Below are 131,004 nucleotides of genomic sequence, written 5' to 3' on the forward strand. Positions count from 1 at the left end.
GCAATGTGGATAGAACGCGAGGTGACATCTCCCTGGAAAATCACAGAGATTTGTATGCTGACAGGACTGAAATGATCAAACAAACGCTGAGATAGGTGAAAATAATAGGTAACTCGTCTAGTGGACTAACGTCATTTCTGGGGCGGAGGGAGAAAAACACCAGTGACCAATCCGGACAGAAATAAAATGTTAAAGAAGCACCTGTAAAAGAAGAAATTACACCAGGACGCCATGTAAATGTAATTCTATACGAATGTGGCTTGGCTACTTGCCAAATCTAAGAAAAACCTGTCTTGGAGCAAATTAGTTTCAGCTGCATTAGACAACATTAGAGACGTCTTGCTTTGGGGCTGCGACAATGAATAAAATAGTTTATGATACGTGAATGTGTCAATCTGTTTAAAGCAAAAAGAGATGGATGACAATGAGAAGCAGGCATATCAAATTTGGTGAGCATCAGTCTGTAGGATTTCGTGAGTTTTTGTAGTTTTGGAAAAGTCGTCTTCATTTTACATCTTTCCCTGTTGATGAAACTAGTTTTATATGCTTATTCACACTTGTAGCCTATACTTCACAAGACTGTACAACTTGCATGAAGTTCCCGTTTTGAAACAATTATTTTCATGCTGTAGCGCCAACTTCTGGCCAGAGTGCATCAAACTTAGCATTTTGATAAAAGCTCCATTTATGAAGGTTTGCCTTTTGCCCAATGTTATTTGAAAATATGCACCTTTCGGTAAAAACCCAAATTAGCTCAAAATCGAAGTGGATGGAGCTTAATACTCAACATGGCATGTCTGTGGGTTTTTGTGCTAGGAATCCACATTACGGAGAATGTTAGTTCTTGATTGGTTCTTTATCAGCTATGAACAAAAATCTGTTCCATAGTGCACCCATAGACTGGTCGGTACATTTTTCCTTCATAAGTAGCGTTTACCATACACCAAATGCTGACTAATATGCAAGGCGGCGCAACCTTTATAAGATTATGTAATCACCACACTTGAAGGATGTTCACCCAGTTGTTTAGACAGTTTTTTTTTTTACTTCATAGCAAATAAGCAAATTGAAGATATGATACAATTTTTGTTGAATTGCTAAACATTCTGGCTTCATAAAGCATACATCAAGCAAACATTTGAATCAAGTAGAGGAAAAAATATGGAATCACTCAATACTGTGGAAAAAAATGGAACCAACAAAAAACAAACAATTAAAAAACAAATAACATTTTGCTGCTCCTGCATGGCTTTTACCAGGGTCTGATTTCTTTGAGGTATGTACATTTCCAAACATTTTCAATCGGATTGAGAGCTTAACTGTTTGCTGGCCACATCATGAGAGATATATTGCATTGGAACAGCATCAAACAAAAGTTCCAGTATTATCTCCTTGGCCAGTGCAGATACATGATTTATCACTTAATACCACTTCCCGGTCATCTGAATCCTATGATCCCTTCTCCACTGTTTTCTTATGCTTAGGTATTAATGCTAGTTTTCATCAGCCTTTCCGACATGTAAATCCCATTTCACTGAACTGTGTACTTACAGTTCTGTCACAAACTGACTCCTGTCTCCTCCTCCCTCGATTTGTTTTTCATTTGTTTTGTTGTGCATTTTCTATTTTTAAGGCATATTGCTTTGTTTTCAGTCCTGATGTTTCAATGTCTTCCTTGTTGTACCTTTATAACCTTCCCATTATGTTTATACTTGCACCAAATTTTAGACATAGCTGACTGGGAACAACTAACTTTTGCCACACTCCATGTTAGAACTTCCTTCTTTTATAATCCTTTCCATTGCTCAATTGACAACTCTCTTGTTGGGTTTTCTTTCAATTTTCCATGTCCAGCTCATTAAACTCTGTAAGCAGTTATTAGTCAACTATAGACTAATTTGCACTTTAGAGTTTGTTTTAGAAATGACAACAAATGGGAAAGGTGATTACATATTGTTTAAATCTACTTGATCTGGAAAAAAATATGCCATTAATTAACGTAATTTAATGTGTTTGAGGTATGTTTAACGAGGCCAGAATTGTCAGCTATTCAACAAAAACCTGTCATATCCATGATTTGTTTATTTGCAACAAAGAAAAAAGTTGGTGAACATGAGAATAACAATAATAAACTTGACCAAAAATGATACATTTCAGTACTTGGTTATTGGAAACCAAGTTAAAAAATGCAACTTCAAAAAAAGTTTCTGTTGGAGGGCTGCTGTCAAATGGTCCAGCCTTGGAAACATTGATGTAGTGGCGCCATCTATTGACTAACAATACCAACAGGTCAAAATCTTTGCCAGATGGCAGAAACAAACAAACAAAACAACAAAAACCCTGAAAATAAACTAAACATGCTTCTGCCTTACTCATGTCACAGACAGCGCAAGAACACTCTGTTCTGGCATTATTTTAATGGTCAGGTGTATGAATCAATGCTCTAGAGAAAACATTTTTAGTTAGAGTAGTTCAGTTGTGTTTACTTGTATGCTAGCAATAACAAAGCCTTTAGAATGTGTTAGGCCTATAAGTGTTATTGTGTCTGTTTTTTCATGAAATGCCAGTGTGAGTCAGTGACTGGAGCTAAGACAATCACCTATTCTCTACCCCTCTGCAAAAGTTTTGCTTGCAGTTAGATAGGCTTTTGGAGTAATACACTTACCAACAGCTCAAGTTACTTAACACCACTTGCTTTCTAAAATGTACACACTCAGACATATGTTGTAAACATTTAATATATATGAAGGTTTGTGAAAAGGAGGTAATTGTTTAATATAAATCGAATTAAAGAGATAACAAATGCCAATTAAGCAAAGGTCTTCCAATACTTAGGTTTACATAAAATACTCATTTAAAGATTTTTTTATTCATAAAACAGGATCAACAAGGTGAATGGTGCTATAAGAACATGTAAAACATTTTTACATGTAAATCAGGGCTGCAACAATTAAAAAAACAAAAAAAAAAACAAAAACAAAACACAACCACCCACCAAAAATCCCCCCAAAACATAACCAAAAAAGAAAAAAATTCTTGAAAAGTAGCCATTGACAGAATTCATTGACAGAAGGCTGAATAAGATTCTGGACCATTAAAGAAGAACTCAGCAGAACATATGTACTAATAAAATTTCAACTTCACATCACCTCCTAACAACTTAGCAGGGTTAAAATACAAAAAATATACTGATGTGCTAACACTTAAAAAAATGTACTTTGTGTTCACCCAGACAGACCTAAATATAAGATTCCCAACGTGAACCTTTTCCCATATAATGTTCCCCCTTATTTAATGAAAGCCATTTTACCACAAAAATATATGCTAAAGCATTGTATGATACAATAATTTTCAATATGTCCATCTTTGGTTTCCTGTTCATTCAGATACTTAGTGGTACATAAACAATATGGTATCAAATCTAGAGATTGCACGTCTATAACCATTAAAAGGGAGTATTTCTTACAATCTACATATAGTATAAAATATAAGTATGCTTTCTATTATACACTCTGGGTTAAACTTTGAACAGATTTAAGCAATTTCAAATGGGCTCTTTGCACTTATAACGTCTAAACTATTGAACAATTGCAGCATTTGTGGCAAATCAAAAAAAGAACTGTGATTGTTAAACCTCCAATTTTCCTGTACAATTTACATCTATTTGGTGTTAGGACATTCAGAGAAGACATTCATCATTCATCCTATGGTATATTTCAAGTGTCTTAGTCTGGGAGTCAATAAGGACAAATAAAGTAGGGTTTATAACCCAGACCTCCCATTAAAAAAGAGGTTTTATAAGCTCTACCTTAAAGCACATTACATATTGGGGCAAACAAAACAATTCTGTTGGTGCCAACAGATGGAACTGATTGTACTGCAGGGGGTATCAAATAATGGGGCACCTCTGAGTCTGGATTCTTCTTAACGATGACCATCACAGGTGAGAGGATGGAAGGGGAGAGCGACAGGAGAATAGAGAAGGAAAGAGAGGGATGGGAGAGGATGGAGGAAAAGGATGTGCATGTCTGAACAGTCGTCTTTAGTGCTGTGGGCCTCACAGTGGCAGCCATGGCCATCTTTGGGACTTCAGCACCATGTGGAAAAGGTATGGATTCTGAAAAACAAAGTACACAGTCTCCTTACAGAAGTACCATTTAAGCACATCAGACGTATTAAATGCATTTCTGTATCAGTTAATACTCATTTTACGTGCGTGTGTGTGTGCGCGTGTGTGTGTGTGTGTGTGTGTGCTGGACAGAGGTGTACCTCCTGCAAGTTATGGGTCTCTTTCCTTCTTCACCTTCACATCCCCAGCCAGGATAGTGGAGATCTCTCCCTGCATGAAGGCCCAGGGCACATTGGAGCCAACCAGGGGGCACTTGTCACCACTAGGGCAGTATACCTCGCTCCCTGAGCCTTGGCTGCGGATGAAATCTCTGGTGCAGGGGAAGCAGAATTTGTGCCCAGGCACCGAGGGGCACTGGACAAAGTGTGTGTCCTCCAGCCGTTCATGGCAGATGGTGCAACAGAGAGGGGCACCACCTGCACCGGAGGCCTCACCACCCATCACGGCTGCTTGATCAGCTGCTCCAGCAGAAGACATCGCCACAGTTGCTGCAGCCCCTCCAGAACTGGAGCCAGCTGAGGTTTCTCCATTACGTGATGCCAAGCGGCGCTGCCCAGCTGAAGAGGGACTGGCACTGTTTTGCAGACCTGCAGCGGAAGCATGGGCACCACTGCTGCTTGGCAGGTCTTTTGGGGACTGGCCCGCAGTACCCACGTTGTCTGCCACGCTCATGAGTGCACTGATGGGTGAGGGGTCGCTGCTGTGGGAACCTGGCAGGCCCTCCTGCAGACTGGGAGGCTGCCCAGTGCTGGGGAGTGGGGTGGCAGGGATGTGTGCAGAAATTGCAGGGAATGGACCCATTGGCCAGTGCTGCCGTAGCTGCTCATCTGTGGGCATCCTCTCAGCGCCATCCGGCTCTGGTGAGGCTTTGCGCCGGCGGGGTCGAGAAGGGACAGGGCGTCCAATGGGGCAGAGGGCAGTGGGCAGCATGGAGTAGCTAGCATCCAGGTATGGTTGGGGGATCGCCTCAGGTGCTGGCTGGTCTTTAAATGCTCGAACAGCATCACTGAGCAGTTCGGAGAGGAGGCGCCAATCACCTGTGCCATGTCTCTTCTCATACTCTACATACTTGAAGCCTGAGCTGATCACCTTGCCTGTATCTTTTTGACTTTCGTGGAACATCTGCTTGACCAATGCCAGCAGGCTGGAGAACACATTGCCAGAACCACATGGATACTCAACAAACACCTTAAGCTCAAAATCCACCCCCAGCTTGCCATCAAAGGCAAAGATCCTGCCCACCAAGTTGTGGTCCTTCTTAAACCGCACATTAAAGGGGGTGCAGCTGGAGAGGGTGAGTAAGGCGTCACGGACAGCTTTAGGACGGCTGGCCCAGTCGTCGGCACGGTTACGAACGCTTTCAGACAGCTCAGCTAGAGCTTCTGCATTCCTCTGTTTCTCCTTCAGCTCCTTCTCAAAATCAGAACTCATGAAGGAAGCCATGCCTACACCCATGCCCACCCCCATACCCATGACCTGTCTCTTACTGATCTCACTTAGTATTGGTGTAGATATGGTCAGAGGGGCACCACCAGCTCTGGTGTTGAGACTGGGTACAGCGGTTAATAGCCCATGAGGGGCTCCCACAAGCCCCTGTGCCATCAGGTTGGGGGGTACAGCTCCTACCATGGTCCTTCTTGCATTAGGACTTTGTCTACTAACCTCTATAGGAGCCCCATCTTCCAATCTGGGCAGGCCATTAGGAAGTCGAGCAGGTACGTAGTCTCCTCTTCCCCTTTCAAAACGTTCCGTAGGTGGTCTGCCTCCGTCGATAGGTCCATCCTTTCCTCCCGGCCCATGTTTACTACCAGGCTGTGGACCGGGAGACCTGCCGTCCTGCATCACATGTGTCCTCTTCAGCTGTCGCGCTGCATCAATGAGCAATTCTATCCTGTCCGCGCCTTCATAGTTTACACACCCGCGACATACCGCCTCGCTAAAGTCCCAGATCATGGCCCAAGGCATCTTCGGCAAATCGCAAAGGTAGCACCATTGCCGCCTGGAAGATGCCTGCGAGGAAGAGGACATATTTGATAGGCCCTCGCGATCCTGCGTTCTTAAATCCACCCTGGTTTTCTTTTCAAGACAGTTTCCGAACCTTTCCGAATGATTATCTGTACGTTAAGGGAGAGTATATAGAATCCCGTTTAGCTTTATAATATCCAGAACTGATTTGAATACTGTTTCTCTTCAGTCGACTGGGCCGCAGAGTTTCTCCTGGAAGACACTGGAAAGTTACACAACTATTTTACGCTGCATTTTGGGAGCTGTAGTTTATTTTGTTAATCGCAGGAGGAAGAAAAGAACAGAGGACTCTAGAATCCGCAGTTATTTACCCTAGATGAGCAAAAATAAATTTGTCATTTTTTTCAAATACAAATTCCACAACAAATGTTATGTACATACACGAAATTAAATACAATTCATACGTAGGCTATCGTAAATGGCAAAAAAAAAAAATATCACTTTTCGGAGAAGGAAGTTTGGAACAAGTCAGACAGACGTTTTATACTGTTGTTTACATTAGTTAGTATTTAGTCTAAATACGTTGTTGCATTATCATGAGTCGCCTAAAGTGCAGTTTATATTTAAAGCCTGTCACGACAACGAAAGACGTACCCTTACAACGACAGAAAAATGACTACTATTCCCAACGATCAGTGCGGCATTTACTGTTGAAGCAATCACTTCCGCTACAGAGCCCATCTACGGCGGGTGCAGTTCATCTTTTAAGATGGTGTGGGAGCAGCGCTTCCTGGACCAAATATTGATTTTGATCTTTAGCAAAGAAACGGAAAAGCTGGCCGTAGATCAGCTGGAAAAATGCAGTTACACCAACGAAACACAAAAACCACAGAATAATTGAGGCGTAAGCTACATAAATGTTTCCTTGGGTATCGTGACCCTGTGGTTAAAAAGTAATTTTTCAGTAGTCCAATCAATACATTAATAAATGAGTTTCTTAAATGTTTATTAGATGGTTAGCTAGCTAATTGTTACAGGACACAAAACTGATGGAGCAACAACAGTTAATAGCATCATCTTAATTGACTATAAATGCAATTCATAAAGTATATGACCGACGCCACAATCAGTCAATACTCTTTACGTTACTAATCAAGAAAATTTGGCTCTACACAAGCCAACTCTTTCACGCAGCGTCAAGGTTTCCATGTACAGTTAACTTGTCATATAGGTTAGCTAAGACAGTGTTTCTTTCACTTCATTGTCTGAGAATTATTTTCTTTACATGTTCATTCCAGCATCACGTCTTGTCTGCTGTGCGGGTCTCTGCACTTTCTCTGGATGTGTAGTAGTAGCTGCCAGCAGTGTACAATCCACGGAACAAGAACAGCAAGGAGATCGCAGTGTAGCAGCTGCCATAAATTATGAACTTCAAAAGGGAAATTCAAAAGGAATTAGTTAGGTTCTAAACATGCTCATAAGCTCATCCAACACTAAACAAACAACGATAATAATAATAATAATAATAATAATAATAATAATAATAATAATAATAATAATTTAAATAGCGGTTCGCTAAAACCATGTCATGTTCCAGAACTTAAAAATAACCGCTAGATGTCGATAAAACCCCGTTCCCGTTGCGTATTTTAGAGCTCTTGACTTGTCATTGTCACAGAAAATGCATTTGTAACCTCGTTTTATTAGGTATTTATTTCTAAAACGCGTACTTACCTGGGTAACAATGTCCAACCCCAGGCCAGAATGATCAACTACGACCGCAGTTAGCACAGTCTGGAGAGCGAGGGCAACAAATGTGTTTATGCCGAAGGTTAGTGCATAACACTCCATAGACAGGTTAGCTGCTATCTGAAACCTTTCAGAACAAAAGAAACACAAGAAAATAAGCTTAACTGCAACCTTAACTGTAGGTAATATAGTATAAAACAGCACTAATCCTTTCTGCTTTGGAGGTGGTAGAAAAGGTACAGTGGATATAAAATGACTACACACTATTGTTAAAATAGCAGCTTTTTATGATTTAAAATAAAATAAAATTAGAACATTTTACACCTTCATTGTGAAATTGCAATATATGAAAAATAATGTCAGAACCTTTTCTATCTTGGCTTGATCATTTGTATCACATCATAAACATCACAAAAACCTACAATTTTTAATGGGCGTGCAGACTTTCTATTCACTGTATTATTCTCAGCATCCTGGCCTTTTTTTTATTGATTTAAAATGAGTGTTTATTAACATGTTGTTAGTACTTACGTGGTGATAGTAATGAGGAACATGTATGAAGCTTTAAAGATGACATAACCAGTGTAGGAGAGCCAGATATTGGTGGAGAGGCCAGTGAGGAACACACTGCCTGCACCAACAGCAGAGAAGACACCGAGAAACAACTCACCCCAAACCTCCCACCTCACTCTCATATATCCCACTAAGAATGCTGCAACTGCACCTGGAAAGCATACACTCCATTAATCTGTTTCATGTAGCTAAATGTTTTTATTTAAAATCAAAACTGAATTTTGTGTAAGAAAAAAAAATTTGATTGGAAATTCTGGAATTAAATCTGTGATGTCAAAACAAAACTTGTATGTTTTCATCTCAACAAAGCAAACAGTCCCCAAACACACAAAGCACACAAGCAACAGGCAAGCACTTTTTGGAGGACTGGCAGGGTAAATTAACTTAAGCTGAAATGACTCAATACAGACTCTGGTGATATTGACACTTCTGCATTCCTCTGTTCAAACATAGCTTAGTCTTTCATTTTGTAACAATGTTGACTTCATTTATTTAATGAAAAAAATGTTCTCAGTCAAACATCAAAGGCCTTTAGGCCTTGTCTCTCATGCTGTAATTAAAATAAGCGATAAACAAACTCCTACTGCTATAATTGTTTCAACTTTTCATGCTCACAGGGATGCTAAGAGTTTCCTCCATGCAGACTGCATACCAATTAAGTTGATGCCAGGCCAAGATTAGTTCCCAACATTCAGGGGATGTTAAATTATAGTAAAGTGAACAATTTTTAAATGTTGTTATTTGGTACATAACAATAATTTCCCCTTTAGTTTTATTATAGTGCCTTAAATGTAAAAAGTATGGATTTTTTGTTTATTGTCCCTGTCCATTGATTGAGTCAATCTAAACAAAACTACTGTGGCCAAAGCAGGCTCATGCGCTTACAAAATGCACTAAAATGCACTATTGTACTATTGTAGCTAAATACTGTGTCTACTTATAAGCTTAAACCTAGTCTTAAATCCAAAAAAGGAAAACATGGGCTTTTAAACTTTTTTTAAATAAAAGTTTTTAAAAAGTAAGTTTGCTTATGTGCACCCCATCATACAGTGATTGTAATATACATATACAAAACACTTAATTTGGTGTCCTAGGTTTCTTACCCACAAGTGTGCACACAGCCTCTACTCCTCCATTGTAAATGGAGGATGTGCTTGATGGTGCAATCTGGTCCCACATGACTTGGACATAGTTGAAAACCTGCCCGTAATTAGCTGTAGCCAGTGCCCACCACAGAGACCAGTACACCAGCCTTTTGGTACTGTAGGACTCCCTGAGGTTTTCCCACATTTGCCTGGCAGCGAATCTCATACGTTCCTTGCTATACCACCGACTGACAGCTCCCTTCATCTCCTCCCTGCCAGACATGCGGTCAGTGGCCTCTGTCACTTCATTCAGTGGATATGTAGATGCTCCTGGCCCAGTGCCAAAATACATCCCATGCCGGGGCATTGGAAGGCTAAAGGACACCAGGAAGGCTATCCCCATGAAAGCCAGTGTGATAGCATTGACTGTGAAGTAGCTCAGATCAGCTAAAGATATTAGCATCTGCCCCATAGTAGCTCCAAAAGTAAAGCCAGTCAGCATGGCACTTCGGACATAGGCTGTGGCACGTTGGTATTGCTCAGCTGGTATGACACTGTAGATGTAGGAGAAGTAGGCCACCTCTGTAGAAGTAACCATGGCAAAGTTGAACTGCAGGTATGTTAGGGCAACCAAGTCAAAGGCAAAACAGAGCAGGAGGTAGTTGCTGACTAGGAAAAGGCCCTGCAGGACAACAAGAGGCTTGTAGCGCAGCATGTCAGTCAGCAGGAAGATGAGGGGCAGGACAGCAAGATAGGAATATGTCCATATGGGGAACAGGTAGTTGGTTACCTAGGTGTGAAAATAACATTAGTCATTCCAATGAGGTAACATATATTTAAATAAATATTTATGAGAAAGCAATCATTTAAAAAGCCAACATGTGAGCTGAGAACAGATGACTTAATATTTGCATTCTATTTACATCAGATGCCTGTGCGACATGCTCTATTTGTTTTTTGCATCATCATCCCTGCATCTAGAACAAGGCCTTTAACTTTAGACAGTCTTTACCATCCAGTCTGGTTTCAGGTTTTAAGCAATTTTGCCTCTTGCAGTTCAGTATACCCATGCACTTCCTATTTTCCTTGAATGTTGATTTTGTTGTGCTGCTGGTTCTATGCTGATGTGTTGGATCAGTAGCATAATGCAGATGGTATATCCTATTTCTGTAAAAGAGCTGACATGCTGTCATCTCTGCATAGGACAAGCCCAGAAACAACCACTAAAATGTACAACAATAATAATAATAGTTTTATTAAATTCAAATTTGATCAAATATTGATATTTTATACTATGCTTTTAAAATTGTGAAGTGCTTGAACATGTGCCAAAGACCTCATGTCCATGCCTCAAAAGACTAGGCCTTGTTATAATAATAATAATAATAATAATAGATGTATTATGCTTTCTTTAGGACAGCACAGGTAGAATAGGTAAGTTTTCACTTCTCAGCTTTGTGCACTCACCACATGTCCAGAGATGTTTTTGTGCCCCAACAGGTAAGGCGTGAGGAAGGGCTCTGCTGGCCTGCAGTTGGCGAAGAAGCCATACAAAGAGAGCAGAGCAGTGGGGCACATCCAGCTGGAGTGCTGCCCAGCCTCCCAGCACCTCATCCTCACTGACCTTCCTTAGCTCCCACACAACCCCAGGAGCTACAAAGCTGCTGTGTGGTTATGTGAGCGTGTGCTCTTCAGACTGACCTAAGTCCGGGCTTGTGGATGAAGTAATTCTTTATGACTGAGACTTTGATCTGTGTTGACCCATATGCACTCACGTGTTTAGATTTGTTTCAAGTGAATCTGGAGAACACAGATGAAGGCTTTTGGATGTTATTTAGTTTAATTGTGTTCAAGTATGTATGTGCCTGTGTGTATATACATTTACGATAAGTTAGAAAAATAGGGTTTAAGGAAACATTTAAGGAAAAGAAAAAATTGCTTACCCATACAACAGTTTTATCTGTACTTTTATTTATCTGTTTTATGAGTATATTTATGATCTTATGAATACTGGGCCATGACTGCAGCAGACAGAAAAGTAAGAAGGACCCAAAAGAGCTACGTTTTTCTAGTCAAGCATCAAGATAGTTAAAAGTTAAAGACTCGCTAAAGCCTTCGGCCTGGGTTTTCAATACAAAGATATAAACTAACAAAAATACCAGCTAACAAAGTCACAATTACAAAACGGTGAGGCGGTAAAATTGTATTTAGTTTTAATGTGAAAAACCCTATTTTCAAGGTCACAGTAGCTAAACAACATAGGGACAAGGTAAAGGTTAAAAGAATAAGATAAATAAGTAATTCGATATAAAAGGCTAATTTTAATATATACTTTTCCCGGTTTGGGGGACGCATGCGCAAAACGAGGCAATTTTCTTTCGCCATGGTAACGGTATGTTGATAAATATCTTTCAAAGGAAAATGAGACTGAAACGACTCCACATACGGTATTATCCGCCAGGTAGTCATAACAGTTTATATAACAAATCTTTACACATTATCTAATGTCATTTTACCAACTAATACGCCCTGAGTGTTTGTTGTATTGTCAGACTACCTGGTTCGCAAACTAGCCAGTTTGTTCACTTAGCTATCTTAGGTTAGCTAGCTAGTTATGCTAGTTATGCTTGCTAACTTTAGCTAGCTCCTGATGTAGCGGGCTAGATATAGCTAAGCAAGTTAACTTTAAACTTTAAAACCTGAGGTTTTGAGCTTTTCTTAGTTTGTCACAAGTTTTAAGGCCATTAATACGCAACCGAAAACGTGCATTACTGAATAGAATCCTGCCGGCAGGTATAATCCTCGACTACGAAAAAGGAGGGCAGCAGAGGACGAAATCCATTGACTTTCTGGACTTGACCCCAGAGTGAGCTTTTGTTTCTTTATCTTAGAAATTGCATAGTGTCTGGTATCCTTATATATTGTCAGTTTCATGCTCACCTTGGTCTCCGCCTCTGAGTTGTCTGAATGATGCACCCAACTCGTATTCCTTATGATTTTACACTCGAATTATAGAACTAGTATACAGTTTCGCAACTGAATATCTTTCTCATTTTCCTCAGCACTGACGTGAACGATCTGCTAGCAGATATCAGAAGAGTGGAACCCCTGATCACAGCATCGCGTACGGACCAGGTGAAAGCGCTGATCAAAAGACTACAGGACAAACTCAGCCAGCGGGATGAGCGCAAGTTCTACCTGTTCAAGGTACACAGTAGCTGTCTGCGGTGTACACGCCACTGGTCTATGTATCCAAGTTTTATATTTTATAAATGGTTATATTTGTTTTAGTCAGAATTGGCTTAAATATCCAGAAACTTTATGGTGCGGTCAGAGCTGTAAAATGCTTACAATCAATTGGTAAAAAACTTTCAGCAAACTAATTAATATGGCAATGTGCACATTTTTAATGATTTAGTCTCCAATGTCTAGTAGAGGTTGCAGATTTCAGAACTGTATGCAGTTATGTCTAAGGAAAAATGAATAAACAAACTGCAGAAATAAACAAAAGTTACAGGACAGCTGGGATTAAAACATCTAAACAATGGAAAAGAAATAAAATATAAATTTTAATATTGTTTTATTTCTCATATAAAATGAACTCTAAATATAGTTATAGATGAACCAAAGCTATGAATAGATTAAGTAGATGAACTGATGCTGTCAGTAGATGATCTGATGCTGCCATATCAGAAACAGCCCACCCATTCTAGACTCACTGGAGTAGCCGAGGCTCCCACATCTACACTGAAGTGGCTACTTGGACTAAAAATAATGTAATAAGGCATAGACTACTTAGCTAGGCCCTCCAAAGGAGTTGAGTTCCCTCTTGAGTTTTGGTCCTTCCTCAGTCTTAAAGCTGCTTTGTGAAAACGTGTGTTGCAAAAAGTGCTCTAAAAATTGAATTTGACTTTTGTGGTGTGAGGGGTATATTAGTTGCCTTGGTGATGTAAGGGTGCTAAGTAAAAAAACAAAAACACCTTTCACGTTTAACCTTTAATAACCTTTAATAAAACAAATGCACTTGTTTTATTATCACTTTGATATTTTAATAAAATGTAATACAATTACTAATACTCATTTCTTGAAAGCTCTCGTTTCTGCTTGTAGCATCTGATCTAAAAGAACAGTTTATGTCTCTCATGATACTGCAGTCCAAGCTCCAAGTAATGTGCCAGAATAAAAATTATGATAGATCACGTGGCACATAAGAGGGGAGAGTATGGGGCAAACAATTTGTACTCAACCACTAGATGGCAGCAGGTGGTAGAGTACACTAATCTACAATTTTCTTGGCACATCAAATATGCACTAATTAAGTATGGAAATTACACAGTCAAGCTTACAGATCTGTGATGAATTAATGCAGCTATGTGCATCACTTCATAATGGTGTTTCTCACCATGTTCCCTGTCTCCCTTTTCCTTTCTCCCTCTTCCTTTCTCTCTTTCTCTGTCTCTTCACTCACTCACTCTTCTCCCTCTCCTCTCAGGCGCTTCAGGCTCATATTCTGCCTCTGACGAATGTTGCCTTCAATAAATCAGGGTCAAGGTGAGCTTATCTGACATACTCAGGTTCTCCTCTCCCTAATCTACCTTTTTTTTACTCCTCTGTCCTTCTGTCTTTTTGCAGTTTCATAACTGGGAGCTATGACAGGACATGCAAAATATGGGACACAGCATCGGGTGAGGAACTGCATACGCTGGAGGGCCACAGGAATGTTGTGTACGCCATTGCATTCAACAACCCCTATGGGTAATGAAACCCCCTCCTCTCTCCCAGAAATCTCCACTAGGGGCTCACGGGTGGCACAACTATCTTTGTCCTATCATTGGGAGACCTTGTGTGATTTTATCGCTGTCCGTGGCCAGGAGTAGGAAGAAAAATTGCCCTGTTCTTTGGGCGGGAAGTCTGGCATAGTTTCTCTCTCCATGACCATCGAACCGATGCCAGTCAATTGTGTGTGTCCGTTAAGTAAAAAAATCAGGTACTTAGCTCTCTCCTCCAAGTGTGTATGCTGTGCTGTCATGTGAGTGGCAGCTCAAAAAGATGCAGTGAGTTGCTTCACACTCAGAAGAAGCATCTTCTCCCTGCTAGACTGGAAGCTGTCCTGCAGTAGGACAGATGTAGGTAGTGGGTGAGAACAGGAAATGGCTTAATTGGGAGAAAATTACAAATTAACTCCAAACAATTGAAAGAATATATACAAACTACATTTACACATACATCTTAGATACACTGATATTAAAAGGTATTAATGTACAAAATTAATTAAGCAGGTTTTGGAGTAGAGAGGTACCCATATAAAACCACAACCATCCTCAGTAAGTATTTCTAGCTCACTTGACAAGGCACCCACGGGGAGTGAAATGCTATTTCTATGTGGCTCAGAATAATTCATGCCAGTATCAGACAGTCTGTGGACAGTGTACGACTTTGTGTAGGTGCCATAGTACAGGTTGATAAATTAAATGTTTCATATCAGTTGTTACAATCTAGATACTTCAACCCCCCTCTAGAAACATACTCAATGTCATATGCAATGACACACACTGACATATACCCAGTCTTACTCTTCTATCTGCAGATTTAGACAGCTCCAGACTCTAATGTGGCTCTACAGTGGTGAGAGTATTTGTCACTTTGAGCCATAACAGTAGTTAATTCCTGTTTACCTCTCCCTGTCTCTCTCATACAGGGATAAGATAGCCACTGGCTCCTTTGATAAGACCTGCAGGTTATGGAGCACTGAAACAGGGAAGTGCTTCTATATATTCCGAGGACACACAGCAGAAATTGTACGTTTGTTGCCATTTGGTCCATTCTAATAATCTTTTATGGTTTCCACATTTCTCTATGAATATTAGCTTACCTTGGTTCTGGGTACTCTTTAAAAACCCCAAATCAAAATCTTTGGATGTAATGTATCATCTGTGTGTTTTTCCTGCTCAGGTGTGCCTTGCTTTTAATCCTCAAAGTACCCTTGTTGCCACGGGTAGCATGGACACCACTGCTAAATTATGGAATGTGGAGAGTGGTGAGGAAGTTTCAACCCTAGCTGTGCGTATCTCTGTTCCTCTTCAATACTCCCTTTATCCAAAACCCTTTCTGTTTGACACTCTCTGAGTCATTCTCCTACATTAATATTCCTCTCCCATTTCACTCAAGTTCAAAAACTAAAAGTCCTTCCATGATTTTGTATAACTAGGTTAATTTTACCTGCTGTCTTAAGATAATTGGAAAATCCAGAAAAGTGAAAAAAAAAAAATCCAGAGAATTTTTAATGTATAAACCTGAAACATGCACTTAGTTATTCCTCCACTCTCGTTGGCATAGCATAAGACCAGAAAGGCTCCCATAACCCCACCACCCCTTTTAAGCCTAATGGTCTATCAAGAAAGCATGTCAATACAAAAATGCAAATTTTAGCCCTTGTATATCAATGTTATGAAGACCCCTATCTCCCAGGCACAAATCCCCTTAGACTTTGCATCTATATTTAAAATTATTCAATGATCTGCAGCACTTCTGTGAATGCTCACCCATCCGTGCAGTTATTAATGAATTTGCTTATTAAATCAGTCACTTAGTGAAAAATCGAGCTCTTCACTCGCTGTGTTTTCCATTTTCATGTGTTTATAGGCATTGTGTTTTCTTGTATTGTGTTGCATGGTAAGTGCTGTGTTGTGCTGTGTTTTGTTTTCCATTGTATTCTGATGCATTTTGCTATGCTGGGTTTTGCTGTTACTGTGGAAAGTGTGTATTTTATGGTATGGGAGTTATGCTTTGCCAAAAACAAATGAAAATGCACACACGCACACACACACGCACACACACCCCAACACAGTTTGCATAATCCATTTATCCAATAGCCTACAGATGTATCTTGGTGTTTGTATTCAGTAAGGTTTGGTCTAGGGTGAAAGGCATGAGGGTGTGATGGGGTGGTAACTGGGTGTGTCTGTGTGTGTGTGTGTGTGTGGGAGACCATACCCTGTCTTAACTATCCACTTATTCCCTGGCAAATCTAAATTATGAAACAAACTTTAAACCAGAAGTAACTCTTTCTGGTGATGGAAATTAACATTTTCTCAGTTTTTCTTTCTATAGTGCAAAATATGTAACATCAATTTTTAGTATGATTTCATTTAAATAATGATGAGTTTCATTTCTCTACCTTAATCTACTGGTCTCTCCCTCTCTGTCCTTTTCTGTCTTTTTTTCAGGGTCACTCTGCTGAGATAATCTCTCTCTGCTTCAACACAGTAGGAAATCGGTTGGTTACGGGTTCTTTTGACCACACAGTCATCCTATGGGATGTGCCTTCAGGCAGGTCTGTAAATCACTTCTAGCCCTTGATTTATCATTGATTTATCTATCATACTTGATTGATAGAACAAGAAGCAATTATTTACTCAAAACTACAGCTCCTCATTCCTCAGCTTTTTCCTGCTCCTTTTTCAGTCTTTCTGTAGCTTGTTATGCTGTGTGGAGCTGAAGGCTTGTTTGTGGGCATGTGTGTCTCTGTAGGCGGGAGCATACACTCATAGGGCACAGGGGAGAGATCAGCAGTGTGCAGTTCAACTGGGACTGTTCCCTCATCGTCACAGCCTCTATGGACAAGAACTGCAAGGTCTCACTGCAGTGTTTGTCACATACATAATCACGCACACACATATATACCCACATTGATCAGCCATTTGTCTGTGATTAATAACGTAGAAAAAAACTGTCTGAATAAGGAACTTCCCCTCTCTTTCTATTATGATTATCTTTAACAACTCAGAACTCTTAATTATTCTGTGGACAAAGATGTTCCACAAAGGAGAACAAAGTGAAACAGTTCATTGCTTCACTCCCTCATGAGTTGATTTATGTGCCCTTTTTGTATTATTTTATAGACTCAGTATGAAACGGGTAAATAATATGTGTGCATGTATGTGTTGCCATTAGAGTCTCTGTGGTTCTGTCTCTTGTGGTGTGAGCATAGGTGTGGGATGCTGAGAGTGGTCAATGTTTGTCAACTCTAACTGGGCATGATGATGAGGTGTTAGATGTTTGCTTTAACTACACTGGTCAGCTTATCGCCACAGCCTCAGCAGATGGTGAGAGTAGCATCTGTCCCTCCTCATCACCATCATAATCACTAATCCTCATCATCATCACCACCATTAGCTATTATTTTCACATTAAATAGCTGCAGTTTCCTCCACATTCACCCCATTGTTAACCATGTCAGCTTCATCTTCAACCACATCATCATCATCATCATCAAACACATCACTACAAATCATATCATCATTCACATCACCACTAATCACACCATTATCATTAACATTGCTAGCTACATTATCACCATTATCTCCACACTCCACACTTCTCTTGTTTCTTCTTTTGTTACATCCCCATCTTGTGATCACACAAAATCCTTCTCAACCTCCACCCCTCTCTCCTTCCCCTCTCTTTTACTCCACTGCTTCTTTCTTTCTCCCTGTGGCTCATTCCACTGTTCTCCCTTCGTCTGCACTCCTTCCCTCTTTTCTGCTGGCATTCTCTTATCTTTCCTCCCCTCTCTCCTCTGTCTGGGCCAGTCCACACAGTTTCTACTATGCACTGCTCATACTGTACCACACTGCTCCTGCTGTTCCTGCCAGTATAGCTACTGCTCTCACACAGAGATGCGTGTGTGTGTGCGCTTGTGCGTTTAGGTACATCGAGGGTGTTTAACGCAGACACATACCAGTGTGTGTGTAAATTGGAAGGCCATGAAGGAGAAATTTCTAAGGTGAGTCTGCAGTTACCTTTTCTTTCTGCAGTTTTCACTGTGCCTATGCACACACAGGCACATACACTGTCAAATGAACCCAAAGGCAAAGAACAGCCAAACTGACATTTTTTCTTTGCTCTGTTGTGATGCCATCTTTTTTCCTGATCAAATTTCAATTTTCTCCCTCTTCTTTTATTTTTCCTCTAATTTCCTAAGATTTTTGCCTGTTCTTCAGTCACTTCCTGTTTCTCTTCCTGTCTTTTTCTCTTTTGCAGTTTTTCACTTGTTGCTTTAACACCTCCACTTACTTCTCATTCCTATCGCCATACCAACATTATCTTGTCTTTTGCATTTTTTACTCATCAAATGTCATCCTTTTTTCCCTTTCTTCACCCCTTACTCTCCCTCCCTCCCCTCATTCTCTCTTTCCCTTTTCCATTGTCATGAAAGGCAGTATATTTCCATAATGGTTATAATTCAAATGCATAAAGATTTGAAGCCCCTCTGTTTACCTCACTCTGTACCTGCTATGTAGTTTTATAATAAAACACTCAGAAGTTTGTGTTACAGATCCAAGTAAGGGGCTAATAAGCAAAGGGCTCTTCATCACTCCAGCCCTAGAGTGTGCGCTCATACTGACATAGGTCACAAACAGTTCAGCACACAGACACACACATACACACACCTATGACTTACCTCAATGTCACGTTCTCTTTCCAGCCATGTTTAATCGGCATGGTGTGAAATTCAGTGTTTCACAGGTAGTCATGAGATACTTCACAGACAATACCTTACTGTTTGGTGCAGAGAGGCATCAGGCCCTCTGATCATCGTGCTATAAAGCATGCTCTCTCTCTCTCGTAGGTGTGCTTTAACCCCCAGGGGACACGTGTGTTAACAGCGAGTGCTGACAAGACGGCACGCGTGTGGTGTGTGAGATCCAGCTCCTGCCTACAGGTGCTGGAGGGACACACCGACGAGATCTTCTCCTGTGCTTTCAATTATGAAGGAGACACCATCATTACAGGCAATTAGACAAACCTGCACACACGTGTCCAAAACACTTAACCATAGTGTGGCTGGCATATGTCTGACATATATAATCAAAGCTTATTGTACAGGCATAGGTTTATAGGCACAGATTGAGTTATGCACGACAGAAGATTTCATGTGTTGTATTTCATATGCATATATGCCACACACATAAACACAGATACATGCACATACAAACACACTAATACTCTCAAAGGCCAGTAATTGGAAATGTGGTCATTCTTCCCTCTGCAGGCAGTAAGGATAACACCTGTCGGATCTGGCGCTAAGCTACTCAGCATGGAAGTGTTTGGCATTCTGCTGGAGCTGGAAACATTTAGAGGAAAATCTTAGTGTTAAAACATACAGACACATACACATAACCCTGGTCTTCATGGTGTGGATGGAACAGATGTCGTGCAGTATTGCATCCTGATCAGTGTGTCAAGGTTATCTAGGGGTACTGCACTAGCTTAGCCTTCCTTGTTGGGAACCTGCTTTCTCATCTGCAGCTGTATGCAAGCAGGGTCATTGAGCATATTCCATTAGCAAATTTAGAACTGCTCCTGCTAGACTCTCTCTGTACACTCTGTCCTTCACATGGTAAATGAGTCCATGGATTTGGTACCTTATATGTGCATCCTTAAGTTTATAGATATACTTTGTAATATGTTATAAAAAAAATTTATATATATATATATATAAAGATCATAACATATATATATAATTCAACAAAGCTCTCTGTAGAAAAACGTGTAGGTATTGTGCAGTTTAACACAACAAAAATACTGACATCAAATAGAAATTGTATAAGGTTGTGTATAGCAGTTTATGAAACTACTTGTGGAACATGGCTGCGTTTCACAAACTACCTTCACACTGAATCAAGTCTTCATTCTAGAGACCATAAATATTTTAAATAATTGAATATCAGATATTTTCTATATTAGTGAGCTTTCACCATGCTGTATGTCTGACAGGTTATTCAATATGTCTACATATATCTGTTTAAGAATTAGAGAATACTCTTAGCACTCATTCAGTCTATGGTCTGTAAAATATATCCATTCACTCCCTAAATAAAGACTAACACTGAATTCACTTTCCATAGTTTTTTTTTTTTATTATTGATTTTGAAAAGATAAACACATTCAGTTACAATCAGTTTGGATGGTTGTGTGCTTTTCATAATGATTAAAACATTTATGTTACTGTTATTACATGACGATGCAAAGAAAAGCTTTACACATCAGATTTCACATTAACAAACTGACATGACAAAAAGTGTAGTTATCGTACTTTTTGACATAATCTAACCATACTCCAAATGTACTTCATACATACTTTTGCAGACATGTTCTAGATCATTGATTGCCCAGTGTCTCTCAGCAACTGGTAGACTAAGAACAGGGCTTCCCACTCACAGCACAAAGGTGCTGTAGCTCAAAATCTATTATCTATTTACATCTAGCCAAAATAAAGCCTTTTATTTTCAGTCACAGAAAACTTTACCACAGAATTCAAGTTCAAAGGTACAATAAAAAAGTGAATGTATAAGCAAAAGTAAATTTTAGCAGAAGCAAGAAAAGTAAATATTTCTCTGTGCTGTGTAAACTGGGGAGTTGTATTAATTATAAACAATAAGTCATTACATTTAATAACGACCACCATGTAATCTTCCATATCTGCTTATTTTGACAAAAAGTCACCCAGTACATTTTAAGTTGTTAATCGTGCCATATAAATTTTTAGGCTACAAAATGTCAAGGCTAAGTGGTTGGTTGTAACAATGTCTGCTATTGGAGCAGTTGATTGCTCATTTCTTCTTGAGAACGGGGCTGATTGGCAGTGCATATAAAGATAAAGGAACATGCAGCTTCTTAAAGGGAAAAAAATCCTCCAATCACACCACATCTGTGAAGTGGAGAGCATGTATTTGTTGAGAATGGTCAGGATGTGAATTCCTGTATCCCATAATTCAGGTTTATCGACAATGAGTGTAGTAGAATGGGTTTATGGTGCCAGTGTGACAAGCATGACCTCTGGAGTTCTACCCTATTCCAAAATTTAGCTTCAATCCTAATCTAACATGCACAGATTTAATACTCAGATAAAAGCCTTAGATTTCTTGATTAGGCAAACCAAACAGGAGTTAACCTTACCCTGGCAGGTAGAGCAGGGCAGGACTGGGTTGGGCTGGGATGGGACCCCAGGGTAAGGGCAGTAGTGAGAAAAGCAGTCCGCCATGGAGGGGGCCTAGGAAGCAGTAAAGCTTCTACTGGCATGCACAGTGTTTTATAATGAAATGCATTGCGTATTGAGGGATGTAGCAGAGACTGCAGCAGGGATGGGTAATGAATTGCATTACAGGGTCAGGCAGGGGCAGAGATCTCAGCAGTGTTTAGTAAACAAATGTATTGCAGGGTAGGGGATGGTGGGGCAGGGACGGAGCTCTCAGCAGTGTAACAAAGTGCAGTGCATAGGCAGGAAATTAATGCTGTGGGTAGTGGATATGTTGATGCATTAATTGATAAACATGGGAACAGCAAACAACACTTTATATATGGGGACCTCTTCTGGACAGGCCATAGCCATTGTGTGTGTGCAAATGTGTGTACACTTTAGTGCTGAGTCTTGAGGAGCCAGTCAAAGAGGCTGGGTGTCGGCACACCTGCTTGCTGCCCATTGTGGTGAAGCTGATAGAACTGAGCCACAAGACTGAACAAATCTCCCACATGCCAGGCCCTCTCACCAGCCAGATGCACCACTCTCTGGAACTGAACCAAACACACACTTGAAGTACAGTGTCTGCATGAATGGAAATCACATTTGTAGAAATATCTAAATACATGAAAGGTTGTTAGCTAATTATGAGCTGCAATTAAACTATAATTGTCTGGCCATATCACCTTAGCTTGACATTACAATTTCATGCATTATCCAAAAAAGAGTTATGAGGCCCTTACATTTGCCAGTGTGTGCTCCTGCTTTCTGTAGTACAGGACAGGAATGCCAAGTTCTGAGGCTGCAATCCACTGCAGGGCTGCTCTCAGCTCTTCATCAACACACTCCTTTTCCAGGTCAAAGTTCACCACGAGGAGTTCTCTCTGGCAGCTGCTACCTGCTGTGGACAAGCCTGATGTAATCTCTGAGGTACATAGAGAGAGAGAGAGAGAGAGAGAGAGAGAGAGAGACAGACAGACAGCGAATTAACAAACTGGATTCTACAACATTTCTCTTCTTTCTCTCTGTATCACACTGGCTTTCCTCACACATTACACTCTCCTCTGTACATTTTGCTGGTTTAACCTTGCACCCTGCATGTTTTCGAAGGGGGGAGGGATTCAAGTGTGTGTGTGTGTGTGTGTGTGTGTGTGTGTGTGTACCAAGCTGGGTTGGTATTTCACACTCTCCCAGTTTTTGGTTTTGCTATCAGACATACTTCTTCACCCCATCTCTTTTGCTTTTAAACTCATTTGCTTAGTTCATCACTTCTGCACTGCACAACATGAATGCTGCTTGGTCACCCTCCATCTCACTTTCCTTTAGACCTTAAGTAACACTCAGCTCACATGCTTATTTCTCTCTTATTTCTTTCAAAATATTTCTAAATATTCTTCATTGAAAAACATATCTTCATTATTGCCTCTTCGTCTTAGTGGGGGGTAGCGGGTACTTCTGCTCTGCTCTCTGTGTGAGACACAGTCTCTTTTGTTTTGTTGCATCAGGATGAGTCATTTCTGATGTGTGAGTTTGTGTGGGCAAATTCAAAGCGCTCTCTATCACTCTTTCTCTATCGTTATCTTTCTCTTGCTCGTTCTCTCTTTTACACTCTTTTTTATGTGCTCTCTCTCAATCTGCTTGCCAAAGGCTGAAAGCTCTTAGTGTGTTCAGGGGGATGGAGAGGGGAGAGGTGAGCTCTCTGCTGCTACACTGAGATTGCCTGGTAATTCGATAGAGAAAATATGAATGCCCAAGAGATAGAAGAAGCCATGCCGGGGCTTATACAGCAGAAAGAAAGAGAAAGGGAGAGAATTGGTACCAGCTGAAAACTGTGGCGAGATTATGTAATAGCATAAAGACAAGTTGCTATAGAGGGCTTGTAATGGAGATCAAAAGTTGTACTGAGAATGAAAATTCTAAATGGCTCTTAAACTGCTTATTCAACAGTATGAGTATGAGTGAGTGTGTGAGAGATAGAATGTATATTAAACTAAAAAAGAAGACATCACTCACCATCCGCTTGTTCCTGATTGTTCCTCTCTCTCTCCTCGCTGCACGCACATGCACACACACACACACACACACACAAACATCTGTGCACCATTTCTTTCACTATGTCGTACACTACTTTTATCCCAATGGACCTCGGAGTACCTAATGAAAGCGCAGTTTGAAACATACAATAAATATTTGTGAGTGAGACCATGACCATCAGTGTCAATAAATATTGGTTAAAAAAAGCAACAACTACATTCATCTGCCTTTGACCAAGTAGCCCTGTCAGCTCCATCTAAACTAGTGTAATATCTCTGAGCAGCATCTCACAGGCTCCCATCACATTAAAAGCAAAAGTGGAAAAGGACAATTGGACAGCACATTGGGCTCAGATGAAATACTCAACACTGCCATTAACCCCAGAGCTGCAGGCATGTTGCTGGTTGGATGGAATGTGGTTAACATATGTGCTTGTCTACCTGATTAGCACAGTGGAACCAGGTCCTTCTGGAAAGCCCTCCAGGTCTGCCAGACCAAGACTTGATGCACTACTGTTCCCATTTCTGTAATACATACGCACACACACACACACACACAATACACTTCACAGTTGTTGTCTGGCTCTGCCAATTTGGGGTAAACATCCACACTGTAGCAGCACTATTTTGGGATTTATGCTAGAACGACGGGAGGGCACTAACATGCTGAGACAGCAGGAGAGGAGACTGCCACAGGCTGTGCTGGCCAAACTGCTCCCTGGCAATGGAAGCACATTTCCTCCCAACTCATTACACACTAGAAGGCAAACCTTTACCTTTGGCAGCAAAAGGTTAGAAATGGGATGAAATGAAGGTTAGGAGGCACATGGAGGTGCTACAGGCATGCAGCTGGACAAGTGATGCAGGAGTTGGGACAGAAAACATGGTAAACTGTGCCAGGTAGTGGTGGGCTGCTTGGGTGGGGCAGCAGGCCCTAATTCTCCTCATTATAAAGCCAACAGGACATGAGTAGTGGCAGATGCCTGACTGTCTGAGGCACTTCCTGTCTGTATTGCACAGATGGCTGATGGTGTGTGAAGTCCAGAGAACATCACTGCTGTCAACTCAGCTTCATCAGAAGACTTTGCTGAACTACTCTAATAGAATCTTTGTTACTTCAGAGATCTAAACTTTACTGAGCTCTGGCTAGGCTGTGTGCATGTGTGTGTGTTCAAGAGATGGCCTAAAGTGGTGTGTTAGTGTCTGGTAGATAATTTAATCTCATTTGGTATGATGTTCTATGCTTGTGTGCTCCCTACACAACAGAAGTGTGTCTGTGTTTCCTGCAAAAATTTACACCTGGGTCGCATCTCTGTATTTAAGTTCCTTTTAGCTGTAGTTTTTTTCTACATTTGCATATTTGGCTAGTGCTTCAGGCAAAATTAGTGTGTTAAAGAAAATGCTGGATGAATATTTGATGTGTTGTAAGAAATAGTGACTGAGAGATGGCTACAGGAGGACAGCCTAGTCTTAACTCTGCTCCTTGCCTTGATCATACAGTCACTGCAGTCTCAGTGGGCAACCACACTGGACTTTCATAATTTACATTTAGCCTCATATTAAATATATTCAGAAAATATTTAGACTATGCCAAGACAATCTGAATATCCAACAGTAGCTTGATAGTGAGAAAAGCACCTTCAATTATGATTGTTACTGCATCATGGAACAGCCCCACCTAAGGTCAGCATTTAACTTATGTAGTTTTAATGGAGAGTCAAATGGAGCAGCCTCAAAAATGCTGTTGATTAGGCATGATGGGAGGACTGACCCCTCACTTAGCTGAATAAAGCTACTGGTGGTCTCCTCTTGTGGGTCTTCATCAGGGGCAACCTGAGCCCAACTGCCTGAGCTGCTCTCCTCACTGCTAGTGCTGAAAGAGCGATGCTCCCCTTCCACACCTGAAGAGGGCACTGTGGGCACTGTGGAGGTCATGTCACTGCTGAGGGGGAGAGAGTACATGGCATAACTACATAGTCATTTGCCATCTCTGCTACTGGCACTTGATTTTGTGTGTTAGTGGGTACTATCTATACAGCACTGTAATATAGTATCTCAAGAATTTGACACCTGGAAATACTGGTATACAATCACCGGCCACTTTATTAGGTGCACTTGTTCAACTGTTCCTTAATGAAAATATCTATTATCCAATCACATGGCAGCAGCTCAATGTATTTTGGCATGGAGACATAGTCAAGATGCTCTGGTGAAGTTCAAACTGAGCATCAGAATGGGGAAGAAAGGTGATTTAGGTGACTTTAAAGGTGCCATGGTTTCTGGAGCTAAACAGGCTGGTCTGAGTATTTCAGAAACTGCTGATCATCTGGGATTTTCATGCATAATCATCTCAATAGTATACAAAGAATGGTCCAAAAAAGAGAAAATATCCAGTGAGCAGCAGTTCTCTGGGCAAAAATGTCTTAGTGATGCCAAAGGTCAGAAGCAAATGGCCAGAGTGGTTCAAGGTGATAGAAAGGCAGCAGTAGCTCAAATAACCACTTGTTACAACTGAGGTACGCAGAAGAGTATCTCTGATCTCACAGCATGTCGAAGCTTTAAGCAGATGGGCTACAGCAGCAGAAGACCACACTGGGTGCCACTACTGTTAGCTAAGAACAGACAACTGAGGCTACAATTTGCACAGAATTATAATTCTGTAGCCCATCTGCTTCTGTGAATTATAATTCAAAATTGGACAGCAGAAGATTGGAAAAACACTGCCTGGTCTGATGACTCTTGATTTTTGCTGCAACATTCAGACAGTAGGGTCAGAATTTGGCATAAACAACATTAAAGCATGGATCCATCATGTATCAGTGGTTCAGGCTGGTGGTGGCAGCATAACAGTGAGGGGAATATATTCTTGGCACACTTTGGACCACTTAATACCAACTGAGTATTGTTAAAATGCCACACCCTACCTGAGTATTTCTGCTGCTGAAGTCCATCCCTTTATGACCAGTGTACCCATCTACCGATGGCTACGTCTAGTAGGATAACACCCTATGTCACAAAGCTCAATTCATCTCAAACTGGTTTCTTAAACGGGACAATCAGTTCATTGAACTCAGATGGCCTGCACAGTCACCAGATCTAATAGAGCACCTTTGGGATGTGGTGTAATGTGAGATTTGCATTAAATCTGTAGTAACTGTGTGTTGCTGTCTTGAGAATATGGACCAAAATCTCAGAGGAATGTTTCCAGCAGTTCTGATGGCCAAAAGGGGTCAAACCCAGTCCTAGCTAGTTGTACCTAATAAAGTGGCTGGTGAGTGTACAACCATGTAAAACAATAAACAATCAGCAGTATGTTAACCACATTAATGTAAGTGTGCTCTATGAACTATAGAGATTGCTATACATCAAAATTTATGTTTTTACTGCGCAAACTGTTTTCAATGTGCCAAATGGAATAATACTTTTTTAATAAAGGAAATGGTTGACAATTTCCTCAAAAAATCTAGGAGGTGTGTCTAAATGTGTGTGCATGTTTGTTTGTTGGTTTTTTTTTTTTTACCTGGTCTGCCTTGACATCACTCTCCACCCATTTCTTTGAGGTTGCTGGACCTGAATGTGTGACTCCCTATTGCCTTCTCTCGCCGATTCTTCAGACCTCTCATCCCTTTGATCTGGCTCTATGTGGATCAGAGGAACCTCCCTTTGGCCTCTCCATGCTGGACCCCTATACATGGATCCTGGGGGACCCTCACTGCCTTCTTGTAGTTCCACAATCACCCGGCTATGACTGTTTCCTGGGCGAGACTGCTTGAAACCTTGTCTCCTCTCTCCAACTGTAGAATGCTGCTGGTGTTTCCCCACTCCTCCATCCTGGTGACCTCCCAACAGTGACTTGCCACTCTCTACAATTTCAGAGGCCAGTCGATTAGCGAAGAGCTGGACATGGGGCTGGGTGTCAATGGAATCCAGCTCCATGCTGTCCTCCGAGGGCTCTGTTATGATCTTGTTTTTACGCATCAGAGACTCAATAGAGCTGGCCCAAGTCTCATGGATGAGCATGTCTGTGATGTGGTCTGTGTGGGCACGCTTGTATAGGCAAGAATCAGACTTGCAGAGTCCCGTGGATGACACGCAGTTGGAAGGGTATATGTTAAGTGAGTCACTATTTCGGGCAAATCCGTCAAATGAGTTGGCCTTGATGGGCGAGTTTACAGTCAGTCTGGAGTCGGACGACCTTCTATCTGGAACAGAAGACTGACGGATGCAGAAGGGGGTTCTGGGGATTGGAGGCAGAAGACTGTTACTCCACTCTTTGGTCTTAATGATGCCACAGTTTTTGTTCTCCTTGTCCATGTCTCTGAGCATGAAGCGGTAAAACTCCTCTGTAATGCTTTCCGTGCTGGATTGCTTGGAGAGGCAAGATGATGTCCGGACATTGAGGTGACCATTCTTTCTGCTGGCTGCTTGTTGAACAGCTGATGCCAAGATATTGCTGGCATTCTTCCCAGCATAGTAGTCCAGCAGCAAGTCAAACCCTCGTCCCTCTGTCTCCATCTGGTTCACCATGAACCTCGAGAACTCATCAGAGATGCTCTCACAGCTGGACTGCTTGGAGATGGAGCTGCCTCGACTCAGGTTCTGACCCAGCCTGCTGCCTGGCCCCAGGGTATTGGCCACACCACAAAGATCTGGGTCCTCCTCTGGGATGCTCTCATAGCTGGCAGCTTTGCCACGACTGCTCCACCTCTCACACTGCAGTCGGTTGCGGGGTGGCTGACCCGGTTTGGACATGTCCACCACATTCAGTTCAGGACAGTTCATGATTCTGGCTGTGACCTCAGAGGCAAAGAGGGCGAAGGGGTCAGAGGTTGCCAGCTCATCTAGGTTTACTGTTTCCTCAACCACACGATTGACAAGCCGCTCCATGAGCTCGGGTTGCTCCTCTGTTTTGCGCTTGATCTCGCTTAGTCGAGGTGGCCGATGCTTTTTGGCCACTCCGCCACCATTCTGAGTTTCTTTTCTGTGGAGAGCTACAGCGGTGCGGCAGGGCAGCAGGAGGCCCTCGGGCACCTCTGATCCCCTCTTCAAGGCACAAAACCAGGGCTGCTTGCCGCTTGAATTTTCCAGACATATTGCTGCCAGCTCTGTCGCCATGGAGACCACAGTTGTTGCCAAGTCCTCTGCAAAGCATGTGACTGGTGTCTTACAGTCAAACTGATCTGACTTAGGTACAGTGAGTGCTCCAGTGCTGGAGGAGGAGGCCTGATGCCTGGCTTCAGCCTCGTGCCCAGTTCTCCCTCTAGCATTGTGCAGGGGTGAGTTCTCAGCCCAGTCCCATGTCCACTCACACTTACCCAGTGGCCCCTGCATGTCAGATATTTCCTTGTCAGTGGCGATGTTTGTTCTACTATGAGTGGGCCTGCACGACTCCTTCCCAATACATTCACCTTCTCTCTCATCCTGCATTTTCCTAGCTTCGTTCTCTTTCATACACATATGAGAGGAGAACTTCTCTGTACTACTCTGCTTGTTGCTGGAGTCATCAGTGTGGCTGGACACAATGGAATGCTGTAATTGTCTTAATCCTTCTCTGTCAGGCTTTGTGCCAGCCTCATACACTGTGGAGCTAACTTTGCCTTCTGTCCTGTCAGATGACCCTGGATAACATTTTGAAATGTCATTGATTTTCCTTGATGTGACACAAAGGACATCAAAAAGCAAACTGCCCACACTCTCCATGAGCAAGCCTTGTATGCTGGAGGTATCTTTCCCTTCAAGCTCTTTTCTTTTTACAGCCTTCTCCAAGGTGTGTTTCACCACACTCTCGGCCACATCCCATATAAAATCATCCACCTCGAGATGCTCCTTGTATGACCTCTTTGGACGTGTGATTCCACTCATAATCTTGTTGTTTGTGGTTTCTAGAAAATTTGCTATGCTGGTGTAGCTCTGCTTGTGGATTAGAACTGCAGAAGCCTCTCTGAGAAGAACTTCTGCCACGTTGGCCCTAAATGTATCCATGCTGATGCCTTCTGCCACACTGCAGTGCAGTGGAACAGCTGTGGATGCCTGGGCAACTGAGAGGAGTCCCAAAGATGCAGAGAACATCTCACCCGAGTCTTCAGCATCAGCAGAATCTACAATTGCTAATGCTCCTGCCATCTGAGATATGCCACACACAGCAGAGGAGAATGAGTAATCTCTTTGTTCAGTCTCATTGCCCTCTCCTCGTTCAGTCTCATTGCCCTCTCCTTCATCCTCACCATCCACATCATCTCCATCTCCTGTTTCTAGTGTAAGTCTCTCAATGACGTGTGGGGTGCTGATTGTGCCAATGACGCTAGCAGCACATGCTAATGCTAACTCCACAGGCTTAGACGTATTTCTGATGGGAGATCTGTGATGTGTGTGCGGTGGAGTTCCAGGTTTGAAACTGTGACCATGGACTCTGTGATCATGCATTCTGTGACCATGGACTCCATGGTACTCGGCTGCCCTGTGCGGGTGTGTCCACTCCCCTGCCTCACAGTTATCGGGACTCTGAACAATCACGATTCTGGGAAGTTCAAAAGAGTGTGTTCTCACCCTTGGGGGCTCATCCATGGACTGGCTCATGACAACTGTCTTCTGCGGAGAGCCAGAGATACTCACCGCTGCCTTGGGAGTGAAGGACATTTCGTCCTGATACAGGCAAATAAAGGCGTCCTGCAGAACAGACTCAGTGAGGTTGGTGGCATAATGTCCAGCTGACTCACTGATGCATTGGCTGTTATATTTAGGAATTACAGTGCTGCTGTCTCTGGTAGGAGCAGAGGAGACCCCAGAGAGCTTGTTGGACTTGGAGGAGGCACAGAGGGTCTCTGAGTCTTCACTGTCCTCTTTATCCACCATTGTGTGACTCTGAATATGCTGTGCTGTCTCTCCTGAAACACTATCAACTGCATCTAGAGAGAGAGGGTGTGGAATGGGATTAATATTCAAATGTTTGAACCCGGGTCTTAAATCAGAAATACTCTGTAACAGCACTCAGCTCATAAAATGTCATGTAATAAAGCTTATTTAAATCAAGCAAGATCAAACTGAATTGTAAGGGGGTGTGTACCTGTGTGAAAAAGAGAGAGAGTGCATGTGTAAAAGTGTGTGTGCATATGAGAGAATGAAAAAAAATGTGAAAGGAAAGGTGAGAGAAGATAGGCGGTGAAAAGCAGCAATATGTTCCCTGTTATTACAGACTCATAGCACCTCCCATGCTGCATCCACAGGGGGAGGTGATAGTGAGACTGAACCATGCATAAGTTATCAATAACCCACAGTCACTGTCTCCCCTGCTCCGCCAATGCAAATCTTTATCTGGGCCAATCTGAATATAAATATTACATTGGCTTTGAGGAGAGTGTAACCTTCACACAGTGTTAGTTCTAATTCCATATGAGAGATTAATTATAGATTAGCCTTGCCTTCTGGCAGCAGAACTGAGTGTGTGTCATTGCTTTTATATAAAACATAAGGCCAGTATCATCTTATGGACTGATCTCTGTTCTGTGTAAGTGTATGATCTCAGAGTTTGGAGCACTGTCTTAAAAACAACACAACTATTCAATCTAATTGTTAAAATCATTATTATAGAATAGAATAGAATCTGTACTATTCAATAAAGTTGAATATGGTCTGGTTTCACTTTATATAATTATTAAAGTACAATAAATCCAGAAAAACATCCAGAGTTTACACAGTTACTTGCTCAGTTTAGTAAAACTGAGCAAGGTTTGACACAGGTTTGTCATACAGGTCACACAACTAACTTGGCTACTTACACATTTTTCAACCTGTTTTAACAATTCTAGTTAGCACTTACATGACGCAGTGTGAGAGTAGGTAGTGGTGAGGTGAGCTTGGGGTTGCTCTTCTACTTTATGTTGCTTTAATCTTATGTAACTAGGTATATTGAGAGTAGCTGGAAGGATAAGTAAACAGAGGGTTAAATGGTGTCAAACATTTCAAAAACATTGACTTGTTTAGATATAAAATGACACCTATGCTCATATGAAATGGAGATAATGCAAGAGCAAGATGGCAGTATGACTCCTGATGGGACTGCTGGTGGGACTGGGATTTGTGTTGTAAGTAAAGCGCAACTGTGATGAAGATTTCTACTGATTTGGAGGGTTTGGCAGAATATGCCACACAGTTGCAGTGTAAGCTTTTCTACTTTAATTGCAAGGTTTAATGAGATGGATAAATGAGTGGAATAGGCTGAGAGGGAATGGCTGGGAGAGAATGGCAGGTAAACCCTCCAGCTAGAAAAATGGACACTGACCATCTTTGAGAAAAATTGGAGGAAATGGAGAATTGGTTGAGATGATAATGTAAACTTCATTGGAATCCCCAAGGGCAAAGAGGAGGAGATATTGATTCACGGTGGATTTTGTTCCAGAGCTGCTTGGTATGGAAGGAAAATTTGAAATTGAATATGCCTATCAAGTTGCAAGCTGGCAGCTTGGAGATAGACATAGACCCATACTAGCAAGATTTTTGAGACCATTGGATAGAGACTTGGTGATGAAAATATAAAGGCAAAAAAAATAAAAAATAAAATAAAGGCAAGCTGAATTGGAGAAATAATAATATAATGCTGTTTACAGATTATTTCAAGACAATACAGATGAAGGGCAATAAAGATTGTAAGACTGTATGAAAAAGGTGGGATTTAGGCTTCTATGTCTGGCTAATTTAAGAATTGTTGCTGAAGATGGAGTTAAGACTTTTGATACCCTTGGTGCTAAGGCTTTTATTGACATTATAAAGTGAATTTAACTTGTACGGTAAAAGAACTGAAGGTATAGAATCCTGTGCGCACATTATGGATTGTTGGTGTCCTATGGAGTGGACCTGAGTAGGGGTAGGGATTTGTGTGTTATATATTATAAGGCAAATTAGTAAGGATATACAAGGACAGATATTTATTTTGGCCAATATATAGGCATGTAACAGGGATAACCAGGCTTTTTTGTGGGTCTTGAATGGTAATTAAAATAAATAATTATATTAGGTGGGGGATTTTAATTTCTTGATGGATTCATTATTGGATCATAGTGGATACAGGGTTTCTAGATCCGGGGGGGGGGGTGACAACGCTTAGGTAGACTTTGTTTTAACTACACTGTGTTACAGGACCCAGCTAAGACAGAATGGTTATGGTCAGAGCTAAAAAGTTACTTGGGTATTAATTGGCCCTCTGCATCAACCAGGGGTTTGGCATGGGAGGCCCTTAAAGCAGTGATTAGGGATTGTATTATTCAGCATACTTCATTTTGCAAAAGGGCTAAAACATGAGAGAAGCTGACACTGAAAATAGAATTAAGAATGCTGAATTTGCATTGAACAAAAGAATGTAAAGAAGGTCTAAGAGAGTTGATTCAATAAAAATATCAACCTAATATTATATTATCTCAGGAGATTTAATTTAACTTGTTTAGTCAGGAGATAAATCAGGGAAATTATTGGTATTGGTATGATGTTAAATAGAAAGCTTCTATTCTGGCAGTTAAAGATGCAAAGGGGGAAGTATTAATTAAAAATATTAATAAAACTTTTAAATGCCACCCATTTCCATGGATCACTACAACTCCAAGTTCAACATTCTGATAACAACTCAGAGAAACACATAGCAAATCATCGACAATTCACATGATCCTCAACACCAGTGTTTTTGTTTTAGAGTTAGCTGCGCCCCTGTTAGCGATGTATGAAGAGACACTAGAAATAGGAGCATTACCACCAATGCTAAGACAGGCATTGATTAGTCTTGTTCCCAAGCAGGATAAAGACCCTTGTGATTGTAGGAGTTATCATCCAATAATAATGAATTCAAAGAGAAGTTAAAATAATTTTGAAGCTGTAAGCAAAAAGGTTGAATAAAGTAATTATATCACTAATACATAAAGACCAGATGGGTTTTATTAAAGAGTGAAACTCTGCAGATAATATAAGACTATTTATTAACATTATGCGGTCAGTAGAGGAGGCTCTATTCCCTGACACTGTTATTTCACTAGATGCTGAAAAGGTGTTTTGATATGGTTGAATGGAATTAATTGTTTAGAGTTCTGGAGATGTAAAGGGTTTATAATTTGGATTAAATTAATATCTTTTCAAAGTTTTCTGGTTATAGTGTGAACTGGTCTAAATAAGAAGCTTTCTTTTTAACAGCATATTGCCCTACAGTGGGGCATTTCAAAGGAATTAGATATCTAGGCATTTTATTTCCACTGAAGCTGAAAGACTTGTTATAGTTCATTTTAAACCTATATTACATAAAATAGCACGTGATCTCAATAGATGAGTGGGATTATTTAGTTATCAGAGGTGGGGAAAGTAAATATTATAAAAATGAACTGTATCCCTAAATTAAATGATCTTATTCAGACTCTCCCAGGAGAAATTAATGTTTCATACTTTAACTAGTTTGATAATAATATATATAATAAAGTCATTTGGAATGGTAAAAGACTTTGAATACATTTAAGTAAGATACAAAGACCTGTTCATAGAGGAAGTCTGGAACCTCCCTAAGATGTTGTTTAATTATTATGCTTTTAGACATTTGTCTCCATGGTTACTCCCTCCCCCGAAAATGGCTGTTCCATGGTATTGTATTGAGAAGTACACCTTTGACCCAGTGATACCTGTGCAAGGACCATCTAACAAAATGGCAAGTATGCTTAATTTTGACCCTTATTTCAATTTATTATCAAGTATCTTCTTAATTCCAAAATTATGTATAGGTAAATCCCCTCTTTGCTTGAAGGACTGGTTGGATCAAGGTATATACGATATTATATATAGGAGATTTAAACAGAGATGGTATGTTAAAATCTTTTGAGGAATTAGTTCAACAATTTGAGACTCCTAGATCTCATTATCTTAGATATGTACAACTCCGATAGATGCTTTGGAAAATCTTTGGATCCACTGGAGGGGATTCTAAAGAACCAAAGTTGTGTAGCGCAATAAGATATTATGGTAAAAATCATTAAGTATTTTCATATTATTTCATAAGGAGTCAGAATTTGGGGAATGCAGCTATTGACACTTAAAAAGACATGGGAAGAAGATTTATGGGATTTTTATGGGAATATTAAAATACTGTCAAGAGATGCTAAGCTATGTTTTTCAATTCAAGATTCTACATCGAGTTTATTGTTCGCCATCCAAATAGATACATCAAAATGTTTGAGATGTAAATTGGAGGAGGGTTATTTAATACATATGTTATGGTCTTGCAGAAAAGTTCAAAGATTTTGGGTTAAGGTATTTGATAAGAAATGTGAGATTCCATCAGTTTATGACAGGATGGTGGAAATGACAAGAGCAGTTACATTAGAGAAGGTTTCATACATAAAGGCAAGGAAACTGGATATATATGTGAGGAAACTGGATAGATATTTAACCTCATTTGGAACTTAGGAAGCTGGCAAGATAAAAGCAAATGTGATAGAGCTTGAGTTAAGACTATAATAAACATTGGCTTGGTTTTCAGAGTTGTCAACACCTCTGTGACCTCAAGGTATTCAGGAATGATTCCGAGTTGGCTTTTTTTAGTGCTGAATAGATAAATTATGTAGGTGGTTGGCTAACTAGCTACCGAAAATAGCCAGTCTGATTATTATTGTTTTGGGATTTAATGTTACCCTTGTAATGTAATCCAATGTACCCTTATAATTTGAATTACTTTTAGCTGTAAAGCTAATGTAAGCAGGCTAATTTGCTAATATTAGCTGATTAATTCACTAACAGCAAGGCCGAAGTCACAATACACGTCCTCTCCAATATTCAGATACGCTCAAAATGTGCAATATATCAAGGTAAAAAATACAAATATTCCACATTCACTCACAATATTACAATCTGTCAGTGTTCCCATCTGTTGTTGATGAGACACTTATTATTGTAACACCTACCACTGCTGACTAGCTAATGCCTGATTTGCAGGAAAAGGTAACCTTAACGTCAATACATAATTTTGTGCTGAAACTATAGTAGAAATAAATATTTTACTAAAAAGTGTCAGTAATTTTACGAAGTGGAAACAGACATTTTTTGGTGAGAATGTGCCAATTTGCAAATGCTAAATCAATCAACCATTACTACTGACAAAGTTAATTAGCTACTACTGGAAAGTTAATTAGCTTAGTTACATTCTTGCAGTGAACAACAATGGTCTCGGGCATATTCAGCTAATATGAACAGAGAAGAGGGGAGACCTGAAGAGGAGAGCTGAGTAATGGAGAGGAGATGACAGGAGAGAAGAAAGACAAAATATGATTTGAAAGGAGATTAGAATATAGGTCCAGAGGAGGAGAAGAGGAGCGAGGGATGGAGAGGAAAAGATAAGTTGAAAAGTGAAAATGAGAGAAGAGCAGAGCAGATGTCCCTGATGCCCACCCAAGTGTACTTATAAGTAAATAAAAACATCAATTTCCTAAACAATAACTGGACTTGTTTTCATTTAACAATGCATAGATTTCTAGGTTTATATTATTATGGTTATACTTTATTAGTCCCTTACAATAATAATAATAATTTGATCTCATGAGTTAGTGAATTCCTTGTCCCCCGGGTAGATTTTGTTGCCTCCAATGTTCTGTTCATGGCTACAACCTTGACTAATGCTGTCTTGCTTATTTTGTCCTTTGTTGTTGGACAGACCAGGATAGCCATTATTCTCAGATATTTTCCAGTACTACCATCCATCTGATATTGTGTAAACAATGCTATATGCAATATGCATTAATGTCATAAAAAATAGCTAGCTACATTTTCTTTTTATTGGCAAATTTATGTCTTGGGCCTGAATTAAAATATCTGGAGAATTAATGAGTTAATGATGGTTAGCTTGCTAAATTAACCTAATTTAGTGATTATAGGTAGGCTGATGAGGATGAATGCTTTAGTGGATTTAATGGATAACAACAACATGAGCAACAGAGAGCAGACAAATAAAAAGCAAGATATAAAAGCAAAGCAAGAGCACAAAAAAGAAAACAGCCAAAAAACTAGTTTTAAAGCACACAAAATACATATTGTGTTGGTGTAGCTTTCCAATTTATTAAGTCTAATTTATTGTTATTATTATTTCTATAGAACAGGAGTTACCATCTCCTAGCTAAACTCCTCACAATATTGATGATAGCAAACTAGATACAAAGATACACTGCCGCCAGCCAATCTTATAGCTAAAGTGTAACCTAGTAATTGGTGAAGCTTTTATTCTCATATGTATCTGCATCTGAAAGGTCTCAAATGCAAATTCAACATTATACTGATAAGGATATGATTACAACAGTAGACAAAATATGTTCTCAAAGGGCACTTCCACTACTGAGTTCTGATCAAGTTCTTTTAGAATATGCCTTCAACATGAATGCTCTAACAATCATCAAATCACTCTGCTTGTGGAAATGGAACACAGCACCACCCATACTACAAAATGTTTCTTCTTCTGCATGTTTCATGCAATTATATATTTCTATCAGAGAGGTCATCAATCCACCAAACATACACAGAATTGCTTTAAAAACAAGAACACTTTCTACCAGACAGTTATTCATGCTGACCCCAAACTCTTTTAAATTTTCTGAGTAAGTACAATCTTTCATTGGGTTTTATACAGATATACTCAGTATGACTTGTGAAACTCAACTGCATGTTGCTGCTGCTGAATTTATTTTCTTCACTTGGGTAATCCTATGTGAGTTCTTTACCTCAATTTGCATGGATAATCTGACAATGTGCACATATAGGGTTTAGAGTTAAAGTATTATAATATGCGAAGAAAAAGCATACCCTCCTTACATTCACAGACCACGCAGTGAATGGAAAACCATGGATGATCTTTTTTCGCAACAAATCCTTTAAGACTGCACTCCATACTGCATTTTTAAATTATTACACCTCCACCAATATTCCCTTTTGATCTCCAGAACATTATTATTGTTGTAACCATAATGAAATTTCAGCAAAATGACAAAGTGCGAAAGACATTTAAAAACTTTAGTCTTGTTTCATGTGTTCATAAATAATTAAATGAAACCCTTAACTTAAACAGCAAAAAGCTGTGTTTGGACAATGAGACATTGCCAGGAGCATGGTAGAAATATAATGTCAGTAACAGATTTTAGAAATCTGAGTCACATGCAGATTGTCACAGTTGGTCCCTCCTTGCTTCCATATTCCAGTTTCATTTTATTCACCCCTTGTTTGATTTTCCACACCTATTTCCCATTTCTAGTCTTGTTAAGAAACTGTATTTAAACCCTGTCTTGTTCCCTGTGTCTTTGCTGTTCATTGAATGTATGTATGTAAGTAGGTTCCTTGTATGGATATAAGTATAAATCAAAGCCCATTTGTAATTCTAGCCATTTTTTCCCTACCTCTATGTGTTTTCCCTAGCCTCTGTTATAGCCTGTTTCCTGTGTTTGCCTTCATGTGCTTTTGTTTGTGATCATGTATTCTTGGACTCTCTATGCTGGACTACTCTGATGACTACGACTTTGGATTTGCCCCTAATAAATCTTGCTCTTCTATGCACATGCGTCTGCCTCCTTACCGCTCACTGTTACACAGATCTAATAAATGTTCAGGCATACCCTTCTCTCTCTCTCTCTCACTCAATCTCTCACATATTTCTACAGCATCTATATATACACAGATATACCTGCTTGCTTATTTGAAACATCATGACCTTTCATGGTTCTTTGGTACAGACGATTTACATAAATAGCAGGCTTGTTTATAATTTTATTCCTAAACACAAAAATATAGATTCTGGCATATGGGTCATCTCTTATCAAACCTAGCTCAATAGTGGTGGCTGTGCACATATCAGTGAGTGCCACTGAACTGCTGCCTTATGTAAATCCATATAATGATTATGAGGCATTTCAAGAATCTGACCTTCCTATTCAAACCTAAGCGACAATCGGGTGGATGGACAAATCTATAGAAGAATGGATAGTGGAGATGCATGGAAGGACCTGATATTCACCATTTCGGAATGGGTCGTCCTCACTGTCATCCCCCAGATGCTCAGAGGCAGTCAGGAAATCCTCCTCTATGGATGACACAGAGCGATTGGTGTCATCATCAGCAACACACTGCCCACCCAGTGGACTGTGATGCTGTCTATCTTGGCCGGACTTCAGTCCAATCAGGAATTTGTTGATCTGAAGGATGATGTTTGGCTGAGTTGCATGATATCCGCTGGCAGTCTGCACTAAACATACATCAGCTGCTCTCTGGCTCTGTCACACACACACACACACACACACACACACACACACACACACACACACACACACACACACACACACACACACACCCAAACACACACACACACATATTAGACACCTGTGATAAACTGCAACTTGGTATTTGTCTGTGTATAAGTTAAGCACAATGTTTCCTGTTAAAGTGCACATGCATGGTGTGGCTAGGTTAGTAGGGAGATGGAATTCACCTGTGTGTGGACAGGGTCATGTTGGCAGGTGTCAGGTGAATCCAGGCCAGTGAGCAGCAGAATCTCTTGCTCCTTGAGTGGCTGCATGCCAAGACACTCCACCAACCGTGGCAAATGTGGGGAAACTGATGCCAGCTTCTATGGAAGAAAATCATAGTACTTCTTGTTTGCATAATAGTTTTTATATTTAGAGTTTAAATTTAATTTAATTCAGAGAGATAGACAAAGAAATCAAATGGAAGAGAGATTGAGTTTGAGAGAGAGAATGAGAGGAAAAGATGATGTTAAGGGTTCTAAAGATGATGTTAAGTTCATTGGGTTAATCCACTTCTGTTTTTGGCCAATATTGCATAAAAATGTCAATCTAAAATGCACAAAAATTAAATCTTAAATATGACATTTTATTACAGAAGACACAAAGAAAAACAAAAATGGCTAATTTACCCCAACTAATCTACGAGCAAATTATCCTGTACCCATAGCAACCCAAACTCTGTTTACTGAAGCAAAGCTCCACCCACCTTGTGGCAGCTGTTATCATGCTGATCACCTGCATGTGTATCCAGACTCACAAAACAGATCTGCACACAGAAAAGTGGGGCTTTTATGACAATAGGGATAACACTATTGTGCAGCACAGTGGAGGAAGGTATGTGTCTTACTGTGTAGTATGATGGGAATCTGTTTAGTCCAGTATATTTATATTTTGGGTATAAATGTACAGTACTGTGCAAAAGTCATAGGCACTAAAAATAATCGTTTAACGCTATTTATCAGTACAGTAAGCATTCATTTGGTTAAAGAAAAAATCTCATTCTTCCAAGCTTCTTTTGACCATAGCTGTTTTTTCAGTGTCCAAGTGATCTCACACAGTTTAAGCTTTGTTTTACCCAGTCTGTAAGTCAACAGATGCAGGTGTTAATTGTGTTTTAGTGAGTGTAAAATCATTATCATCATGAAAGCTTTATGCAAGTCAAAAAGGCTCCATTGAAGGGGTAGTATACAGCATAGGATACAGCATCAACTTTTCACCAAAACACACACACACACACAAGACTTTACATTTTTTATTGTAAAACTGTATAAAATCTAGATGTATTTTATGGGTTTCTAACATGTCTTCAGATGACTGTATAACTGCAACATACATATGTATGCAGGCATTTATCAATACAGGTGTAGAATTAAGTCTTATGATTAGTGAATCTTCTGTAGCAGTTTGCAACAGGAACAGGAAATTAAAGGTTGTCCACTATGCCTTTTAGCATTCCCTGTAGTTATCTCAGAGAGTGGGACTTTGGAGCAAATTTAAAACACCATTTACCAAATAGAAGGAAATAAGAGTCTTGACAAAAAAGGCGTTAGGTGCGAGAGATGAACACACACACACACACACACACACACACACACACACACACACACACACACACACAAAATGTAAATATCTTTTCTACTGAAAACCAAAGAGATATTCTTACACATTTTATGCAGACATTCTTTTATTTTACTAACAGACAGAATAACTGATTTATTCTGTATATAAATGGAAATTAAGAGGGATTAAGAGATATGCTCATTCATGCTCAGGAAGTCTGAACTAATTAGCAAAGTGAGGTAGATGGAGCCATTCTTGCGTTTTCATTTCAGAACTGTCCATGTTTGCAGGAAAAAACACCCAGTGCCTTTCCTGTTGTTATCCATGTCCAGTCTGTTCATCTTGTAAGTGCTGTTGTTTGTGGTGTAACAGGTCTCTGTAGACATCTTAAATCTGCTTTCAGAGCAGTTAAACACCCCAAAACCTGCTAGCTTTTTTTGCTATACTTAGCATCTTTCACTTTTTCTCTCACTTTTTCTTCTTCTCACTCTCTCCTTTTCCTCTTTCTTTTCACCATTTCACACTCCCCCACTCATTTCACTGAATTCATTTGGTTTTTCAGTGTGTTAATCACACTTTTGATGACTTGCATGGCATAAATTGGCTATGTGCACGAGCATACACACACACAGACACACAGACACACACACACACACACACACACACACACATACAAACACACAATGAGGCATCTGAGTCAAAAATGCTAATGTGAGAATCTAAGAAAGAGAGTAAGAGAGACTAAGTCTTCCCAGACTTAAAAAAATGTCTTTCTATTTGGTAAATGGGCTATTTAATCAATAGGAGCTGACAGGCTCTCTTTGGTGCATACAGACACACACCCTTACTCTATACCACACGATATTGTATGCACCCACATACACCTACTTAGACTATACTAACAACATTGTTCTATGAAGTCAGCTGACTAACTCTACTGGAGTGTCTTGTATCTTGTGTAAGTCATGCCAGCCTTTACTGGCCTGTTTCATGAGTTTTATTTATTTTTATTTTATTTTATTTTATTTTTATTTTATTTTATTTATTTATGAAAAGCTGCTAAAACAGTAAAGCCAGAGAAGGTACTTATTGAATAATGGGTAGATAAGCATATGTATATATATATATATATATATATATATATATATATATATATATATATATATATATATGTGTGTGTGTGTGTGTCTCTTCAGGTAAATATATATGTAATGCTGGTCAACTGCTTGTCAACTATCTTACAGCTATAGAAGATAACTAGCTAACACAGGTAATTATTTATAAACTCATGTGAGCTCATTACAAAAAAATATTGGATAGTGAAAACACTTCTATTCTCACAACAGCAATTAGTTATGAGTCAAATTAGAAGTCTTTATAGGACATATCAGGATAACATGTATCAGGGTAAAATACCAACATCATCATGTACCCCAGACATGGGAGTACTTGGGTGACACAATAAGTCAAGTCTCTCTGAAAAAAATGAAATGCAATGGTATGTCATTATAATTTGCCAAGTCAAATATAACAAACAAACTCTTTGCTATGGGAGCAGCGTTGTAGTCCTCTCCTGATGCTTATAATTTATCAAAGCTTCTGAATACAAGCACCCCCACTCTGAGATAATAGCTAACATCAAATCAAATTAATTTATATAGTACTTTTGTCACAAAGCAGCTTTACAAGTGTATAAGTCCAAGCCCCCAGTGAGCAAGCCAAGCGTGATAATAGCAAGGAAACACTCCCTAGTGCATGAGGAAGAAACCTTGAGAGGAACCAAGACTCAAAGAGTGCGCCCATCCTCCTTTGGCCGACAAAGGTTAACATGCTGTTCCCTTTTATTAACAACACATGAAAAATGTATAATTAATAAACAGCCTGCCCCATTGCTTGCAAGTGAGGTCATGACAGCTTTGGTAATGCTTGAAAACAAACTGAACTTTTTTCCATACAGGAACCCAGGTTTTGCCTCAGATTACTTACAAGATGAAATTAAATTTAAAGGTGCATTTGTCATCCAGCTACATGGCATTGTACTTATATTCAGTGACGCAGTGCTGGATCCCTTCAGAATAATGATATTCAAGGTGTTAAAATGAATAAGGTGTCAAGGTGTTAAAATGAATTTTTCTGCATTTAAAACTAGTTGATAATTATAAAAGGCAGCTTGCAAATCATCAAGGGTACTGTAATTTCTCCATTGCTACCGGCACAGAAATACATGGTAGTATCTTCTGCACAAAGAAACAACTATATCATTGACATATTAAATAAAACTAGCCATAGGATCAACCTTGAGGTACACCCTTTGTTACTGATACACCATCACATTTAAGTTGTCACAGGGCCACTCAATCCTGAGTATATATCTATTAGAATCTGATGCCTGAACTCCTTTGTGAAGTAGAATTACCTGTCCTGTTTTCCTGTTTTCCAGATACTGGGATATCTGCCAGGTAACATAGAAACATTAACGATGTACATGATATTCTAGAATGACCGGGGTCACAAGATGCAGAAAAAAGGGATCCAGTACATCCTCTCTTGCAGTGTTTTTGGGTTAACAGCATTAAGAGTGTTCGCTACTTGGTAAAGAGAGAGGATAAAGTGTAAAGTGACCATCAGGAGTTGTAACTGATAGGAGACTTGTTCTGTGTCAGTTTTCAAACCAGCAGTTGTAAAAAAAAAAAAAAAAAAGGCCTGTCAAAGCTATTTTTGATCCAAAATTGGATTTACTATATATAATTAATGACATATAGGTAGAGATAGTGAATTTGTTGTTTTGAACAAATGGCTTTCCAAAAATTGAGGACGAATTTGTAATAATAGAGGAGATGCATTCAAAAATAGAGGAGGTGAAGTTATTTATCAGCTGCCTAAAATAACAAGGAATAAATTTCTAAAAAGAGCTGGGGACTAGATCTATATAATTCCGTATAAACAAAGATATACAGAATTCTGAATTTTTGTGAAGTACATGCTTATTGGCCACTCAAATAAATTATTCTCTAGAATAATTTAGTCCCAGGTCATCATCTAGCATTTTGGATGTATTGTGAATGTCACTGAGCATTAGACCATACAAAAAGACATTATATTTTGAATAGTTTCTTCAAACCACCATCCAACATCTTGACTTTTTATTACACAAGCCTTTATAATGCATACAACAGGGCAATGATCAGTAAAACCAAGGTAACACCTGAAACAACATTTTTATCACTTGTATTAAATAAATTTAAATCCATCAGGGAAGACTTAATGGTATCCCTTAGATTTGGTCTAGTTAGCTGTGTAATAAAATGTGTGAGACTAAGATGAACAGGTGATCGGATGCTTAGCTTCTTGATGGATGATTAGCCAGACAGGTAAAATCAAATTTTTTAGCCTTGAAAGTACATAAAAGCAGGGAGAAGGTGGCCTTTTTTGGCCTTGACAGACTTTCAAGGTTAAAAATTAAAAGCATGACTTAATTTGAATAGTTACATGACTTAATTTGAATAGCTAGTCCAGCACTCATTTTCTGTCACTTCTATACACACACACACACACACACACACACACACACACACACACCTGCTCCCACCTCACAAAATAGAAAAAAAAAAAACAAGCATTTTAAATATGCGAAAAAGTGGTAATTTCTTTTGAAGAAGCTCATTTATCATCAGTAGTATTGCCATCTCTACCTTTTCCAAGTGTCTCCTGTCTGGAAGATGAGTGTATGTAATTAGGTGGGCCCTGCTGAATATCTTTGCGTGTCTCGTACCAGGCCTGTCCTCACATCTCGTGCCAGGCCAGTCCTAGTGTCCGCAACCTGAGGCTCTCCTGTGCCCCTAATGGCTGCTTTGCATGGGCCTCCTGTGACGCTCAGGAGTCCTGCAGCCATGCCATGCAGCCACCTAGTGACTCCTGTACCCTCTGAGGCTGCTGTGCCTGCACCTAAGACTGCTCCAATGTTCCTCCCGTCGCCTGTTCCTGTCACAATGTTCATGTCTGTGTTTGTCCATATACCGGTTCCTGTGGTTATACCTGTGTCAGTCCCATTGTCTGCCTCTGTTTCTATCCCTGTGCCCTTGACTGTATCTGTTCCTGTGCCTATGCCTGTCTGTGCCTATGCTAAGTCTTGTCAGTTTGTTTTACGTTTCTGAGCCATTTGATTTAGTGTCCTTTTTTATTGGATTGCTGAAAGTTTCATTGGATTACCCTCTCTGCCTGTTCCCTGTCTGTTTTGGTTGCTTCGTGGACTGTTTTTCTGGATATACAACCTTGGCTTGTACTGTGGAATATGACTGTGGAATAACCGTGTTCTCTAAAAAACTGCATTCACCATACTGTGCGCAACTCCGTCTCTGTTCGTGCTCAGATTGTTACATTTGTGTGGTTCACTTTTGTACTCAGGAATAAACTGAAGAGAGTCAAGGATCTCAAATTTTAGGGAAACTTCAGACTTAGCTTCTTCCAGTGGTGCATTCACCTCTGAATTCTACTGAGTAAAGGTTTGGGGAGCGGTGGTGTCTTTTATCCATTTATTTGTGGCCATCATGGTTAAATGGGGAAAAAAAAATTGTTTTGGGGAGCCAGTTTCATACACACACACACACACACACACACACACACACTCCAAGATAAAGGCATTTTACACTTTAGATGTTCACTCAGAATAAAAATGGAAGACTGTATTTGTTTATCTATATTTGCATGGTTCTGTTTGTGTCAGTCAGAAGTGATGAAATGTATGTGTGCTCTGACCCAGCAACTCGGCCATGTCTTAAAACTGCCCTTTTTGACTTCTCTACTCCTGATCTCTCCTTTCCTTCCCTTTTCATTCCGTGTTTGATTATTCCCCCTCTCTCACACAGATGCTTAGAAAAAAAACATTATTTAATCACTGACATAATATTAAGAAAACACATTTTCTTACTAGGTGATGCTGACTTGCAAGGTCAGTGTGCCACAGACAAAATTTTGAGAAGGCTGTGTTTGAGATACAATTGTACCCAAACTCACACACACACACACACACACACACACACACACACACACACACACACACACACACACACACAAAGAAACTGAAATAGAAAGGGGGGGGGGGAGAGAGAGAGGGAGAGAGAGAGAGAGTAAAAGAGATGGCTGCATGATGCCCTCGCCAAGGACACTCTCATTTAACCCATTCTCATTAGGCTGGAGATGGCCAACTTGTCTGGTTCTAAAAATAGCCTCCACTGGGACACGTTGTCACCTCCCCACTCAGCTGCAAGCAGTAGGAGAGGTGATGAAGAGACAGCTTGCAAAGGACAGAGTGAGTAGACAAGAGAGAAAATGGAGGGAAGGAGAGGTCAGGGGTGGATAAGTGGGAAAAGACAGTTCTGATATATGGCCATATTGCACTGCTGGGTCACAGCAAATACACAATTCATCACTTCTAACTGAGTGGGTTTTGCACGCATGCATGCATGCACGCATGCATGCACACACACACCTTCAGAAAGTAAGGAAGAACACCCTGGTCCAAAGGCTAATATGAATGTGAAGTATCAAGTTTTTTTTTTGTCATTATTTATTGAGAAATAAATGTGCATATATATATATATGCACATATAATGTAATTATGTGACTGTGTGTGCTTTTATGTGTATGTGACCATGTTCTGAGGCCTTTTGCTTCATTAGGTGCCCAATGAGGGAGCAAATTCACATCTGTGCTCCCAGATAAAAGCACACCATCCAGTCACATCCTAAGGCAAACTCTGACTTCACCCTCATTTGATTCTTGATTCCAGCTACAATTTATGCCATTAACCAATCAATCTTTGAAACAAAATCTACTCTTTTACAACATAATCAAACATTTGGATAAATCTGCTGTTTTAGCCAGTTCTACATTCACAGCATCTGATCTATAAGCTTATCTGCTCCTTGTATGCATGCTTTTACATACACCTATGATTCTGTCTGGGGCGGAAGTGTACTGGGATCACTGGACTGTCTATTTTCTGTGGAATGTGACTGCTTGAGTATGGGGTGAACATTAAGCTTACGGTTGCCTTGGTTACTGAGAGGTTGGGATGTAGAATTCCAACTGAGTGTGGACCTTATATTAACAGCTCAGAACATTCTCACTGGTGTATAGCAATGGCACACACACAAACCCCTGCACATACATATATACACATATATACACATATATACACAGTCTTACAAAGTACTGAAAAAGGCAATTGACCTAAATGATCTGTGTTTGTAATTTCACTTTGTGAATGAAGGCCCTATTTGCTAGTGTCTGCCATAGGGCCAAACACACACCTATTCTCATTTATACCAAAATTACAAAAGGTTACATCTTCCTTTTATGGTGACTCTCACTAATTCTAAAGCCGGTAGTGTTTTATATGAACTATTAGGGTGTTAAAAGAATGAAAATGAAAATTCCAAATGATTAGATATAAATAATAAATAAATTAAAGTTAAGATTTTTAAAGATCAGTGAATTATGGCATCTGGAAGAGGAACTGGAAGGAAAAACAATTACCTTAATGCTAACTTTTCAAAAAATTATCCATCACCCTTCCTCTCTAATAGCAACACACACACACACATGAATTGCAGTCTACATTTAATTACACACTAATGCCACCAATTAGTTCATTCTATTCTCCAAATAACCCCAGCCAGCTACAGACCCCTGTACTAATCACCAATTACAAAAGTATCCCCTGTTGCACATATCTTTGCACCACCTAGCCTGTATGTGAGCCACATTTTGGGCCAAATGATAAAACACCCACACTTTAAATGTCAATCAAATTAAGCTGTAATGAAAATGTTTAACAGATAACATGTTTAACATTTTTCCAGATGTTTATGTACGATTTCTATTACATATTCACTAAAGACAGCTAGATGCGTCCTCTCTCTACAGACCTCTCTCTGCAGAGTTCAGAAAGAGGAAGAGAGAGATATTAAATTGTATAAAATGTATAAGAAGTCTAACTCAAGGACAGAGAAAAGGGCAGAGAGAGAAAGAGAGAGCAATAAATAATTTGTCTTCCCTCATCATATTCCTTTTCCAACTGATAAATGGGACTTTCTTAGTCACTGTGTAAACAGTTTAAACAGTGAGGAACAAAGGAAGAAAAATCAAAGATAAAAAAGAGACATCAAAACACTAAGGCAAAACAGAAACACTCCTGATTTTCTGCTGTGTGTTTTGTTATAATTGTGTATCAAGTGAAACATGTTGGTCTGTGCCCCTAGTGCAACACCTGCTATGTTTGATGGCGAACAAATCACACAAACTGTATTACATCAAAACAACCTCATTCTCTGTCTCTCTCTCACTCTTTCACATTCTGCAGCTGGTACATGGCTTATTTACTTAATTCCTTTTATATTCCGCATTTTATAGGCTATGAGAATTATATGGGGAAGTAAATTTGGTTATATAATGACTTTGTTACTCAACTAATCAGATAAAGTTACATTGTTACATATGTGTATTGCTTCACAGACTTTGCTGAGAAGGATCAGTTTAATTCAGTCTCAAATGAGAGAAGGAGTGTGACTGGATCAGTGAATTCACTGAAATGTCTTAATATACTTTGCTTTAAGTTTTTTATGTAATTTTAACTGTTTCTTATTCCTAAATACAAGTTCAGTCCCCTCATGGTTCTCTTAAGTGAAACTAGGTGATACTGAGGCCACTCTCTTCTCTCCATGTATAAATTTGGCACTAAAGGTTGGCACCAGACTGAGAGGCAGCTGGTCTGTGTGGGTTTAAAATCATAGCCTGTAGGCTGTGTGAGAGGAGCATGCTGGGTGCTAGTGCTACTGGAAAAGAACAATCCTACAGACCCCAAACGACCCCAACATAACCCTAAAACACAATACAGCACCTTAAAAACTCCAACCAATGTCAACAGAACCCTAAAAAATAATTCAGCACCATACAGACCCCAACTGACCCCAAAAGCCCTCTGGAGAACCTGATACAATCTAAAGACACCATCATAATCCTACTGGACACTACATGCATTACAGACTCCAACAGAACCATTAAAGATGCTTCAGACACTCAGACAACCCTTCAGATACCAACAAACCCCAAAAGACCTCTAAAGATCCCCAAAGACCCTGTCAGAGCTCACATTAAACATAAATGAACTTCAAAGGAAAACCTCTTCAATAACAATAATAATTAATCACTTTATTAAATTCCCCTGATAGAATGATCATGAACACATGCAGTTATAAAGGAAGTCTGCCAAGCCACAGGTCTGGAAAAAATAGATTGTATTATTGGTCCATGGTGTGTAACACACGAGGCAGTCACGTCTGTAACTGAGCATAAAGAACAGACTGTGTTATTGGTCTGTGGTGTGTAACACATTAGGCAGTCGCATCTGTAACTGAGCATAAAGAACAGAGAGTATTAGTGATCTGTGGTGTTTAACACACGAGGCAGTTGTGTCTGTAACTGAGCATAAACTCAGAAACATGAAAAATTCATTACTTATTCCTTCCAGAACTAATACCAATGCCTTTTAATTCTATTGAATTCATACATATGTGCTGTTGGTTTATAATTGTGTGTGTGTGTGTGCAAGATTGTATATTTATAAAGTTTGTATACAGACAATACTGCATGTTTTCATGTGTAAACATCTAAATATTATTTTGAGCAAGTATAATCATTCACATGTGTATATTAAAGACTAGGTATTCCTCTGCTCACATGTGTGTGTATGTGAGTGACTGTGTACATGTGTGTATGCATGCATATGTTCATGGGAATGAGTGTGTGTGTGTGTGTGTGTATGTGTGTGTGTGTATGTGTGTATGTCTGTGTGTATGTCTGCTGAGGGTGTCTGTGACTCACAGTGCAGCTCCTGTCGTGTTGGGCCTCTAGGAAGTCAACTCTGCAGAGAGTTTTACTGTTTCTCATCCAGTATTCAGATGAGTCCAAAACACTGTTACTGCACAGCACCTGACACACACAAACAGAAAAAATTAATCAAATGAACATTTAGCACACAGCTGCATCAGACAGATATGATGGAAGGAAACTGCTTCTACATAAACTCACATACAGAGAAACTGGAGGTGGATGCTCTTTCACTATGATACACCTCCACACTGACCAGTTAAACAGAGCCAACACTACACACAGAAGAATCATTCTACCAGTTTACACAGAGCTAACACTACCCACACCTTAGAATCACTCTACCAGTTTACACACACAGCCAACACAACACACACAAGTGAAAGACTGCCAGTTTACACACAGCCAGCACTACACACATGGGAGAGTCACTCTATCAGTTTACACAGATCCAACACTACATACATGGGTGAGTGGACTAAACAAAGTCACTAAATAATCAGAATCACTGACAGAAACTAAAGATTTCCTCTATGAAAAAAATGGCTTGACACATACTGTGATATGTTGTTTAGCCACTAATCTGATTAGCATGTATCATTGAACATCACTGTGTATTAAGGCAATCACAAATACCCACACAGCCAAACAACCCCCCACACACACACACAAACACACATCAGAATGATCTATAATATAATCCATTTCCCCACTGTCCAGTGAAAAAATAGCCACTATTACCCAACACACACACACACACACACACAGTCTCTCTCTCTCTTTCTCTCTCTCACACACACACACGCACACACACACACACACACACACACACACACACACACACACACACACACACACACACACACACACACACCAGAATGATCTGCCTACACAAACATTAGGGGCTTGGATTTGCACAATTTTAAAGCTGCTTTGTGACAGCAGCTGTAGTAGAAAGTGCTATATAAATACATTTGCCTTTGACATTAATACAGTAAGACATGCTCTAACCTAAAAAGTTAAAAGATGCACATTTTCATGCACATGTAGCATAAAAAGTACTCTGTGTGTGTGTGTGTGTGTGTGTGTGTGTGTGTGTGTGTGTGTTTTTGTGTGTGTGTGATAAATATTTGAGACCATGACCTGACATGCAATCCATTATTTTGGCTTGTTTCTTCATTTCTTCATATATCTTGCCAAAAATTATAATTTTTTTAAATGAATAATTAGTTAAAATATCTTATTAAGTTCAGTAAAGACTTAATTTAAATTAAAATTTAATCTGTATAGTTTATAATGTTCTAAATAATATTATATGTTTAATGTCAAAGAATACCTCTTCTGACATTCTTTTTTGAATGTCAGAATTTTTTTGGCAGTGTCATAAGGATAAAAACACTTGCTAAAAACATATAACGCACTATAGTCTTCATGTAGTGTGTTTGTCTATATCTGGAAGTGTGTATAACAATGAGAAGGTTAATTTATAGTTATAGTTAATTTATAGTATTTATAGTGGTGACCGTTCTCAGCCAGAGGAGGATGGGCCCCCTCTTTGAGTCTTGGTTCCTCTCAAGGTTTCTTCCACATGCTCTAGGCAGATTTTCCTTGCCACTCTTGCCCCAGACTTGCTCACTGATGGCTTGGACTTGGACATTTGTAAAGCTGCACTTCACTTCACTTGATAGTGAGTGTTGACTACAGCATGTCTGTTGATTTGTCTGTGTGTTTGTGTTATTGTCTGTGTTCATGTTTGAGGTGTGTGTGTGTGCGCACGTGTGTGTTTGTGTGTGTGTGTGTGTGTGCGCGCGCACGTGTGTGTGTGTGTGTGTGTGTGTGTGTGTATTTCCTCTGCCCTTGCTGTGTGTACCATCTGTTCTGACACTGTTTATGCCCGGGATAGTCGTATGTTCACACAAGGCTGCATCGTGGTTCAGAATGGGTATATTACAATTTAAATCAACAAAGTGGCACCAAAAACCAGTCATGTGCTATAACTCACAGCACATCAGCTAGGAAGTCATCCAATACTAATCTGCTGTGCAACTGTAATTCACTTTAGGATCAATCCATTAAGCAGAGAGTGGTGGAGGCCACTGACAGTTTGGCGAGAGCAAAGTCTAACCATTTCAGCCAGATAATTCTGGCTTTCTCTCTCTCTCTCTCTCTCTCTCTCTCTCTCTCTCTCTCTCTCTCTCTCTCTCTCTCTGTCTCATACACATGCACATACACACACATATACACACACTGGGTTACTGTCAGTGGCATACAGTGCATAAAGTGGGTACTCCTTCTGTATCCCGAAAGCAAAAAAAAAAAAGCAAAAAAAAAAAAACAGCTCAGAAGCCCACAAAATGCAGTGACAGTTGACAAAATAAAAGTGGTGAGTAGGCTAGTTATTAGCCTGATCTTCTTCTCATAGTTTGTCCTACAGAAACTATATACTTTTTCATTTATGGCTAAGATTTATAGATTAAATTGTCTGACCTTGCTTAATTATTATGAGATAGTCATTGAAAGAAAGCTTTCATTGAAAGGTAGAAAAAGACTTTATAATTAGGTACACGCCTATCTCTGTCTCCCAAGTTGTGGCCATTCAAAGTAAGCTGGCTAGCATGTATATAGCCAGTGATGTTTTGCTAATAATGCTATAGCCCCTTCTTCAGAATATGTTATATATACTATATACTATATACCATAGTAAAAATCATAAACTGCACTTTACTGAGGAAATATGTATGTTTTTTCCATCAATTTTTGTTACACCTCTTATAAAGGGTTAGAAGGTTCTGACTGCACACCACTGGTTATTGTCCTGTTTTGACTCTGTCATTCTGTGTGTATTAGTATGTGTGTGGAAAATGCGATGGAAGAGTCAGTCACTAAATAATCATACTCACTGAAAGAAATAAAAGATTGCCTCTCTGAAGGAAAAAAATGGGATATGTTGTTTAGCCACCAATGTGACTTAATCTGATTAGCATGTATCACTGAACATCACTGTGTACTAAGGGCATCACAAACACCTACCCACACCCACACTTACACACACACACACACACACACACACACACACACACTGAGTCACTGGTATACCTTCTTGCAGGCTGAGACAGATGACCCCAGGCTACTTTCTGTTTTGACTCCCTCTGTGTCCACAGAGTCAGAGCCCTCAAACATGGCAGAAGGCTGGAAATTACTGTAGACAGACAGTGAGAGAAAGACACACAGATAGACAGAGAGAGAGTACAGAAAGGGAGAAAGAAGAGCGAGATAGACAAAGACAGAGAGTGAAAAAGCAAGAAAGAGAGAAACAGAAAGACAGAATTATTAGGCACTGCTCTGTTTGAGTGTCTTAGCAATGGGGAGAGGAGTTCTATAGCCAGTGGTTCACATACAGGTACAGGATTGGAGCGCAGGGCACATCTGGAAAGGAGTACATCTGGACTTGCCCTGGCTGACTAGGACAAAATCAGTATCAAACAGCAACTAGTTCCTAAATTGTTCTACCTCTTCAATGACTTGTAAATTAGCAAAATCAAGAGAAAAATAAAAAAATCAGCATGGGGCAGCATTTCAGTTAAACACCTCAGGATTAACTGGCTAATGTACATGCCATGAAAAAGAGTGGGGGAAAAACAATGTCAATAATTACATTTTGCTGAGTGCTTTAAAAAATAAATATGTTTCTACAGAAGTGAAATGCTGCTACACACTATGCTATTCAGTGCTCTCATGTCTCCCCACTAATGTTCAATAAACCATGTTTGTTCAGGCTATGAAACAGTGTATCTGCCTTTATCCCTCCATCATCCCAGCAGAATGCAGTCACAGGGAGAATTCAGTCATGGGCTATTTTCTCATCACAGCGCCTATTAGTTTGTTTGGGGTTAATGTGAAGACTAAGATATACAAATGTATCTCAGAGGATCCATTAGAGCCTTCTGGCATCCAAGCATCAAAGCACATGAATGAATAATCCTCACCTACAGCATAGAAAAGATAGCAGTGCAATAATACATCAAAGCACTCTGTGCTAATAATTCTATAGGCCTTCAGAAGAGCCACAAAAAGCTATGTGTGTATGTATTTCTTCTTCTTCTTAATTTAAACTCTAGTGCAGTTATTCTTTGCTGTTGTAATTTATGTATGGTTATCTCTATACAGTATTATTTCTTCTCATTTTAATTATTATGCTTGTCCAACATGTTTTTACATTTTGCTGATAATGTGGTAGTCCTGCAAGGATTATGAAAACTTATATGAGACTGATTCCACCACTGAATTCATGCTCTGATCTCTTACCATCCCTCAAAGCTACTGCTGCCTCCCCAGCAAGTCTGTTTACCACACAAACCTATTTTCCAAAATATTTTATTACTGAGCCATATCATGGCATTTTAATTTTTAGCACTGCTTTGTTGATGAATTGTATATGTCTAACCAAATTAAATTTCCACTTCTCAGGTCACCTACAATGCCTAGGTCACCTACAGCAAAACATGAACTTTTTAAAAGCATATGGCATAGTTATTTGGCTTGGTAATATCCCTTGCTAATAGATTAAAAATAAATAAATAAACTATTTAATAAATGAGACAAACATAATTCTAACGGCTAGGTGAAGGACATCAAAGGTGTCCACTCACCTTATACCAGGCGCCCTCACTTATACCAACACATAAGATATATTCATTCATTCATTCTCTCTCGCTCGTCTCTCTCTCTCTCTCTCTCTCTCTCTCTCTCTCTCTCTCTCTCACACACACACACACACACACACTGTTTGATCCGCGTCTTTATAAACCTGTATTCCTGAAGAAAAAAAAAACCAACAAACAAAAAAACTCGGCGGGAATTCGTTTTGCTTGAAACTATCAACAAATGCGTACTTATTGGCATATTACTAACCTCTTTCTTCACGTGAGCTTATAACATACTAACGTTACTTAACTTGGGAATATTTATTTAGTTAAACTGACTCAATCTTTTTTGTGATCAAAGTAATTCCCGCTCCCGCTGACCTTTTTCATTAAGAAAGACAATCGAGCGAGCCGTGACTGCTCACAGCTGTCACGCTCATTTCTTTCCCGCGCCTCTTCGGTCACCAGTGTTCATTCCACTTCATTACTAGACAGATTCCACTTTTAATTTGGCGCGGTCAAGGCACCGGTGGGTTTAAATGAAAGGATGTGTGAATTATACATGCTTTCGTCATTGTTACGGTTTTAGAATGACGCCGTTATCTCGTCATTCCGGGGTTGGGATGAAACGGGGGTGATACATCTTAGTGTCGGTTTCACACCTTTATTCCGCCCCTGCAAACCACAATTACAAGACATTAACTGGGCTCAGGTATCAGGACAGGTTATCGACTTGTTACACTTGCTATAAATGTAGTATTAGTTCATCACAAATCAGGCAGGTAGGTTAACTCACTTAATGAGGCAGAATTTAAAGTGGACTTGGAACAAGCAACGAGACCGATGGACTGAGGTTACGGGATATGTTATGACCTAAATGCTAGCAAATAACGTCACGAGCCACCTAAGACAAACATCTTATTTGTCTTATGTTAGACTTACTCGGATCTTCAGCAAGCATCAACCTTTTTGGAAACACTAGAAAACACTATAGTTCCATCTCTAACCTCAAATAAATAATTTCGGTTTTTATAATATAAACACTGTATCTGACCTCTGGCACAAATGGGTGGGGAAAATACAACTTTTTTTTCAGTCGAAAATTGTTCTCGCTACATGCTCACTTTTGAAGCCTCATGTCTCCGTGTATCGCCGGGATACGCGTGCCACCAGAGAAATACTTCTTTACACTAACAATCGATCACCGTACACAGCTGAACCTAAGGGCTCATTATAAAAAATAAAACATGATTCCACGTTTCAGTTCATGAACGACCCAAGGCAGAGACTGCAGCTATTTCTGGTACGCAAGTGTAAAAGTTTTTTTCCTAATAAAACACGATAAAAAATTCTTCCCTCTAATATTGAAAGAACAATACATAGAAAATGTACGTTGCTTCTGAGGTGACACTCCAAGTGCACCGTAAGGAGAAAAATCCGTAAAGATGCAAACTGCAAACATACCCTGGAGTTCTGAGAAGGCATTTTGCCCCTGCCATTCCGCCTCGGACCAGAAACGGACAGGAGCACGTTATATCCCTAAATAATCTGGAATCCTCTGCAGCCAAGTAAATGTGTCCTGCAGTACGAGCACATCGCCATCTGAGCTGAGGAGGAATTCCAGTGCTCGTGCCTCGCTGTGCGTCACGCGTGTTTTTTGTTTTTTTTTTGGATTTTGTGTGTGTGTGTGTGTGTGAGAAAGGAACCATCTTTCGAACAGTCTCATAGACAAAAAGCCAACCATCAATAGATAGCAACAAAAAGAGACATCCAGCTTCTATATATAGCATCTCACATGGTATCTATCTATCTATCTATCTATCTATCTATCTATCTATCTATAGAGGACCCAAGCTTGAAGAAAAAAGACATCCTGGAGGAGTGCAAGTGGTGAATACATATATATATATATATATATATATATATATATATATATATATATATATATATATATATATATATATATATATATATATATATATATATATATGGTTTCCAGAGATACAGAGATACAGAGAAACTGGAAGAGGATGTTTTGGATAGAGGTCCTTCATCAGCTTACTCTTCCAGTGGTAAAAATCCTTTTGGGCCTGGGACTTTGAGGTTGTGGTACAGTATTTTTTATTGACCCGAGGATTGAGCTCTTCATGACTGAGATTGATGTTGTCATTCCTGGGATCTATTGGAGCCACTCTTCCATCTTAGGGGTCAAAGACCCAAGTGCCTCTGTCATCATTGGGACAACCCTAGTGTTAACCTTTCACATTCTCTGCATTCTGTTTCAGTCCCTGGTATTTTTTTAACACTTAATTTTCCTTCATTTGGATGTTTCTGTCACTTGGGACTCAATTAATACAGCTCTTTTCTGCATCTTACATATTTATCGAAATGTCTGTTTTTTGCCACAACTTATTTATCTGTCTGGATCTGGAGATCCCATAGGCTTTTAGCCTTGTTGTTCTTCACAGTTGTCTGTGGCTCCCATTTGGACTGGTGGAGGGGGTGGGTTCCAGCTCATGTGCACACATATGCCTTGCATATGTTCCTGTATATAATCCATGCCACTTGGATGTGTGTCTTAATGTGTGCTTTCTCTGCCATTATCTTGTATACTGATACTAGGTGCTGGATAGTCTCAGGGACTCCTCTGCACAGTCTGCATCTTGAGTCTTGTCTGATATAATACACACCTGCTTTGCCCTAGTGCTTTGCGCTTGATCTTCAGCTGCCATGATTAGTGCCTCTGTGCTGATTAAAGAAAGTGTTTAAAGCAGGGCAAGCAGATAACAGGGATGTTTATTGAATATGCATAGGTAACATGGTGCATAGTTCCAGAAGCTATGGACTGCTGAAGTGATCTCTATGCAGAATCTTTCATAAAGAGCTGTGATTATTCCAAAGGCTACAGCTAACCACAGAGTTATGCAAATAAAATACTAATTCCCTGTTGTTTTAATGATATGCTAATTCTCCATGTAATCTAAATGCCATAAAGACAGTAATCTGTCAAATAATTCTGGGGGGCAAGATGTTGGATAGCCAAGGTAGCTAAGGTATGTTTACATCTTTAAAAGATGGTATCTTAATGGACTGCCTGTATATTTGTGCAAATGTGTGTCTGCTCATAATAAAATATTTAAAATAAGACACACAATACCAGAAGGCTATATTCGAGAGATTATTACTCAGATCTAGTTCCTAAGTCTGATGAGTTATGTCTTTCAGTCATCCCATTCTTAAAGAGAGAGTACACACTTTCAAGAGAGTGCATACATTCAAACACACAGACAAAGACACACATACATACACATGCACACTTGATTTGCACAGAAATCTGTATGCGTCTCTGCCTTGGCAATAGTGTTTGATTATTATAATGAGCAGTGTAGGTCAAATCAGTGAGTTATGAGTGCAGGCCGAGGATACACATCGACATACACACCCATACAAACACACATTCAATCATAAATCTGCAGAACAGAACAAGTGCAGCAGGCAGTCTCTTAGTGATTATACTGATTAACTGTGCAATTAACACTAATTACACCCACGTGAGTCAAACATTCTGAGCCTCAATAATACTCTGCACATGTAGACACGTGTATGTGTGTGTTTCTGTAACACACATGTGTATGCGCGCGTGTGTGTAACAAGTATTGCAAGTAATGGTAGTAGAAAAAGAGTGCAAGCCTGAGGAGATAGATAGATAGATAGATAGATAGATAGATAGATAGATAGATAGATAGATAGATAGATAGATAGATAGATAGATAGATAGATAGATAGATAGATAGATAGATAGATTTTAAATACTGCATACAGATTTTCTGTATTCTAATAAAAAGCCTCAGAAATTATATATTATATTATATATATATATATATATATATATATATATATATATATATATATATATATATATATATATATATATATATAAGAGTAGGTTAATCATTATATAGGTGAATGCATGTGTGCAGAAGAGCAGAGAGCTTGCTGTTGGCACATTCTGTTTCCGGACTGCTGCTGAGTGCATCATAATCCAGAACAGCACTGTGCCAGGACATGCTCTCACACCACACATGCACAACACAAACACCACACACCCTCACAGGATTGATGTCCTGTTTGTGGGTCTTTGCATGTCTGAATCTCTGTGTTTTTACAATTTATCTGGCAACCTTCCCTTTTCTTGTCACCATTTTCTAATCCTCCCACCCTTACACACAAAAGTCTCTTGCTTATCAGTTTTGCTGCTTTCACACACCCACTCTCTTCTACCATTTATTCTTTTATTTTCTCTCCCTGTCTATGTTTCTGTCTTACTGAAAGCAATTACTATGAGAATGAAGCATCTGTCTTGACCATCAGTAAATACATACATATGAAAAGAGGAAGTTTTCATATATGCATACAATATATATATATATATATATATATATATATATATATATATATATATATATATATATATATATATATATATATATATATATATATATATATATATATATATATTAGGTTCTCAGTGGAGGTTTGGCCAATGCAAACATGATTTTCTGGAACTTCACAGTGTTTGACTCTGATATACTTTTGACTATGAATGAGAAAGCAGCTCCTCCTTTCTCTTTCCCAGTTCCTCTGTCTGCTAATAATGGCCTGTTCTCAATCATTTCAGTGAAACTAGGGAACCAGTGTCCTTAATCCAGTTAATCCTGAGCAAACTATTACACACTCAACATTCTAAAAACTCAGTAGTCCTCACACTGACATAAGAACATACAACCTTATTAGAATCAAGATGAAGAGTGATTTCTTGTATCAATTATTAGTATTAGTATGCATCCCATGAGGGACTGTGTAAGTTAATTTGAGTGTGTGTGTGTGTGTGTGTGTGTGTGTGTGTGTGTGTGTGTGTGTGTGTGTGTGTGTGTGTGTGTGTGTGTGTGTGTGTGTGAAAGTGGATGGATTACTCTGATTGTTTATTAGCCTGGAGAAAGTTCTGTTGCCTCAGACAACTTAATTAGCATCACTAATTAGCATGCAGAGCAAATGGAATAGCAGGTGTTTGGTCTCAGCAATTCAATTAGTGTGCACTATTGCTAACACACTAAGACATCAGGGCACTGTGGACCACAATCAAACACATCAGAATACCACAGACCAGTCACCAAACACAAAACCATTGTCCCTATCCCAAAGAAACCTCAGCCTTCCTGCCTCAAAGACTACCTCCCTGTTGTCCTCACATCGGTCGTGATGAAGTGCTTTGAAAAGCTGGTCAGAGACTTCATCACCTCTTCACTGCCAGCCTCCATCGACCCACTGCAGTTTGAATACCACCAAAACCGCTCCACTGATGACGCAATTACACATCTGCTCCACACCACACTGACCCACTTGGACAAAGGGAGGGGTAATTATGTTAAAATGCTGTTTGTCGACTACAGTTCAGCATTTAATACTATCATTCCCTCCAGATTCACTACCAAGTTGGAGGATCTAGGACTGCATCCATCCCTGTGTGACTGGATCGCCAACTTCCTAACAGACAGAGCACAATGAGTATGGGTGGGCAACTGTGTCTCATCCACCCTCACCCTCAGCACTGGAACTCTCCAGGGTTGTATCCTAAGCCCCCTGCTCTACTCACTGTACACCTATGACTGCGTGGCTACTTCCAGCTCTACCATCATTGTCAAGTTTGCTGGCAATGCCATCGTCATGGGCCTGATCTCAGACAATGTTGAGAGGGCCTTACATGGAGGAGATTAAACACCTGGAAAACTGGTGCCAGGAAAATCTCCTCCAAAATGTCAGCAAGACAAAGGAACTGATTGTGGACTGCAGTAAGAAGCAGGAGTGGCACTACCAACCTGTTAGGATTAACGGAACCACGTTGGAGAGAGTAGACAGTTTCGGGTACCTTGGACTTCACATCTCGCAGGACCTGTCCTGGTCCCGTCACACCAACTCACTGGCAAAGAAGGCTTGTCAGCGTCTTTACCATCTCAGATGCCTAAGAGACTTCAGACTGCCCTCCAAGGTGCTGTGGAACGTCTACACCTGCACTATTGAGAGCATCTTCATGGGGAACATCACAGTCTGGTTTGGGAACTGCACCAAGCAGGACAGACAAGCACTCCAAAGGGTGGTGCATTCAGCAGAGCGCATCACTCATTCGGAACTTCCTGACCTGCAGACCATATATTACAAGTGGTGCCAGACCAAGGCTAGGAGGATTGTGAAGGACCCTACCCATCACAACAATAGGCTCTTCTCTCTGTTGAGGTCAGAGAAGCGCTTTTGCTGCCTGAAGACCAGCACAGAGAGACTGAAGAGGAGCTTCTTCCCTCAGGCCATTAGGGCCCTGAATCATGGCAACTGATGAACTGTGGGGACTACTCTGTGTATGTCCACAATAAGATCCTAAAAAAATTAAATAAAATAAAAACTACATTCTAAATTGTAAAAAATCTGGAAATTGTACATTGTATATATGCATATTATACATTCCCTCTTCATCCATCAGAACATATTTATTTATTTATCAAACAACATCCATTTCCCTGTATCTCTCCTCGGCTCGGACAGAGCAGTTACAAAAAGCATTTCACTGCCAGTTATATCATGTATGACTATGTACGTGACAAATAAACTTTGAACTTTGAAAAGCAGCACCAGGCCTCTGATGAAGAAATAGCATCAAAAATATCAATCGTGGTTATTATATGTGAGAGATGCTGTTAATGCTCCTGAAACCATAAACAGAGCAACATGAGTCATTCAAAGAGCATGAAGGAGGGGCTCCTCTCTATCCCAACACAGCGCAGCATTAGAATCAGACTTATCAGCGAATATGGCAGTGTGTCAGAGAAAACATCCTTGAAGGCACTGTCATGAGGTCTGGATAAGGAGAAATGACATCTGAATAAAAGTGAGAGAGACAGAGAGAGTTGTGTTTGTTTGTTTGTTTGTGTTTGTGTGTGTGTGTGTGTGTGTGTGTGTGTGTGTGTGTGTGTGTGTGTGTGTGTGTGTGTGAGTGTGTGTGTGTGTGTGTGGCTATGAGCTGATTGTTAGTGAATATCATCTGTGTGGTAATCTTGGCTTTAGTAACTCAATAGGCCGGCCCGTCCTCATGTGGTGTGTGGGGGTGTGTGAGATAGTATGTCTAATGTTAATGATAATTTACAGTCAAAGGAAGCTTGTGACCTAGCTTCCAATTATAAAAAGTCAGTTTTACATCTGCAATAAGAATCCCATGATATAGAGCTGTGATATGTAATTCTACCATATCTGTGGGGCCGCATGTGATTGGGATCACCCCCCGCCCCCAGTACTGCCCCCTATCTCTGCCTTATTACCCTGGGAGATGTGCCTCTGTCTCACTTCTAACCTGTGGAGCTCTGCTGGAAGTCCCACAAAGCAGCCAGGAAAGAACGGCACCTCACCAATCAGCACACATGCACAGACACACAGTCAGTCGTTTACACTTAGAGCTTAAATTGAGAGAGAGAGAGAATGAAAGCAAAAAAAAATTCTGAAAGTAAGTCAGAGATTTGCATATGGCAACCAATCAATAGTGCCTTCAGGGCATCAAATCACAGAATTTCAATTTGTTAAAGAATGCCCTGGGCATAAATATAGAACAGTTTAACACATTCATATGCACATCCACACACAGAATCAAACACAAATATGCATCACACTTACACGCACAAATGCACACACACAAGTAGGTACTCAGGCACAAGCACACTCATGCACATGCATGGATGCACACATACCAACACACACACAACCCATGCTGTCTTTTTTCATGCTTTCATGTTGGACTCAAAACACAGTAGAGAGCATGCTAGTTAAGTTAAATATCTAAAAGCTGCTTTCCCCATATTACAATTGTATCATAAAAAGGCTTGTATCATAAAAAGGCTCTCAGTTTCCCTCAACCGAGGTGGGAAACTTCACAGTTAATGTCTAATCAGCTCTAAGGAAAATTTCATCATTCCATTAAGATTCATATTTAAAAAAGGAAACACCAGTACCATAACTGTACCAATACAGACTTTGTCAATTGTAGTAAAACAATATCCAACATTTAATATCAATTGTGGGTGCTGTATAAAGCTTAACTGTATACCAAAATGAAGGTAGAAAGAAAAGAAATAAAAGTACAATACAAAAATACAGCAATGGCAGACTTTCTTTCTGGTTACTTCAAAGTGGTGGTGTAGAACATAGCTCTTACTCTTATTTACTCTGCTTATCCCTAGAACCTTGTGAGGTGGGTAATCAGTTCTCACTATTGCCATCCACCAGCTTCAACATGTGATAAACCTGCCAGAGCGACATGCTACTCACTGGCACATCTACTGGCACATGCTACTCACTGGCACATGGACTGTCCATGTGGTGTTTATCTTTACAGATCTAACCTCCTGTTTTATTTGCATGCTACTAAAATGTCCTGGTCCCACCTGAAGACCAACTGATGCTGCCAGTAGATGATCTGATGTTGCTATGTCAGAAATATATAAGACAGTGGTAGCTCAGTGCCTAAGGTATTTGATTAGTAATCAGAAAGTTACTTCTGAAGTCCCCCACTGCCAAGTTGGCACTACTGGGCCCCTGAGCAAGGCCCTTAACCCTCAATTGCTCAAACTGTATTAAGTCAGAATTGTAAGTCACTTTGCAAGAGCTAAATGCATTAAAATGTAAATCTACTGAAAAAATTGTGCTATTTTATATCTGGGTCTATCATGTTTATGATTTCTGAATCTATCATAACATAGGAATCAGTTTTATAAGGCTAACTTTTTTGTCTGAACAATACCCCCAGGGAACAGCTGGCCTATAGGAATGTTAAAAAGTGCAAGCATATTTCAGCAACCTTTAAATCAACAATCAAATCAAACTATCAAAAACAAACAAACAAACAAACAAAAAAACAAGATAGAGTCCCATTTCAGTCTTTGATCATTTGTGATACATTTATGTATACTTGTATGTTTTTAGTCTTTCCTGATATATATTACTACTATAATACTACTTTATATAGTATATATTATATTGGTATATCATTTTTGTCTTTTTATCTAGCCTTTTTGGATTTGTTCGCCTGGTATACTGTCGTTCTGGTTTACCTTTTGGAGTGCCCTTTCCTAGGTTAAGGTTCTACGCTATTATTTTTTTCTTTTTGGCTCTGACACTTGCCTGTTTACTACTTAAGAGTTTGGAAAGTCCTTTTGCCATGGATTTTCATTAAAATCCTTTGCCTGTCATTACAAATTTGTTTACCTGTGCAGACTGACATCTCTGGTTCTGACCTTGCCTGTTTATGACCTTTATTCCTGTCTAATCTCAGTAAACCTCTACTTGATTCTAATTCCAAAGTTTCAGTACCTCACTGTAACAGGGAATCAGCAGATTTTGAAGAACACTTATTGAGACAAAAACAGCAAATGGAAGAAATATTAAGGTTGCTACAGGAAATATGTTTAGGTTCCATCTTTACCCTTTATAGTGGAGGTGAATGCTTCAGACAAAGAAGTAGGGACAATTTATTGCAACAGTGAGGTAATTTCCTAGACTCCATGCATATGCATTCTTCTTGTGTAAACTGAGTGACTTAGAAAATAGTTATTATTTAGCAAACAAAGAATTGCTGGCCATGAAGTTAACATTAGAGGAGTGGAGGCACTGGTTGGAGGGCTCTGTCCACCCCTTCTATCAAAAAACGCTAAAGCAGACACTCTTTCTAGGGTTTGGGGAAAACAGAGCAAGCAATTAAAGAATTAATCAATCATACTGACTTAATCATGGTTCCTATGAGATGGGAAATCATGGAGTAAATAGAGAGGGAAAGGGAATTGGAACCTACACCACCTGAGTGCACACCAGATAAAGACTTTGTACCCTCTACTTTAAGATCCCAAGTGCTTGAATTGATTAATTCTTCAAAATGCCATCTCCTTCCATGTGTACTTAACACATCTATGTTTCATACATTGTTACACCCATGCCCATCGCCATGGGTTCACAATGGAATTCACACCATCCCCTCACAGCCCGTGGCTCCTTTGACCATTCCTCATTGTTTTATGATAGCACCCCCATTGACACCTGAGGGCAGAAGGGCAGCAACCACACCCTGGTCTCAGAACTGGGTCTTCCAGGCAGTAAACATGTGATCCTCTATACCAGAGACCTGGCTCATTGGTCTGGTGTGTTGGCTGCTCTCTGCCTTGGTGTGGTGCAACAGAAAAGCATTTAGCCTCTCATCAGGGGTTTGCTGCCTCAAGCTCTAATGATACTAGAGCCATCCTTGGCTGGGAGTCCAATGGAGCAAATTGGTGCTGCTCTCTTGATGGGAGGGATGGCATTAATCCATTCCTGTCATTCACTGTACGACTAGCCAGTTATGGACATCTGTATGTTCATGCTTGCTAATGAAAGTCAGTTAACGCTATCTTCCGAGTGTGTTGCAGTGTTCCAAGTGGGTTGGGGTACTTTTACAGCACAGGCACCAGTTCAAAAACATGTGATGCTTGCCATCATGTGTCTAAAAGATAGCACATGCTCACTGCACCTTCTACAGTTGCTAGATGTTGTATTACAAGATCTCTTGCTGGGTAGGAATTGGCATATTGGCCCATTTGGGAGAAAAGTTTAAAAAACATGCCTCAGAAAAATTCTAAAAACCGATTTGAATTCAGCATTAAAAGTAATATAAGTTTCACCTATTTGGTTTTATTTTTATTTGGTTTCCATGTTATTGAATGAGATCTGATGAAGTAACTTACTACTTGGCCCACAGCCCGGACGGACTAGGACCACTTCTGACTACATTACCCACAAACCTCCTGTTTGTTCCTGCTCCCCAGATTATTTTTTACTTTACTTTAATTTACTTAGGTAATAATTTAAACAACTACTTTTACTTGAGTAATTATTATTTTAAAGTAACTTCTTTTTCTTGAATACTGATTTTGGCTATTCTACACACCTCAGGTATGAAGGATAAAAGGTAATACAGAAAACTAGACATAAAGAATGAGCTTTTTGGTAGTTATCTTGTGATAGAGCAAGCTGATTCCTTAACAGAACAACGCCGGTGTATACAGTGGAATAAATGAATGAAGCAGGAGTTGAGCTGAATGAGTGTAAAGATTTCACCTCCTCAAAAATTCATGAGCAGACAGTGGAACACACGAATGGAGTGCTGTGATGACGAAGAGCATGTGATCCACAGATGCCTCCACACACAGGGAAGTTACTAAAAATAGATCTCCTGTTCCCCACCTCCTCCTCCTGCTAATAACCTCTCATGCCCCCTGCTTAAACCTATCTCAGAGCTCCCTGGGGCCAATGTTCTGGATCAGACTGCTATCGCTTATTAAAATCGGTAGCAGGTTGACATGACAGCAGGAGTAGTTCTGTAGTCGCCGCTCATAGGCCATGAAATTACCCTGGCCAGAAATGAACACATGCCAGTAAACTCAGGAGGGGTGGGTGGATGTAGGGGTGATTGGTGTGTTAATCTTTAAGAAACATCTGTCAAGAGCTGCACTGGTCCAGGAACTCCATTGCAAGCATCTTCAGTTCCTGATAGGAGAATGGTAATATGCTGGTTCCAAACCATGTTCATTTTGTTTGAAACACTAGAAAAATCTTAGCTCACACCCACTACCCCCTTCTCTCTCTCCTTCTCCTTCTCCTGAGTTTGTAGTGAGGGTAGGCATATCATGAGCATTCTGTTAATGCTCATGAAGATTGAGTTTCATGGGGTTTATTTGGTTGAACAGCAGGAGAAAAAGGAAATAAACAAATTCATGGTGGATTCCAATAATAACAGTACCACAACATATATAGAACCAAACATAGAGGGAACATTATACCATTATTAACAGAGCCTTTTACTGATAACCAGTAACGTGTCTGTGTTGGTGTTCATGGAGTGCATGTGGTTGTGCACACACAAGACTAGGTGAAGGTCAAAATACCTTTTGTTGTGAGCAATAATCAATGCATGAAATGAGACCTCTGTTTGGACTGGAATAAGTCTCTTACACTCTCTTTTTCTCTCTCACAAACATGTACACACACACCCCCACACACAGAAACACACAAAATCAATAGCGCTGCTAAATACTCAAAAGAGAGCCAGCAAATATCCTGTCCAATGAGTTGTAGCAGACATCTGAGAACCTGTATCTGAGAACTTGAATCCTAATTTGTTTCATTGGCAGACACCAAAATAACCTCACTGTGGACATATAAAAGACCCTAGTCAGTTCTGGCCTAGAACCATCTAAACAATCAATAATACTCTCACATAAAATAAAAACTGGAAAGTGCTGGGATCCTTTTGGTTTGCCCAGCAAACAGGAGAGGGGAAAGAGGAGATTAGAGGAGAGGAGACATGGATGCTGAGTTTATAATTATAGATCTTGGCTTTTTTTTTTTTTTGATACTGGCTGAAGGTGTAATGATGTGCAGCTGCAGTAAGACTTGGAGGCACCTATATAGATATGCACCTGCCACCAAATAAATAAGTAGATAAAAACAAAAAGCAAATCTACACCACGTGTCTTTATAATCCACCTGTGTGGGAGAGAGTATTGCCTAATTATACACTCATAGAGTGGGGTTATGAATGCTTAATTATGTAGTAATTTCCCCCACTCCACTTCCCTACACACACACACACACATACAAGCCCAGATCTAATACACACAGATGTGAAAGAGTTCACGTTATGTATCATAGGTATACCAAATCCAGTGGTATATCACAGAGATAACACACACACACACCACACTACACATACGTGCACGCACACACACATATAAACATTCTGTTTCATTATCTTGACTGCAGTAAGTAAAATTATTAACTCAATATATATTCACATATATAGATAGGCACAGAAACCCACAGATCCATAAGCACTCAGAGAAACAGAGACTCACGGACAAGAGCGCACACACAGACATTCTCACACACACACACTTTCTGACTCATCCAGCTCATTTTGCACATGGTCAACCATAGCCAGATTTATGATCCTGCAGGTATTATTCTTCTGCCTATATCTGCAGGCCACACAGAAGTGCTTGCCTCTTCATTTTCAAATGTTTCTTCACCGCTGCAAAGCCTTCAGCACTGCACCATGATAGATAGCTGCAAATTAATGTTATCATTCCCACAGAAAGTCCTAAAAAGCATCTAAAAATCCTCTGCTCTACCTGTTCTAAGAGGTGTGCTAGTATTTCTCCTTACTGTACTGGACGGCCAACACTTCTGAGAGTTACGTGGAGACAGTGATAGGTATAGTAAATAACTAAGTGGTTGATGGTTCAATTCCACTGAAAAACATGAAATTTCACAGCAAAAGCCAATAAGAACTAATCAACTACAGCAATGTAGGCTACCACATGCATCAGTTGTTAAGTATAAAAGTGTAGAATCTGGCAGAGGCTTGTGGGTGAAATCGAATGAAACTTGCTTATAGGCAGTCCAAATTCATAGTCAAAACCTTGACAGAGGTCAAAACCAGGAAAAAATGATCAAACAGCCAGAGGAACATCAGAAAAATAAAAAGAGTCCAGAAACAGGTCAAAGCCAGAAAATCACACACACACACACACACACACACACACACACACACACACACACACACACACACAGACACACACACACAGACATCTGGGAGGAGGGCCCGTAATATGACAGAGCCGATCCCCAATGGCGCGACTCCCGGCACACCAGCTTATAGGGCTACGGACCAGAGACCAACACCAAATGGTGAGGCTGGAGGACTGAGCGACCCAACACAGGCTAGCACAAGCAGGACAGAGTGGAGGAAGACAGGGACCAAGACCAGACACAGGGACAGACACACTGACAGGAATAAGCACAGACACAAAGGGGGACAAAGTGAAACCGGCACATTAAGTATGACAGGGACGGGTACAGTGACAGGGACAGGTACGTGAACATAACTACATAAAGGGTTAGGAAATAATCTGGGGAAGCTGTCAGGAACTCCAGCCTGTCCCCCAGTTGTCAGCTGGGTTGATGTCCGACCAGCCTGTGAAGGATTGCCCTTCGTCAATTTGGGTGGCGGCTGTGGCTTTTCAGGCTTCGGGCAGACGTCCCAGGAAGCGCACCAGCCATTTTTCCTGTCTCTGGGGTGGGCACTGGTGACACCTCCTTCTTGCCTCTTTGAGGATTCTGCGTAGGCACAGGAGCTCTGGGGTCATGTGACTTAAGTGAGGGAGTACCTTCAGATGTTGTTGACGTTGCCTCCCTGCAAGTCACGCTGGGCATCTTGCTGACTCTTGAGCAACATGCCTCTGACATAGCCTTGGGCGCTGTAGCCTTGTCGCTCTCAGAATCTGCTGACCACGTGTCCATCACAGAGGGAGGATCCTCATGAAGGGCCTCCTCCACCTCCATTGCTGAATTCCACAAGCAGTCGACTTCCGAGTCTGACCAGGGGCTGACGTCGTAGGACTCCTCACTCCTTCTATATTCCCCATAACCCTCCCGATAGTCCTCATATGGATAATAGGTATAATAGGACCCCGCAGAGTCCAACTCTGGATACTGGTAGTCCGATGGTGGTCTGTAAGAGTACAACTCTGGACTATACACCGGGCCCCCCCAAAATTCTCCAGGGGGTCTCTCCCGCGTTGTGCCAGTGGAGAGTGTGCCCAAGAGTATGAAGGGTTTTCCCACAAGGGCTGGGGAGGAGTGGTTATGCATTTTCTTCCCCTTCCTTTTCTTTTTGCTCTTCTTCCTGGGCATCCTTCAGCAGTTGGTGTTTCTGTAATGTCAGTACGCTCGGCAGGATACAAAGGCGAGCCGTGTAGAACACAGTGATGTTTAATGACAAGAAACAAAAGACAATGTAGCATACATGCTAACACAAGGTTAAACACAGACAACATCCACGATTAAACAAGAGACTTATATACACTCACGATAACGACACATAACGAGGAGGACATGGCCATACAAATGCACACACACACGGAGACGTCTGATAGGGTGGGGCCATACCATGAAAAAGGGAGATTTAGAATATTTATCATATGAGCAATTTTGTCTTTTGTTATGTTTTAATAACACATGTCATAAATACTCAATGTATAGCTGTCCTAAACCCCAAGGTCAACGCTGTCAGCACAATTAACAGCTATGAAATATGACAGAGCATTTCAGTAGCTTAATAGATTTGGCAGTGACAGCAATAACAACATCCTAGGCTGTCAGCTACCTCTATATAAGATGAATTGAGACACATTTTATTGGATTTTTATACAGTCATATCAGAATATTATGAGCACCTACCTAATGGGAATAACCACCCTTGGCTCGGATGACGCTAGCGAGATGTTGTGGAATGAACTGTATTAGATGACGGAAGGTATCTGGAGGACTCTGTGGTTGTAGGTCAGCACAGTGAACCTGGTGATACAGTTGTTCCAAAATGTGCTCCACTGGATTGAGATTTGGCAGGTTAGCTGTCCAGGGAAGGACACCACCACCCTTTTGCAGTGAGGTGAGGCATTATCTTGTTGATAATCAGCATGTACAGGTGCGCATGATCTGCTAGGATTACCATTGGTACAACCTGGCAGTCATAGACTCATGTAGTTGTATGTTTGGTCAAAGATCATGCCAGATAAACACCCTCCAGACGTACATTGACACTGCCACCCTGCGTTTGGCCCACAGTTGTCAATTGCAGGTGGTTCTCATGTATTTGGTGGTTCTTGTGTTCTCCTCCTGATGCATACACCACTGTCCATCCACTTTTGCAGCACAAACCTGGATTCTTCTGAGAAGGCAACATTTTTCCAGGTGTCCAGCATCCAATTATGATACTCCTGTGCACACTGAAGGCAACATTAACAATGAACCTTGATTAACATTGGCAATGTGGCATGGTGATTACCACACTGAGATGTTGATAGTTCGGTACCACTTGCTGGAGTCATTCCTCTCTGGCATTCCTTTCTGGTACCACTGTTGTGCCGTTGGGATGCACTCAATGTAAGAGACGTCCATTCTTAGTACACCTTCACTACAGCATCTCTAGAACATTCCACAAAGTTAGCAGTTTTTGAGATGCCAGTTCACCCATCTCCCTATTATTATGCCCTTTTGGACAGCCGTCAAATCAAGGGCTTTATCATTTTGCACTCTGCTACAACTGACTGGTATGCTCGCTTCTTTGTACATGCAGCAAACCTCCTCACGTGGCATCTGTGACATCCTGGGCTAAATTAATTCCAAACTAGGGGTGATCATAATATTCTGATATGACTGTATATGTGCATTACATGCAGAGAATCACATACAAGACTTTGCCTACCTCTTGGTAAAAGTTTGGAGAAGAGTGAAGAGGTTTGTCAACATGTCCATCTCTTCTCAGTACTCCAGTTTATTCAGACTGCAAAAGAGATACAATATTTGATTTAATGGTTGAGACATATGTGATAAAAACATGATACAGGCTTATGTAAAGGGTGCCCAGCTGCAGTAAATTAAGCCATATGATTCAAAGTGTTCAAGTGTGTAAATATACAACTGTGTATGTTTCACTAAAAAAGGCTTTGGGTGGTTATTATGTTTAGAACCTCACAATTGTCATGATTAGTCCCTCCCATGTTCTGTGTTTTCACTGTCTTGTGTATTTTATTTCCATGCCACAGTTTTGTTTTCTCCGCCCCTCGTTTGATTTTCCACACCTGTCCTTCATTTAGTTCATGTATTTAAACCCTGCGTTGTAGCCATGGTCTTGGCTGTTTATTGTGTTTCTTTGCTTTATGGCGTTTATGTGTTTATGCGTTTATGTTTTCTAGCCTTCATATTTTTTAGCCCTGAGTTTTCCCTAGTCATGGCATAGCCTGTTTTCCTTGTTTGCAGAATGTGTCTACAGTAGAATTGAAAATGTCATGTTCTTACTGAATAAGTAATATATTCATGTATGCATTTTAATAATAAACTGAAAGGTTAACAAAGTGCTAGTTATAGTTCAAGAGGAGCCAATATTAATAAAAACATATCAGCATGATTCAGTACAGCAGAGAAAAGGAATTGTGAACACCAGTGATATGTAAAGAAAGAGAAGAATGTAGATCTATGGTGTGTTTCAACCTTAAACAATAACAGGAGCAGTGAAGGGAATGAATTTTTCAAAGTTCTTTTGAAGTAGGAGTGCTGTTTCTCCCTTTCTCTTAGCTCATGCATGTGCACACACAGGTCACTATAAATCACTTATGAATCCAGTTCACTGACATGTTATGAACTCTAGTGTGATGACTGCATGTTTGTTTGTGTGAGGGCAAGTGTGCACATGTGTCTTTGCTAACAGTTTTTTTTTTGTGTGTGTGTTTCTTTTGGGGTTTTTCTTCCCCCCTTTCCTGTTCAGCTCTGAGGAGTCTTCAAGTGCTCTCTCTGTGTCTGTCTAGTGCATTCAGAGATTTCCCTTAAATATCCTAGCAAATGCAACCAAAGCTATTTATTGATCCTGAGAGAGCCTCTGAACAGTGTCACTTGCAGAAACACAGATCATAGTTTAGGTTTTGAGGCTTAGGCTTAACAACTGGAGCTGAAAACCAGAAAAATTTAATGGGTGAAAGAGAGACAGAAAGAAAATGAGGGACAAAGGGAAAGAGTCAAAAAAAGAAAAAATGGAATAAGGGAAAGAAAGTAAAAAATGTAATTTGCTACAGTTCAGTTACAAAGGCATGGCATGTAATCCATTACTTCTCCTTCACAGTTTTGTGGTTGTGTATGTTGAGTGTTTGAACTCCAGAATACTTTCATCTAACTGACAGATGAGTGAAATTGATCCTTGAGTATACATATAAAACCACCACTGAAGACAGCAGAACAGTCATACACCATAACTCACTACACCTCCCACTACAAGTATCATATACCATGAACTTGAACACTCCAAATAAAGTGAAAAACAACCAAATTCAGTAGATTGTCAACAAACTTTAATTATAATGAAACATTTACTTACAGTTCAAAAAGCCCTGTCATTTAAACAGTTAAATAATAAACAATGAAAAAGTCATGTGCCAGACATTTAAGTCTGTAAACCTATCAAACCTATCAGTCAAAAGATATAAAACATAAAATAAGTGAGTATACATGAGGGAGAGAGAGTTGCATGTGTGTGGAAGAAGTATTTGTTTATGTGCTAAACAGTCCTTAAGTAGAACTATTTACTAAAGTAAATATTACTAAAGTAAATATTATTGATATTTCACTTACATTAAGTAGTTATTGCTAATGTGTGATATATGGTGTTACCGCATTTCGTCCTGTTTTGCTTATGGCGTTAACAATTCTTAACAGAATGCCACTCCACAAAAAAAAAAAAAAACTAAAAAAAAACAAAAACTAAAAAAAAAAAAATATATATATATATATATATATATATATATATACATACAATGTGAACCTGTCCAATGGTAAATGACCCAGTAAGAAGCTGATGTGAATTGAATGATCTTTTTTCAATGTTTCAATGACACATGCAAGTCATCAATAAAATTCTGCACAAGCTCCCATTGAGCTAATTGACAAATTGTTTTAAAAGGTACATTTTTTATGTTTGGAGCAAGCATGATGGCAAACTTGTGCAACTGCAATATTAGGGGAGGAAGGTGACTCAGAATGGAACTAAAGTTTTCCATAAGAAATGCAAATTTAGGTGTTATAGAGGAAGTTGATACTGATGCAATAATTATCATCACAGTGACTTGAATAGGATTGTAACATTTTTATGACCACATGATTACCATCAGGTTATATGAATATGGCCCACTATATATTGGAGAAAGGGAGATAAGAGCTGAGAATATTCAAGTGGTCCAGTACTGCATCTGGTAATGACTGGGGTGGTTTATAGCTGCTTCACAGGTCACAAAAAGTTTAACCAAATGATGAAACCCTTTCTTAAAAAACTATGGACTATACCAAGCTTTTGTTTCTTTTAGAATGTGTGACATTTCCTATATATATATATATATATATATATATATATATATATATATAGATAGATAGATAGATAGATAGATAGATAGATAGATAGATATAGATAGATAGATATATATATAGATAAATAGATATATATAGATATAGATAGATATAGATATAGATAGATAGATAGATAGATAGATAGATAGATAGATAGATAGATAGATAGATAGATAGATAGATAGATCTATATATATCTATATATCTATCTATCTATCTATCTATCTATCTATCTATCTATCTATCTATCTATCTATCTATCTATCTATCTATCTATCTATCTATCTATCTATCTATCTATCTATCTATATCTATAGATATATATATATATATCACACACACAGACAGCCAGGCACATATACTGTGACACACTTACAGATAGCTGAGAGGCTGAGAGTGTTATAAACTGTGGCCACTGAATCTATTGAAATTTTTACAATATTTAGTGTTTTCATTGTAATGTTTCTTGCAGTAGACATTAACAAAAGATACTTTATACTGTTTCCAAAACAGCACTACCTGTAATTACACTGTACTTGCAAACCAGACAAGCCCTGATCCCAAGTAACATTATTGTTTTTCGCTCCCAAATAAAAACATAGGTGAGGGAACAGGACATATTGAACTAGAAAACACCTCAATGGGCATAGTGTGTTTGCTAGCAATGACTGACTGGGCACAGATTGCAGACCTTGACATGTATAGCATCCCCTAAACTTTGCAGGGACAGGCAACCATCCCAGGTACTCCTACGAGCTTTCAGAATATTAAAAAATTATTTAACATGTATTTTTAAATTGCAAACAAACAATATACACACACAAAGTGACATGGTTATATACATCAACTATATAAACTGAGAAGCCAATTTATTTTCAAATATTATTTGCAATAGCAACAGTTCTCTGTTTCATTTAATTTTTTTTCTTTTGCCTTACTCTTCACTGCTGCGTGTTACCCCTGGATAAAAATAGAAAGCTTCTCAACTTTCACATTTCATGGAAAAATGCTATCGAAGCTATTTTCAGCTGAGCAACAGTCATACAGACAATAGTAGCTCTATCCAGTCCAGAGCTACTATTGCTTGTACTGTCTTCATAGAACTGGCATTCTTGAAAGCATCATGATCCTGCTTGTATATTGCAACAATGGAAATAATAATAAAAAGCAAAAAATATATATTTGTATATAAATAAAAGCAAAAATTACATATTTATTTGATAGAGGCACAACTTCAAACTTTTTAAATAGGGAAGCACCTGAAATTATTCACTCACTCACTTATGTTTGGCAGTCTGAAGATTATCCATGAGGGGGAGCTAAAAGTAAGATCTTGTAATGATGAGCGGTCAGGGGCAAATCTAGAAACTGTTGGAACAGTCCAGGGTCATAGAACCAATATGTAGACCACAAGGATGCATGATTTACTCAAATTAACTAAACACACGATGACAAAAAAAAAAAGAAAAAACAAAGAAAAGCAGGGTGACAAAAAGGAACACAACATACACGAGCCGAGGAAAAGACTTAGAGGTTAGCACTGACAAATATAAACAGCAAACATGGATTCACAATAACCACCGACAAGACTGCTAATGAGCATTAAACAAGACACAGGTGAAACTCATGAGGGATGGAGAAAACAAAAATCAAAGAGCAGAACCACAACAAGAAAGTAAAGCAAAACAAGTACACAAGTTTAATGATAAATGCATAATCCCAAACAGTCTAGGTGAAAACAAGAAAAAAATCCAAACAGCAGGCAAAATCCATATAGAGAAGAATCCAAAAACAGAGTCAGGGGAAGGAACTGCTTGGTATGCTTTGGATAACAGGGGCACTACTTCACAAAGACATAGACGAAACACAGTGTCTTTATAAGAGGTATAAATTAGGAGCAGCTGGACCCAGTCAGTACTTTAGGGAAGATGATCCAGGTGCCTTTCGCCATTTAATGTAGCCAAGAACCACCTATTATTGCAGGAAAAGGAAATTTGACTGGCTTGGAAAATGACGTTGCAACCCTTGCATTTTGGCATGACATCTAGAAATAGGAATTTTGGCACAGCGTATGGATGGAGTAAATCTTGAAAACGGAGTCACAAGATAAATGATCCCTCGGGATAACAGAAGTATTTGATGGCTCATCTAGATCTGGGAAGTGCTGTACCTGTAATGCCAGCGTTAAATGTAACCTGTAATGTTAAATGGTAATTGCTCCACGTCAGAAATTAAAAGCATAACTTGTGCAGGTCAAAAATGCATAATGAAATGCATTACTACTTGTAGGAAAATCCCTGTGTGATGATCTCATTTTTTAAAAAAAAAGACATTTAACTCTGCATTGTCCAGTTACAGCATGCATCAGACTAATTTTTTTCCCTGCATTTTTCATGGAAGACTGGATATTTGACTGGAAAAGGCTGATTTCAGTCTGTGATTTTCACAGCAGTGAAATTGGTAGGGCCTCATTTATAAAGGTATGGTGCAATATAGCATACAGCATTGTAATGAGTAGTGATATTTACGTTACAATATTATTAAAATAAATTATAAATTAATTATAGGTTAATACATTATTATACCATTGTTAGGGTTTTTAAAAATGTTTACAGTGCATTGTTACCAACATATACAAATTATAGGTACAATTATAATTGATATGGTCCAATTTATAAAGGTATGGTGCAATATAGCAGAACAGAACGTTGGAATGGGAAATGTTGGTCTATAGCATGCCCCTCCAATTTTAGTGACCACAAGCAATTTGGGAGTTATATATAAATGTTTAATAATGTTGAATATGCCTGGAACATCAATAAATTGATTCACATTGGACCAATACAAATAATGTTGAATATGCCTGGAACATCAATACATTGATTCACATTGGACCAATACAAATGATGCATGGATAGCCATTCAGAGCGCAACTGGCAGAATCCTGACAGTGTGGCCAGGTTTATGCACAATAGTGCACTATATAATACTATTGCAATGTGGAAGATCATGATGGTGTCGCTGCCAGCAGCAGAACTCTTTCAAAAATAGCATCTCTTAGTTTTCTCTTTAGGGATCCCAGTTGTCTCTATTTCATGTATTGCATACATCTATTAGAAACTGCTCGTTGTTTTGTTTGATCTGCTCAATGAACTTGTTTCCTGGTGTTGTTACTTACTGTATTAAGTAGATTATTTATATCTCTAGTTTCTGGTTTTTGGTCTGCTGCTCCCATTGTTTCACTATGGACTATAATTAAAGCCACTTGCATTTGCATCCTGCTTCCATGCAGGCAGACTTGAGGAAGAATCCTTGGGAGGACCAGGACTCAAGAGGGAACCCACTATCCTTGGATGACCCATCTTTTAAACATTTGGGGTTTAATTGTAAACATTTCTGTAACGCTGTAGGCTTGAGTGCCGCAGGGCGCGGTGCAGGACATACAGCCTCCTTCGACTGTAAATGACGTTTATTAACATAGACGTAGACGACAACGTAGACGACAATGGTGGCAATCCCGACACTTCCCATTCCGGGACAGTGAACCCCAAGCCTCCATGCACACACACAGACACAACACGACAATGCCCAGTATACACCCACCACAAGGCGGACCAGGAACCGCCTACCAGGGAGACCTCTCCATAAGAAGGAGAAAGGCAGAGTCCCTGCCTCTCTTGGGTCAGTCCAGTATGCTCCCTGTGACATGATGTGCCTGTAAACACACAAAAGGCGCGAGTACACACAACCAATTGCGCCATTAAATCAACACATAAGGCGCTGTGCTGCAGCACCTGCTAACCCCGCAGGCACTGGAAATGTGTCCTTGGCCCCAATGGACATGTGGGGGTGCACGTCCACCCCGGATCCAAGCATGCCACTTCCCCTAACAGTCCTCCTTACACCTGCCACTCTAGGAATGTCCCAGAGGAACTCCCCATCTGGGAGTTTGGGCAGACCGTTCCAGTTCTCCTGGTGTGAACATGGAAACAAACAGGAACACAGGAAGACAGAGGATGACAAAAGCACCAAGAGGGAGGATGAGGAAATGCAACAAAATACAATGAATGACAAGAGACAACTGGAGGCACAAAAGGACAAGGAAACAAAACACAAAACAGACCAGGCCAGGGGCAAAGTGACAGGAACAAAAACAGAAAAGGGAAACAGAATGGACTGCCACAGGGACCAGAACAGGTACAGAAACAGGCACAGGGACAGACAACTACACTCAGGGGTATGGAACAGAAAACAAAATAGAAACAGGGACAAGAACAAAAACCAGCACAATACCAGGAACAGAGGCAGACATCTAGGCAAGACAGGGAGTAGGAACAGGAGTACTACATGAAGCAGAGACAGGACCAAAAGGAGGAGCTAGGGATGATGAGGCAGGACAGGAAATAGAACCAGAAAACATTGAAGCCAATATGGACACAGAAACCTGAGGGACACAAGGAGTAAACAATGTAGGGACAGGTCCAGGGGTAGGAGTACAGACAGGCATAGGAGTCGGGGGAGATCGAGGGACAGAAGCAAGATGGAGAAAGGGAGTAGGACCGCTGACATAGCTTGAACAGGAGGCAGGCACAGAGACAAGAGGAGAAACATTGGCATAAAGTATAGCTGTGGGAACGGGGGCAGGAACAGAAGCAAAGAGAGAGGTAAGTATTTTTAGCACAACAGAGACAGGCACAGGAACAAAATACACAACAGGGTATAGGTACTGGAAGAGTTAATGGAACACTGATGCCACAAGGCAGGGCAACAGGTCTCATCATGGTAACATAAACGGGGATGGATGTATGGACATGAACATGGACAAAACCAGGAACAGGAGCAGGCAAAACAGGAGTCGAGGAAACAATAGAAGCAGACACTGGGGCAGTAATAGGGGCTGGTGCAGCAGACCCAGGGAGCATAGGAGTTACAGGAGAAGTACCAGGCATAAACAAAGGAGTTGTTGGGATCTGGGAGGCTGGCAGAGATGCCTTAAGGGTCACTGGCTTGCTGTAATGTGTGGAACAGGAACAGGAACAGGAACAGGCTGTATGGCGTCCTTCGCACCAGGAACAGGATAATAAGTTTATTAACAAACAAACTAACCAGGGAAACACATAATACACCAATAGAATGAAGAAACAAACAGAAGACTAACTAGTAACAGGGTGAGGATGAATACTAGGTGACTAACAGGAATGACTAACAGGAGAACAATGAAACATAAAACTAGGACGAGCAGGGAAGGAAACTAATAAGGAACGGGAACACACAGAACCAGGCTACTTTAACAAGACAAACACAGATAACAGAACTAAAAGGAAGACCAGGCATTTGCCTGGATGGGAGAACACCTGACAAGGATAGAGAACAGAACAACACTAGTGAACACAAAAAGGGAGCGCAACGTAGACGGGAGTACAGAGCGAAAGAACAACAGATGGGAAAACACCTGACGAGGAATGGGAACAGAACAAGACTGGCGAATATGAACAGGGAGAGGGCAACTTGGCCTGGAGCACCGAGAGTAAATGCAGCAGAACTAGAAGTGAGATTGAGAGAGAGATATTGACCAGCAACCACAAGACGAGGGAACAATGTTTAAATAGAAATCCTAACTAATGACAACCGAGGAAGATCTGGAGCTAAAGGGGAGGATAGAGGAAACCATGGAAACAGACAATAGCAGGAAAACCAGGAAGTATTTAAGTAGCCAGAGAAATGGGAGATTCTCCAGTTTGCGAGCGTGACACTTGCTGTAAGCGCTGAGGCCCACTCCGGCCACCAGGGGGAGGCCTCGAGTCAGGCACACTACCAATCAGGCTTGATGCCCAACAGCTGGGCTATGTCTATGTAAGCCCAGTGACCCAGTCTCTCAGTGTGCTGGGTCTTTGCTAAAGTTTTGAGCCAAGCGCTTAGCCAGTAACTCTGGTTATTGAGGTCTGTGAGCCTTTGTGCTACACCTTTCTTCTGCTCTGTGAGGGTGCCTGTGTTTTTACAAGACCCCTCCCTTATGCAGTTTTCTCTCGCAAGTCTGTCTCTCTCCCAAGGTTCCCCTTAGCCCCTAAAGTTCCTCCCTGTTTTCTGGTTTTGTTTGGGAAATTTTAGAGTTTGGTTTTCCCCAGTGCATCAGGACTGCCATTCTTCCCATAGCATCCTTTGTTTTCCCTTTTTCCACATTCGGCGTGGTGTTTAGTTTTTCCTCCCATTTTGTCATCCTCCATTCCTTTGAAGTGTGATATGCGCGTAGGTTGTTTTATGGCCTTGGCAGTCTAGTGGGAGCTCCTTCGCCTCACAATAAAGTGGCTGCGGTTCAACTCCCCAACGTTGGTTTTTTACAATACCAAGATCACCCTGTAGTACCCAAAGGTAGTTTCTGAAACATATAGAGAGGTGGTCCATGGTGATTTTTTTTCAGCTCGGTCCTTGGCCCTGATGACATGCAGGTCTTAGACTGAGGAGTTGCTGTAACGTGGGAGAGAACAAACAAAAAGGATAAGAGGCTACTTCAGGGTGAGGGTGAACACTGGATAAATAAGGGGACTAAATATTAAGGGGGAACCTACAGGAAAACAATGAAGCATAAAACTCAGACAAACAGGGTAAAAAGCAAAGAAGGGGAGTACAAAGAACTGGGTTACTCAACTAGGTAAACAATGACCAAGACTAAATTACAGGCAATGGATATACAAGGACAACCAAACACTTATGAGTTAACTAAGGGGAAAGAAACCTAAAGGGAGCAAAGCGACGAGGAACGAGACTAGACTATGATGGGTGATTATAGATCAGGAAAGACACTTAGGAGAGTACACAGAGATAACGTACAGTGAACAGGAGAACAGAATCAATTTAACAAACATGACCCGGGAAGGCCATACCAACAAAGAAGGCAGCATAAACTAGAATACCAAGAGAACGCATGTAGGAACAAAACAAAAGCTAACACTAACAGGAGAATGACAATAGTAAACGGAGAGAGAGTAACTTGGAACACAAGTTACGAGAACGAGTACAGCATAACCATAAGCGAGGCAGAGTCAGAACATCGAAGATACATAGAAATGGAATTAGAAATAACCAACAAACCTAAGATGCAGTGACACGGTTTAAATATACAAAAGCTAAAAAGACTATAAACAATGGGCAGGTGAAAGCAATGACGGGTGTTAAAAACAAAGGAGGGGGTGGAGAAAATGAAACTAAGGACTGGAACACACAGAAGAGATCATGAAGCCAGAGAAGCAGGAGAAGCTCTGGTCCGCGAACATGAGAGTTGCTGCTGTTCAGTAAGCCTTTCTGCTGTACACATGAGCCACTGCAACCTAGCTGTTGAGCAGGAAGATGCTGGTCTGAACTACAGTTATAGATGAGGTTATGATGTGTTTGTGCAGAATCTGAAATTTGAGACAGAACTGGTTGAAAGATATTAATTTTCTGTCACATCATAAGAAAGAACTGATGAGATCATGGTTGCATTGATCTTGTCCATTTGAGATGGTGATACATAGGAATTTGAATGACTTCACCTTACACACTGCACTGTTGTTGATTTCCAGGTGAAGATGGAGAGAGGTTCTTATAATATCTCATTGGAGATGCACTGGTTGATGTAGTAGGTGTATAAGAGGGATAAATGTATGCAGCCTTGAGGACCCCCAGTGCTCCTCAGTTGTAGCAGTTTGTCACACAGCTGATCTGGCATAATTATGTTCAAAGAAGATCTGACATAGGAGCCTGGAGCGTGCAGATCATTCTTGGCATAGTGTACACTGACTGCACCATTTGCTGAGTAATTTACTCCATAGTCAAACTATAATGGATCAAGGAGAGGGTCAGAGATAAATTTGAGTTAGGCTATAACCAGTTGTATAAAGCATTTCATCATTACTGATGACAAAGCTACTGCCATCTAGTCATTATGGCTAGTTATGCTGTCCTTTGGAATGTGGATGACAGTGGAGGTCTTCAGCCTTGTGAACATCTTAAGCAGTGGAGTGGTTGACAGCTTTGGTGAGAACAGAGGCTAGCTGGCATGCAAAATTCCATTTGTTCTCCCTACTTCTGTCATTGAAAAATCTGTAAATATCCTTCTGAAAAGTGGCAAGAGGGTTGGCAGACCTTGATGGAGTTGAAGATGGCTGAGTTTGATCTTTCAAAGCGGGTGTAAAAAAGTAATTGAGTTGGTTATCCAGTTTAGTGGATGGTGTAATGTGTGAAGCTTTTTTCTTATCATTGTAATAAGAAATCACAAAATAAACCAGTCTTAATCCAATTTGTACTTGGATTTTGCTGCCTTAACTGCTTTACTAGATGTTTTCTGTATTCCTCTCTGTTCTTTCCTTTGCAAGTCTCTTCTTTTACTCTTTTTAATTACTAACAATCATGTAGCATCTGTCATGTATGCTTAAAGCAGTGCTTGTGTTCAGCCTTGATCTCAGCCATGAATTAAATACACAAAATGCAACAGATGCACAGAGGAGCTTCTATTAGGCCCAGAGACAGCTAGGTCCTTGCTTTTTAATTAATGAACCTCAGAGGTCTCCCAATCACATCTTTTCTAACAGTTAAAGATCTTGGAGTAATTATGGATCCCAGTCTCTCGTTCAAAGCTCATGTAAATAATATTTCTAGGACTGCCTTTCTCCACCTCAGAAACATTGCAAAGAGGAGGAACATACTCTCCTCACATGACACAGAAAAACTAGTCCATGCATTTATCACTTCACGATTGGACTACTGTAATGATTGGACTATTTGGTTGTACCATTAACTGTCTAAACAAGCTCCAGTTAGTTCAAAAGGCAGCAGCCAGAGTTCTTATTAGAACTAGAATATTTTATCACTCCTATCTTAGCTACTTTACATTGGCTCCCAGTAAAATTTCACATTGATTATAAAATACTTCTAATGACCTACAAAGCACTGAATGGTCTTGATCCACAGTATCTTAGAGAACTCCTAGTGCATTAGAACCCCCCAAACCGGCTTAGATCAAAAAGGTTCAGGTACTTTACTAGTACCAAGAATAAGAAAATCTACCGCAAGGGGCAGAGCCTTTTCCTATTAAGCTCCCACACTATGGAATAACCTTCCTGTCTGAGACTCAGACACAGTCTCAATATTTAAGGGTAGGCTGAAAACATATCTGTACAGTCAGGCATTTTATTAACTACTTCCTGTCTTAGGTAAAGGTGTAGATCTTGGGATCCATGGGCATTGAGAGTTATGGTAAACTGGGATGTTATGATGCTGTCACTTCACCTCTCTTTTGTCGCTCAAGTTTGTTGACTGATACCGGCAGAGTGCTGATGTTCCAAGGTGCCCTCATGTCTGTGGTTCCTTCTGCATCTATCATTTTAGCTATGCTGCCATAGCTAGATCTGCCAGAGTCCATCTTTGCACATTATAGTTCCCTAATTTACACACCCTCATACCTGGACATGCCTAATAATCTATTCTTTCTTTCTGCTTAGGTACACCTACCCCTGATGTTACTGTGCCTTAACCTGTCATAGCTGCCATGGCTATTCCCACCAACGCCTGATGTCCTCTGCTGTAGCCCACCACACCACCCCAGCCAAATACTTCTCCATTGGCCTTGATGGACGTTCTCATGAGGGATGGGTCCATCAGAATCAGACTATGACTTCTAGAAAATCGGACTAGCATTAATTGCTTATTTTTTCATTTTATTATTATTTATTTTTCTCTATTATTATTTATTTTTGTTACTATTGTGGTGACCTTTGTCAGCCAAGGAAGGATACCCCCCCCCCTTGAGTCTTGGTTCCTCTCAAGGTTTATTCCTCATGCTCTAAGGAGTTTTTCCTTGCCACTGTCACCCTTGGATTGTTCACTGGGAGCTTGGACTCAGACATTTGTAAAGCTACTTTGTGACATCTGTTTTAAAAAATGCTATATAAGTTAGATTGAGTTTTATTACTAAAGTCTCCTGTTTATAGGGAGCTGGCTGTGTTTTTTTTTTCTCAGGCCCATTAACTGATTAGAGTGCTCATCAGCTAAGTGCCTGCCCACTCAGGCCTGCTTTAACAAGCTCTTCAGCAGCTGCACAAAGCCTCACTCATTAAACATCGTTAAACTCCTTAAAGCTCATTAGGCCTCTTTTAAATGCCCCGCCACAGAGCCAGTCTGAAGTGGGGAAACACTTCTGCTGTATCTCCTACTGTGATCTCCTTCTGACCACATACAAGGACCTTTCAGAAGAGAGCATGTACACACACACACACACACACACACACACAAATGCACACAAATGCACAAAGAAAGGGGGGCAGAGATTCTGGATTCTATAGTTCTTACATTCTCACCATTTTGTATTGAATGACTAACCACTAGACTGTACTAGACTGTTAGGATGTACTACCCCTCTTTTAGGAAATTAGCAGAAAAGCAGCAAATTTTGGAATGTGAGAGAAAATTAGGGTACATGTGTGTCTATTTCATGGTTATTACTGTTAATCAAAACCTACCTATGATGGCCAGGAAGACCCACTGCACTACCAGCTTAGTTACCAGCTGCAAATGAAAACACGCACTGCAACTACACAAGACAATCAAAATGACAATGCATGACAACACAATGTGATAAGAATTCATGAAAGCTATACAAATTCAGAAAACACTTTATTCAAAATGACACTTGCTCTATATTTCAGAAACATTGTGCAAATTCAGAAAACATACAAATTCTGAAACACTGTAAATCCATCACATGTCAAAACCATAATTGCTCATGAACTTGTGATGTTGCTAAGTAATCTATAGAGGATATACACTGACATCACTTTTGTCAGAATATTCCCCCTTCATTGGACTGAGTTGCATAACATTCTGCAACACAGCTGCGTTTATTAGGGGAAATGGCAAAACCAAGAGTAAAACAAGCTTAAAATAAAAGCTGTTGGATTTGGGATCCATCCCAATTATCAAAGAACCAGTGGTTCATGGACATCAACATGTGGAATCAGGTTTACTGGCATTTATATGTACCTGATTTAAATTTTGTCACTGGGGTAATGCGTTAAGCTAATAATTCAACATACGATTTGTTGGTGAAATTTAAGACACCAAAGGATATTATATATGTATATGAACTGGTTTGTAAAATGTTTGCATTTTATTACAAATTAATTACAAATGGCTAAACCAAGTTTGTCTTGTTGGCAAACATGGTCTTCTCTTTTCTTTAGGTTTTGATGATTTGTAAAAAGAATCCTAATTCAGGCACAACAACTCTTTCATATTTTAATTGTAGTATTTCTGCGCATTAATTCATGCTCTGGAATTCAGACTTTCTGCTACTCAGTGGATGTAACCACATGTGACGTTATATGCATACCCTCTACTGCAGTCATAACAGCAAATGTATATAGATTTTGTACTAATTTAGCCTTTGTTAGATGGAAAAACACATTGGAAGTAAACTCTAAATAACTAACTCTAAATAAGATTATATCATACATTTAGATTTTTTTTATTATAAATGTGTCAGATACATACATCACTTGGATTTAAACTATTTAAACTTATTTTCATTAGTGTGTGTTCGTTGGAATTGATCCATCACGGCTCGTATTTAACACACCTGGTTGGTTGAGACCAGAATTCCAATACTCTGTTGGTAAAGAACTTTTTAAAATAATTCTTAAAAAAGGTCTGCCTGCAAAGGCCTATCTGATTCTCACTAGAGCCAGACCCAAAGGTCTAACTCCTCAGTTTAAGAACCCTGGTCTCCTCACAAGCACTGGGTGCCAACAACTACAAGGAACAGTAAACCTTTAAGAGTCATCAGACAATTTCACAGAAAGGACTTTACTCTCACCACCATTCGGGCAGTTGGACACAAGACTGATCTTAACTCCTAGCAGCAAGCCAACCTGAAGTTAAATGGATGCTCCCTCACTCTCTCTTACCTTGACTATTACGTCTGTGAGCCCAGAGTGATAATTACGTATCAAATCGTTGACTTTCATAAGTCATGACTGAATTATTAGTCATCAATACATTAATTAAATTAAATACATTAATTTTAATTAATACATTAATTGTGACTGAAAAATTCTGACTAGCAGTATAAGTGAATTGACTGAAAAAGAATTGACTTTTCTAGAGACCCAAACATCCTGAATTTTGGCTGAGGGACCTGAGTAGACCAGAGAGACAAGGAATACAGGGGTCAGAAAACCTATTATAGCCAACAAGCAACCCAAACTGAGTTCTCCTTGCCTAGTGAATCTGCTTGGGGCAAGAAAGGGGGGGAAACATTATAGCTTTGGCACAGGAGAAAACATCAGAGATTCTCTATCCACAAAAGTGTACAATTTTAAATTATGTCATGTAAATATACATATAAATATAAATATTCTGCTGTGATTTAGCATCACCTATCTGATTTCTTTAAATAGTACATGCTGGCTTGAGATAATTAGTAGATTCATATTGAGAACAAAATTCTGGCAAAGGTGTTTTCTTTTTGAACTACATACCCCAGCTTTTCAGCTTCTCAGGCTCCTCATTTTTTAAATCATACCTGGGAAAAGAAAGCAGCACCTGAGCCCTGATAATCCCTGCAGGATCTGCCAGGCAGGATCTGTTATGCTTGTGCACGACTGAGTCCCCACACAGCTCTTTATAGGCCTCAGGAAATTGGACAGCTTACCATGTAGGTGTGTCTGAGTGTGTGTGTTTGTGTGTGCCTGTCTTTGATCTTTAATAGCACAGAGTAAATTGGAATGTGAGTTGAAGGCCTGATTTTAAGTAAAGCCTGGTTTTTACAGACATTCCCCTGGTTGAAAATGATGACAAGACATGAGTTCTATAGAGTAAACCTTTAAGATTTGTCAGGCATCTTCCTTTTATTGCTGGCTGTTTGCCATCTTCTTAACAAACCAATGAAATTAACAACAGTACTTGCCAATACAATGTGAGAGCGCTCTCTCTCTATTTTATTCTTGAGAGGGAGAGGGTGTAAGTTTTAAGGAGATTAAAAAGAGAGAACAGCAGGGTAATTGTGTTAAATTTTATACCCTGCTCCTTTGGGGTTTTTTTTTTATTAGACAGGGGTACTATTATTCGGCTTCATCAATAAGTATCAACCTGAACTCAACTGAAATAAAAACAAGTTGGGGGAGGGGAGATGAAAAGAGACACGAGGAAAGCATGAGAAAATTGAAAGAGAGGGAGTAAGAGTGGGAGGGAGAGAGACACATCAACGGTACAAATTGCTCTTTCAGACAGCTCTGTATCTGAGACTGATTACTAGTATATATGTAAGAGCATCCATATTTGAATACCCTCAATTTATAATTCATGCACTTTTCAGACCTCAAACTAGCATATTTCAAAATTTAAAAAAAGGGCTTTTAGAGAGCACTTTCTCACTGTCTGCAACTAGAATCTATATCAGTTACTTGAGAGGTGAGAACATCATGCCTAATGAAAAAACCCATGTTTGGATGTACATGCACACACCTCCTTAGAAGGACCTCTGAGAAAAGTCAGCACTATCTGACGCACCATGTGTTTGATTAATTGTTGATTTCATTTGAGAAAAAAGTGTTTTCTCAGACAGTAGAACAACTGGAATACTGGCATTATTGACAATGACTGATGACAATATTGTGTGTATGTCTTTTTATGAAGTATGAAAACTAGTGTACTGTGTTTCAGCAAACACATTAACACTAAGTTTTGACAGAATCGATATTTTTATTTAAATTTGGCATCTGAGAATGTCTCATGGTAGGAGAGTTGTGTTAAGTTGTGAGCTGTTTCTCAACATGCATTCTATATGACAATATGTATATGTGAGTGAGTTTGCATTGGTGTTAAATGCTGTGAATTGTAGTATGTATTATGGTTGCAGGAGGGCAATTGTGTCATCTAACGGTGGGTTGAATCATGATGTGCTGCTTGTGTGTGATTGACGGCATGGGGCTGGGGGGCTTCAGGCCTTTTATATTCTGCACAAAGAAAAAAACATACACACCTATACCCGCTGCCAGCCTCAGACATCAGTGAGAAAGATGGTTAATGGCTATATGCCTGTATGCTTCTAGCTGCTAGTAGTCTTTTAGACTGCTCATATCATCATGCCTCTGAAGCTACCCACCCAGAAATGCACCCTTGGATCCTCATGAATCACTGCCCTTAGCCACTTCACCACTCTGAATCTCCCACCTATTTGTTATCCCATTCACCCTTTTCCACTGTTTCTCCTATTTAAAATCGACAGGTGCCGAACTCCAGCTATTTGCGTTATAGCCTGCTTCTTTCAAGCCATTGCTTTATGCTTTTACAATATTCTGGTCTCTTTTCAAGCCTTTTTTTATGCCATTTTGGAAATTCCCTTTGTTTTTCTTGATAAAGCTCCTTGTCTTTTCCCCACTCATCTTGCTTCTGTGTCACAATTTTACACATGTATTTAAAAAACGCTTCAGACCAGGCACTGACAGGCATTCCTATAGGCTTACCTCATGTATGAGCAAGCTTAATAAATGGCAGCATGACACCTTTTTTAAGATCTGTTTAATGAGAAAACACAACATAATTAAAGGTCAGCTATAGGTCCCAGAATTAATATGAAGGGAATAATTGTCCAGACTGTAATTTCAGCCCAATAGTTTAATCCACATGATTGACACAAAGTGTCAGAGAAAGGGAGACTTTATACTCTAAACACACACACACACACACACACACACACACACACACACACACACACACACACACTATTAAAGAAAAAGGATATATCTATCATCACCATTATTTCCTGAGAAAAATCATAGGTCGGTTTATGAAAAGTAAAGTTGCCAGATGCAGACATTCTGCCATTCAGATCAAGGAAATATTCAGACAGATTTATGGGGCTTTATTGACAAGCAGCCATGTATATACGCAGTGATATGGAACTCAAGACAGCACACAGCAGACATACTTAAAAAGACTTCACTGATCTACTGTAAATCTAAAGTATGCTATACATGTATTTGTTTTACAATAGGCTTAAAGTCAAAATATGACTTTTTGGTGATAATTGCATAGAAACACACTGAATATATGCCATAAAATGTCAAATGCATGAATTTTGTTTTTTCATAAGGAGTACTGTTTGACATTTCAAAATTTCCACATTTTTATTAGCATATTTATCAGCAGGTGAAGGATTTTCAAACAGGACGACCAGATACTGCATCATGACCATTTCATAGTCAAATAAATGGCAATCAACCTCCAACAGTTTGCTAGTCTCTTTGAACAAACATTTAGAGGAAACTAATCAGTAAAACTGAAAGAAAGAATTTTTTTTTTTTTTTAAAGTTCAAAAGATAAACAAGAAGAGTCGAAATTAAAATGCATGTACACAGCCACACAGATACAAACACACAGTGTGTGGCATAATTTCCACAGATGACTTCAAGGGGCTGTGGTAGTTCAGTGGTTAAGGTGCTCAACTTATCATTGGTAGATTGCCAGTTGAAGCCCCACCACTGGCAAGTTTCTACTATTGGGCCCCTAAGCAAGTGCTCAAGTTGTGTTTAGATATAATTGTAAGTCACTTTGGATAAAAACATCTGCTAAATGCCATAAATATAAGAATGATAATCATTTCTATTTCCTGCAGGAATCAGTTACAGCTGATTATTAACCAAATACACTCACAAAAAGTTAATAAAGGAAGTGGAGAGAATGGTGCGGTCTGAAAAGGGATGACAAGATAGATTGAGGGATGGTGAGAAGAATAGAAAAGAGGGCAATTCTCAGCTGGTGGTTTGATTGCATTCATTTCAGAAACACAGCAGTCACTGAGAAGTGTAAAGAGAGAGATTGAGATTTTGTTTTCCTATTGAAAAATTAGCTAGACTCATCATGCATCTGTTGCTGTTTTGCACTATAAACTATACCTTGTCCACATTTCCACATCCTTATACTGCACTGCTTTACTCTTTTTTTTAAATATCTGACATATACATGCAGCTTGACTAATCAGCATTTTGTTATTTGCTTTAAAAATGCCTTTCACTTGTCCCTCTCAGACTCTCAGTGTAGGTAAGGATGACTCAGTTCCTATTGTACTAATCATGTACTATATTAGAACCACTCACACACCTGTACTAAGGATTTGCACTAAACATATGCTAAAATACCCTAGACAAAAGTAAAATGGATTACTAACAAGCTTCCAGTTACACACACATCGGATCATACATTCATGCTGCTTCAGCTTCAGGGTCAGAACTGACCCTAATTAAGTCAGTCTGAGATTTTCTTTACACAGCTTTCATTTTTTATTTCTTTCTTCCCTTTGTAGTAATTTTTCCACTTCTCTGCATGTGTATTTTTAGTCCTGCTATCTAAGGATGTGTGTTTGTGTGTGTGTGTGGGGGGGGGGGGGGGGTGTTTCACAGCGAGTAAGTGCCCAACAGCAGCTTTTCATTTTAATTGTACTTTCTTGGTGACATCTGTCTGATGAACAAAAGAGAAAAACACATGGAATAGAGGGGATGAAGAAAGTGATGGATTGCAAAAGCAGTTGTATATCTCAACATTTCATTTATTCGTTTTGAAATGGAAAATATGTACAGTAAAATTTTCCATGGAATTGAATTTCTTTGTTTCCCATGTTTTGTTATGGCTTTTTAAGGCTTTTTGCACATACGAAACAGGACAAATAGCAAAGCATTTAAATAATAACTAAGAAGGATAAATAAGAAATTGGACAAACCAGAGAATCACAGTGAAAAATGATGGAACCCTTCATAAAGTGAGTTTTGCAACAGCAAACTGTCCTTTAAAATTGAACTGACTGATCAGGTAGGGCAATAATGTAATGTGAACCATGGAAAATGTGGCATCTGTAAAAATCCTCAGGGATGTTCTATGGTGGTGTTCCTTGAGATTCAAACAAAAAGTAAACTTGATTTCCCAGTTGATTTAAAAATGCATATTTATGGGGTGCAGAGAGTCCAAAAAAGAAAAATAAAACAACCAATGCCTAAGGCTAACCTCATCGAATTGTTGAGATTCAAAATGAATGCCAGTAGGGTGCTTTGAATTGTTAATTATTCAAATGGGATTCAAAGTATTCCAGAGCTAAGATCCAGAACTTTGTGTAATGAAGGCAAACACACGAGGAAGAGAGGATCCAATGCAAGATGTATTTGGTTTATCGAGTAGGCTTGGACTGAATGGAGAGGTTTTAGGAGAACAGCAATTTCTTCGCAATGAAAGTGTGAGGGACTTAACCAGAAGAGTTTAGAGTTAATAGAAGAGTTAAGAGATCAAGCAAATAGTCAACAGGTGTGTCTAGTTAGTACTCTGGCAAACCAGATTGGAGACGAAGGCAGGTAAAGGTGGGGGTGTCTGTGAGTTACATTAGCAGACAGATAAGATTTTAATTAGCCATATATGGTATGTAATGAGTATGTAATGAGACCTTTAAAGGACACCTGAAAATCAGATTGCAACATTCTTTTAATAGTGCCATGAAGAAACATGCAAAGAAAAGAGCGTTTGTGATGCAGAAACTGTCACATCGCACCCCAGTTCTGAAGCTCAGGAATGGAATTCCCAGACTCAGACTATGGTCTGTTACTCTGGTTTGAATTGGTTTGCTCCCTGTTACCGTGTTGTTTTTTCTAATGTTTTGGTTCCTCTGGCTTTTGACAGTCTGTGCATAAAGATACAAAACAATTTTTCTGAATTTTATAAAGGTCACAATATAATCTGTACAATTCTCTAAAAATAATTACATGTGCCTTTCCAGAAAACCAGTGATACATTACAAGAAAAGCGTAAGAAAGACACCAGAAAGCACAACAGTCAACAGGCAAGAATTGGGCCAAATTGGACAGATTTCGTGCGATGTTTAAACTGTCTAATACTTTCAAGCATATTATACATGGAGCAAGAGAATTCCATAGACCTGCTGATATGTAACTCATGGCGGATAAACAAAAATGGGTATTGGTTAGAAAACCAGCAGAACAGGAGCACAGTGATCAGAAGAGGGGGATAGGAGAAGGAATCTTTGGGTACGATGGGGTCAATCATGGAGTGCCCTGAAGGTGAAGCGAAAAATTTTATAGTCTAAATGAGCCTTGATGGGGAGCCTAGAATGATTATTGAGAACATGGCTGATGTGGCCCAGGGATAGGGGAGAGAGATACAAGCAGGAGAGTTCATGAACAAGTATTTCAGTACTTGAGTGGGAGAGTGGGAAGTAGAGTCTGGAGATACTGCATATTATGCAAATAGGCATCATGGATGGTGGAGGTTGTAAGACTAAAATTAATTGATGGGTTAAAGAATTATACTGAATCTTAAAAAGGGGTTGAAAAGGGAACTTTTATGTGCGATATAGTAATATTACTGGTACAAGTGAAATATGGTGTAATATATTTGTAAATATCCAAGGAAATGTTTCAGTTTACATGTATGGAGAGAACTGGCTTCATGTTTGTGTCTTGAAGTAACACCTACACAGTGAAGTACATAAGACCACAATGTATGAGGACTGATTCCTATGCTCCTCAAACAATCTGGGGTTAATGTACATTCCAAGTATAGATACACATTCCCATAAGGTGGGCTATAAAAGCAAAGAAAACACACTGGTACACAACATAGCACATAAACTAAGAGCTGAACAGCTAAATACCAATGATAAACACTGTTCATTATTATGTATCCATAAAGGCTACCTCATATAGTCTATAGCTAACAAAGTTAATGCCAGCAGTTAGATAGCTACTAATCACAATCCTGATATGCTAACTCTAACTAACTATAAAGTTAATACTGAAATAAGTGAACTTCGATTGTGGTCCTACTATATTGAAAACTAAAGTCAAGAATTACACCTAAACACACATGACCAAAAGGTTGAAAAAGGATTAGAAGTAGTACTCTCTCTATAACAACATGGTCAAAGTAGATCTTCTGTAACTTTTCATTAAAGCCAGATGCTCACAGATAAAAAGAGGTGCAGTTTTAATCAAAAACAGTAGTCAAAAACATGCTAGGGTCATAACCAGCACTTTGGGTTTAACAACGTCAGGGTATATTCAGAGTATATTCCACCATTATTGCAAGACTTTTAGTTTTGATTGACTTTATTAAATCTAAATGTCAATATGCATCATTCTCCAAGAATAAAATTTGAATAATGTTTTGACAAACATTCATACAATATCTTGATACATTTTGAATTCACTTAGCTGTTAAAGAAATGAAACACTGAATAAATGGCACTTCCGTTGCCGACATGTGCATGCCATCATCTTAGTTTATAAACTTTGAAAGGGTCTATAGGAATTTCTAAATGACGGATTCCCAGCGTCCTGTATATGGTACTTGCATCTAATGTTAAAAACGTTACCTATAAAATGTGATTCTCAGTTCTTGTCATGCCAGCATTTTTTTCCAAAAATACATCAATGTGAAAATGTAATTGATATGTTTACTTTCGACCCAATGAGCATTTCCTGCAGTTTTATTTACCAGTGTCAATATATGACGAGTTCCTTTTTAATATATTTTATTCATTGCAGTTGGATGTGGAAAGAGAAAGGAATGGACATTCAGTGTCAGGTGGACCACAGTGAAGCATAGACTGATTAAACTAACATACATTTTTATCCACATGGGAAACACCAATAAATCAGTATATCTAATCTTTTTGTCTAAATAAACAAGAAAATTAATTAATTAATTAATTAAATGATGCAACTGGATTCTTGCAGGGTCCACACTAGCTAGCCCCTCCAGACAAGTACCTCAGCACACAGTGACAGAAACAAAGACACACAGCTGGTCATAACATGTCTGAGTGTTAGACAAACTGTTATTGTCTTTTACTTTAGTGCACATTTGCAGTCAGTGAAAAAGTAGATTGCTATTTTTATTTTTTTTTAATTACTTAAAACATTTTTTATACTTCCATAGACAATACCAGATACAACAATAACTGATTTGACTGCGTATACTTATATTGCATGGGATCACTTGGTGTGCTCAGCCTAGTGATCCCATGCAATATATGTCATCATAAAGTGGCTAAGTTGGCTGTGTGTCAGTGTGAAGCCCACAACTAGCCTCACTTTGGCTGGCTATGCATTCCACACACACCTCACAAATTCTCTATGGGTAAAGATAATCTCAGTGAAATGGGAAAATAAAAGGCCAATTTTCTCTTTGTCCAGGCTGTTATGACAAGCAACAATTTCCCACCTTTCTGCATCCATTAGAGAAACAAAATTGAGAGAAAAAAAGGAGGATAGAGAAACTGTCTGATTGGTGGTACTAATACTAAATTAGTACCAAATACCACACAAATACGACACAAATAACACAAAGACTGACTGGATGGCACAACATTTGGTTGCAGACATTTGGTGCTTTAGTGACAATCAGTGCTAAAATTACACAATAATCAACAAGTTTGAGATGGCACCTGCTACACAAAAATGCTGAGTCTAAGCCATGGAATTGCACTGCTGTTTAACAGAAGAACACTTACACAGAGAGAATGACTAGGGTCATGAAAAAGAGAAGTCCAGGCAGGGAAGGACAAGGGAAAGTAAATGAGAAAGCAGCTTTGTTTGAATACCAAATTTGGTGGTCAGTCACACTACAAGAATTCATTAATGGGCCTCTATTACTAGCCAGGACTTTATTAAAGGACACCAATTACCTGTCATCTATCTCACTTTACCACAGTGAGGATACTATGCAGAAATAACCTTATTTATTCTTTCATCAACTCATTCATAAAATCATTCTTACATCCCATCATATTTTTCCATTCCATCTGTTCATTAATGTCTCTGTGAATGTCTCTTTACTACTACTCTACGATGACAGTTTCAGTAAGTTGTCCTAGTATCATGATCCCAAGAAGGTGAAAGCACCTTTGAACAAGGCTGTGTACTTAATGAAACCAAGCTTGAAACTCTATGTCAGTGTGGCTTCATGTATTATCTTCTTTACGCTTTTGTGGCAAAAACAGTTTCCGTGGTGACACCAGTATCTGTTGTGCTTGATCTATGACATCACTTTTAATGCATATCTGTCTAATTAAATGTCATTGATCGAAAACTCCATGTCTTCATCTCCCTCTTTTTTATCTCCCTGTCAAGTTATACACACTGACACAGAAGGTATAATCAATGTTATCTTAATTGGAAGGTGCAGTAGTGTAGAACTGACCTTACCAGAGTAAGAGATTGAACACAGCAGTACCAGAACATTTTTAAAGGATACCAAGATTACAACATTTCCCAGTACCACATCAACTACATTGCATAAGCAAATATTGCTTCTTCCTTTCATTCTGTCATGCATATGTAGTGCCTGGAGGGCATCTGAAATGAGCTCTTCATAGAGAAAAAAAGCTGAAACTGCTGTCTGTATCAGTCTACTGCATATTAAGAAACTGCCAATTCAGCCAATTCTAACTAATGACAAACACACAATAAAAAACTAATACTCACCTAAAAGTATATGTATCCTGATATATAGTAAATATTGTCTAAGTAACACTTCTAAATTTGCCATCTCAAGTATTAGTAGATTTCATTGATATGCAAACTTACAATGGCTATTGAGAACATTTAGTACACCCAAAAGCTTCTTTTCCTTCAGCACTAATCATTGTCTACATTTAGCTGACAATTTTATCCAAACCAACTTACAATTATGATTGCGTACAACTTGAGCAATTGAGGGTTAAGGGCCTTGCTCAGAGGCCCAACTTGGCAGTGGTTGGGCTTGAACCAGCAACTTTCTAATTACAAGTCAAGTACCTTAACCACTGAGCTAAGGTGCACCTATTTTTGTTTTGTTAAGCGATTGTAAGGGGACGAGTTAAGAGTCATGCCCAGAAGTGAGGGAGTTGTAGTTTTGGTTCACGTTATTGGAGCAGGTAATTTTCCAAATAGAAATGGGGAGGATAAAATTGTGATTAATGGCTTTGTGTTTGAATATGGGTGTAGTTATTTTAATTGGGATAATACGAAAATGTTTTAAATGATAGCCTTTGTTTGAGAGATATTATAAATTTAATAAATTAGGTATCTAGAATGGTTTGGTCTAAGGGGCAAAGATTAAACATAAGGAGTGGCATTGGAATGCAAGGAGAGATACGTTGATTGAATGCCATAATCGGGAGCATGTTAAGTTGCCTTATTTTGGGTTAATTTTTTGTTGGCTTGGATGACTGGATTTATAAATTTTTTTCTTTGTTTTTTTGGAATTAATTTTTTTGTTGTTGGTTTATGGCATTATGCTCCTGTCAATGGACTTTTGAGGAAAATAAATCTCCCATATTGGCATAATTACTACTGGAATCGCCCTCTGTTTGATCTCCTGCCAGCTATCCTGTTACACACAATATGGTAAAAACAAGCAAACAAAATGAATAAATAAATAAAAACCTTTAAGAAGCAAAACAAATATTATTGCTTCATTTTTTACCACTGTGTTGGTAATGGCACAGCAGTTTTGATTAATATTTTTAATCCCAGGCTTTTCAGCTACTTGAGATTTTCTGTGAGCCCATTTCTTGAAGTATTTTCTCTTGTGTTTTGCGTAGGTTTTGAAACTCTCTCAAGAGCCTCAGACTTGTGGACTATCTTTATGTTTTCATGGAAATTAGGATCAGGGGTTTTATACTCTTTTGTATACTTTTGTACTTTTTTTCTTCCCTTGTGGAATTTTGAATTTTTTAACTCTACTTCAAGACTCTTAAGTTTTGTGCATCTCAATTCTGCTTCATTGTGATAGCAAATGAGAGCCACAAATGTGTGCAGTGGACAGTAATGAAGTCAGGATAGCTTTTACCAACTAGCAGGTTTGGTCAGGAGATCAGCAATTCACTACTACAGTTTCACAACTTACAGAGACAGTCCAAGGACTTTAAATTCAATCCCCAGTTACTCCGAGTACAGAGGGCCCTAGTGGTGAGGTAATTCTTTGCCCCCTGTCCCATGATTTGTTGGGATGACTGACTACAATATGCTTGTCAGCTCAGTTTGATGGTACCACTGAGGCCTGTCATAGATTTGTTGACAGTGCTCAATGTTTTTTAACTTCAAACTGATAGATTCCTCTCAGAAAAAGCTACAGAAGCCTTCATAATTTCTGTCCCATTAGGTTGAGCACTGGAATGTCAAATTTCTCTATGGCAGTAACAATGTGAGAGGCAGTTAGGAGACTAAGATACCTAAAGCAGGAAAGTTGTCTGGTAGCAGACTATTCCAAAATATCCTACACACTGGGTGTGGAGAGCCTTTATGAGTAAGTTAAGAGTGAGGTGACTGGGTATCTTCATTTGGCAAATGATTGCTGATACTATTTTGCCTTTGTGAGAGGCAAAGAGAGTACACATGAGGTTGTCTCACCACCCTCCCCATGGATGCAAGCAGTCCCAGAGGCACACAAGAGAACCTTATGCAATTGGGTCAGTCTCAGCTATCTTGCAAGGAATGAGATCAGAGGTAACATGAGAGCAAATGTCTGTATTGTGGTGAATCTGGCCACTTCTGTGACAACTGAACAGCCTTGCAAGCAAAGCCATTGGTCTAACAAGCATGGAGAAACAAGTTTATGAATCTAAAAGGAAATTAAGATGTTAAACCCACATCATGCCACATGGGCCCTGATTTTTAATTATTTTGATTCCATATTTTTTCTACCACCCAAATGTACCCAGGTGCTCAAATAAGTTCATGACACTCCCACGGTGGAGCACCCTGGAGTAATTAGAATTTTTAAGTTCATAAGTAGCAGATTTTGAAAGCTGTCAGGCAAAAAAGAATGACCAATGACCAACCTACCAATGTCATTATGATTTTTAGAAAGGTAGATCTTGGTGTCATGAGCATAAAAATGAAAGGAAATAAAATATCAAATAAGATTTCCTAAAGGGAGCTTATACACAGAAACTAAAAATAGACCCAAAATAGAACTTTGAGGTACCCCAATGCAGAGACATACAGGGGCTGACATTCTGCTACCAACAGACACTTCAAATGTTCTATTAGATAAGCAGGAATAAAGCTTCTTAAGTTCCATGCCAGAAATTACAGCTCACTCATTTCACCTTCCTAATACAATATCATGGTCAGTGGTATTAAAAGCTGTGCTAATGTCCAGAAGAATCAAAACCAAAATTAGCATTAGCATGTATTAAGATATCATTTAAAACTCTCAGGAGAACTATCTCAGTTCTTTGCTTCAGACAAAACACAAATTGAACATGTAGGTATGTTTTCTTCAAAGAGCTGCATAATTTGAACCGAGACCACCTTCTCTGAAATCTTTGAAATGAAAGGACATGATGGGCCTAAAATTATTAAATTGATGAATGCAGGTTTGCGTTCTTCAAAAGAAGTTCTACACAAGCCTGTTTTAAAAAGTCAGGAAACATTCTGAAGTGAGTGTTTCATTTCCAATACATAGTCAACAGGCCAAAAAAATAACAGAATCTTTCATAAAAAAATTGAATGGTATACCATCAAAAGAACAAGAAGAGGGATGAGGGCATTATATAACAGAAATGAATTACTCCTGTGAAATTAGTTCAAAATGATTACAATAACTATATTACAAAGGGGTAGAAACACAGCTGTTACCATTATTTAGGTCACTAACCTTCTTTACAAGCAAATTTTAACAAAGTTTTTCCTAGTCAATATTGGAGGGAGAACTAGCAGGGGAAGCACCATTTATGAGGTGATCAAGAAAGATGGAAAAGAAAAATATGGCATTATGATTATTGGCAGCAATCAAATTTCTCAAATAAACCCCTCTCCCATCTCTAATATGTATGTTACATGCATCTAGCAGGTCTTTTAAATGAAGATAGCAAATCTACAATTTGGATTGCTTTGGATTGTCTACATTTTTTTCTTCAGACATATAATTTCCTTGTTTTACCACAGGGAGTTGTTTCCCAATGGTTTAACTTTAGTTCTAATGGGGGCAGTCTCATGTTTCATTTAAAACAGTGGTGCACAAAGTATTAAACCACCTTACCAAGCCATTCACCTATTTACACTTGGCTTGAAAATCAGCAAATGAGAAAATCAGAAAATGAGCTTGAAAATCAGCAATTAAATAATAAAGCAGACAACCTGACCCAGACTAAAAACCAGATGCCCTTTGATGGGGCCTGCAACATGTACCAAAACCAGGTATATGTAAAGAGCAGAACTAACAGTTTTACAAAATATCTTGAAAGTGCTACCCAGTAGACCCACTTACATTGTTGTTAAGTAACAATAATGGCAATTTCAGCCAATTAATTTTATAGGCAGTACACTAGCAGCAGGGAAGAAAGCACTGCCCTGCCCCCAGTACTGGCAAGTAGGACATTGGCAAGTCTTTTGGTCACTGCGTGGAAGATGCCACCCTGCCTCTAGTTCTTGGGGTAGAAGATGCCGGGCAGCCTTCCATCCCCAGTCTAAGCAATGATACACTACCTCCTGATAATATTGAGGGTTGTGATATACAATGTCCTGATCCTGGTGTTGAAGACTGTCAAAACAATTGTCCATGGAGTGGAAGATGCAACCCTGTTTCCAATGTCCAGTCCAGAAGATGCTATTTCGTCACCAATCTCCAGAGCAGTAAAGATTACTCTTCCACTTGTTCCTGGCAGAGTAGATGCTGTCCAACTCATTAATAATGTGTCTCTGGACCAGTTGGATCCACAACCACTAGCCGCTACTCTGCCTCTGGTCCCACAAGGCTTTTCTGCCATTCCCAACACTGCACCCAGTAGCTCTCCTGTGACTGCTAACACTGTTCCAGTGGCCTTCTGGCCGGTTCCTATGGCCAAGTCTTGTGACTCTCCTGTGCCCCATGAGATTGCTGTGTCGCTCTCTCAGACCCCTATGACTTCATCTATGCCTTGTGCTTCCCTTGTAACTTCTCTGCTCCCTGAGGCTGTTATGCCAGCCCCTACTACTGCCCAGGTTTTCTTTCCTTTACCCATTCCTGGCCATGTGCTCATGTCTGTTGTTCCTGTTCCCATTGTTGTTTCTGTTTCTGTCCCGGTACCCCTTAATGTAACTGTTCCTGTACCCTTAACCATATTTGTTCCAGTTCCCTGTGTCATTTGTTCAGTGCCTAATTCATTTTGTTCTCCAAATGCCTGTCCATTCCCCCATGGTCCAGCATCCTGTCATCTGCTTTGTCTCCCTGGGTTTTTTTAGGACTGTTGTACACACAATGCCTGTTCCTTGCCCAGTCCCAGATCCTGTGTTTGTGCCTTGTCGTGTTTCATCACCAGTCTCTACTCCTTGCATCATCCCTGGTCCTTTGGCTACTCCCCACATTTCCTCATCTTCAGTGCATGTTCCTTGTCTAACCCTGACTCCGGCTCATGTTCCTCATCCTGTTCCAGTTTGCACTCCTCTTGCTACTCTTTCTGTTTAGTCTCTGGTGTGTTGTGTCTGGCTGCTATGCCTGAGAGGAGTTCTGTCATAATTCTACCCTGTCCATTCTCTTCTGTTTTGTTTATTTTGTCAGTCTTATCATGTGATAAACCAGCCTTAGTTACTCTCCTTTGTTGCCTATTTGGTTATTGTCTCCAGCTGATTGCACTTACCCTTATCTACTCCTGTGTATTTACCCTTCCATTCCTTTTCAAGACTGTGTGAAGCATTTGTTTTGCTGTCTGCATGTTTGTGCTGGTTTTGCCTAGTTTTTGATTTTGTTTAAACACTGAAGAGCTAAGGATATTTGGTTACACTGTGCCCTAGACACAGGAGTATGGAAGCACCATTAGAGGCTTTAAAACCTTTGCTCTTGCAACCTGCTTTATCTATCCCAGAATTACACTGTTTTTGACTGCAATGCAATGATGTGTTTTGGCATGTTCACAGCAGCATAGAATGAAATGTATATAGTTATGAGTTGACTGCATTTCAAGGTGGTATGCCATAGGTTCTGACACATATTCAGCATTTTGTTCTTTAAATAAAATTTACATTTCTTGCATTTCTGTTGTGAGATCAAGTGACAATAAAACAATGCAATGGGTCTTTTACTTTTCATTTGGTATCTTTTCAGCATGTCACTGTTTAAATCCCATGTTTTACTCCAGAGATTGTTCAATGTTATTCTTTAGAACAAACAGGCCACTGCTGCATCAAAATGCTGGAGCAAAATGAGGTAGAAGATCCATCCTGGCATCAACAGCAGGTTGATGCCTATCCAGTTCCATTTGCAATGTATTCCCTTTCTACAGAACTCAACTACACTGCAAAGTACTAAAACTCAGAACTCTGAAACATCAGATAATCTAAATTGTAGAACTCTGACATTGTGAAACACACACACACACACACACACACACACACACACACACACACACACACACACACTGTCAGTCTCTAAGATTATAAAACTAAACTTTGAGATTGTACAACTCTCAGTCACATTTTTTATTGGTAACAACTTAAACACAATACAAAAATTTAAACAGACTGTAGAATTCTCAGATACACAGTTGAATTATCAAACAAACTCTAGATTTGTCAAAAAAGACTTGAAGGCTCAGCTTCCAGCCTAAATAAATGCAGATATTTCCAAACAGGATAAAGGAGAGCTCTGCCTCAGATTAATCAAATAAAGGTTTAGCAACTGATGTTGAGGCTACACTGCAGCCTAGTAGGATATTAAATCTATAGACACATGCTTAGCTGAACCTGTTACACCCGCACTGACCCAGCATTGTGTGTGGACATATTTACTTACTTTGGCCAAGAGGTAAACTAAATGGATTGGGAGAATTTGTCTCTCTCTGCTTTAAGAGTGCATACTTACACACATCCAATGAATGCTGAATGTTTGACCTCTACAGAAAAATCAGAGCAGTGCTTGTCAAACCCCCACTGCTCAGTTGCCAGTTCATGTGTCAGTAAATTTACTACAGCAGTTTGAAAGAAAGGGGCTTGTAGTTATTGGTTACTAGCCGTAGCAAAGGCTGCAGGTCGGCTATTGGCTTTAGAGTTTTCTCCATGAAATACAGAAGAACTCTGCTTTTCCTGATCTACCATTAATTAACTGGAATTTTCAGCCTTGGTTAGTTTGGGCCCATATGAAATGTCACCTTTTTTTAAAGTGCAATATGCATATGCTTTATTATATATAATCTCAAGTAAATATTTAATTTGAAACATTCATAAATAAGTTCCTCCGTTTGTACTAGCCAACACCACCCTGAGACGTGGAGCACGTACCTACCCTGGGCAGAATACGCACAGAATTCTCTGCATCATGCAAGTATTGGCCTTACCCCCTTCGAGTGTGTGCTAGGGTATCAACGTCTGCTCTACCCCTGGAACACTCCCGCTTCGGGTCAGCTGGCAATCGAAACCTGGTGCAAGGAGAGCAAGAGGACTTGGGAGGAGACGCATCAACGGCTGCGCAAGGCAATTGCTGCATTCAAGAGTAAGGCGGACAGGAGGAAGGGGGAAACCCCACAGTACACCCTGGGACAAAAGGTATGGGTATCTACCAGAGATGGCTACATGGGTGCCACAGGAAAATTGGCTGCGAAATATGAAGGCCCGTATACGGTCAAAGAGAAAATTAACAAGGTAACATGCCAGGTTAGTCTGTCTGAGTGTAGTCAGGCTTCCCGGGTCTTCCACATTTCAGCACTGAAGCCCGTGACACAGGGGCCCCTAGCCGGGGAAGAAAGTGCTTTGATCAACCCGCCTTCACCTCTGCCTCTGGAGACAGAGGGGGGCCTGGCGTACAAGGTGAAGGCCCTGCTCGATTCCCAGAGAAGAGGCAAGGGCTTGCAATACCTTGTGGACTGGGAGAGGTATGCCCCTGGGGAACGTAGTTGGGTACCAGCCTCCCAGGTGTGTGTGTGTGTGTGTGTGTGTGGGTGTGTGTGTGTGTGTGTGTGTGTATCTATCTATATAGCGAGAGAGAGAGAGAGATCTAGATATCGATGATCGATCTATCTATCTATCTATCTATCTATCTATAGATATCTCTATCTATATCTATCTATATATCCTAGATATATAATTGATCATTTCCAAAGCTAGCATTGGACTTCCCTGTTCTGTTAGCACAACAACAGGTCTATGTGCTTCAGCTGCTGCTATTACAAAAGCATCAGTACATTCATTGTTGTCCGGTTTTCTGGTGAGCCTGTTGTGCTTTAATTTGACCTATTTACATTTTTACTCACAAACACAGAACAGAAGGGGAAAAATGGCACGTGCTTAGCTCCAGGAACAGGTGCACAGTGTTTCTGATTCTAATGAGAAATCAATATTATAATCTGATCCTGTATACAGTGCTTTTCAGTCTTTTTAGTCTGAGAGCTTTACATCAAACTCTCTCCTGGTGTTTGAAACCAAAGGAGATAGCTGAGAAGGAGATACCTGGTTGTGGGCAGGCCCACCTTATTTAATTTGAATATGTATAGCCCATTCTAACTTATTTAATAATCTTTTCACCTCACTTGAGATGATTTAAATACAACTGGAAGCAATATTTATATGGGAGTATTTTTGCTCAGTTAGATGGACAAACCAGGAAAAAGAGATAAAAATGGCAGTGGTGGAGTTTAGCTGGACAGGCTGGATGAGTCAAAAGAAAGTAGTAGTCCAACACCACAGATCAGGAATCAGATGTGACTGTGGAGCTCAAAGCTATGCTGGTGAAACTGCAGGACTTTCTGACAGCAGGGTACTAAACCTGAAAGGAAGGATGGCCTTCCATTTGGAGATCTAATTGGATGCAGTGGAGCATGAAGACATGTCACATACAGATCACAGAGAATGATTACACACAGAGAGAGAAAGATAGAGGAAACAACAAAGCAGGAGGGGAGAGTGGTAGCCAGCAAAGACTAAAGTATGAAGAAGGACTGGCAAGTTTTTCTCTGTCTGATAATGTGATAAATGTAGTACTTCATGTCTCTCTCTAGCACTGTCACTCACACACACACTCACGCTAATCCTGGTTATTCAGATGTCTTCTAAAAGAGAGGGATCGGGGCATCCAAAAGAGGAAAGAGTTTAGGGCTGGAAACATATGAAAATCAGAAGAGAAAGCGAGAGAAGGATAAGCTGTAGGTTCTTGAGTGATAAGCCTGCACCTATTCTTTTGGTCTAACAACCTCAGGGTGCTCTCTCTCTCTCTCTCTCTCTCTCTCTCTCTTTCTCTCTCTCTCATTTCTACAACCTATTCTTTCTTTTCCCATCTGGATACACACACATACACAACTCTGCTCCAATTGACCAAATTAGAATGCTCATTTTCAGATACCTCCCACAGAGGACAATGTTTCAGTCAAGACTCAAAATGATCCACTTTACAAAACAAGACCACACTTACATGTATACATACTAGAGCATATACATGGACATGCAGATACACACATACATCAATATAGACAAGAGTGGGAGGGAGAGAGACAGGCTTTTTATGGAAGAAATTGTTGACAGAGTCGGATCTTTTGGCCCGTTTGATTGAATTTTTTTCCAACCCTGTGAGCATGCTCAGTAATTATCTTGTCTGACTCACAATGCATTAGCAACCTGAAACCCCATAATGCCACTCTGTTGCCACAACAACAGAAAGTGAGCATCTTAACAGCAGATGTGAGTACCGCTTCCCATTGAAAATGAATTAATTTTTTTCTTCAAAATGTTTCTTAATTTTATTTTACCTTTCATTTTGTGCTTCCATAATTGTATATAACATTTTTCACACATTCACAGAAGCAGAAAAACACTGCAAAGACAGTCAGTCAGAGAAGAGACAGACAGACAGAGACATTCCCCTAGACTGACTGTGACAATAAAAACAGTGACCTCTTATTCAGTTAGGAAGGGTCTGCTTCCTAGGAGACTTACCTCTAAACACGCACTTCATGGGCATATAGATAAGGTTTTATTCAAACTCCACTGCTTTCATGATCAGCATGTACAACAGCTGCACCAACAAAATACATTGGTATTATACCATCAGTTGAGAAAAGGAGGATAATTATATACAGAATTAACAAAATTAAAAGAAATAAACATAAAGGAAAAAAGAGAGAGAGGAAATTCTGGTGTTACACTGGTGCACACACATGTACTCATATAAGGCACATGTATTTCATGTACCTTTGAGAAAATATAATACTTTATAAAGTATTCTATAGTATTTTACAGAGTAATACATAGTTAGCCCAAACACACACATTTGCATATTTCTTTTTTTTCCCTGGATCATATAAAGCACTAAACTACATAAAAATAATGAATATTGATAATTCAAAGTGACATTGTTCAGTAGTGCACTGAACAGGGAGTTGCTCAGAGAGAGATAAACACTAAGTATGCAAGAGATTGCAAAAGATCAGAATATCAATGTGTGGTTCTAACATCTTCCCTGACACAGTATGTTTGGGTTGGTATGTGTATTTCATAGAGGGATGCAACAAAATTATTGTTTTTGTGTGTTTGCTTGTTTTTTTTGTGTGTGTGTGTGTGTGTGTGTGTGCGCGCATGTGTGTGCACACGTGCACGTGCACTAGAGGGAGACAGTGATCTGATAAATCAAAGAAAACACATTACCAACATTCTGTCCTCTACCAATATCACATCCAGCACTGGACAGTGCACATATTTTACCAAATCCAAACAATTAAATCCACCAACAGGAAACAGTAAAAAAACAGTAAATTAAATCCTTATGTTCCAGGCCACCTGCAGTAAATTTGCATACCAAGCCATTATGCTTTAGCATTCTCTGCTCTCTCTCTCTAGAAGACAGAATTAATACATTCTTCAGCCTGATAGAGAAAGTGGTGAATGTTTTTAGATACAGGCCACAATCCCGTAACCTTCCCCATCCCTGTATATATGAAGAACAGCCGTGGATCCAACAAGCTCTTTGTTCTTCTGGCAATTCCAGGCCCTTCTTCACCTCCCAGCAGGGTTTAATCCACTGTATGGCAACATGGGCATTTGACATTCGCAAATGTTGACATTAATTATGTCAGGATATCACAATAAGGGGCGTATGTGTAAGAGACTCTGAAAAGTTAGGAACTACGGCCCTGCTGAACAGTTATGCTGTATACCAGCTACTGTGAGATTAACAAAAAGTCACACATAGGCATTATGTGTTTTTCTATTTGATTGTAAGGCCAGCTCTGCAGTAACACCATTATATTGTACCATTTCACTGCATCAGAAAAAGATATGAAATACATGGAAACAAAAGAGGGCATTAATGATAATGTGAATATACTGTCCTGTGGGTAAGGAGGTCAGTCCTAGTCTCTTACTGCATTACATACAAGTAAAGAGTGCACACAGACATCAACCAGCAGCAGCTTGAGCAGAAAGATGTAAAGGCTCACCTGAGGCAGAATTCCCATCTTTTATTTCCTCTTCCTGGGATGAACAATTTTATGCTTGCTTATGATGTCTTCCTCCTTCACAATTATTGTCCTTGCTGTCTTCCGTGGTAACTTTGTTTCTCTCTAATCCTCTCTATTATTGTCTGTGATTGACCTATCTATCATTGTCTCTGGCTTTGCATTTTTACTTCAGTTGCTAAGGGGATGGATAAGTGAAGGCTCTGACTTTAATCTTGTTAAGATATACTGTGTATTTGGTTGGGAGGGTGTGCGTGTGTGTGACACAGTTATAATGCCTCTTGGGAGAGCATGGCTGCTTAGCAGCAAAAAGACACCTGTGAATAAAAACAGGCTTGGTTCAACAAACACAGAAAGCACACAGACTTGTGTGCTGGGATTAGCTCTCCCATATACACACCATGCAAATCAAGTCACACAAATGGATCTCATTTGTCAATGTCATTTGTCATTATATTTTTCTGCAGTTTAATTTTTTTTATTAGTATTCAACTAATATATATATATATATATATATATATATATATATATATATATATATATATATATATATATATATAAAAACAAAGCAACATAAACTTCATGCATTAACATCATTAACATTATCATATCAGCAAACACACAAGCATGGTTTTGTCTGGATTGGGATGGAAAAGTAAAGATCTTTTGCTGAAGCTCTTAGCTGGAATTAACCTTGACACAGCAGCCACTGGGACAAGACAGATAAAGCTTATGCTCTGAGGCCACTTAGCCAGCAGGGTAAAATTGCCCCTTCCCCTCCCCATCCCTCTGCTTCCCCTTATGGTAAGCAGGATAGCCATCATGTGGACACGAGGATGCAGTCACACAACTAGGCAAACATGCATACCAACATATCCACGACCTAATGCAAATGCGACAAGATCAAGCAATGCTTTCAAAGCAGTGGTAGAGGAAAAACAAAGTCCTCTCTACCCTAACTTTGAACAAACCCAAAGTAGTAAAGATGTATGTCTCTCTCTCTCTCTCTTCACATTAGTTCAGACACATGCAATGAAAGTAATGATCAGGGGTCATGATCAGGGGTCAGCCCCTTGCTTTTTGCCCCAAGTATAACAGTAAATTTAGTAGTGTAACAGTTGTGTGTAATTTCTCACTAAACCCACACTGATCTTGTCTTTAATTTCTAATGAGAACGCAACTCTGTCATAATCTGTAATGATTGGCTACCCTCCTGACATCCCTGTCTCCATAGTTTTCCTGTCATGTCTGTTATCCTTTGCTTCCTGGTTGTTCCGTTTCTTGGTTTCGTTTTCGCCGCCCATCGTCTGTTCCTTTTTCCAGTCCTTGTTTTGGTTCTCCCTGTTCATATGTTCACCTGGGTCTGGTTAGTGCGTGATTGTCTTGGTTATTTAAGCTCTGTGTGTGGTTTCCCCATGTTGTTGGTTATTTTGGTAAGTTTAGTAATTCTGCTCATGTGTGGAGTTGGCGTCCTTGTTTTATTTGTATACCTAGTTTGTGTGCTAGTTTGCTTCAGTGTTTTCCCCTTGTCTCTGTTTATTAGCCTCCTGTGTTTTTGTTACTCTCCCTCATTAAATAGCTTCCTACATTTGCATTCTCCCTCTTGCCTCATCCCTGCTACAATATTACATAATCATAGTAATCTTCATAGATCATTGTGATTACATATTAAGATATAAGATATGAATATATGTGACCCTAGTCCTATCTTTGGTTTGCACAACCTAATTTGTAAACTAATGGATATTCATAACACTTTACAAATAAGGTTTTTTCCTGAGTGATACTGCAATCATGAAATTGCATTAATAATCTTCAGGAAGCAAAATTTCAAATAATTCAAGTCTGAACTGTTGACAACATGTGGACATTTCAAAGTCAGATTTTTTTTAACCAATTCCACATTGAAGAGAAAATTAGCCTTTTCTCAATAAAGCCGACAAAACTATTAATCCAAGCATTATTTGCTGGTTTCAAGACAAAAATAGATCTGCTCAGCAGCCTGTAAAAATGCTCTGCACAGAAACATGAAACATTCATTTTTCAAAGTATTTTAATATGCATTAATACTCAAAGACCAAACTAATAACTGTCAGTTTAAGATGTAAACAGAAAAGCTGCAACTATAACTCCAAACAAGAGTCTGCATTTAGTCTGAGACCTATTTATAACCCAGCGCAAATACAAAAATATTTTTTGTTTACAAGGTAAACAAGTTGTCATGCAATAAATGTACTTCACATGAGTTATACTTGAAGTCCAGGGGATTTTTACTTACCCCTTGGGAGACATGGAAGAGCAGTTAATGTTATAAAGTTGTTATAATGGTAGAAAGTATAATATGAAAAACATTCAACAGTTATGCAACAATTAAAATAATAGAACAAAAGGAGATGCTGCTAGAAATGCATCAGTGGCTGGTCAATATGACAGATGAGTGTATCTTTATCTAGATTGCTTTTATCAGCATCATATGCAGTTTAGCTAAGAGACGGTAATGTTCTCTAGAAAGCTATGGCAAAATAATATGCATTTGCTGTGCTTTGGAACTAGCCTTTTACGCTTAATATTCATTGCTATTAACTATCCATACTTAAAAGGTAACATAACCTTTCATGAGTCAGTAGAATAACGTGACCTCAAGAAACTGAGCCACAACCCCACAAATCTTGCTCTGGTAAGCAACCCATTGAGCCAGAACTTCTTGAGACTGTGCATGTGATTTTAATACATAAGGATGGCTGATGTGTTCTGAAGAACCCCAAATCTGACCTGACAGCTCTGAGCTTTTAATTAAAATTTCAGGCTTTATAGGGTGACTCACACCAGCAGAAGGAAGCTATATTTAAGCAGATATTTTTTTCCTCTTCACTCAGTAATGTGACTTTTTTCAATATGGAAAAACAAATCTTACACAGAGCAGCTTTAAAGGAGCAATAAGTCATTTTCATATCCTTCTGTACATAATAAAAAAGTCATTATACTGACACCTAGTGGCCTGAATGTTTCAGAGATTCTGTACTAAATCTATTCCAAACATCCTCCTTGTGAGGACTCAACTGAAGTCTATAAAGAAATTTGATTCTTGATCTCGTGAGCTGCTTTTTACAGAAAAATAAATAAATCACTTTCAAAAATATTGTTTGCTACTTCTTGGTGGTAAAATGACATTGCTCCTTCAAGATAACCAGATTTATTAAACAATCCAATTAGTTACAAATTACAGTTGGTTAAATATTGTAATGATTATAATGTGCATCATTACACATTAAATAACAACAAATAGCAATGCAGGCTCTAAAATACTACCTGAATGTTACCTAATAGATGGACGTAGACAGAGAAAGAAAGAGAGACCAAAACAGAAAGCAAGCCCCAGAGTTTTCTCCAAACATTAGTCCTCAATCCACCATCTTTGCCCTGGCTCCACTTAGCTCCAGTCCAACTCCCCAAGCCCAGATTTCAGTCATTCAGACCAAGAGCAGCACAAGTACCAAGTCTGCTAATATTACTGCTAGCATTAATGTTTCAACAGAAGTCAGCCACTATTTAATTTTAATTTACTTTATTGTAGCAATTTTGTGGTCACATACTGTTCTTACTATTTTCACATCCAACTGTTCTTATAGTGATCCTGCTAAATGATTGCTTGCGTTACCACCTTTTTCTGCAAATTTCTCTGGCCTATAATTAATATAGTAAATTGTAACATTATTTAGCTGGCTATTGTTTTTCAGGCCTGCTGGCTGGTCTTTGAAATGTATGTGGTAGGGTAATCAAATTTTTATGGTGGTGTCAATTTTTATAGGTAATGTACAAAAATGACCACTGAATCAATCTTGCTCTTGCTCGCAGAGTAGTCATATGTGCATGCAATGGGACCTATACATTAAAGATGTCATTAAAAATGCCTACAAGTAGGCAGGTGGTTCTTGTGCTTACCAGGAAATATAACCCTGCCAATGCCACTGTGACATGACCACCCTCATCTCAGTGAGACCACAGATGTTTTCATCTACCCCCACTGTTGTGCACAAGATCTCTGGCACCAACACCACTGCTTTGGCAAACAAACCCTTACTGTTCTCCATCCGTTTATCAATTTTTTCCTTGGACTTAACTACCTGGAAACCGGCAACTTCCATCACACATCAAAAAGTACTTGAGCATCACAAACTATATCCAAAAGAACTACCAAAAACATAAGTAAACATTTTCCATTTTCCATCGTGGCCACTTCCATTCCATGCATTGGGTGAAACGTTTAGTTATTTTTCCTCCATCGTTAGTGACAGTGAGGAGTATAGATTAATTACTAGTCTGATGCAGAAGATTCTAGTGCTAGAGGTTTGCATCCAGACCTTATAAAGTGTTAAACCTATTGAGGAACTAGAAGTACAAGCTCTGGATGCCTTAGGGAAAGTTAGCAAGCCCTCAACATTATAGCAGGGATGAGGCAAGAGGCAGAATGCAAATGCAGGAGGCTAATAAACAGAGACAAGGGGAAAACACTGAAGCAAGGTAGCACACGAACTATATACGAAGTATACAAATAAAACAAAGACACCAACTCCAAACATGACCAGAATTACCAAACTTACCAAAATAACCAACATGGGGAAACCACACACACAGGGATAAAATAACCAAGACAATCAACGATATTCGCCTTTGTCAGTCAGAGATTACAAAAATAATCTTGAAGATGTGCGTCAATTAGTAAAGCTGATGTCCGATGCTGTAGTACACTATGGTCCCATCACAATGCGGCACGGTGATGTAACGTACGGCTAGTTATCTTGGCTAAATTGCTGGATGTCCAAGTGGTGCTCACAAATGATTGTGGGGTTTATAGATATTTGGAACACAATTGAGTGCAAGCCTGGTATTTTAGAGTGTGATGGTATCCAACCTACCAGGAAGAACCCTGATATCCTTTCCTGTAACATAAGCCATAGCCTTATGACAGACCTAGTTAGACCTATAATAATCCAGAGCGGAGGCCAGGCAGCAGACAAATAGGCTTAACCAACCATCACAGTTGGTGTGTGTGTGTCGGGGGGGGGGGTCAACGTCTAACTCAATTAGTATTAAACTAATTGACAGAACCGGCTGCACCTTTCATCTAAAGCTGGGTTTACTAGATGAAATCCTGATCATGAGTGTTTTAGACCTAACAAATCATAGATTTAATGTACATTGTCAAACAGAAACCTGGAGGAAGCCAAATGAATACATGGACATGCTTCGTTTAAAACTCTCTCACTACAGCTATTTACACCGCCCTTATCTAACTGGCTTTGGAGGTGCTAGTGCAGTTATATTTACTGACACATTAAGCATATACCACAAAGTTGGTTATGATTTAGAGCCCTCTGAAATTATTTTCAATAGAATAAATGATGTAGCCAGTGATAAGAAGCCCACCCAGCTTCTTCCACCAATTGGCATCTACAGGCCACCAGGACCCTACTGAGAATTTAACAAAATTTGCAGATTTCCTCTCTAGTCACTCTAGTAGAAAGAGCCATTATTGTAGGTGATTTCAATATTCACTTTGATAGTGCCCAAAACCCTCTGAGATCAGCCTTTAGTTCTATTAGAACTCAATTCAAATGGTTTCACCCAATGTACAATATAACCCACACAGTCTGGTGGACATAGGCTTGACTTAGTACTGACATACACTGTAGACATAGAGAACACAGACAACCCCAGTCTGATGCCATCTCAGCGCATTCCCTCATTGCATTTGAACTACAGATGAGCCACAGTATTGTAACCTCACCCTATTACCACATCAGACACACCATCACATCAGCCAACGCATCTAGATTCATTGCTAATCTCCCAGATTTATCATTTGCAACTAGGATGCCCTCAAACCCCATAGAACTTGACAAAATGACTGAATGCTTAGAATCAATATTTCACTGCACACTCAATGATGTTGCTCCACTTAAAAATAAAAAAAATAATAATTAGGGACAAAAAATTAGTACCTTGGTAATGGTCACATTTGTAAACAAAACACTCAAACAAATGGCACCACAATAAACTTGTCTTCCAGTTTGTATCCAAGGAGAGCCTTTTCAAGTATATGTTACAGGTACCACCTTAGGCCTTTTTAAAAAGCAACAGTACCAGGACAGACTATAATTCTTAAATTGTATTAATAAACCTGTAGTGTTACACAATGGGTGGAAAATCTGGTTCCGAGTTTCAAGCCCAAAGAGCTTCTCTGACATTTAACGTGGTCACCATCACAAATGTGCATAAATCACTTCATCACTACAATTCATGATAATATTTTAAAGTTTCCACACCACACAAAATCCTGCCATAAAATTCTACATCACAAAAAAAGCTCATAGAACCAGGAAACAGCCATAGCAGAAACAAAAATCTCACTCAGTTCCCTGCACACAAAATACAAAACAAATTATCCCACATCATAACAAATTAAGTACAAAATCAACAAAACACTGAATACATCGTCATATTCCATATTTACCGAAATTGTACTTACTCAAAATATTTTTAGGACACAACCTGCTCCTAAGTTGCATATAAAACAAATGTCACTTTAAAAACACACACACACACACACACACACACACACACACACACACACACACACACACACACACACACACACACACACACACACAATTCCAGCCCCGGTATCGGGTCACGTTAAAAGAAAACTTTTGAGTCACTTATCACTGCCACACTGCTGTTTTCCTGTGTCTATTAACACCAACTAGAACATTTGCCAAACACCATCCACCCACACTTTAGCCTAGGCCTTTTTTATACTGCTCAATTCGTCGCACTTAAATACACATGCTCATAACTGACGTGGTTCCCCCTCCTTAATTACATGGGTTCTGTGCATGCGCCTTTTCATCAGTCGCTCACTTAGTCCTATTCACTTTTCGCTACACCACATATAGAAAGGCACTTATTACCGCTCGAACAGCTCATCTCTCAACCTTAATAGAAAATAGCAAAAATAATCCCAGATTTCTATTTAGTGCAATTGCACATCTAACTAGGAATAAAACTGACACCAATGCTCACATCATACAGTAGTAATGAGTTCATGAATTTCCTCACTGAGAAAATTAAGCACATTAAGTAGCTGCCCGATGTCACGATAATCTCTAGAGAGAACAACCAAGCCAAAAAGACTCTAGAATCCTTTACACCTATCCAAGAACCAGAACTTATATCAGAACTTAAATCTTCCACTTCCTTACTAGATTCACTGCCCACACTCGTTCTTAAGGTAATCATACCTGAAAGTAATTGAGCCTTTACTAAATGTAATAAACTCCTCCCTGAACATTGGCTATGCACTTAAATCATTCAAATTAGGAGTAATCAGACCACCTATCAAAATTTAAACTGGACCATGTCAGTTGTTGTAACGGTGAGCGGTAAGGAGGCGGACGTATGCGTGGAGAAGAACGAGATTTAATCGGGGCAAATCCAAAATCAGAGTCGTTATCGTAGTCCAGGGTCAAAGAGTCAACACGGAGAGCACGGGGATACATGATAAAACAGGACAAGGGCTAGGATACACGAGTAATAAAACACAGAGGCTAAAACTAAACACACGGAAGCAAACACGGAGGCTAGCTAGCTGAATACAAAGACACAGAGTACAAAGAAACCACCATAAGAATAAACATGCAAACGCAGTGAACCAACCACATACAATAATTCAAAGACCAGCAAAAACACAGGGAACAAGACATGATTTAAATACGAGGGACAGGTGTGGAAAATCAAACGAGGGGCGGAGAAAACGAAACTAAGGCATAGAACCAGGGAGTGCAGGAAAACAGAAGACATGGAAACCATGACAACAGGGACGCCAGGAGCGTGGCCATTCGTGACAGCTGTCAAAAGACAGGCCGATCTCAAACCTTCCATTTATTTCCAAGGTAATAGGAAATATGTAGCCCAGGAGCTAAGCTCATATCTGAATCAGAACCAGATACATGAAACGTTTCAGTCAGGGTTTAGGCCTCATCAAAGTATGGAGACAGCACTGATTAAAGTAGTTAATGACCTGTTGTTGGCTTCTGAGCAAGGGTATGTCTCTTTGCTTATATTGTTTGATCTGAGCACAGCATTTGACACTATAAATCACAACATTTTACGAGATAGACTGAAAAATGTTGCTGGGATTAGGGGAACAGCCCTCTCCTGGTTTAAATCTTATCTAGCTGGTCACTACTAATTTGTTAACATAAATGGAGGCTTCTCAGCATACTACAAGGTTAGCTTTGGTGTCCCACAAGGATCGATTCTAGGGCCTTTGCTTTTTTCTTTATTTATGCTACCTCTAGGTGATATTATACATAAACACTGTGCTAGTTTCCACTGCTATGCTGATGATACTCAGCTACATATCTCAGCCAAACCAGAGGACCTATATTGCCTTAGTATATTTGACAAATGCATAAAGGACATCAGACACTTGATGTTGAGGAACTTTCTCTCACTTAATCCTGACAAAACAGAAGTGCTTCTATTAGACCCACAGACAGCTAAGACTTTGCTCTATAATTACATAATATAACTCGATGGTCTCCCAATCACATCTTCTCTAAAAGTTAGATGTTGGAGCTATTATGGATTCCAGTCTCTTGTTTGAAGCTCGTGTAAATGATATTTCTAGGACCACTTTGCAGCCGCCAGAGTTCTTACTAAAACTAGAAAATTTGATCACATCACTCCTATCTTAGCTATTTTGCATTGGCTCCCAGTAAAATTTCGTATTGATTATAAAATACTTCTAATGACCTACAAAGCACTGATTGGTCTTGCCCCTCAGTACCTTAGATAACTCCTAGAGCATTATGACCCACCACATTTGCTTAGATCAAAAGGTGTAGGCTCTTTACTAGTAAGAACATTTAGCACAGGGTTCAGAGCCTTTACCTATAAAGTTCACACAGTATGGAATAACCTTCCTCTGATACAGTCTCAATACTTAAGGCTAGGCTGAAAACCAATCCGTACAGTCAGACATTTTATAACTACTTCCTGTCTTAGGTAAAGATGTAGATCTGGGGGTCCATTGAGAGTTATGGTAAACTGGGATGTTGTGATGCTATCACTTCACCTCTCTTTTATCACTCAAGTTTGTTGACTGAGAGCAGCAGAGTGTTGATGTTCTAGGGAGCCTTCATGCTTGTGGTTCCTTCTGGCTCTATACTTTTAGCTATGTTGCCATAGCTAGATCTGCTGGAGCTCATCTTTGCACATTATAGTTTCCTAATTTACACACCCTCATACCTGGACATGCCTAATAATCTAGTCTCTCTTTCTGCCAAGGTACACCTACCCCTGATGTCATGATGTTACTGAGCCTCAACACATTTCAGCTGCCATAGTTACTGCCACCACCACCTGATGTTCCCTGCTGAAGCCCACAACACCTCCACCCACGCCAGCTACTTCTCTGTTGCCCTTAAAGGACGTCCTCATGTGGGATGGGTTTCGGATATGTGCACACCATCAGGACTAGTCTAGAACTTCTAGAAAACCAGTCTAGGACTTTTTTCATTTTATTATTTATTTATTTTTCTCTTAAGTTTTACTGTTGTGGTGACTGTGGCTGACCAGAGGAGGATGGCCCCCCTTTGCGTCTTGGTTCCGCTCAAGGTTTCTTCCTCATGCTCTAGGGAGTTTTTCCTTGCCACTGTTGCACTTGGCTTGCTCACTGGGAGCTTGGACTTGGACATTTGTAAAGTTGGTTTGTGACAACGTCTGTTGTAAGAAACACAATATAAATAAATTTGATTTGATTTGATTTAAAGATATGTCAGGGTTATCTTGGAAAGGCCTAATACAGGGTAACTGGCTCTCAAACGTCTGTGTTGCAGAACCAGACTAAAAAATAACACTGTTATGAAACTCCAAGTCTGAACCAGGAACTTTAATCACCCAACCATGATTAATTTATTAATGGTTTAATTTATTTCCACATGCAGACCCTCTTGTATGTTCAGCATTGTATGGTGAAAAAGGACATTGAATATATATATATATAATAGAGATTTGCAATTGTTTATAGAGCTAAGACTGACTCCCACATGCTACACATTACTTTCCTTCTACCAAGGTCTCCATTCATAAACAGACTGTGCTGTCACTGATTGGGAATCACGTCATCTGTGAGGCACAAGTCAGGACCACTACAAGTGCATGCAAACACAGCTTGGTCAGAATTATCCCTCCAAATTCAAAGCAATTGCACCACCAACACAGAATTCAAAAAGTATTTTCACATGAAACAGTAAAATTATTTCGCCTTTTTGGTGAGCTGATTGGCAAACTTAGAAGGTACATTGATGGACCCTGACTTGGTGTTTGAAGGGTAGTCTTTAGCATGCCTAGATTTTGCTATATTTCAGTCCAAAAACCTTCTATACTTCAATGCTTGCTTTGATCTTAATCAGACAAAAATCCTAACGTCATTATGGTTTATTATATTGATGTAAAGCATTTACATCAAGAGCACAGGATTTTACACCAAGGAGTAAAACTAATAAATCAAGAAGTACTTTGAAAAAGGTACTTCGAATTTATTTGTTCATTTGTTCGTCTGTCATCTCTGCACCTGCATTCTCTAGATATGGTATACTCAAATAAATCACTTGATAGCATCGAATATTCTCAAAATACAGTACATCTGTCAAAATAAAATTTCTTAGGACTCATATATGTACCTGCAGAGTGATTTTCAGCCATTTACATGCAACTCTTCACCAGATATCCCACACTGAGTACATTGTATCTTTTGGTAAATTTGCACCACAATCATGCCTGTCATTTTAAATGGCATAAAACATACTACCGGTATAAGATAAGTTCAGATTTTTCCATAAAGAATTCAATTACTCTCAAGCAACTGAATGACTTGTTTAAAAGGTATATAGAATGTTTGTAAAGTTCTTTATTGGTTTGCTCACGTCTTCCTTTCCTTCGTAACCTAACACAAAATATGCAAGCCTTTAGTTACCACAAAATGCACATTACTCACATAGTGTAACTGTATACACTCCTAATACTCTCCTCTTTTAGATTCTGTCATTTCTGTTGGGCACACCTATTGAGTACCAATGTGTTAGGGATGAAGGGGGGGTGATTAAATTACTTCGCAAATGTTTTCCATGTGCAGTCAATGTGATGTTTCAAAAAAAAGATGCTTTCACAAAAACATAGACACCTCACTTGCCTTATTTGGTTATCCACAGCCATGCTGTAGGATTCAAAGTGAAGTAGAAACTTTGGACAAAATCTCCATACATTTACGGCATTTAGCTGATGCTTTTATCCAAACCAACTTACAGTTATGACTGAGTACAAATTGAGGGTTAAAGGCCTTGCTCAGGGGCCGAACAGTGGCAACTTGGCAGTGGTGGGGCTTAAACCAGCAACCAAGTACTTGACTTGACCAATTACAAGTCAAGTACCTTAACCACTGAGCTACCACTTCCATATTCATGTGCAGGCTTATTTTTCCATCATTTAGGTTACATTTGAGCTAATCTAATACAGAAGAAAATGTCCAAAAACAAAAAACAAAAAATGCCTTTGATTTTTTGTGGTGTGTAATGTGTCTTTTGAGGTTGGCGATTCATTTTCAGTCATGCTCCACATTTCCAGGGTCTTGTCTAATAAATCGAATCGTTTGAGCATATACATGAAATGACTAGGCTTGCATATTTTGTGTTAGCTTATGAAGGAAAGGAACACGTGTTTTCGTGCATAGAAGTGAGCGAGCAAATAAAGAGCTTTACTAGCATTTTATATACTTTTTAAACATGTCACACAGTTGCTTTGATGGCAATTGAATTTTCTATGACAAAATCTGAACTTATATTATACCGGTAGCATGTAAAAGGACATCTAAAAGAACAGGCATGATTGTTGTGGAAATTTATCAGAAAAACACGATGTAGTCAGCGTGGGATTTCTGGCAAAAAGATGCATGTAGATGGCTGAAAATCAGTAAGCAGATACTTGTATTAGTCCTAAGAAATGTTATGTTGATAAATGTACTGTACTTTAAGAATATTCAATGCTATCAAGTGATTTATTTGAGTATGCCAGTTTGGGCCAGTGCATGGGCCCACTAGGGGGCGTAGGTGCAGCAGGATTTATAACGAAGATAATATTGTCTTTTAATAAGTTGTTGAAAATTGTTGTGACATTTTAGCAAAAAATAGTGTATAGTCACTTATGACTTTGTGTACATTTTTAGAGGTTTTTGGGAACTTTGAAGATGTCTAGCACACCTAGTGGAAAATAGTGTGTAGCTCCAGAGTAATTTAATGTATATGCTCAAAACTGTTCACTTTATATGACAAGACCCTGGTGAATCAGGAAATGTAGAGCATGACTGAAAATGAAACATTTTCAATTTTACTCTGTATTAGATGGAACCTAAATAATAGAAGAATAAGCCTAGATGTGAATGAATGTCATGGCCCAAGTGTTTACTTCAATTTGAAAGAAATAATCAAACTCAAATCCAACCAATCAGACTTTCAAACTTTCATGTTTTTGACATGGTTTCAATGACAAAGTCAAAGACAAATTTATTTATATAGCACTTTTTACAACAGCCATTGTCACAATGTTTAAACATGTCTAAGTCCAAGCCCCCAGTGAGCAAGCCAAATAATTGCAAAACCCAATAATCATTCTAGTTTCTTCACTGAAGTGGGTAAGGGCCAGTTAGCTACTGCCCTGACTTTGTGGTCATCCATGGTTACCCCATTAGGTCTAATGATACATCCCAAAAACGAAGTCTCTCAACATGTCAGTAATGAATGCCTGAAGACGAAGTAAGAGACTGAGGTCAAACAGAATCACTATTCGCATGGTGCCCTCTAGTGGTGAAAAAAGTTGTTTTACCACTCATCCCTGTCTCCAATACAGACCAAGTTATAGGTACTCCTAAGGTCTAGTTTGATGAACATCTTTGTGTTCCTTAACTGCATAAACTTAACTGAGATGAGAGGAAGAGCATAGGTGTATTTTTTAGTAATCTGATTTAGAGCCAGATAATCTATGAGACCCCTGTCCTTTGTATTGATGAAGAAATCTGAGGCCAGAGGCATGGTAGAAGGTAAAAAAAACAAACAAAAAAACTTGGGCTAATGTCTCCAGAATGTAAGTCTCATTGGTTTGTTGTTCCTAAGAGGATATATCCATGATTTAGGAAGTGTATCATTATCAGTGAGGTCAACAGAGCAGTCCAGTGAAAAATGAGAAGCTTGTTGTCATTACTCCTGCATATTAGAGAGGATTTATTTCACTGTGGTCGAAGTGACAGGGCTTTCTATGGTGAACACTTATATCCAATCCAACTGGACACTGATAACAATTCTGAGAATAGAATGGTGCTCAGGATAATAACTAATGTTATATGTGTGTGTGTGTGTGTGTGTAGCATACTGGTAGTCAATTTTATGGGCTTGGTCCTCATGGAGATACAGCTAGTTCCTACAGGACCCCCACCAAAGCTGCTATCTTCAGGGGATTTCTTTTAGGCTCTACAATAAATACACAGGCCTCCCTTCAACTGGCATAGGATCTGCTCAGAAGCCAGATGAGAAGATGTGTCGCATCACACTGGTTTGACGTAGTTGTCATCACGTGCCTTAAAGCCAAGTAGAAGGGTCTGAGCACTGCTGGCTTTCCTAGACAAGGTGATGATGTCATGGCTGACCGGTCCCCTAAAGAGGGGGACACGCCCCCACCAGACCAGGACCATACCACTCACCTTCCCCGCTGTCTTCTGACAGGAGACACCTGCGAGTCATTAACCATTACACGTTTTTATACACCAACAGGTTCGGAGGGACAGGGCTGCACATTAGCTGTCAAGACCACACGAGTCTACTGAGAGTTGCTACCCGTTCCTGGAAGGCCAATAGCCTTGCCATTGTTGTTTATATAAAAATGGATAATAAAGAACCCGTTGCTGGAACTTCACCTCTCGCTTCCTCATTGCTGCCTACGTCACAGGATGAGATGTTCCAGGGATAGAACTTCATCCTTGCAATCATGTTCAGCGAGTATTTCAGAATTACGTCCATTGCAAAATGTTACCAGGAGGGATGATTTGTTGCAACCACTGTCTGCTACACAAATGTGAAACTCAAGCATATTCTGAAACTGAGCGGGTACCTTGCTGGAGTTGCAGCAGTAATTTCTGCTAGCTCTCCACTTGTGAGGTTGATCAATTACCACTTAAAGTCTCTAAACACTCTCCTACAAACAGTTCCTAAACACAGGACCAAATGGATGTTTCCCAGTGCAAAGCTTTGTAAGGCATGAGATTTAAAAACAAGATCACATGGCAAGATCAGATCTTGAAGGGAATTAGTGAAATATAGAGCATTGTAACAACAAACATCTTTCATTCCTATATTCTCAATTAGCTGGCTTTACAGTTATAGCAAATGAAGATGCAGACAATAATTAGTTGAAGAGAATTTATTGAAAATTAGTGACAAGAGTTTGAGGCCTCTGGAAAATGTTTGAAGGGGTACACAGGAGTTTCATTTTTATAAATCTTTATATAATCGCCCTGCAAATTAGGTACTTCTCCATTTAAAAAAAAAAAAATGATGTCATTTTCCCACTTCCCTTTGATAACATTGTTTCTTGTAGCACTTGCTACCTGTTGCTAAGACAAACCAGATGAATCCGCTTTGCTCCTGCTCAGTGGCCTTGAAGCACCATATCCTAAAATAATCCATAGAACCATTATAAATAGTCATGCTTTTAAACATTATACCAGGTACAGAAACCCTCAACAGCCACTATACTAAGTTCACAGATCGCCTTATGAGAACTTTCTTTTACCTAAAACATTTTTTTACTTCACATCCATGGCTCTTCTCATGAGCTCCATGCAGGAAGAACAGGAGGACTCACGGGGACAACTAGACTAAGCACTTTGTTTGTAACCACACCTGTACACACCTGCACCATGTTTGTCTTTGTGTATTTAAAGTTAATATCTAAATGTAACATTCGGAACCACTTTTGTCTACCTCATATTAATGTTAAAAATCGTTAGTATTAAATGTATTAAATCATTGTTACACATGAGTGCCACTATAGCACTGTAGTTCAGTTGACTGAAAATCCACATATATGGAAAACCCCTCCAGTAACTGCTGGTGTTGTCTCATTAACTGTTCCTGAGTCGAAATGTCTTCCTCCAGCTACCATCTGCATTGTAGGTGAAGCCTTCTGTAATGGTACAGAAAGAGCTAGACAATTGTGGATAAAAGTCTTTAAGATTTTACTAGAAAAGTGTAGTCCAAACCAGGATCAAAAACATTAATATTTTATATATATCTATTATTATTAATCTAATAATATAATATTTAACCTGCTTACAGTGAAGTATAGTACATTTCATGCATACATTTTTTTTTTCTTACATGCTGTATTAATGTTAGTCTTATTGTTTCCTGACAGGAAGGTAAAAAGAACTAGATGAGGCTCTGGTCAAGTTAATAATAAAGGACTGACAACCATTTTCTATTGTGGAAGTTAGGGGTCTCAAAGATTTTGAAGTGGTTGTACAAGCCTGAACCAAATTTTGTACTTGGATGTAGAAATGCCCTTAAAGCAATGTTGGGATCCAGACAAGAAAAAAAGCAATAACAAGAGTCATGAAAGCAAAATTAAGTCTGTATCCCATGCCTATATTTAGTTCAATGACAGAAAAATGCTAAAAGTAAATGGTATTTCTCATGTGTCATTTGCACTTTTTTTTCCTTCAATTATCTGTCAAAGCTGCTTACTGGGTGAAGGGTTTCACATCACTGTCATGAAATCACTTCTTTTACTGGTTTATGAGACAGAGGTCCACTAATTGGCCACCAGATGTCACCGTGGAGCGATAATTTCACAAGATCGATTTTCTCCCGAATCATTTGTTTCGAGCTTTCAAAAGCCCCACTCATGCCATCCATACCTAAAATTTCAAACTTCAAAAGGGGTCCAAGAAACCCTACAAAAAATGCCACTTATTACACTCTGGAATAAAGGGGAAATACATCATAAATTATGAGTGGAAACAATCTTTATAATGGATATAATACTAGAAAGCAGGTGAATCAATTCAATATTCTGGAGAACTGTCCTTGATTGGGTGATCGACTATGATTGACTATCACATGATTCTCCAGGGGAATCTGTGAGTTGGAGTTGGGCTCTAGATTGCTCTGCTGAGAGGTTTGAACTACAGAGCCAGGTGGTGTGACAATGTCCAGGTAGAAGATTGCTTTTGGTGGACTACCACTGAAAAAGAGTGCTCAATGAGGATTGTTTGACTCCCTGATGAAGGCTTGATCCTGAAACACATTGAATATTGTTTTATAGTCTAAATATGTTGTACTCATTATTATAAAGGAATTTTATGTTTGTAATAAAGAGTGTCAGAGTTTCTTTTCTATATATATATATATATATATATATATATATATATATATATATATATATATATATATATATATCCTTATTGATAAAACATGATAGAACACCACTAACAAAATTTTGTTAATTCAGGAAGCACTTTTGCTTCAAGTGACTTGACACAAGTCAGTTGTCCCAGGGAGAGAAAGTACTAATTCTGTAATAATGTAATGCGAGCTGAGGTTTATAGTTTTGTTGGTGGAAGCATTGCACCATTCAGAATGACTGGCCATTGAATTCCTTGCTTGTACTTCTTCAGCGAACCATTGGCTGTTTTTTATTGACCAGAGGATTAGGGAGACCCTAGTCAGTCTGTATGTGATATCAGTTTGTTGAATAACGTTTATGAAGAATTCATCAGGTTCGTTATGCATCCATCTGTTTTATAATGTTTTGTATGTTATCTAGCCATGTCTGGATCTCTTATCCTGTAGCCTCCAGCTACAGAACACATCCATTCACTACTCTAGTGACAAACACAATGTATAGCTAAAAGTTCTTCCACTAAACAGTTATGTGATATGAGGTGTAGACAGCTGCAAAGTTACCTGCCTCCCGGAACTTGTGCTATGCATCAAACCCTGAGCTTGTTGAGGTGAAACATTCTTTTGGCTTTGTGTTCTCTGATTTGTTTAATACCCTTTTGCCTTTAGTTCACTGAGCTTTATCATTGTCACGCAACGCTCGCCTCTCACGAGTCATGTGGTTTAGCCCGCCAAAGTGCAGTGGGAGGATCTTTGTTTGTAACCACGCCTGCACACACCTGCGCCTTGTTTGCCTTCGCGTATTTAAACCCGCGTCAGCGTGTGCGCTGTTGTTTGTGAGTTAATATCTAAATGTAACATTCATAACTATGTTTGTCTAGCTCGTGTTAATGTTAAAAACCGTTAGTATTAAATGTGCCTATGTTCATTGTTTGTGTTACACGTGAGTGCCACTATAGTCTTTATTTTATGTAAATAAATGTTTGTCTAAGTCGAGAGAGTCTGTGCGTCCTGCTCCACGCCCTTCGGCACTCAGGCCACACATTACAATCATAAACTCCAAAGTATGACATGACTGACTGGCTTCTGTAACTAATGATGCAGTGCTTGTCCTAGTCACAGATGTACTTTTGTCATAAGTAGAAACCTTTTCAGAGTTGCAGCAAGAGAACAGAGTGACAGAGCATATAAAAGAGATATCATGACTGATATTTCTGTGATAACGGAGTTGTATATATTCAAATAAAAAGACCAATGAGGAATGTAACAAAAAAGAAAGTTATATCTAAGAACTTCTATGTACAGGAATACAAACAAAATATGATAAAATGTGTTGCAAAATAACCATATTATCCAATAAACAGATATTTAAGATGTACGTTTTATCGGTTTCTCATGACACCTAGTGGTTAAGAAGGGACATTTGCAGTAAGATAACAATAAATACAACCAATATTTAAATGGAGCTGCAACTTTAGTTTCTGAACATTTACATATTTTTAAAAGATTTTAAACATAGACCACAGATCTCATGTTTGCAAATATTTCTGTGATATGGCACATACTAGGAATTGTCTAATATAAGACAATGTAGGGAGCGGACCTGGGTCAAATAGCAATAAGAAATACATATTTTCATTTGAAACTATAGTTATAGTGTGCACCATTTCATATAAAGCAGCTCAAGCAAATTGCCTTTAACTGAATAATCTTAAAGTATTCAAGTATTAAAAGCATTTCCATTACTGATTTTCCAATACTTTCTATTACTTAACTTCATTAGAATTGTATTGGAATATCTTATTTTAAATAAGCAATTTTAATATACCAAAACATTTCAAATAAAATAGCAATATTTTACAAATCCTAATTAGAATGAGTGAGCACAAATTGAAATGGCCTGAAAAAATGTAAAACTAAAAAAAAGGCTTGTTTAGTTTCTTTTATGTTAGTTAGTGGGTTCAGAATTTAGCAGTATTACAATAGCATGATATAAAGCTTGCAGATGTTATTTTTTAAGCAAGTCTGTAGTAGTAGAAGACTCAAGCCTTCTTATATAAAATATGTTCTGTCTATGTGAGTTCTGTCTATACCCAAGAGTTTTTTCAGCCATATTCCACAGAAGAGGTCTGGAACCTGTCTACACAGCAGGAAGTGACATCAAACATTGCCAAGATTCCTTTACAGCATCTGTAGGCAATATGGCTTCCACAGTTCTGCTAACTGGAACAACAGCCTAAAAAGGAATGTTTCTATCTCTTTCTCTCTCACTCTATCACACACACCCTTGGTGGTATTGTTTCAGTGTCTAAAACAGCCAACTGCTGGTTTGTGTTAAAACCCAGTGAAACAATAAGAAGCTTCAGCTTTGTAAAAGAGGAATTTGGTTTTAATGTTTACGTCAAGATTTTTGGACTCGTAGTCTACTAAAATCTCTACTGTGGTGGTGTTCTTTTAGAAGAACGGCAACTGCCGGGGGGGGGGTAGCCAGTGATCCATTTCTAAGTGTTCTGGAAATTGTAGGGCTGGAACAATTTTTAGGCAGCAGATGGTACAGGATTCATCCATATGCCTTATATGGTGTGCTAGGGCTAAACTGTATGCACTCAGATGGCGTTTTCATCCACCTACCAGAACTCCATAGCAGATCTGACCCCAACTTTTAAACTTGATCTTTCATAACATAGCAGCCTTGTACAATCAAGGAGATGGACCACTTGTAATCTGTAGTATATGGTCTGTTCCTGAATGAAGCTCCAATCCACACTGAGCATGGCCATCAGGAGGAAGCAATGGCCTGTTGCAGAGTGTAACAGACCAATGTGCCTGTTACCATCAGTCTAGCTGTGTCTAGAGTGGCCTGCCGGCTGTCTGAGCCTGATGGGCTGAAAAGTGAGCCTCTCATTGGTCTCCTGTGGTTCTGTATGTGGCTCTGGTCTGCTGAGGCTGGGAGCTCCATGAATGTGTTTCCTTCAGCTGGGGAGTCAAATATCACACACTACATTTTGACATACACATAATCTAAGTGTAAAAATGGCTTTTTGAAATAGGTTACACACACACACACAAACTTTTTGATTGGTAAATAGTTTATATATAATTGATGGATTTTATCTTGGCAAGTACAGTATAGAAAACACATACAATAACATGTCCAAACATTTAAAGCCAGCACAAGACATTAAGATGTGAAGTGAGAATGTTCAGCTAATTTTACATCAAATAAAAAAAATTAAAATAATACAAAAAAAAACACACACACACACACAAATATCCCCCGAAAAACACAAAAGGAACCTCACAAAACCAAAAAAACACTCTTGCTTTCTCTTCACTGACACTGATTTCTTAACCATGGTAATTTGTTAATTAAAATATGCAACATTTGACTGTAATATTTGAGAAAAAACTGATACATTTCTATTTACATAGGCTTAATGTATAAGTTTCAAATACACTGTGTATTATATATCACACATACACACTTTTTCATTTTCTCTATAGATGGCCAAGGCCTTCCACTAGTATTCAGTCAGCTAGTCCAGTTTTTGATTCTTTTTATCCTGAGCCAGAATTCAGTCCATTTCAATATAATCAGATTTGATATGAAATCAGAATCAGAATTTAAATGAAACTCATTTCATCAACCTGTGTATGAGTTAATTCTGTTCCAAATTCCACTGCCCCAATTCTGTGGGGCTTCTAAAGGAACTGGAGCTATGTATTTGTGCAGAAATGAACACTTTGACAAATAAGCATATGCATACAGTATCTCACAGTGAAGTGTACAGAAGTTAACTCAGTGTTTTCACATATCAAATTCTGTTTCCTGGGGTGTTGGCAGATTTTACAGAATACAATAAATTCCAAACCATGCTGGTTAGTTCATGATCAGTTCATGAGCTTGTTTACACCAGACAAAAGCTCCATTCCCTCTAATCCACCCCTTCCCAAACATTATCATACACCTACTGCTTGTCTTAGGCACTTCCATTGCAACCAGAATTTGGGCCACACAGGTGTTCCAGATTCTTCAGGAAACAAATCACATAGGTACATGTGAAAGCACACTGAAACCACTGTTCAGCTTCCACATATCCTGTACAAACAAATAAAAAGTATTTAAACAAACAAAAGCATAGTTCTTGTTAATTGGAATAATCAGCAAGACGTTCAACATGTATAGGGTTGCAGAGCTTGAAGGTATGACATCACAACCTACATTCACACTGCAGGAGAAGAGACTGGCGCTCTCACGGACCACTCAATGTCTTGGGTCCTGTGACATCTTTCTCCCTGCCACACAGCTCCTATACATACCCATACTGAGCAGCTTCTGGAATGACTTTTGACTTTTGCCCCCAGAAGTTAAAGAAGGGTTGGTGACAAGCCTTTAGCCCTTCACTACCAAAGCAGCGGAATGAGAACAGCAAAAGGGCAATACATAGTCTGCATACAGGACACACTCCTGGAACATCTGCACACAGATGTGAATGTAGCTGGAAGAAATATCATGATTAGCTCTAAACACACACACACACACACACACACACACACACACACACACACACACACACACACACACACACACACACACACACACATCTTTTCTAAGCTTTATTTATACTGAAATACACAAGCTCCTCAAACATGCCCACACACACAGACACACAGGATTTGATAATACTGTGATAATACAATTGAGAACCCGTTCCATAGAGTTGTGAGAAGGCTCATGGTCTGCAGACAGAGAATACAAATATCACATCACAGTGAGACATCTTGGATTCTTAAAAACACAATTTAAAGCCCATTCAGTATAGCTGACTTATCTAGGGCCTACTAAAAGCTGAGAGAATGAAGTGGGAATGGCTGCCTGCTGCAGCCAGTAAAAATATTCAGCTTTCACTGTCTTTCACTCAGAGGCACTAATCTTCTTTTGTATTACTGTATAAAGATATCATGAATGATTGAGACTATAATTCCCAAGATTTTGACTGGCTAAAAAAAGCAACAGAAGTCCCACTCCTTCTTAGAGTCACACAGCAGCTTTTAGTTTGAGGGGAATGTTCCATTGCAATGTTCTAGAACAATGTTCCATAACAATGTGCTGTACTATAACAATTTTTTTTAATGTTCAGGTGCTTGAGAAACAATGCCATGATACAGCTGTTTGTCAGGCAGACAGAAACTTCCTGGGTGCTTTTCTTTTGGCATTTTGCTTAAAATTCTGCTTTATTAGACTTCACTGCCCACCTTACAGATTTAGTTTATTATTATTGTCCATACATTTCAGATTATTTTTAATGCTTCATTATGCCATCAGACTCAAAGAGAGGGCAAAAAAGAGAAAGAGAGGGAACTGTAAGTCCCACCCATTCTCACAGCCACAGCCCTTCCCCTGCCCACACCAAAGAGGCCACACCTCCCAGATCTCTGCCTCAGCCATCATCAGCGGTGGTGGAATCTTCAGGAAACTCATCTGAGGAGCTGCTTTTGTTGATGCGACCATCACTACGCATGCTATGGAAAGTCTTCTTGAAGGCTTCCATCATGGAGTGGGCTAGTTTTTTGGCCACTAATTTGCTCTCACACTCCACAGCATGGCAGTCCATCTGGAAGGTCAAATCGTCGTTAATTTGTCGGTAGATCCATGCAAACACATTTGGGCTGATCTCGTGGTCTGCAGTGCAGTATGCAATACGAGCCACCTGGAAGGTGTCCATGGCAACTGAGGCCTCGCCCCGCTCATCGAGGTGATGCAATCGCACTTGAAATGGGCGGATCTCCAGGAGGGCATTGCTGGTGGTGACAGAATTTCCCAGGCTGGTGGAGGATCCCTTCATATCCCATAATCCCACCACAGCAGACTCTGTGCAGCCTGAGAGAAAATGGGTGCCTGAGATTGTCACCTTTCCCAGGTATATTACCTAAAGATCACAGACACACACACACACACACACACACACACACACACACAAACACAAAAAAACCCACTTATTACTGGTGCCTGGTGCAAAACCTTTGCAGGACAATTGTGACCTGCAGTGTTTTTATAGATAGATTACTCCATGGAATAACTAAAATCTAATCACACTGCAATTGCTCTTTCGAGACACCAAAAAGCTATACACTGGTATTCACTGATTAGATCTCAGATCACTTTTAGTTCACACCACAACTCATTCAGAAATCAGACCACAACTATGTGACAGAGAATTATGGGTAGTGCATTTAAAATGACCACTTTTCATGATGCCGCAGTGATACATTTTCATGAAGCGGGGGAGAAGAGGGAACAAAAACAGAATTTATATGAAACACCAAGACTATTAAAAAAAAAACTAAAGAGGTGTGTATGAAGCAGACAAATTGTACTGCAGAATCATCAAAATCAACTGATGTTTCTTGCCATAAATCTACTTCTGACACTCTCTTCAGACAAAATGCATGCACACACTAATAAACATATAATAACTATTGTTCCTTGTTATTATTATTATTATTATTATTATTATTATTATTATTATTTACTTTGCAGTAAAGTACCTAACAAGGGAGGTCAGGGGTCATGTTTACCTCCTGTCAACCCTGGGTTTGAGTTCTGGTTAGGGTGGCTGCCTTTAGCCTTTGTTACAAATGCCATAAGTCATTGTGACCTGTAAGTGAACCAGGACTTAAATGCAATGATGTATGTTCTGCTTTGATTTGGATCAAGGGAACACAAATACAAATGTAACGTAAGTAGGGCTGCACAGCATATACATTGTTTCGTAGTCATTATGGCTATATTCATGGCCTTAGTTCTGAGAGAAGAACCTGCCATTTGGCTGTAATAACAGCAGTCTTATGGACGGACACATACACACAGATACAGAGAGTAGCTGGTGCTGGTGACAGAAAGTGATCATGTGGGAAAACACCAGACTATACTGTTTATATTCTGCTTCCAGACACTGTTTAGTCTGTAATCAAAGAGCCTAAATACCAATTGTCTCTCTTAATGTTTTTTTTTTCTACTCTACCTTTACATTCTCCCACATCTCTCATTGATTATAGTTTCTCTCTCTCTCTCTCTCTCTCTCTCTCTCTATTTTCAGTTGGGGCTGGTAAGTCTATCTGAACTGTTCAGGTAATTTAATTAGTCAAGATATGAAAATATGGCTTCTGAAAAAAGCTATGGTGCATACAAAGCTGCACTTGTACTCATTTAAATATTTAAGAAATCTGGCAATCCTAGAAGTAATATCCAGATCATAAACAGGTTAAGGGGTGAAGCAGAGTGCTTCTGTTTAGCACAGTGCTCTGCTTATACATCAAAAAGGGTTTCATCCTTGCTGCTGTAATAAACAGAATTTTATTACTACTATTTTTATTTTATTATCTTGTGTGAAATTCTCTGTGTGTATACAGAACTCTGCAATAAACTCCATAATAATAATACACAAATTGTGGAATAAACCACTGAAAAATAGGTATCAAACACCTCATGGTTTTTGAAGAATTGACATGACACCACAAGAGTTTACAATACAAGCCAACTGAATCTCTCTCAATCTCTGTCTGTTTGTCTGTCTGTGGGCTGCAAGAGGAAATACCACTAATATCTGTTGTATGGAGTTGATTTACTAGAGAGACAGACAGACAGGCATTAAAATAAAATAAAGCCCGGACATTTCTGATCCTGAAGGACCCTCAGAAAGGAGCAGTTCCATTTATCTAGTGGTCGATAACCTGCCTCTACACAACATGGCTTCACTACAGCTAAGATGAGTAGGCACATGGCTTAATACATGAGCGAGGCACAGAAAAGCATTGGCAAGAACACCAGCGGAATCAAGCACTAGCTATTGGTAGATAAAACAGTTACTCAAGACTGTAAGACCAGATGGACCAAATATTGCACTGCCTGGATTGACTACAAGAAAGCCTATGAGCCAATGCCCCACACATGGATCCTGGAATGTTTGACTTTCTATAACATCAACAGGTCTCTAAGATACTTCAACAAGAACTCAGTGGAGCTGTGGACAATCCTAGAGGCCAACTTCAGATCAATAGGACGAGTCACCCTCAAGTATGCAATTTAACAAGGAGATACTCTATCCCTGCTGCTGTTCTACATAGGTCTGAACCCCCTCAGTGAAATCATCACCAAATCTGGCTACAGATACTGGATACAGAATGGAGCAACCATCAGCCAACTCCTCTACATGGATGACATCAAGCTTTATACCAGGAGTTAACAAGACAATGACTCAGTAATCCATCTCACCAGGATATACAGCAATGTCATTTGGACTGGATAAATTTGGTCAGAGGGTTATACAAGGAGAGGGAAGATAGCTAGAACTGATGGGATCATACTACCAGAACGTAACATTAAAAGATGTTGAAGGCAGCTACAAGTACCTTGTAATCCCATAGGCAAATGGGAATCATGAAAATGGCACTTGGAAAGCAGCTACAGCTAAATATCTACAATGAATGAGGCAGGTCCTGAGAAATAACTTGGAAGGAAAAAACAAGACCTGTGCTATCAACATCTACACTCCACCAGTCATCTGAGACTGAGACTTTGAAACTGTACACTAAGCGAAAGTGGGGGGCGAGGACAAGTGAGCATCAGTGGATGAAACAACTGAGATCCAGGAGTACACCGGGAAGATGGCCCCAAGTGATGAAGTGCATAGTGAATACCTCAGACAGTAGAAACCTGAGTAGGATGGTAATAAGGACCAGGAACCATAATTGGAGGATAAACCTCAGCATGACATGTAGAACCAACAAATGATGGAAGTGACTGATATGGAAAAATCCTACCAATGGCTGGGAAAGGCTGGACTGAAAGATAGCACAGAGGCACATAACAGTGGAATTCAAGACGCTAGCAGGCAGAGTGTACATAGGATGCCATAACCATGTGGCAGGCATAATACAGAAACATCTGTGCCAAGTACAAGCTAGAAGTTCCAATGTCAAAGTGGGATACACCCCACTGACCAAGCTAAGATCCTGTGGGGCATCCAGATACAAAGTGATAAAATGGT

At 39.5% G+C, this 131,004-nt stretch overlaps 5 protein-coding genes across 19 annotated transcripts in view; 1 reads left to right on the plus strand and 4 right to left on the minus strand.

Annotated features, from left to right (window-relative positions):
• Positions 1–2,836: 2,836 nt before the first annotated feature.
• Positions 2,837–6,397, minus strand: irf2bp1 (interferon regulatory factor 2 binding protein 1). The gene is made up of 2 exons (XM_027014488.3): positions 4,270–6,397; positions 2,837–4,117 (listed from the first exon to the last, which is right to left on the minus strand). Exon 1 carries the CDS (start codon positions 6,155–6,157, stop codon positions 4,280–4,282), a length of 1,878 nt encoding a protein of 625 aa, XP_026870289.1. The 5' UTR covers positions 6,158–6,397; the 3' UTR covers positions 2,837–4,117; positions 4,270–4,279.
• A 592-nt stretch (positions 6,398–6,989) lies between these two features.
• Positions 6,990–12,576, minus strand: slc19a3b (solute carrier family 19 member 3b). Of its 2 annotated transcripts, none has more exons than XM_027014486.3 (5): positions 10,969–11,734; positions 9,520–10,291; positions 8,375–8,567; positions 7,829–7,970; positions 6,990–7,523 (listed from the first exon to the last, which is right to left on the minus strand). In XM_027014486.3, the coding sequence occupies exons 1-5, from the start codon at positions 11,113–11,115 to the stop codon at positions 7,395–7,397; spliced, it is 1,383 nt and encodes a 460-aa protein (XP_026870287.1). In that variant the 5' UTR covers positions 11,116–11,734; the 3' UTR covers positions 6,990–7,394. The 2 variants fall into 2 exon arrangements, with proteins under 2 accessions (XP_026870287.1, XP_081572051.1); XM_081715925.1 differs by lacking the exon at positions 10,969–11,734 and adding an exon at positions 12,442–12,576 and having other exon boundaries at positions 6,993–7,523.
• On the plus strand, positions 11,863–20,401 carry daw1 (dynein assembly factor with WDR repeat domains 1). The gene is made up of 13 exons (XM_027014471.3): positions 11,863–11,962; positions 12,295–12,367; positions 12,564–12,708; positions 13,994–14,052; positions 14,134–14,256; positions 15,200–15,299; positions 15,454–15,561; positions 16,728–16,834; positions 17,032–17,134; positions 17,492–17,606; positions 18,210–18,286; positions 19,133–19,295; positions 19,556–20,401. Exons 1-13 carry the CDS (start codon positions 11,896–11,898, stop codon positions 19,588–19,590), a joined length of 1,275 nt encoding a protein of 424 aa, XP_026870272.1. The 5' UTR covers positions 11,863–11,895; the 3' UTR covers positions 19,591–20,401.
• A 19-nt stretch (positions 20,402–20,420) lies between these two features.
• sphkap (SPHK1 interactor, AKAP domain containing) lies at positions 20,421–105,659 on the minus strand. 13 transcript variants are annotated; one of them, XM_081715918.1, is made up of 14 exons: positions 105,426–105,659; positions 70,329–70,406; positions 52,395–52,497; positions 49,293–49,400; positions 39,556–39,615; positions 39,035–39,172; positions 38,564–38,819; positions 31,373–31,471; positions 27,077–30,461; positions 25,328–25,498; positions 23,998–24,081; positions 23,537–23,574; positions 22,267–22,448; positions 20,421–22,077 (listed from the first exon to the last, which is right to left on the minus strand). In XM_081715918.1, the coding sequence occupies exons 2-14, from the start codon at positions 70,376–70,378 to the stop codon at positions 21,922–21,924; spliced, it is 4,830 nt and encodes a 1,609-aa protein (XP_081572044.1). In that variant the 5' UTR covers positions 70,379–70,406; positions 105,426–105,659; the 3' UTR covers positions 20,421–21,921. The 13 variants fall into 13 exon arrangements, with proteins under 13 accessions (XP_081572044.1, XP_081572042.1, XP_026870269.2 ...); XM_081715916.1 differs by lacking the exons at positions 70,329–70,406; positions 105,426–105,659 and adding an exon at positions 55,406–55,606 and having other exon boundaries at positions 38,564–38,741; XM_027014468.3 differs by lacking the exons at positions 70,329–70,406; positions 105,426–105,659 and adding an exon at positions 55,406–55,606 and having other exon boundaries at positions 25,340–25,498.
• A 19,366-nt stretch (positions 105,660–125,025) lies between these two features.
• Positions 125,026–131,004, minus strand: part of pid1 (phosphotyrosine interaction domain containing 1) — a 19,903-nt gene continuing 13,924 nt past the window's right edge. Inside the window, exons 3-4 of one of the 2 annotated variants that reach the window (XR_014124152.1) lie at positions 126,177–127,884; positions 125,026–126,053 (exon numbers count right to left, since the gene is read on the minus strand). Coding sequence is in view for 1 of the 2 variants with exons in the window: in XM_027014493.3 (XP_026870294.2) it covers positions 127,396–127,884 (489 nt within the window). In the remaining variant the exon portion in view is untranslated. Of the gene's footprint in view, positions 127,885–131,004 lie in introns of both variants that reach the window. The other variant, XM_027014493.3, reaches the window with a different exon arrangement.

The sequence above is a fragment of the Electrophorus electricus genome, chromosome 6, assembly GCF_041902795.1.
Source record: "Electrophorus electricus isolate QZ-2024a chromosome 6, ASM4190279v1, whole genome shotgun sequence".
NCBI classification, from domain to species: Eukaryota; Metazoa; Chordata; class Actinopteri; order Gymnotiformes; family Gymnotidae; genus Electrophorus; species Electrophorus electricus.

Coding starts and splice junctions, on each gene's coding strand:
- irf2bp1 (XM_027014488.3), bottom strand. CDS start 6,157: ATGTCCTCTTCCTCGCAGGCATCTTCCAGGCGGCAATGGTGCTACCTT.
- slc19a3b (XM_027014486.3), bottom strand. CDS start 11,115: ATGAGGTGCTGGGAGGCTGGGCAGCACTCCAGCTGGATGTGCCCCACT. Junction 7,971..8,374: donor TTCCTCATTACTATCACCAC/GTAAGTACTAAC, acceptor TTGTTCTGAAAG/GTTTCAGATAGCAGCTAACC. Junction 7,524..7,828: donor GGTTGGACATTGTTACCCAG/GTAAGTACGCGT, acceptor TCCCTTTTGAAG/TTCATAATTTATGGCAGCTG.
- daw1 (XM_027014471.3), top strand. CDS start 11,896: ATGTTGATAAATATCTTTCAAAGGAAAATGAGACTGAAACGACTCCAC. Junction 15,562..16,727: donor AGGAAGTTTCAACCCTAGCT/GTGCGTATCTCT, acceptor TCTTTTTTTCAG/GGTCACTCTGCTGAGATAAT. Junction 18,287..19,132: donor ATGAAGGAGAAATTTCTAAG/GTGAGTCTGCAG, acceptor TCTCTCTCGTAG/GTGTGCTTTAACCCCCAGGG.
- sphkap (XM_081715918.1), bottom strand. CDS start 70,378: ATGGACATGTTGACAAACCTCTTCACTCTTCTCCAAACTTTTACCAAG. Junction 39,616..49,292: donor AACACGACAGGAGCTGCACT/GTGAGTCACAGA, acceptor TTCTGTGTGCAG/ATCTGTTTTGTGAGTCTGGA. Junction 38,820..39,034: donor ATGACCCTGTCCACACACAG/GTGAATTCCATC, acceptor TGTGTGTGACAG/AGCCAGAGAGCAGCTGATGT.